We start from the raw sequence: 144,179 nt of genomic DNA, 5'->3' as shown, positions 1-144,179 counted from the left end.
CCAGAAAAACACAGTTCTTTGCAGAACCATAGCAAGCACCACATCGAGCAGAGACTCAGCAGCAGTCTCCTCTGGTTAGCGGAGGACAAGACACAATATTTCAGGTGTAAAGCCCAGTAAGGTGAGATTAGGTGAATACACAGGTAGGAGGGAAGAACAAGGCAATTCATGTGAGGTGAGAATGGAGACACTCCTGTGGGTCTGAGAGAAATGGAGACGCCAAGCCAGACCCTCAGCTTTCCTGAACTGATGAGACTGTGCGAAGTGAAATCCTGACCCCACTGAAGTCAGTGGGAACTTTGCCAGGGCTACACTGGGGTTGGGATTACATCTCCTGATGGACCGAACTGAGATCATACCTCTCTATCTGCTTGATGAGACCTGTGGGCCCCACACAAAATTGCTTCGCTTTATTTCCCTTAAAAACAAACCAACACAACGACAAAAACTGTAACTTTTATTTTTACTGTGACAAATCCAGTCAATTTATTCTATTTATTATATTGTAAGTATTCCCCACAAATCTTGTACCTTATGCATACAAGGTTTTAAAATAAGATAAATAACATGAAGAGGACAATTAGGACCTAAACAAAGTTAGCTTCTTACATATCACATTGTAAAGACAACCTGGAATGGGGCTGAGTCTCTAAATTTAGGACAAGTAAAGTTCAAAACTGGGTCTGGCTGGTTCTAGTGCAGTAAGATAATGTGGAGTACTCAGCCGGCCTCTGGTGGGTTTAGAAACCTTGGCATTTTGGGGCTGATCCTGAAGGTCAGTCAGCATTGCAGCAGGTTCAGCATGTAACCTCACGCCTGAGCTATCTCTTCAGTCCAACTCGACCAGAGTTTAAGTACTTCACTTGACTGGGGCCTTGCAGGCCATGCTTTGAGCAATCAAGCTTCAAAAGGAAGGGGGGGGAAAGCCCAAATCAAAGGAAACCATGCTTCATGTGTCATGCTTAAGTAGAGATTTCAGATGGCAGAAAAGACTGAGGACTGTTTCTAGGTCATTTGTTTATCTCAGAAGGCAGCAAAGGATGCAATATGTTCTTTTGTCAGTTCTTCCAAAGGATGACTAAGTGGCCTTCATAGGCAGGACATTGCGAACATTTAGCCCTATTTTCTATCATTTCTGTTTGAGCAGTTCAGTAAGGACAATGGTCTGTAGCAGATAAGGTATAAATCCATGAGGGAGAAATATTTACAGATTAAAAGGTCTGACATTTATGTTTCTAGAGAAAAGAGAAACAGACAACAGCAAAAATCTCTACAATTTATTTTTGTAAAATCAAAGAGCGTGTTGCAGAACCTTCACATTTAGAAGTTGAGTTCTGGCCTTAAATACCTACCAGTGTATATTTTCTTCCTCCATCCATGGTCTCTAATTCCCTTCTGGATAACTTCTACTGAATTTCAGAATTAGTTTTTTCAAGATTCTTGAGCGTACCAACACAAGGGGTAAAACAGACATGGATTCAGTTGTGAAACCATGAACTGAAGGAGAAATGATAGCACCCTCTGCTGTCATTTTAGATGATTACCTTAAAGATTTCTGTATTAATCTCAGTAGTTTTATCTTGCCTGGTAAAAAGCTGGCAGAATATTGGGTTCATAATTTTTAATTCATGGTAGAAGGACTGTGGCTGCCTTGTGATTTATTTCTATTTTATTGTTTTGTAAATTACTGTAATATTCCACAATTCAGATTAGTTTATCTTCTGGGATCTAAATAAAACTGAAATCTTAAATCTATGCCATCTGCTTATGTGACATCATAGAATCATAGAATTGTTAGGGTTGGAAGGGACCTTAAAGATCATCTAGTTCCAACCCCCCTGCCATGGGCAGGGACATCTCCCACTAGATCAGGTTGCTCAGAGCCCCATCCAGCCTGGCCTTAAAAACTTCCAGGGATGGGGCTTCCACCACCTCTCTGGGCAACCTGTTCCAGTGTCTCACCACCCTCATGGTGAAGAACTTCTTCCTAACGTCCAGTCTGAATTGTCCCAGCTCTAGTTTTAATCCATTCCCTCTAGTCCTACCATTACCCAACATCCTAAAAAGTCCCTCACCAGCTTTCTTGTAAGCCCCCTTAAGATACTGGAAGGCCGCTATAAGGTCTCCTCGGAGCCTTCTTTTCTCCAGACTGAACAACCCCAACTCTCTCAGTCTGTCCTCATAGGAGAGGTGCTCCAGCCCTCTGATCATCCTCGTGGCCCTTCTCTGGACACGTTCCAGCACGTCCATATCTTTCTTGCAGTAGGGGCTCCAGAATTGGATGCAGTACTCCAGGTGGGGTCTCATGAGAGTGGAGTAGAGGGGGAGAGAATCACCTCCCTCGACCTGTTGGCCACGCTTCTCCTGATGCAGCCCAGGATACGATTGGCTTTCTGGGCTGCTAGTGCACACTGACGGCTCATGTTGAGCCCCTCGTCTACCAGCACCCCCAAGTCCTTTTCTTCAGGGCTGCTCTCAAGCCAGTCACTGCCCAGCCTATATCGGTGCTTGGGATTGCCCTGACCCAGATGGAGGACCTTGCACTTGGTCTTGTTGAACTTCATGAGGTTGGCATGGGCCCACCTCTCCAGCCTGTCAAGGTCCCTCTGGATGGCATCCCTTCCCTCCAGCGTGTCAGCAGCCCCACACAGCTTGGTGTCATTGGCAAACTTGCTGAGGGTGCAATCTATGCCACTGTCCATGTTGCTGATGAAGATGTTAAACAAGACCAGTCCCAGCACTGATCCTGGAGGGACTCTACTTGTCACTGGCCTCCACTTGGACATGGACCCATTGACAGACACTCTTTGGGTGTGGCCGTCAAGGCAGTTCTTTATCCACTGAATTGTCAGTCCATCAAAGCCATATTTTATCAGCTTGGAGACCAGGATGTCATGCAGGACAGTGTCAAAGGCTTTGCTCAGGTCCAGGTAAATGACATCAGTTGCTCTCCCCTTGTCTGTTGATGTTGTGACCTTCTCACAGAAGGCCACCAGGTTTGTCAGGCATGATTTGCCCTTGGTGAAGCCGTGTTGTACCCAATCACCTCTTTGTTATTCTTCTGCCTCAGCAGTGCCTCCAGGAGGATCTGCTCCATAATCTTACCAGGCACGGAGGTGAGACTGACTGGCCTATAGTTCCCTGGTTCCTCCTTCTTTCCCTTTTTGGAAATGGGGATTATGTTTCCCCTTTTTCAGTCAGTGGGGACTTCACCAGACTGCCATGACTTTTGGAATATAATAGAGAGCGGTTTAGCAACCTCATCTGCCAGTTCCTTCAGTACCCGTGGGTGTATCCCATCAGGTCCCATGGACTTGTTCACTTTCAGGTTCATCAGATAGTCACAAACCTGATCTTCACGTACGATGGGCAGTTCTGTCCAACCTTTCAAAACATACCTTTGCTTTCAATAAGTGTGGTTTTTATCACATGCACACTGAATTTCAACATATGGTTTTTATACCACTTTCTGACTGTCAAGCCCAAAAGATAGACAGCTTTATTCTTCACTTCTGTAATTCTTCATACAGCTAACATTGGAAAACTGCACAATACAAGCTGAGAATGCATCTCCCTTTTCCCTGCTGCAGGCACAGCCAATTCTGACACTGATCTCCCAAAGACATATTTGTGAATCAACCACAGAGGCCTGAAAGGATTTAATTCCAGGATGAGGGACCAAAGTACAATTTACATTACATTAGATGAATATACACTCCCTCTCTTTCTAATTCCATTTTCCCTTCTGTGATGGACATATGTTTGTGTTTCTGGGGTAAATAAGTTATAAAATAAAAGTAAAATCACATATACAAAGACTCTTTCATTATGTATTTATGGAGGTGGACCTATTCACTGTAGAACTGGTCTCATAGAACTCAAGTTGTTTTTAGTTCACTCAGATGCACAAAATATGTTTGATTTATATAATTATGATCTACACAAAAGCATCCGTGTCTCCAGACCGTGGGATACTGAAAAGGGAGCTCTGGACCAATACCAAAAAAATCCTTTTCTTTAGAAACTTTATGAGGTGTATTGAGCCAAAAATGGATCAAGTCTTCCTGTATATATAATGTCTGTTTCATTAAATGGATTTCAGAGTTCAATTTCAGGTTTTCCAACTATTGCTTTTTCTTTCCAGAGGAAATTTGGTATTCTGTCCTCTTTCTTTTTTTTTTTTTTTTAAATGTTCTCTATTTTAAATTGAAGTGCTAGGAAATATTTTCCTGTATTCATTAAAAGAAGCTGTTCCGCTGATAGTGGTTTTAAAACATTGGGTATCAGCACACATTCACATTCTTGAACAAAAGTGTTTTTGAGAAGTTCAAAGTAAATACTGATCATCTACATGAAATAATAGACTTTTTACTAAGAGAGCACAAATACATAATTATTCCAGCATTGCTTTGCTTCATATCATTGCCCATATTTGTTAGCAAGCGGTAAAACAACAAAACCAGTGGGCAATCAACAGAACAGTACTGACTAGGTTCTCAGCAGGCATCAGCTATATAAAAAGAAATGAATAAAAATCACTAGCGCTACATGCACATACATTAGCAAGTATCTGGCCCAGTGTTCCTCATGGAAGGTACAGGCCTAATGCTAAGACTCATACGGTTGGCTAAATTTAGTGTCTATGTTTATTTCTGGAAAAAAATCCTAGGAGATTGAACAAAATGGCACCTGCTCTACAGTTGTATTTACTACGCATCTTTACCTGCAGGTTATGCGGCCAAAAGAATTTATGCCATATCTCCAGACCTATCACAATTTGAGTCTGTCTTTAGTTGTTATATTACCACCTCAGTCTCACTTCACAAGAAAGTTGACTCTTTCTCTCCTGTTTTTCTATTTTTTTCATGTTCTTCAGTCTTGGCTGATTGCAGAAAAATGAAATCCACAGCCTCGGTTCTCCTATCCTCTCCTCAACAGTTAGCAGGGCCATAAGGCTTCCAAGGACACTTCCATCTAACAATACTTAGATGCTTCATTATAACTGTTTCTGTTAATGCTTTATTGCACTTACAGTTTTGGTGTATACATCCAGTCTACAACAAAAATACTCTCTCCATTTGATAGGTGGTAATCTCTTTAGGCCAAGGCCTTCTTTCACAGCATATAAATCAAGGTTCTTGACTTGACATACACTTCTATGGCCTTCAGACAAGTTGCTCTGGTGTTTTGCTGTTGCTGGCTGACATCTCCTGTGATGCACCATTCATATCAAGGTCCAGGACATTCAGCAAATTTCATCTGATCTCTTGATGAAATCCAGGGCAGTGTCAGAGAACAGCTGTGGTCTTTCCTTCAATATAAACAGCGTTGGGGTCCTTCTCAGTTGGTTTTACAGCATGCATCACCCCAAAGTAACCAAGCACAAGCAAGCACCAGGCACCCAGGCGCACCACATGAAGGAGCTGTAGCATCATGACAGGCAGATCTCAGATGAGAGCATGCCACAGCTCTGCCTTGGCCTGACTGCACTGCACCCTGAAACAGCAGCAGGGTCAGGGCCGGGGAACAGCGAAGCAAAATCAGGGGAAATTTCTGTACCCAGTTCTCCACATTCTTTCTTGTCACAGACATCCACCTCTCTACAAAAGTCTGTTTTATCACACCTGCTTGTGTCCACTAGGTGGTAGCAGAAAGGCGTTATTGGGAGAGGAAGGGTTTCCAGGGCTCCTCTCCAGCCGGGTGAATGCATCCATCTCCACCAGGGCACCCGGGTATCTGCAGGGCAGACCTGGAGTCAAGCTGCTGGTGGGAGTGGGGAGGTGGGGGGAACCCTGAGGGGCTTCAATTGTATAGGTCCTGGACTAGGAATTTGCTAAAGGTTAAATGCTTCTCGAACTTCAGGGCGATGTGAGGAAGGCAAGTTGCAGCAAATGCTTTGCTTTTTCATAACTACAAAACAGGGAGAAGGGAACAGCTGGGGACTTTCTCATTGAAAGGATCCCCAAAACCTGCAGAGGAATGCTCTGGTGTGATGTTCCTCCAGCGATGCTGTCCCACACACAAATTGTCAAATGCGTGGAGGTTTCCATATTCAGCTCATTTATTCAGGGTATGCTGCATGTGGTAAGGCCATCCCTAGGAAAAGAGCTAGAGGCCAAAGAAGGGAGCAGGGTAAAGGCAGTTCATGGTGTTCTGTTGGCATTATTACTTAATTTAAAAATACCTGCAATTAATAAACTAATTGAACTATCTGTTGGGTTGAAGATTCAGGCACAAGCTCAAAGACCCAAACTTTGATCACCTCCCACTCCACATCTGTAACACCGCTAGCACTAGAGCTTAGTAAAAAAATATGAAACTTCTGATCTTGTAGAAGTTTTGCTTTTCCATATGGGGACAAACTCAATATTTTTTAAATGGAATATGTGATTATTTTTCATGAAGAGAGAGCAAAAGAATTGCCTCAAAATAACTGAGGCCTTTACATGGGAAAAGAAAGAAAATAAACCGAGAAAGATCTCTCATTCAGATCCCATCCCTGCTTGATTCAGGGCAAGCACTTGACTTCAATGGGTAGCTTTACCAGAAACTGTGACCTCTACATTCGTGCTACCAAGTCACCTCATGGGACACAGTGATGCAGTCTGTCTCTACCCAGCCTCTGCTTATTTGCAGGCCTCTCTCAGCATGTTAATCTGAATTACCCCACTACAGGAAACGTCTTCTGCTGAAACATTCTTGCAACGTATTTGGATTACAAAAAACCCATCTTTTATTTGGAAAATTGCTCCGGGAACTCCTGACCATCTCTGTTCAATGGAGCAGGAAGGCCATGATTTCAGAGTAAAAAAAAAAAAAAAAAAAAAAAAAAGCAAAGTTCAGCAAACTGCCTCACCTCCTCCTGTGCACATACAACATCCCAGCTGCTGCTGGAGCCTAGCAGAAAGGGTAGCAGAACGACTGTGCAGTTCTTTGGTACCAATTGAGTAGCTCTGTGAAGGATGTAATTTGTTTCACTTCTCCAGCTCCTCAGCATTTAAGCTGCTGCAGCTCAGCCTTCTTAAGAGAAGTCCTCACCAGACCGCAATTTACTTGAGTTCTTATTGTTCTACAAGAGAAATGCAGAACAAGGATAAAAAAAACCCCAAAAAAAACCCCCAAAAAACCACCAAAAAATCCCCCAGAACAAAACCAGTAACTCTTTATTAAAAGTGAATTGTTTCAAGAGAAAAATTCAGAAAATGCTGCAAATCAAACAGGATCAACTATATTAGATATTAATTCCTGCATTCCTGCAGGTTTAATTCACAGGCAAGGTAATCAATCATCCACGTTTTTCCTGATCTTAGCAACATCCTAGGGGTAGTACTTTCACAGGGAGAAACTGTTTAGCAGTTTCTTCAGTACGTTAATCACAAGCGAGCCTTTCCTGAATGTCAGGCAGTCCTGTACTCCTGCTATTTTATTTATTGTTTTAAAGGCAACACAACAAAAAATCCTTGGCTTATTTGACCATTGCTTAACGTATCCTTTTCACAAGACAAGTTTGCCTTGGAACCCAAGCCCTGTGGCATCTCCATTTCCTCATGTAAATTGTTATTTGTCACAGTTCCTGCATTTAAGTTATAACCCAGTCTTGCTCCATTTTTAGATTTCACTGTAAGAAGAATGCTTTAAATCAAGGTGAACACATTTCTGTTACTGTGGTGGACTTCTTTAGAAAGGCTTTTCCTGATGTCAAATCTTCTCTAGCCTCTTGACAAATACCATTGCGTTTGTAGATGAAAGTTTTCCCACTAACAGGATATGTAGCCTTTCACCTCTATGATGCTGTTTTGAATCCTGCCCTTCTCAGTTGCCAAACAAGCGTCAAAGAGCAGCAATTTAGATTACAAGAGCTGAAGGATCTTCATCTAATTTCCAGGGAAAAGATGTTCGCAAAGCGTAGGAGGAGTCCATTTGGACCCTTTCTTTTGAGACTGGCCTTGCTAACCAAAGAGTTAATAATCAGAAACCAAAGTTAGACCAGCTCAGTTAAGAAATAAAGTGGAAATTTTTGGTCAGTCATGCAATGAAGAAGCTTACAGATTTAGCAGACTTTAGATTTGGTCAGGAAGAGGGTATCTAGTGACCAGAAGCACGTACTGCATGGGTCATGCTAATAGAAGCTTTCATACCTTTGCTTTACCTCCTGCCAGCAAGAAGGGGCTAGCGACTGCCGCATCCCCTTCTCACTTAATAATTGTTTGCCTCTGTGCTAGTGCCTAGCAGTGCTTTCTCCAAATCAGGGTTAGCATACAAGCAGAAGAAAAGGTACCCTTTTTGCATTGCCTGAACCATATCTATCTCATGATTAAACAGAGTATTCTGTTATCATGTTCTTCATGGATGATGGTCCAGGAACATCAATGGTAATAAACCCTCTTGCCCTGTGCAATTTCATTAACCTTGTTCGATTTGTGACTATGAGTTTTGCAACCTCAAGTGTCGCCTTATTTTCTCCCATCAGAGGCACAATTTAGTCATGCACAGCTTTATAAATGTAACATAACCTTGTTTATCTGAGCCCCAGAGCTTTTGGGTAAGCACAGAGCCTAGACGAATGGGGATGAGTGTGAAATCCAACATTTTGTGAGCACACAGTGCTCCCTGAGTAAGAGCAAGCAAACATCCTAAACAAAGGGGACACCATAAGGAAAGCAAGCAGGAGGACTTCAATTAAAGTTAAACACAAAGCCTTTGCACATACACAAACACATATACACATACACAGACAAAAAGGCCCCAAACCAAAAACAAACTCACCAAAACCCATGCACACCGTGCATGGAGATAGGGAAGAAAAGACCTTCTCTTTGAGTATGACCCATACTGTGCTGGGGCAATGCAGATATCGCAGTTGGCTCTTGCCAGTCCTCCTGTCACCACTTGCCATCTTTACCTTTTTGGAGGAGTAAGGGAGGATGCCAGTTGCCCTGGGACCACTCTGCTGAGCCATTATACTTTCCTGTCAGCTGCAGTGGGCAGACTTAGTTTTCAGTCATTTTCCATTTTCTGCTCTACAAAACATCTTTTTGGTTCTGGCAGGTTTTTCTCTTTTCTTCCTGGTGAATGCTGAGGTGAAGAGATTGCTCTGTTTCCCAGCACTATCTAGCGCATCCATGAATAACTTCCCCTTGGCTTAAGCTGTCTCTCACAGACCTTTTGTTCCTCACGTAATTATAAAAGTCCTACTTTGTCTTCACAGACAGTTTTCAACACTTCTTTGTCACATCTTTTGTTGCCTCCCTGACATTTCTGGTTTTGCTGACCTTTTTCCATAATTTTCCTATTTCTTTGGCTTTGTGGTTATGCGTTGATCCTGATGATTTCTATTTTTTACTGTGTCTTTATCTATTCCACACCCCAGCATTGAGATAACTGGACATTTTTTGCTCATCAAGTACTTCTGACTTGTTAATAAATATCTTGAAGTCCCTATTAGTTACTTAACTTTTCTACTCCAAGTCTATGCTGTTCTGTGCTGTACTCAGTGAAGTCCATAACCCTCCCTCAAAAGGTCAATGAAAGTCATGTTTGTACATATCAGGACAGAATTTGGCAACAATGCTTAAGTTTTTCCATGTTTTACTTTGCGGAAACTTAAAAATAGAAATATAAAAAGAAGCAAATATTTTTTTCGAATCCATATTTCTCAATAAAGCAGAGAAGTTTACTACCTTAATGCTGCTTGTTTTCACTTGTATCCGCTATCCCAAAAGCTCCAGATCGGTGTTTCCAAGGAGATTAGGACACGTGAAGTCAGTGAGTGTTTTCCTGGAATGCTCAGGGCCCCGACTTTGAGTACTCACCTAGCTGCAAACCTGAGTGGTTGCATTTCAAATATTTGGAAGGTAAATGGAACAATATGCATTTGGGTAGATACCTGCCTGTAAATATTCAGTAGTTTTGCCATATAACAGAGTTGGACCAAGAGCTCCAGTCCCTTGTTCTGGATTCCAGCAACAGCTTACTGTGGGGTACTGGAAACACACAAGATTGCTGCACTATCACAAAGACCTTGAATTGGAAGATTGTATAAAAAGGCAACAGAAGATTAATTAGTACCATGTTTTCCTACGTGATACTGTTTAATGCAGGGAATGGATTTAGTACAAAACATGAGCCTGAGTGTTTTTAATGGCAACAGTTTTAAACTAGAGCAGGGTAGGTTTAGATTAGACATTAGGAAGAAGTTCTTTACAACGAGGATGGTGAGGTTGCCCAGAGAGGTGGTGGAGGCCCCATCCCTGGAGACACTCAAGGACAGGCTTGATGAGGCTCTGAGCAACCTGATCTAGTTGAAGATGTCCCTGCTTACTGCATGGGGGTTGGACTACATGACCTTTAAAGGTCCCTTCCAACCCAACACATTCTATGATTCTATATCCTCAGTAGACAAGAGGCCATTCACTGAAGAAGGACAAATGAGTCCTGAAATTCATCTGCAGGTGAAATCGGTTTTCATTATTTTTATTTACCACTGCATTGATTAGATAAATTTTCCATCCATAGTTTTGCTCTTTAAAACAAACAAACAAAAAAACAGGTGTCTTGCCTGAGTCGTTTAGGAAGTTAAGTTGTATGTCATAGGTATAAGTACAATACCACCTTCAATTTTTTTTAGTCCTGGGTGCCATTTTATTTAACAGAGCACCAGTTAGGGCAAGTAATCAAGGCCAAGAGGATACATTAACCTTAACAGTTTGTTAGAAAAATGTTGTAAGATCAACAAAATGGACCTCAGGCTGCTGTATTCATTGAGTCTCATTAGAGTTTCTTACTCTGTATCTGGTAATCACATACCACCTGAAGGCAAACCTTTATTTTTATGCTCTGGGCCCTGGAAAAAAAAAATTGCAATATTTTTTACATTACTTTACCTGCAGATGTACTTTGCTGGGGTCATGTAAACACATCTCCATAATTTTTCATCAACATTTTGCCTGGGAATTTGTATTCCTCTTTATATGACACCAACAACTCCACAGCTGCTTGCTTACAGGCCACGTTCACAAGCTAAGCTTCTTGACTGAAATATTTCATGTTTTGTTCACTTTCTTGCTCTATTTTTACAAATTATCTATTTAAAATTGCCAGTATTGAAACATGAAACATAATTGAAACAAACAGAAATATTAAAACTGGCCTAAGGATATAGTCATAGCAACGTCTGTAGGTACAGCCTACATGGGGATGGTCTAGTCCGCTGGCAAGAGAAACACATTGTTTTTCAAGAAGAGTTTATGCTTGCTGGGGCATTCATATACACTGACATTTCTTCCTATCCAGTTTTTAATAGACGTTTCTAACAGATCACCCCACTGAAGAAGAACACAGATTCATTTAAAACAACGCACAGTGCTTGTTTCTGGTTGTAAGATGCGTATAGTAATTTAAGAGAATTATCATATATTAATAGATTTCGCAAGGCCATGATGATATTCTCTCACATTATCTGATAGCAAATTAGTAGGCCATGCTTGCAATTGTTGGATTCCATATGGCATTTAATAACTTATGTAGAATTCATTTTACAGACTCATTAAAACACACTCAGACTTTGTTATTAAAAACCAGTTAATCTGAAAATAGAAATGTAGTGGGTTTTGATGTAGTGTTGCACGTGCTGTAGTGGCAAACAATATGGGAATATACAGAAAGCTGGATGAAGTTGCTCTTATCTCCCACTACCACAATTTATATGTAGAAAAAAGAAATTATGATCGAGGCCATTGTTATAATTCTGAACCGTGCTCTGCACGTTTGAACACGTGTTCAAAGCCCAAGTTTACCTAAAAGAAGTGGTCAGCCCAATATCAAACATTCCCCTTGCAAGGAACAGGAAGCACAGAGAACTTTGGACTCTATGAGTTTGAGTTTCTGCTGCATTGCTTGGTGTGCCACCTCTATGACATCGGAGTAGGAGAGAAGGTGAGGATGGTGGAAGGGTTTCACAGGTGGCTCCTGCTGCTCTAAGCAAGTGGAAGGGGCAGAGCAGAGAGGCAAGGAAGTGGGCCTGGGTGTCTCTCGTTCCTGAGTCCTGCTTCAAGATGTCTGAGTGAGAAGTGTGGATGAGTAGGGACAAGAATTGCCCATTGGTAATCACAGTCCCTCCTGAGCCAGAGATCCCTGCAGTCTGGAGCATCCTTCTGACCTATCCTGCCTCCGACCCACACTCCAAGTCCCCAGTATTTTCCCTCTTCTGACCCAGATGTCATATCACTCACACCCCCTGCACTGCAGTGACCCATTAAGAGCTCAAATGACCTAACTGCATTCACTCTACAACTACCTCCTTTGTCCTCATCACCCCCTTTCATTCCAACTTTCCTTTGATCCCCAATCCCTCTCACCATTCCTCTTTTGAATACCCCACTTCTCCTTTTCTCAAATGTCCTGTAAGTTAACCACAGTGCCCTAAGCCTCTCCCATTCAAAAGCATCTCCTCATTAAACCCTCTCCTGCTTCAAATTCTTAGTCCTGACCCTGCTACCCCCCCTGGAGCCCCTCACCACCCTCTTCTCACTCCTCCCTTTACCCTCAGTCCTCTGTCCTGCTCCCAGATTCTCTTCCAGCTCACCCTTACATCCCCCTCACACTCCTCCTTATCTGCAACTCCTTTCCCACCTATGTCCCTGCCTCAGATCACCAAACCTGCTGCAGCTTTTTAGTTTTTCCTGCTCAGCTTTGGTGATGTGCCCATCTGCCATACTTTTCCCCTGTAGCTGGGTGGTCAGATAAAGCCTACCCCTTTCCTGACTGTCCTTGCAGGATAAAAAGAAGGAATCAGAGCTCCTCCTTTATACAGGATTTCAAAAGCTCAGCCTGCACTTACCAGATGTCAACAAGAACAAAATAGTTTCCTAAAGAAAATAATGAAGTGAGGAAGAGGATGTAGGGTAGTCATATTTATCAAGAAAAGTCTCTGCAGTCCAGGTATCTGGCCCTAATTCATCATAGGAGAGGAAAGCAGAGAGGGGAATTTGCCTAGAGGAAGAAGTAGGGCAGAAAACTTTGGCCCGGTCAGCATTCCCCTAAGCAAATTCCTGGAGAGGTAGAAGGGGTCAGAACAAGGCATCTCCCATCTCCCTCAGGACTGCATTACACCTGTGTTCTCCAAAGAATCTGGAGAAGCCCAAGCTGTTCTACATATATCACACCTGAGCTCCACCTCTGGACAGAATAAAATAGGGCACTGGACCCCCAAGTCCTTGGGAACAGAATGAAGCAAGCCATCAGGGGCCGAACTGAACCAACAGGGGAATTTTCTGGTTTGGATTTTGAGAAGCTTGCAACACACACCATAAAAATTTCCCCAGAGCTATGTATGAACAACTGCACTGCAGCAGCCCGGTGTTAGTTGTAGGACGTTATGATGGCAACAGGAGAATTCCTTCATGTATATTGTTGCAAAATGGTACTGAGCAATAGCTGTGAGTATAGCCTTGAACATTTTTCCACCACTGAAAGTGACTAATCTTATGCAGGTTTAGTCAAACTTTCTCAGAATACCAGGCAATGTCGAGGACCAAAGCAGTAGGACTATTGCATGAACCACAGTGTAGCTGTTAGCAAGGACAGTTGGCATGGCAGGGAAGGGATGGCGGGGGGAGAAAAAATACAGTCTCCCTTCTATTTGAGCAGAATTCCTTTACAATATAAAGTTATTTCCTTACAGAACGAAGGGGCTCTTTACAATGACTGAAGAAGAATCATTTCTGCTGACAACAGGCATCCAAATTCTGGAGAAGAAATAAAACAGCCGAACGATCAATATATTGTAAGGAGCACTACTTTAACAAACGTAGGTATTTACAGCAGAAGGCTAGGACATATTCAAACACTCCAGATTCTTTCTCATAGATGTCACGTGCATGGACACTACCCTTCTCCTTATCGTACATGTGATTTGTAAATTCTTCTGCTGGCACTACTGAAATATTGGTTTTAAAACAACAAACAATATTTCTTTCACATGCCAAAGAAAACAGGAATTTTAACATCTTAAGCCTTCCCTGGAGATGGCAGGATTCCCTTGGTTTGTGTGTTACTCCACAGAGTTGCCTGTTATGCCCATGTGAGGGAGGGACGACAACTCTGTTTTTTTCCACTTACTTCCCAGTGAGGAGCTCTTTGTCCACAGACTCCTATGAAAAGTCTCCTTGTTCCCTGGCTGTGCTCATCATCCATTTCTGAATCTGCTAGGTAGGACAGTTTTGTACAAGGCAGAGGAGGGGAAAGCTGTTGCATTTGCCCAGATTCCTGTGGCAAACAGCGGACTTGAAAGGAGGAAGCGTGACAGGTTAAGGCTAGTTGGATCTCCCTCAGCTTTGGTCCTTCTTCAAGAATCCCTTTTCTTCCTACCAGGCAAATGTTTCTGCTCCTTATCTGCTCACCTCTCTGTGTACTCTCTGGTTTCCCTCTGCCACTGAGATCTGTGTGTGGGCTGCTGCTCGTGAAGGACAAATTTTAGCTCCAGCAGCAGCCAACTGACCCTCTGCAATCAGGGCATTGCTCCTCTGCCTGACTCTGACTCAGAAGTGGCTGGGGGCCCTTCTACCCTTGGTGCTTGGCTCCTCTTGCCCCAGGTTTGTCTCCCATCACACAGTGCCATGCTGGGCTGCCAAGTATTCCACTTCGGTAACACTTGGCATTTCCAGCCCCAGGGCCTCAGCACTGACGCAATTTCCAAAATTATTTTTTAAAAAGCCACAAATATTTTGAATTCCTAGCAACTGAGAAACCCCAAAAGCAAGAAACCAGCATTCTTCTGCCAGGAAGGGAAGAGGAAAGGCTGCAATGGGGAGAAGGATGGTGGATTGAGAACTGCTTCATCTTTCTGCTCCTTCCTCCTTCTCTTTAAACTTGCTGGTAATGCAAGGGTAGGGGAGAGGGGAGAAAAAAATGGGGTGTGGGGGGAAATAAATTCTGGAATCCTCACTCCAGGACTGGAGGTGGCAAAGATCACAGAAAGCAATGGCTGCATCTTTCTCTCTCTCTCCTCTAGCTTCCCACCTCCATAAACCCCATATATCAATACAGGTGAGAGACAAGTTATTAATTTTTCCCCTTCTTCCCTCAGTAAAAATAAGTAAACAGAGGCATAGTTAATGGTTAATGCTGCTGAGTTCATGGAGCAAACAGTTCTCTTTTCCCATCTTGCCCATAGTTTAATAATGAACTTAGGCTGCCTTCAGGCTACAAAGGGCAAGAAAGCAGGGAATACATATATCCAGAAATGCAGTCAGTGTTTGATGTTTCTGAGCTAAAATTAAAAAAAAAAAAAAATTGAAGTGGAGAATAAAAGCAATATGCAAACCGTGGAGCTTGGAGTCAAGGGAAGAAAAAGAAAAAAAAAACAGGTCTAAAGATAGCTGAGCAACTAGCAACACAGAGAACTTCCAAATTGAGCAGTAGTGCTAAAAAGCTGTTTCTGTGAAGGTTGTTAGTAAATGATCTTCAAAGGAGTCACAGGTTAAAAAATAAATGAATGAGCTGTGGCTGCTGTAAGTATGGCCTCTGGGTTTGCCAGCACTGAACAAGCAAGGTAGGAGGAGAAAAATCAAGACCTCAGAGTCTGGAGTCAGAAGAATGACAGAGAAACCCAGGAACCCTGTGGCGGTGCAGATGAGCCAGAGAATGTGGTGTATCCCCAAATTCCTCCAAAACACATGGGAAACTTCAGGATTGCCTTGGAGTATATGGTGTCTGGAACACTGAACGCCAAAGCTTGGTATTTCTCTGCCAGGGAGGTGAAAGCAGAGCTGAAAGACCGCATTGGATAAGGATGCTTATACAATGCCAACACTCAGCGGTGCCATCAGCAGTAACTGTACAACTTCACAGCCACAGAGAGCAGGCTGAGAGATTTCTGTCCAAGTTATTCCATGGTGGAAAACGACAGCATTTACAAAAGCCTGCCAAAAGGGGAAGAAGGATTTGGAGCTTTAGTGCAAATCAAAACTAGCCCCCAAAATATTTCCTTTAAGTGTGGTCCACATTTTTCTGTGGCCCAAAGCGAATCAGAGCTCCTAATCTCAGCATCACAAGCTAAACACAGGAGAGGAAGAAGTTGATCTAAAATTCACTAAGCATCAGGGAATTGGGCTAGCCTTTGGATACAATAAAATACAGGTAACTGTTGCATTTATCAGAAATAAGAGCACATGCAAACTAGCTGACTTCACAGAACATATAAGGTCACTGTTATTTGCAGAAGCCATAAAACATGATGAATAGCATAGATATGCTCAAAATTGTTAGGAATGCAAAATTAATAGTTATAAATACGTGATAACACATGGAAAGCCTGCTTTTCAAAAGTCAGGCAGGTAGGTAGTCGGGCCAATTTCTAAGAGAAACTCCAGGGAATGTCTGGAGTTTAACACTAAAAGAATAGAGTACCCCGACATCAGACAGCCGCTAGAAATCCTGTGCATCAAGAGAACCGTAGATACTGAAGACACAGCGCCTACAGACTGCAGACTCTGAAAACATCAAGCTGATGCAGAGTAAAAAGATACCCTAATTTTAACCAGTTTGCAGAACTTGGAGAGCTGTCTTCCTGACCTGTGCCTCTTCCTATGTCATCTAGTGAAACTGCCTTGAATGCTATAGGAAGGATACAGTTTTGGTAGCAAAAACAACCCAAAACCTAAAATTCACCCCCAAATAGCTGTTTTAGAGTCTTACCTCTTCAACACATAAAGATGATATTTATATTTAGATACTGATATCCAGATTATAGGTAATAATAGTTACATATGCATCCCCAAACCTAAATACCTTGATAAAAGAAGGGTCTTTAAGCAACACGAGGAAAAAAAGCTACTTGTGGCACAGCACCTCATGAACTCTGATACGGTGATATACATTTAAACGAAGACTGAATGAGGCAGGGGAAAGAAAAAAGATTTCAGTGATGTTGGAAGAATATCCCTTGTTGTTAAAATAACCACACACTTTCAAAGTAGAGCCAGAGCAGGTTATTCAAGCCTCACTGCACATCTGTAGTTTAGGAAAGAACTATACTATTGTGAAACAAGATGGAGATAATATATACTTCTTTCTTTTATTTTGGAACCATTAACACAGGTGATCAGATTATGAGTGGGATGAATTAATTTTGAAAAAAAGGGAAAGCATAATAGTGTATTAATGGGTGGTCAAAGGACAACACGTCATTAATCTAATGATATACTTGTTATATTACTAATTGAAATGCCTTTTTAAACAAAATCAATAAATACAATCTTCTCCCTATCAGAAAGCTGACTAGTGAGATTGGCATAAAAGCTGCTACGGTTTACATATATTTTTATTAAAATGAGAGGGGTTTTTTGCTAGAATACCAGATCTCTTCTCTATGAAGGATCTGACCACTAGTTGGCATTGTTACTTCACTCAAATAAGTAGCCTTTAAACAAGATGTTCAGCTACAAAACCCTACCTCTAGATTTGTGAGCTCTGAGTTTCTTTTAGCAACATCTGGGAAAGATGGCGAGGGAAAAATGTAGGAAGAGGTAATATGTGATTGGAAAATTATTTCCCCCTCCCCAGCCCATATATCTCTTCCAGCAAGTTTTTAGTTCTACCTAGAATTCTGAAGGAGATACTGGAGCAATCTCAAGTGTATTTCTTAAAAAAAACCAAACAAGCAAGCAAACAAACAAAAACCATAGCCATAGTCACATGTACTTAAGCGGTAAAGTCCAGGCTGTGAATTTAGACCCAGGGGTATTCCCAGGCCAGCAAGTTTAAACAACAGAAAAACAACTGTTGAATGCAAACATGCAATAAAAGCACCTTACATCCCAGTGAGCTGCTACGACTCTAATAACGTGGCGCTACAATGGAGCCTTATGTTCTCTTCTACCAGCTCTGAGCTGCTGGCAATACAGCAAGTGACACCTTTTCTGCATGAAGTTTCTGTCATTTTTAGAATAAAAGGAAGGGGGTTTTGCCTTGTCTTGAGAGCTGGAGTGCAAAGAGGCCTTCTGGGCAAAGAGTCTGCCTGTTCTGATGCCAAGAGGCTGCTCAGTCCTGAGCCGGTTTGGTCTGAGGCTGCATTATGACATGCAGGGTGGGATGCGGGATTCCTCCTGGCTGTGCTACCCTTGGCTCTGCCGTGCAAGGCTGGGGAGCATCTCTGGGGTTCAGCAACACAAGTTGGTTACGAGGGGCCCTGCAGACAGGCAAGTGGAAAAGAGAAGAGGTTGTCTCTCTACACCCAGCCAGCGGGAGAAGGAAGAGGGGACTTTCACCTTTTGGAGTCTAACTTCTAGGGCCAATATTGAAACAGTTACTGTTTTGCTTTAGCAGTAAATAGTGCTTCCTTTCAAGTGAAGCTAACATTTCAGTTTTGAAGGAGCAAGCTTTCAAAAATATCCACTTCTCAAAGGAAAATGAACGCAACCTGGAAGAGCTGCTTTAGAACAATAAGAAAGATGTAATCTCTATAATACTGCAAATCCTGGCGCATGCACAAAACCCACAGACTGACACTACTAGCACATTAACTACAGTGAGTCACAGAAAGGTTCTCAAATTAAATCCTCATCTACACTACTGACACACTTTATGGCCTTAGGTATGTCTCATCGACACTCCTGAGCTCTAAAATACACATAACACTTACCCAGCATTAGAGACATTAATTCATTAGCGACAGCAAAGTGCTAAGTAAATGTTTACAACAATTAACAACCAAGCAGGATGTTTTCATCACCAAAACAAAAAGAAATGTAAAATGCAAGCGGCACCAATGTGAATGGTGGAGAATAAAATTAAAGCAAAAACTTCCTTCCATTCTAATGAATGTTTGAAAGCCAAAACAACAACAAAAAGCAGTCAATCAGCCAGACTGTGGTTTTTGAGTAACTTGAGTAGCTTCACATCAGCTCTTTAAGAAAGCACTGTAGGCTGATATATAAGAAAATTTAAACAGACTTTGCAACTGGTTTGCATATACAACTTTATAAAGTCTCGTGATAGAAAACAGCTGATCCCACAATATCCAAGATATCCCCTGTTGCTCTAGATTTAATTTAATTAAACCACTCATAAGATTATGGTGTGCCACAAGGCAAGCCATGGAGGATCACAGAAGCTATAGCAAACCATCCCCAAATTTTCCACTGTCAAATCTCTTAGCAATTGTTTTCTTTTGAAGAAGCTGTAACATTAGAAACACTCGATGGGTTGGAGTTAGCAGATGTAATGCTGCTTGAGACACCCGTGGATGCAGTCTAATCTCACTCCTCAGTGAGAATCAGCTGAAGTATGCGTGATGGCTCCTAGTTTATTACACAGACTGGAGTCTGATATCCAATTGTACTCATTATCAAAATCTATATAAAAGCCGTCCGAATAATTTAGCATTAAAAGCTTCCATCCTTTGAAGATAAACAGGTTAACAAGCTTTAAAATCATTAATGAAGTAAGGCTTGAGGAATATCCTTCTGAGCAGCATAAACATTGGCTCAGCTAACATCTCATGCCATCAACGAAGAAAGATCACTAGCAGACCCAGGCCAAGATGCTGTGGGAAATAAGTGGAAGGCAATAACAGCTGGAAATATTTGGCACATACAATAAAGTTTTGAAACCCTTTGGATACTGGCTTTCCAAGCTCTTTTTTTTTTTTTTTTTTTCTTTTAACCACAAAATATTTCATTAGCACTTGCATGAGAAACAAGGTCAGCAGCACCCAGGTGTGCTATTACATTGTTACCTGCCATGAGATGATACAAACATCCCTCTCCCGCTCCAATTATCCATTTGCAGAATGCATGTACCAGCACATCTTCAGAGCTAATGTTATACATCTGGGTAAAAATACATATCTGTCTGTATATATTACAATTGGAAATACAGTCTTCTCAGGGTGCTTTGCTGATGAAATGGGCTTTATATTGCATTTCCTAATGGCTTCTGAACATGACAGGCAGTTTTAACCACATTTGACGGATGGATTGGGGAGGTCCCAAATTCCTGCAGTGCTGTAGGGGGTCTGCATGAGGACAGAAGATACCAGCAAATGCCCCTGTTGACGGAAAGGCTGCTACAGTGGATCAGCAGGTCCCTGCTGAGTTGGGTCAGGGAGGACACGTACAGCTCAGAACAAGGCATCACACACACTGCCTTTTGCCTGTACGGTAGTTCGGAGGAAGACAAGAGTATGTATGCAGGGAGCAGAGAGGCAGGGAACACTGAAAGGGGAAGAAACCTGTTGGTGGAGGGCTCAGAAGAGACGCAACGGTTAAATCTGGAGGGTTTTTTAAAATTTCTTTCATTTATTTATTTTTCTGGCAGAAAGTTGGGATGTAGGTAACTGGCAGAAAGTTGGGATGTAGGCAACTGTAAGGCAACTAAATTTCTGCTGCTCAGAAGAAAAATAGTTTCTTTCTACCACAATGTTTCCTAACTATTTAGACATCTCAATCAGATGAAACCTGCTTATCCACTGATCAGTGTGATGAGGGCTGAGAAAAGTTAGAACACAAACACTCGTGTACTGCGGTACAGGAGTCCCAGTCACCACATGGACCTGGCTGTGCTCGCTCATCTCTTGTAAACAGAAAAGATTATTCCTGTCCTAAAAAAAAAAATTACGTAAATATTTTTCTCGTCTGCCCTAAAATAGTGAAACCCAAACTGAACATAAACCAACCACGCTCTTTAAGGGTGATTATAGCCTTGCCGGATTCAATGCACAATAACAATGGTTTGAATTTGTTAAAGGCTGCAAGGAAAAGTACAGCAGCGAGACCTTGAGGCTGCCAGTGTGTCTCTGTTCCTCAGTTTCAAGCACACGCAGTAGCTGGCTACACAGCAAGTGCTTTTAAACAGCTCTACAGAAAATAGGAATTAACTATGCACCATTGAGCGAAGTAAACTGGTAGATAAAGGTATGACCGGTACTCTCTGAAATCTCATAGCTATTTCACCTGTTCAGAAGCCATCAGAGGAGAAAAAGTAAATAACTGCCCCTTGCCTGTGCATCCTAAGGAGGAGGATCACTCCTGCTGTCGTCACAGTTACGTACAGAGCTCTGCCATAACACTGGGTCACAAAGAATATTTAAGGAATCCAGAGAGTGCTTCTCTCCCATGATATATATATTTTTTTTTATGCACCGGAAAGGAGGAATAACAGACGCAAAATAAATTTGGATTCAATCAGTACAGAGAAGCACTTAGTTGTACTCCAGGCCCCTGCTTGAGTAAACAGCGATGTGTCTCGTGAAATGTTCATAACGAAAAAATAAATAGCCTTTAAAGACACAAACTGTCTGTATAAACATAGGGTGGGGGAACACTACTGGATTGCCAGCACCTTTTGAGGGAAAAAGAAATCAGCAGCTCTCCCTCTAGCAGGAGCGGAGAACTGGGATGCAGGTCCTGCAGCGAGGCTTCCTGCAATCCCAGGAAAGCACATGACAGATATCCAGGTACCCACTTCCGCACAATTCCTGCCCAATATTCATAACCAAACAAGGACCTAAGTAACAGCTCAGACAAAACAGCCGTAGACAGCAGACAGCAGAAGAGAGACTGAAGGCACCGCTGATGTGCTGGATCCCTGCAACAAGCAAGAAAACTGTTAAACAAAATTTGTTAAATAGTTTAGGGGGACAAATCTCTGCTGATCCCTACAAGAAAGGGGCAGAAGTCTTAGCACAGGATTACCAAAAAATAAATACAGTGCAAGCAGTGATCTGGTTTCCTTTTGAACCTAGCAGATATACATGGATTCTTATCTTCAGGAATTCTCCAAATTAGTTACACAATCCCTTCCATTGGGTTTATCGTGCTCAATCTCCCAACAATTTAAACTCCTTGCTCCCTCTAGTCCTGTTTGGAGCTTCATTCTGTGAGTGTCCAGGAACCTTCCAGTCTCCAGCCTAAATTGACCAGATAATAAACACTTGATCTGGGGCTAATATTATCTTCTTATATAGGATTTTCCCCTCCTTGATACATAACCCTCCAATCCATTTACAAATAGCTGCCCTATCCCCTTATAAGCGTCTGCCCACCAGGTTAAACAAATCGAGGCATTTTTATCTCTTTGTAAGGAATAACAGGGAAATGTTTAAAATCCATTCCATTCTTCTAACCAACTGACTAATCCTCATCTGCACCTGTTTGAATTCACATTAAGCTTTGTTAAAGCCAGGTGATCTCAGCTGTACGTGAAACCTTATCACTGCCGCATACAATGGCTTGGATTTCTCTACCAAAAAGGTCTTGCTTAGAGTGCCCTAAAAGCACGTTAGGCTTTGCACTGCCACTTCACGCTAGTTGCTCATAGACATCCAAAACTGTGATTAACCATCACATTCTTAACTTTTTTTTTTTTTTCCTCCTACATTCTTATTTGCTTCAAAGACCCAGCAGCAAGTACGAGTGAGGTGGTTCACTGTGGAGGGTGGCTGTTGTGCTGCTCCTGCCCCACCACAGGGCTTGCGAGATGCACCTTGTGTTCTGCGGCACTGTCTTAAATCAAGTGGCGGGACTAGCACACTAGGTGAATGGATTATTTCGCAAGACTTTTAGGTATTGCAGAAGTACGATACTGCCCTGCAATAAGGAATTAACTTTCTCAATATTCCTACATCAACAGATACTTGTGGTTACATGTAAATAAAGAGGCGAACATTCACATAGTTTTGCATGCAAAACAACCAACAGGGAACAACTTTTGCATACAGATAAGTAATATATTCAACTACAGAAGAAGGAAATGTTCACTTGTGGCAAGATTAAAAATAATAATAATAAAAAAACCCAAACTCTGCTATCAGGATATTGCTAAATGCTTTGATAGTCAGCAGACACAACAACTTGACACTGGTAGAGAGCACACCCAAAGCTCTAAATCAGGTAGCAGAGGTAGGACTTTCGTAAGTCAGAGAAATAGATCCATGTGTTTTCTGGGTCAGCCCCAGAAGAGTTCTTTATGTTTAATACAACATGTTCAAAAGGTGACAAGCTCCGAGAAACAAGCGGATGTTTTTATTTCTATGAAGGGAACACATTTACTCCAGCTCCAAAAAGACACTCGCATTCAGAAACAAAACTCCAAAGCCAGCAACAAACCAGCCAGCTTTCTGCAGTGGGTGCTGGGCTGCCATTGATGCCTCCTCCTGAGGTTTGGCAGGCGGGCTGTGGTGTGCCAGGTCGAAGGAGGAAACAGCATCACTAGAACCATGCAACTGGAAAACACCAGCAGCAACTCCCTCCCAGAAGCCCAAGAACCCCGAGAGAAAGCTCTGCAAGATATGAGAAGCGATCTGCTGTAACTTTTGCCACAGGTAGGTTTGGTTATGGCACTGACTATAACGCTATCCATCTAGGAAGCGAGGAAAGCAGAATATCTCCTTGGACACCTGGCTCACGAGAGGAACATACTACAAATGCACCCTACTACCTGTCCTGTTAATTAGCCAGAGAGAGGGATTTTATACTACCCTGCACCTACACAAACTTTATACCGCTACTAATTTCCTCTCTTTCTGACATTTGCATTTATTTACAAAATACATAAGCAAAGCACTACTGAGCACTCAAGGAAGCACTTTCTTTTCTGATGATGCCAAGCCTCCTTCCAGCTAGTAGCTGAACCCCGAGAGCTCCTTCTCGTGGCTTCATGCTTCAAATAAATCTGTGTGATGTTTCTGTAGGCTTTCCGTGGCTGCTGCTCTCCCAGACCCACACTTCCATATGAAGATCAGCACCAGTTTTGTTTTTAATTTGAGTGCTCATAAACTCTGCCTGTGGAGCTCACAATACCATTGAGCTTTCTATGAGACGTATACTTTGGACAGGGATGCTTGTTATTTCATCTATGCCAAAAGAGAGCCAAATAACTTTCTTAGATTATCGCGAAAGTTTCACCTAACTCTCCTACCCCTGTTATTTCCAGTCTCTATTCATGCCCTCCCCCAAGTCACAGATCATTTCTGATGACTGGCTGAAAGACAAGGCAGAGGACTGTCCCTTTTTCACTTTTCCTCACTGCTATGGTTATTTTCTGCACAGGAGTCAAAAGGAGAATCCTGGTCTTGGGCTTGAAGCTAGAGTCAAGGCAAGCTCTGCATTCCCTTTCCTTTGAAAAGGGAACATCTGGAGGCGGACCAGGCACTGGAACTACTGAGAGAGATGGAGTTAGGCAGAGCTGAACAAACCCCCTTCCAGGCCCCCCACCCCCTCACTAAAAACCTTGGGAAAGCTCAAATCCAAGCTTGATCTCTAGGTACAATATGCGTCAAGGCCACAAAGTGCAAGCTTGCAACTAAAGGTGCTTTGAATACACAACAGATTTCCCAGATGGGAATTTCCTCCATTATTATTTTTAATTTTCCATTTCCTAACATTCAAATACCAAAGAATACATCCAAGCATACTCAGCTTTGAAGAAAGCAGTTAAGCAAGGACTAAACTAGGAAAGAACACTTGGCCTTCTGCAACATGGCCATTACATTAACTCCTCTGAGAGCTGGTCTTTTGAATCCAAACACAGTTTGTTTTTTTAAAGTCACTAGCGATTACAAGAGGAAAAAAATAATTGTTGGGAAAAGCTTGGTTTATTCACTGACCAACATAACATTTAACTCCATCCCAAGCTTTCTGCAGCATGATACATTGCAAGTATGCTGTACTCTGAGGGTCAGCTTCAAGGGCCAGGAAAAAAGAGTCACCCAGAACCTGGGTTCAAAGGAAAAGCAGGGTTAGGTTTTGGAATGGAATGACTGGTGGGCACACAGCATTAGAATTGAACGCTGGCAATATAAAAAGACTTAGTTTTACATATAAGCTAATTCTACGTACAAGTTTAAATACGAAATATCTCTTTGCACTGTTCTGTGCATTCCTGGACCAACAAAACCAGTTTTTTAGAACGGCATTTAAAAAAAAAAAATCTATTCAAGAAACCCTAAAGATATGCAGATAGAACCCTACACTATCTCAGCCTCTCATTTTCTTGCCTTCATTACCACTAAATACCAGGGAGGAAAAAAGGCCAAAAAAAATACATTTTTTTAAGATCTTTCCAGATCAAGTTGTATGCATCAACTGCAGACTCCCAGATCTTCTGCTTTTAAGCCAAGGTTGCTCCAGCTGAAACTCTTTTACAGTCTGCGGTTAGATCAGAAAGGTGCAGCAAAGGGACAATGGCCAATATAGTGCAGGCCTAAATGTAACATGAGGTTTTGCCAGTGCAAGCTGGTATTTTCTGAAAGGACAAGCACATCAGTTTCACTCAAGCCTAAGCTTTCAAATTAACTTCAGCTGTAACCCTTCTTCACCCCAAGTGAGGTAGAAGTAATGAGACTAAGTGTAAGTGTTGACAGTACCGCCAGTGCCCGGGAGAAGAGGCCACAAATACAGAAAGAAGCACTACAACCTTTAACAAATGCAAAAATGCTACATGGAAATATAAACTCAGCTCTTTGTCTGAACTTATCACCACAGCAAAATGTGCTTATAAGCAGAAAACTTCATCTTTAGTCAGGAGAAGTTATAATCATTTCAGCAACTGGGTGCTTCTGCAATTCTAGGGCTACACTTAATTGGACTTACTGACTGTGTTTTACAAAATGGACACGGAGGACCAAAGCAGGTTCTCCTCCACCCTTTGTGGTTCTGCCAGCGTAACAGCGATTACTGCCTCGTTAGGTACTCCAAAATACAATGATGGGAAGAAGCCCTGTCACTCCACATGAAAGAAATAAAGGAAAGCACAGGTGAATTTGTCCTGAAATAGTACTAGAGAGGAAAAAGTATTTCCTCCTCTTTTCAGAGTGTTTCTAGTTTTTGTCTTTCTATTACAGTGCAGTTTGTTTTAAAACTCAGAAGATGTCATTCCCAGGGTGAGGTGAAACTGAAATCCTGAAAAGTTCCTCTGATCTTGGCCCATCAGTGAAAGCAGTTTGAAATGTCTGCTTCTACTAAATGTTTTGTTTGGGTAACTTCCACCAGGGATTAAGTCTTAATGCTTTATTTCCATTAGAATGTCCTTTGAGCAGGATTTTATAAAAGCTTAAATGAAATGAGAAAACACTTAGGTCAGAACTTGTTCATAGCAATGTTTCTTCAGGACTTTATTAGCCTGGGATTGAATGAACTGTATTGTATCAACTGACAATCAGTAAATAAAAGTCTGGGTAATTCTGGTTTTTTCAGTTCAGTGACCCTTTCACAGCAACGGCAGCAAGGGAGCTTGGTAAGCAAGAACACAAAGTCGTTCACTGAGAGGCAGTCGGAAAAGGGCACATTTGCTGGCTGGTACATACACGGCCGCGCATACACGGTACCTCAGAATACAGTCAGCTGAAAATAAATCCATCAGGTTTTGCCATCTGTGGGCCGAGTTTTGTTCACATTTAGACAGGCCGGTATCCAGGTCACGTCTATAATTTCACTGAATTTAAAAACACAACTAAACTTTAAGCTGGATTCACAAAAGCACTGTCTGGGCCTTTGAATCCAGCAAAGAGAATCAAAAGGCATTTTAAAGTGTTTGAAAAGAAAATCCTCCTCCTTTAGCACTTCATTGTATGGATTGACAAACAAGGAACATTTAATGAAGCTGCCAGTAGGCAAGCGTGAGAGAACTTCACCCTCCCTGTCCCACATACTTCAAGTCTTGGTCCAGTCTCTTGCTACTAGAGGCTGGGATGAACCCTGGAGTATGAAGTGTACCACCCTCTCCAAACTTCTGTTAGTATTATTTGTTATGCCTCCTCTGGTATCCGTTTTCCTTTCCGTGGCAGGCAGTAGAGAAGTGAAATACACAAATATTCCCATGGCCACAGCAGGCCTTAAAAAGCCCCTCATACAGAGCACTTTCCTGCAGGATGCTCTAGCTGGTTTTCAGCAAATGAATGAGACAGAGAACCAAAGCAGTAATCCCCAGAAGTAAGAAAATTATCAGGAGAAATATGTTGCTGGAGTACATGTGCTTTCTGACAGCAGTGAAGAGGTTAATCGTGACTCCATGGTTACAGCCCTGAAAATTTATCCTACTATAAAAGCGCATCTATATTTCTTCTTACATTGTAATCTTCAGAGGAAAAAAAGTTACTCCCCTGATTTGCAGTAAATTACAGCTCCAGGCGAATCTTCACCAGAAGAGAAACGTTTCTGACCATCCGCTTTTATCTATACACAAGATACAATCGGTTTCTGTTGCAGAAAGTGTCCAGCACATTCAGTTATAATTTCATCCAAGGTTAACCAACATCCCCCAACCCCCCCGCCCAAAACCTCTGGAGCTGCAGCGTTGCTCTGGAACGTGCTGGTGATTTTCCACTATCTGCACAACACGCAGTCTCTGATTTTTCTCAGGTGTCTTGGCTACACGGCTCAGGATTTTCTAACCAGACAATCCATTTCTTCATGATGCACCCCGCTTAAAACTGCCCTCTTCAGAGAAAGTTGCAGGTTCTCACCTCTGAAATTAAGCCCTACCTGTTTGTTGAATTTGTTGCAATAACATAAGTTATCAATAAGTATTAAAATAGCTCCCCCTTCCTCACTAGTATTGCTTTTTGTAAGCATTCTTCGATATTCATCTGAAGCCTTCTCAAAAATCACTGCTCTTTGCTTTTGGTTACACGCAGAGGGCAAAAGGAAAGTATTATGTAGGACATATTTAAACAAGTGAGGGCTATGGAGGTGACTCAGTCCTACAGTGCCACGACAAAGGCAAGGTTAAATACTGCATAAGAAATTTGAGACTGTCCTCTCTGATGGCAGGAGGAAATGTCATTAAGCAGAGGCCTTCACCATACAGCCTCCTCCTCCCCGTGCTTGTCTTTCTCTTCCCCCACCAGCCTTTAGCAGCTTCCAGAAATGCAACCTGCTCTTAAGAAAGCAAACCAAAACCGCCTCATTTCAGCTCTTCATTTTCCTATCCCATCCTGACAGCACTGTCTCTTTCCAGCCCCGTTACCCTCTCTCATTCAGCACAGCTTCTCTGCTCCACCATGAAACGTTACAACCAGCCGCACCCTTTCTTGCTGTCTTTCTGACGGTAGGCAAAGGTGGAAGAAATTAACTCAAACCAAGCCGTCAGCCTAAATACCGTCCTGCCAGCATGACTTTCAGGTACGCAGATGACCTTGGTTATCGTTGCCTTCTAGCTGTACTGTTTACATTCATCCCAAGTGGCTGCAAAAGAGCTGCCAGCAGCTCCTGAGGGAGGCTGGCTGTGCACTGCACTTACGCCACCAACTAAACACTGTTCAGAGACATACCAGCTTGGGTTTCCTAGGAATCCCTCTACCCTCCAAAAATCAACATGCGGTATCTCCTCTGGACAAGGGCAAGAGGTGTACCTAAAGCTCATTTACAATCTCAGATCAACGCCGTTTCCTGCTTTAATTTATTTGTCTTCATCAGGCACAATCCGGTTCGGAGGAAGACTTAGCTGCAGCTCCCATGCAGGGGAAGTGTTTGCCAAAAGCAGAACTCAGAAGTCCTGTTGGAGTTAGTCTGGTGAGGTTTTTTCCTCGCCCTTGCCCCCAACATCCCCAAATCTGCCTTAAACTTCAGTAGCGTGTTTGAACAACCAGATGTGGCTTCTCTAACCCTTTAGTAAGGCCCCCAGGAGCTAGTGGGGAAGACACCTGAGCAGCATCCTCATGTTTTTCCAGATTTGACTGAGGGGCTCGCAGAACCTGAGCTTACCAGGAGACGTACACGGTCAAAAACATTTTAACTGTTCTGAGTTCAGAGCCACAATCTTAAGACATAGTTTATTTGTTTACTAAACAGCATTATGATGTCCTGGGAAACTTTTAAAGTTGCTTATATCCTATGAAGTGACATCACTGAAATGAAACAGCAGGTCACAGTGTCACAGCTGGAAACCTTGAATCCATCATAACAAGATCTCCGAATTTCCAATTCAAAAGCTCTGGAGTGCTGAAGTATATTTTGTCCTAAGGGTATTTAGCTCAGGATACTGCTTTCCATGGTTCATGGTGAATAGGATTTGGTACTAAGCTATTGATTGCGTATCTTCTGGAAGCCCTAGCTGTGAGAGACCTCTGTATGGAAAAGCGCAGTGTCAGAAACTATGGTACAGTCCTGTCCAGCCCCAAAGGCAGGGTTACATTGTCGTGTTGCCATGCCATGGGTCTTTAGAAGCTTCAGAAGTGTATGAAATACATGTAAACTGTCCAAGTTTGATGACAGACAAGCAGAGGTTTAGGTGAGGAAGTAGATGTACGAAGCAGACATTAATTGTGCACGGCAGAGCCAGAGTTACAGACTTAGAATCAAACAAGAGATAACAAGGGATAACTGAGAAGAGGATCTATGCTAGAAAGACGTTCAGCCATGCAGACACTGGAAGAGGCTGCCCAGGGAAGTGGTTGAGGCACCATCCCTGGAGGTGTTTCCAGGGTAGACATAGTGCTTAGAGATATGGTTTAGTGATGGTTTTGTCAGTTAGGTTGATGGTTGGACTTGATGATCTGAAAGGTCCCTTCCAACCTAGGCAATTCCATGATTCTATCTTATGTTCAGCTTTTCCCTGTTTGACCAATGGAATTCAACATTCTTGCATCTCTATTAGGTTACAGATGACAAGAGTGGTAGAAAAATGATGCTGAAGTAATTTGGATAGACCTAAGGACTCAAGCCTTCAGATTTATCAGGAAGTGGGTAAACTTGAACAACAATGCACACAGTTTCTGCAAATGCTTCTGGATGAAGTCATCGGCAGGGAAGGAAGTTTAGCCTGAATAGCATCAGTTGCCTAAATATTCTCCTCTCTACTGAGACTGCTAACGGGGGCAATATTTCTGTTAATAGACTTACTACAAAACTAGCATCTAGTTAACGTGGAAACCAAAATCCAGCAGGAATTTTATGCCCAGTCCTTGAAGGTGCAAATTCCATGTTTTCTCACCAACCACAGAATGGTTCAGTTTTTCCCCCCAAGCCCTTTTACTGACTACAGTTCACTTCTGAGATGAACATTTTCTTGAAACTCACATAAGATACAGCTGAAGAGGGGAAAAAAAATAAGTCAAGAGCTTTAGCAAAAAAACCAAAAAGCATTTAGAAAAACCTTCCAAAGATAAACAGTATTCTCTGCATGGCTTAATGGCCCAGCTAGGATTAATCAGGCCAACCAGAAAGACTATTAAACACTTTTAAACCACAAAAACTACCTGAGAAATTCCAGCATGATCTGGAGGAAGAAAATTTAAGTAATGAGTATTCTTGCCCTCACATATAAAATGCAAAGGGTTATTTCTTAAAGATAAAAGCCACAAGAATAATTATTTTAGCACCAACTCTAGCTGTTTGGAGAACAAGGAGTAACCTGATACAATCTCAAGGAAATCTGATAGAGTCAGCTATCCATTCGCTGAAGACACTTGTTATTTTTTTAGCCCCACGGGTTATGTCCCAGTGAAACAAAAAGAAGGGGGAGATGGTGGGAATTGAAAGTGTCCTGCAAAGAAAGAAAAGAAGCATCAAGCAGCTAGGTGACTCACATGAAGTCACCCAAAAAATTTTGGACTGAAGGAAGGAATGAAATCTGCTCTGATTTCAACATTAGTGACTGAAAGAGAAAATAGCGATCTCTCCTCTCAGCTCTCATATTTAAAATACTGGCACCAAGACTCACTATGGACCAGCAGAGTACTTTTCCTATAGAAAACTCCAGAAGGAAAACCAGTTAAACATGCAATTTCTCAATGCAGCAGGATAAAATTAATACAAAAATATAACTTTACTTCATAAAAAATGGGGAAGATCTTTCTACCCTTCAATATAGTACAGCACTGGGGAGGGAAAGAAAAAAAAAGTTTAAAAAAAAAGGAGAAAAAAAAAAAGACAAATCCTCCCCTGCATACTGCTGAAGGAAAATTTCTTCAAGAATTGCACAGCTTTCTGCCCCTCTAAAAGCTAGCAAGAGAGTATGAAATGAAATCTCTTCCCACCGTTTCATGCTCCTTCACGTAACACATTTCAAGAGAAACAAACAAGTTGTATAGGACAGTGATTATCCTCTGAACAATCCCTCTTTTCATCAGGATCCAAACTGGGTTTCAAAAGCTGCTTGGGACATGCCTGGTTATTTCTGTTCCACAGCAATACAGTCATGGAAAGTTTTCCATGTACCACAGCAAGGCCACAGGGCAAACAGTTTATCACTGGAGTGTCTGAGCTTGCATGATAAAAAACAAACAGGGAGTAATATATGACAAAACCTTGAAAGCAGAATTTTGGATTCCAGTTACCTGGTCAGAGGCCCTTTTGAATGTGTTGTGTGGGCTAATAAATTTCTTGTTTAGAGAACAAGAATAAGCCTACTTTGTCTGGACTCTAATCTTGGGTTTATAGTGGATTGCTATCAGTGCTTTTTCCCTGGAATTTAGTTTCTCTGCACAGGTTTAAAAGAATAAGTCTTTTTCTATTCCTTGGAGGCAATGGCGTGTTATGTAGCTGCTCCTGTATGTTTTTTGCCCTTATTTGGGGGGAACAGTAACTGGCTTGATTCTTACTTACCCTTTGGTTTCCTTTGGCTTTCTGGCAAGAAGAGCCCACAAAATACCTAGAGAATGCCTCCCTCAATAGCACTGCATTGGCATTGAGGTTCTACTGTGTTTTTTCCCTTTCCTGTTCTCCTGCGCAAAGATTTTAGTGGGGAGCCAGGAGACATATGCCCCGTATCTTCAGGAGCTGGCAGGGGGGAGCTGAGAGTGGTTCACAGACAGAAGGTGATGGGGCTTCTTGTGGTTCAGAGATGTTTGTGGGACTGGCAGGCAGCTGTGTTCAAGAGCAAATGAGCAAGTTCAAGCTCAGTGGTTCTTCCTGTGTGGCATCTCACAGCTGAGGACCTACAAAGCTCACAATTGCCTGCTGGTAAACCTTTGCTGGTAAGACGCCACAGCACCAATGTGGGAACGACAACATCACCTAAGAGCTATGGCTGCTCTTAAGACATAATGACTTAAAAGCATGAAGAATGGTGAGAATCAGGACACGGGATTTCTCAAATTTTTATACAAATCCAGGGGAAATCAGAGCAAGCAAGGATGACTTGTCCCACTTTCTTATCCGCCTTAAGAACACATGGAGGGAAGAGAACTGACGGCCTCAAGTTTTCATGTATTTCATTAAAGTCTTTCCATGTCTTCCCTTTGTTTTTTTTTCTACACCAGTCTCACTGAAGTACTTCGGGAAGGTCCATTTGACCATTCTGTGATCATGTTTTCACAAATGTAAGGGTTCTCCGAAAGAACAGATGTGCCAAACCATCCCGAGGATGCTGAGCTGAATGGAAAGTACGCACTGATCAAATATTTACTATTGCTGCTGGGGAGGGAGCTGAGAGGTGCCGTTTCCATGACATTTTGTTCCTGTAAAGCCAAGAACTGTTCTATAACCTTTGAATGTCCCTTGAAATTGTTAATCTCACACCAGAAGCAAATTGAGAGATTTAGAAAGGATGAGATTACTTATTCTCAGTCCATGGTATCACAGATAAATAATGCTTATTAGAGAATGCCATTAACAAATGAATCCTCATGATAACTATGAGAAAGAACGGATCATAATGAAAGAATTTACAGCTTAAGAGCAGGGTGACATAGAGACTCTGTGCAAGGTTATCTTGCTCTGTCCTGTTGTAATAGGCACATGGGCTTAGCTGAAAGTTTATTTTAAAAAGTGTACTCATATTCCAAAAATCAGTTAAGAATAGTAGTCTACAAACACTAGGTGTTTCCATATCATCCATTAGCCAGAGCTCCCAGAACTCTATGTAACAACCAGTGAATTAAGAAGTTTTTACCACCTCTATGCTGCTCGGGTCATTTCTCATCACCTGTTTTGAAAGTTGCTATTTGAGACGTGGCCTGAGGTACAAGCTGGTTGGACTTGCATAGCTAGCAAGCAAGCAGGAACAAGAAATGTAAAATATATGCCATGTTCAAGGAGGTAACAGTGGAAAGACTCAAAATACGGATGAAATGTTCAGCACAAGAGATTAAAACAGTTCCAGCAGCTGATTTTTCTGGCAGAACAGAAGTCCAATTCGTCTCTTTTAAAAATGCACCGATAGCCTTCGGATGCAGCTGCCTTCACTCTCTTTTTTGCTCCTTTGCACCCCTGTTGGGAGGCAGTAGACATACACATACACCTTCTTTACCATGCATCACTTCAGTTCTCTCTAGTTCTTCTCCCTGGGAAAAGTGAAAGACTACTACCTATACTACACTTATTTATATTTTGTCTTATATAGTTTGAGAATGTGCCAATTGGTTTAAAACAATAACAAGAGCTGTCATGGAGAACCACAAACCAAAACAGCAAGAAAACCCAACCCCTCCAAAACCTCTCCCAAAAGAAGAAAAACCCCATGAGACCAGAAAAATAAAAATAAAATAATCTGTTCACCACTGAGCCTAAGATGTTGCACCTGCAGCCTGTGGGAACTACAGGTTTGTTTAAAGTATGCTTAGTTTTGCGACAGATGCAGGTTTCACTTACGACAGAATGATAGAATTGCCTCGGTTGGAAGGGACCTTTCAGATCATCTAGTCCAACCTCAATAGTCATTGAGGGAATAATATTAACTGTTACTTCTAAAAGAATAAAAACCTCACAAGCCTCATGCTTGGTGCTGACAGATGTAGCTTTGTTACCTAACCAAAAGCATACATGAATATTACCCGAAAAGCTAGAGAGATCAATATGGGTATACAGGATTCCTTTCCCCTTATCTATGAGCTGAACTAGAACAAAAATAAAAAGCAAACCTATAGCTTATTTTATTCTCAAAGTGCATTTAATTATCACAAGCATCACATAATCGTTACAACGCAGAAAAGAAAGTCAGGATGGGGTGACTTTATACAACTGTTCCTACTCTACACCCCTGTGGCTCTGTGCCTCTGGAGAGATGCGTAATATATCACAGTGGGCAAATTACTTCTAAAATTGCTGGTAATGAAAAGCGAGTCCTACGCTGTGACTTCCCTGAATCTAAGTCCCCCGATAAATGGGGAATTATATAAAATTGCTTTTATTCTGCAGAACGGGAGAAAGCAACACGACAAATACAAGAGTAAAATTTTAGACCACAACTTAATTGCAGAGGCTGCCTACTTCTCTCAGCAGCCTGGCCCGCCTCCAGCTAGCAAACATCACAGGTTTTTAGAAGAGTTTGGAGGAGTCAATGCACCCCTCACTAGAGCATCATCAAATTCCAGTTAAAGTTAAAAAAAAAGAAAAAAAATACATTGAAGTATTTTTCTTGAACATTTTCCAAACAAGTTTATATATTCATCCAAGCTCATGCATATAATAGTTAGTTGTTTTCACTAACATCTGATATAAATGTTACCATAAACTTCTGGAGACTACTTTAAAACGCAGGCTAGAAAATCCCTTCTTTCTGTCATTTTGTTGTTGTTATGTTTAAAGACTCTCCCCTCTGGGAATTCACTGTGGTCAGAAGTCTTCATCACAAACTCACTGTACTACATTTGCTGTGAAAACAAGAAGTCAGAGCCTACTCCATTTCCTTTTCAAGAACCATGGTTTATGGTGTTTTAATTAATTTCCTCTTAGCTTAACAATGTAAGAAGTAATTTGAACCCACTTTCAGTGCTTTATTACTACAACTTCAGAGCCGCTGGTCATTGGTAGAGGAGCCTGCTTGCTCAGTACATATCCCTAGGTGGGTTCATTTCTGGATGTACCATGCAGCAGCCTCTTTTTCTTCCGTTAAGATGGTCCCGTAACATATAGATATGTAAAATTTAACAAAAAGACCAGAGACTGCACTAGCCTCATCATAAGATCCTGGGAGTTCCAAGTAAAACAAAGGCAACTCAAGCTGTACCGTGAAATAAAAGCCAATTGTTTCAAAACCAATGCTGAGACAGCTTTGATGTTTTCCAGGGATGATTTATAGCCAAACTTACAGTGGTAACAAGGATGTAAGAATGCCCAGCATAGGCAAATCTCATGAACAGAGGAGAGAGAGAATCCAGTGTTTCAGATAAGAGTGAGAAACACAAAAAACCCCAATTAATCCAACTGTACAATCTGGTAGCAGAATTACCAAAGGGCTAGAGGAAGCCTGTCACTTTCTTAGTCTCCTAAGAATCAGAAGTATTTGGCAGACACTTGGGACAGGAAACAAATAAGTTTTATTTGAGGCCTCAAACATTATTTATAAAAATGTCAACTCATAGTAATCTTCCTTGGAAACCTTATACTATCACAGCTGTAAAATGTATATTTTAGGACAGGACTTTAGAGTATCAGAGTTACCTGAGCTATCTACATCTCTGTCACTCGTGTGTGTGTGTGTGTGTGTGTGTGTGTGTGTGTGTGTGTGTGTGTGTGTGTGTGTGTGTGTATGCAGTTATACATGTATCTATAAAGCAATTTGTTTGCTTTTAAAATATATTTCTTGTAAGTCCTCCTGATTGCACTAAATTGTTTGGTTTAAACATTGATCTCTAGGGCACTGATAAACAGTCTTTTTGTGGGTTTGGGAAAGCTGCAAGTATTTGCACTTTAAAAATCCCATGTTGCAAAAAAGCAGTGTTTCAGCAATCAAGAACATGGCCCGTTCTCTGAGCGTGATTCACTGTAGCTAAGCCCCCGAAGAAGCAGAGCTAGTGGATGATCGCCAGTAGTAGCGGATTCTAGAAAGGTTAAAAAACAAGCCCTGAAAACATAAATAGGTGCTGTTTAAAACAAGTTGTGCACAAGTACCATCCACAGACCAGCAGCCAGCGCTACGCCGTAGTCAAGACATAGAAAATAAGTTCCCTGCTGGCAAACAGGAGCGGTCCTGTTAGATGTTCTCAGCCAGAGCAACAAAAACCAAAGCGGGGCCTGATATAAAAAGCGGTCTGTCCTTGGTTAAGTTTAATCTCTTCGGGGGACCACATCCTGAGAGCGCTCTGCCCTGTTTGCTCCCACTAGCTTCGGAGGGGACGGCAGACCCCCCCTGCCTGCGAGGGGGCGTGCAACCAGCTGCAGGACGAGGCCTCCCCGTTAACATTTGCCACCGTTGTCAGTCACTGATGAGGGAGGGATTTTTGTCAGCAGTTTTGCAGACCATATGAGGGCTGGCTAGTCAAACGCCTCAGCATCTGAATGACTCCCATTACCCCCTTCTGGCCCAGACTCAGCGCAGCTCGGTGCAACCCCAGCAATAGCATTTGATATACAGCAGTGCAAGAACACAGCACCTGAAGCTGCTTACCGTAAGCCATAGACCAAGAAACACACTACAGAAGACATTTAGTAGCCTTATAAGGAACATCCCTGGCACTGATCTGCTGTTCTCATTTAAGTCTCCCTCACCTCACGCTGCTGCAGCACAGCTTCTGCCCGTACAGACTCCCACAGACTTTTGGGTTGCACAACCCAGTGTGCAGGAGTAGGTGAACCCAGTAACTCAATGACCAATTCCACAATCTGCAACAAAACAAAACAACAAAATAGAACAAGCCCCCACATCTGTGCTCGGTTCTCAGCCCTGGTGCTTTTTCGCCAGACACCGCTAAAGCCAGAGGGCTCATGACAAGGGCTACCTTCTCTGCAGCCCTCAAGTGGAGTAACTCCATTGCTCCCCAATCTTCACCAGGGCATCCCCCAGAAGTACCTGTGGTATGAGCACTCCTGCACATCCAGAGCCCCCCGTTGAAGCAGAACAGCTCCAAATTGAGATCAGCTTGGGCCGAAGCTGCCTTTGTGCAACTCCTCCTGTTCCAACCTGCCCAGACAAACAGGTCCTGAAGAGCTCGTTCCTCTGCTCGGTTTTTATACAAGAGACGAGCTAGTTCTGCAAAACAAACTCAACCAGGATGAATTCTAGCAGCACAACATCTGTAGGAAAGCGTGGGTTATAGATGTGATTGGTACATCCAAGGAAATACTGCTATTTTTCATTCCTAAAGGTCTGGACAAGGAGAGAAGGACTACCATGGCAAAGGGCAGCAGAAGTTCCTGACATGTTTGTAGGGATTCTTACACCTGGCTTTTCTAAAAGGGGAAAAGTCCCTGTGTGCTGTGGTGTCTCGTGTTCAGTTCCTTCTGGAAATTGCCAACCTGGCAATGACAGCACGTCTATAAGGGGGAACCCAGGAGTGTTGCTCAGTAGAGGAGAATAACAATAATTATATCTGCTGGAAATAGCGGCTATTCAGGCTATTTCTGTTGGCACTGACATTGTGTAACACCCAGGGAAAATGAAGTTGTCCTCCTCAGGAGCACTTCACAATTAAATGAACCCCTGTGCTATTCTCAGGGGGAATATTGCTGAGAACGACACAAGTGAATGAATCTGGTCCGCAAACTAAAGAATATAAAAGAATGTTTCTGTCTGTATCAGAGGAAAGGCATACTTGCAACTCTACTGACATTTTTAAACAAGCAGCCAAGGGGTCTTTATCTCCCATATGAGAGGCAGACAAGGAAGAACTTGTTTATTTAAACTACAAAATTTTATAGACGGTCTGAAGTTGGGGGAAGCATTTTAACCAGCTGAGGCTTGAGCTGCTTTAGAGCTGGGAAAATACTTTATCTTCCATGTTTGATCTGGGTGGCTGTATAAAAGGACAGGAAGGTCTGATTTTGCAATGCGTCCAGGCATTCTTGTTTGTGAGTGTCCCAGCACCACAAAACCATTTTAATCCCCCAAGTTATCCTTCCCATTGACCAGTTTCCATAGTCATCTATTTATAAACCTAGTTGTCCATTTTCTCTCCAAAGTCAGATTTTGTCAGACTATAGTAAAACTATTCTGCATGTTTGTGTGCCCCTCTCTGCTTCCAGACTATCTCACCTGGCCGTATGCACGGCTTGTCCTGTTCTAGCTCTGGCAAAGTCACAGGGTGCATGTGAGCTAACCTATGTCTTATCTTAAGAAGCGTCTGTTCTGATGACCTGAGGTCCTTCGTATGTTTGCATTGTCTTAATGAACTATTGCCACCAATATCTCTGAGATAATTTTTATTATTTATCCCCTCCGTTGTATTTGCATGCTTTTCTTTCCAGCCTCCTTGTCTTCTCAAACTTGACAGCCTTGCACACAGTTCCAGAGCGTAACATCATTAATAAAGCATATCATCAAATAAAAGGAAACCTCACTTATATTATCCATTTCCAGCAGAAAACAAAGTAGCACGTGGCTTTCTTTTACACTAACTAGAGTCAATGCCTAGTAATGCTAGATATTTTCAGCAGCTCTAGAGAAATGTACCATGTCTTTCTTTGCATTTATCAGTAAACATTAAAAAACAAATGCAGCTCACCTGTACAAAGGTGAAGTGATTTTTTTTAATCTCCATTCATGTTTTCATCTTTGGCTCCTCGTATTCTCTGTGTCCTGCAATCCAAAACAAACATGGAGGGCTTCTCTGCCTCTGCTGAGATTTGACATACAAATGATTAAGGCATGTATTTAAAATAATTCAGATGTCTCTATCAAGTCCTTAAATTTTATCTACTGGAAACAAATGTGACTATCAGCTAGCAGTCTTCTCTCCTGTGTGTTAGCTGTGGCAGAGATTTGATAAACCACATGCTACTTGGGACGATACAGCTTTAGCGGGTGAAAAGAAAAGCCGAAAGGGGAAAGCTCCTCACGGCCTTTTATTGCAGATTCCTTTGTGCATTCAGATTCCCTTCAAAAAGGGCAAAGTCACGGCAGTGCAGCAGGGAGAGGAGGCTCTTGGCAAAGCCTTCACTGTCCCACCTTCAGGGCCCGTCCCTTTCAAAATAGATAATCCTGAGGTTACATAGAGAGCTTTCACCTGCACCACATTTGGAGATAGGGAGGTGTTAAACTACTGGGAAGGGCCTCCTTCTGAAGGAAACAGATGATAGCTGAGCATGGATTTGGTGAAACTTAAAGACGACTTCCATTTCCTGGAGCTACCGGGAAAGTTTGGGCCATAAGATGATGCTCTGAATTCATATAAAGGAATACAAAACCACCAAAAATATTTAGGAAGCTGGTATACCTACTGATATCCTTTTCTGGGTCCATTATTCTTTTCGTTACCTTTACTTCTGAGAGCACCTCCAGTCCCTGCCCTCTGATACGAAACCTGTGTGTGGCGGGGGTGTTTAAACTCTCCCCATGAGTGACGCTTACGGCCCTTAGACTAGCCACTTCCTCTACCCAGCCCACACAACTGACAAAACAGATTGCGACTTACCCTAAAACCTTCCCCAAAATCCCACGCCCACTCATCCAGGAAAAACCTGACACCCACAGGTTTTTAAATTAGTGCTCTTCCTCTGTCCACACCATGAAGCTGGAACTTATGATTCAATCTGTATTTGAGTGGGAGTTTATTCATTAAGCATCTTCACAACAACTTTTAAGAAAATGTAGTATTTAGCAGAGACACCAGATTGATTTACCTTGGACACAGAATCAGAGGCACCACAGGCCTCTCTGCTATTGTAGAGTATCCTCAGGAGGTAAAAGTATGGAGCACTGAAACATGTTACTGGAAGTTTTGTAGGCTTGCTAGTACAGAAAGTAACACACAAACTTTTTCCCATCTTATCACCATGTCTTTAAGGTTTTGTAAGAATGGTCTGCTTCCTATGGTGTGTTAAATGCCGTTAAAAAATTGGTAATATTTTTCCCAGCTTGTTTTTTTTGTGTGTCTGGTTTTGTTTTGAAAATTCAGCTAGGTTCTTTTTCTAACTCAATATAGCAAAATGCACAAAATCCTTTGGTAACAATTACCTGTGCCCCAGTATACAAAAGAAATGGTCCACAGGCTTTGTCCTTGCTTCTCCCTCCTCTTACTTCCACCATACCCACACATTTACAAAAAGCATAGTTTTGACATTTTTAATTATTGTTTACTGTCCTGTGGTTGGATGGTGCCATTTCCAAAGCTGTGAGCTGACCTGGTGTATTACCAACATTCCTAATACTACTGCTGCATTGGGAAAAAATATTCCCCATAAACCACCTACATGCACAAAAATTCCCTTTGGAGAAGAGGCAAAGCACCGGTTGTGAAAGGATAAAGGTCAAATCCATAGCACATAATTGCATGGCAAAATTATTTCGAGGTTTTGTGGTGTAAAAGTGACACGACTTTTTTATCGTACAATGGTGCACTGATGCTGTCATGGTTTTAGATATTATTCCACTTCTTGACTCAGCACTGACAAATGACTCAAAAAGCAACGTCTAAAGAAATAAACAAGTTCAGTGACAACTTAGTCAGTAGTGGATGAAAACTGTTTGAGCAATCTGAGACACACAGTGTCCCAACCACAAGACTGCCACCAAATGTCATTTCTTGTCAACCTGTGACTCACTTAAGAGGCAGCTATGAAAATCATGAAGGTCTCTTATTCCTCTTCTTCCCCATGAAGCTTGGATCCATTTACTGGGTACTTGGCATGACAGAGGAGCTAATGTTGAGTGGTTTATAGCATCAGCCTACTTAGGAAATATAAACCAATGCTAACTTCCTCTGTTCAAAGTGTTTATGATAAAAGTTTTAACTTGAGCCTCATTAAAGCCAGAGTTGCTCCATGAGTAAAAAGACTGAAGACATCAGCCATTTCAAGCTTGCTGTACGCGGGACTTGCAATGTTAATGTCCAGTTTCCAAAATGTGCTGTGTTTCACGCCTTGTTCTTCTGCAAAGCAAAGAGGAAGAGGTTTGTTTTTCTTTTTTTCTGAAATGAAGCTGTCGGTATTTCAACAGAGAAGACCCCCCACCCCCTTGCAGAAATGTGGGGACATACACAATACCAGGAAAAAAAACTCAGGCAATTGAATCCTCAGGGATGGACCTACTGCTAGATGCTAACCCATCTCATCCTGAGGGACACTGCTCTTACCAAAAGCTTGTACATGAAGAAGTAACTTGCGTCACTGTAAGAGAACTTGTTCTGGGAGGCAATGAAATCAGATAAAACTTTCTGCAAACAAGAACAGCTGCAAACGCTGTCTATGATGAGGCAAAAAGGAAACTCACTGGACTGGGGGCTTTACATGCTCTTTTTCAAGTCCTGCAAATTGCACTAAAACATGCATAAGAAGGGCAGGTAAACACCAAGTGGAAGAAACGTTCTTTGTCTCTGGTCCAGTCAAGACTTGAGGCCAAAGTCAACACAAGGAGCTAAGTTTAGTCATAAAACCCCTCAGTCTGTCTCAATGGCTTGGGTTCTTTTTTCCTCCTTCCTTAGTACTGTCGTTATTTTGTGCAACAAAGAAAGATTTCATGCAGCTTGCTTAAATATTAACTACTTAGCATTTGAGGAGAAAACACCAACCACAAGCTTCGCATAAATATTCTACTGTTACATGCCAATGAATGACACATACCGCTCTTCTGAAAAGACATCATGGTTACCCCTTCTCAGTAGTATGCAGAAAGTCGCAGCTGCTTGGCTGGTAGGAAGAATTGATTTACACTCTTATTAAAGGGGTGGAATCAGAAGATTACGGTAACATGATATGCTAAAATATAATATAATGGACAAAATGAATGAAAAAGAAAACACAATACCTGGACCAAGCCCATTAAAGTCTCTGTGGGAAAAAAATGGTTGCAGACCGTGTGCAGTGTACATTGAAAACTATGAAGCCTTCACAGAAAGGAGATGGATCTCATCTAAACCTCCTTGGGGAAGAAAAACTAATACATTTTAAGTCTTTACTGAAAGTCAGGAGGAGACTTTTGAAACAACGAGAAACATTTGTGCTACACTATTACCTTTACCATTTTCAAACTGCAGTAAGGACATCTGCTTTGGGGAGCTTGTCCATTGCAGTGCTTGCCAAACATGCACATGCATAATTGAAATGGCCTCTTTTTTTTATTTATATTACCTCGTTTGGAATTGTTTGAGTGGTCATTTAAGGCAACAATTTTTCTCTCCTTCCAAATCCAGCTCCAGTGATGCTGACTGCGAAGGCTGCAATGGACATGGAGAATTCGCTCTGCCCAGGACCAGGGCAGCTGCCGCCCACCCCCCTCAGCGTTTGCTCTCTGACTCCAGGTATGGAGGCAGGACTAGAGCACGTGCAGCATTTGTGTTACCAACATCTAATGCGGACAACCCGTATGGAAATTAAAACAACCCACCCAGAGTTCCCATAATTTACACAAGAATGAGCGGGCGAGTGGGACCACAGGGAGCCAAGGGTATAGGTAGCACAAGACAATTTTGTCACGCTTTCTTTGGGCTGCATCTTTTGTGGAGCACAAAGCTGCCTGAACCTGAAGCAAAACAGCTTAAAGTCTACCACATTATGGTGGCTAATCATAGCTATAAAAATGCAATTAATGAATGTTATTTAACTGCTGCATTCATGATGAATGTATTATATAACCACATTATTGCATGCTTGGGTTTTCACTTACGTCCTTGTTGTTTCAATACAGTGACTCAGTGGAGAATAATTCTTAGCTTATTTTCCAACTTCTTTGTGGTCTCTCTCATTGATGCATTCAGTGTAAGGCAGAGAAAAGGCATCAGTGAAACAACTCAGGCCCTGCCACTGTACGTAGACATGAAAGCCAAATCTTTGGTCTTTTTTGCATCCAGCATCACTCACTGATGGGAACCATTGTGCTGACTGGCCCTGGTCTCATACATTGGAGCTGTGCTACCAGCTCCGTGAGCTATCAGGACTGAAGTGACCTAAATTTTTCTCTCCTAGCCTTTGTACAGATGCTGGCAGTAGCATTTCCAAAAGCAAGAACAATATGAGTGCAGGATATGATGCACCCTTCCTCGCACAGGATTTGACTCAGACTCCCTTACCCCACTAATCCCCTCAACAAGTATTACTCCTCCTGAGTCAAGTCCCTAAAATTTAATCCCCTTCCTGGACAGTGATGCTCATCAGCTAGTGTTGCTCCTCCCTCCATTCCCACCAGCTTTATGGCGAATGTTCGTAGGGCTGGGTGGGGAGGATGAGGGGCAGGGTGGATGCAGCTCAGCACGGACACGGGCTTTACCACCTACCGAAGACAGTTGCTTGGATGCCCCAGATGTTGAGAATAGCAGATGTCAAGCAATCACGGGTCTCTGATTTTTATTTAAAGATTTAATCATGCCCTTTGAGATTTTTTTATTACAAGATTTCCCCAGCGGTGAGCTTCTTGAATCAGGTCATTGCACCATATAATCCCATGTCTTCAGAGATATCAGCTGGATCACTGAGGTTCCTCCACAAACATGTATTTTTTAGAAGAAGATGTGTGTGTGTTCGTGAGTCGACTATGAAGCTGTACAGTCTTGGGATTCACTGTTGGCCAGGGGAAACAGACCTCAGCGTCCCAGGTGTGTTGAGAAGAGCTGCCTGTTCTTTTTGATGTGATTTTAACTAATTTAACAAACACAGAGATTAAAGACAGAATGGCCACCACTCCCCTCCATCAGATTTCTTTAGCCTTTTCACAGTGCTAGACAGGTTCCTCAGTAAATTTAACACTCTTATCACACGCACTCCCAATCCTTCAGGTTTTAAAGTCACTTAGAGACTCCGCCTCAGTTTTGGGGACTGAAAAAGAATTTCTCGCAACAATGTTGTTTGTGGCTTTTAAAACCTGCTTGGTTTTAGGTCATTTATTTGGAGCATATTTCCAATACGTTGTTTCTCCCGACTGTGATGACTAGACTAAATATTAGATGCATACTAAGTAACAGGAGCTACAAGCGGAGTCCAGGAAAAAGCAGCGGCAGTAGCGGCTGGTGTTGAGCAGACATCCAGCTGCACTCCTTGGCGACCTCTGTGGCCTTCAGCCTTGGGGCAGCAACCACGAGCGACCTAAACTGACTCCCTGATTGTGGACAAACCCCACAGCAATATTGTCTGTGCTTCTCTCAGGCCAAGACAACACGAAGACAGTGAGAGATCATTTTAAATAGCCTTCATTAATTATTTGGATTGGGATTGTTTGGGAAAAAAAAGTTAGAAAATGCCAAATGTTGAAACCTGAAACTTCAGGAGAGTATCTTGGAATCACAGAAGTTAAAATCTATAAGTACCTCAAGTTATCACCTACAGCTTGTTTGATCCAGATAAGAATAACTGGACCTAGATGTTCCCTGGTATATATCTTATCTGTTTTTAAAAAACCTTAGATATCAGAGTCTCCAAAATGTGCTATATAGCTTATCCCTGATCTTAGAAAGTTCTTTCCGTTTCTGCAGATGAGGGCTGACCTCTTCACTTTTATGGCCTGCCTGTACAGAACATGGAGAGCAATTGATCGCTATCACCTTTGCAACATCTTTTTTATATGTTTGAAATATGTTATCAGACAACCTGATGTCTTTCATACAGACTAAATACATTTCTTCAAACTTCTTTCACCTTCCACATTGCTCTTGTCATCCTTCTCGATCACTGCAATTTGTGATCTCTGTCATGAAGTGCAGTGCCTTTGTCAAAAGACTTTTGAAGGCCTATGCCACTGGGGATGTACTTTTATGTTGTCTTCTTTTTGTATAAATTTGAGACTTTGACATTTTGGGAGGCCCTGTTTATAGACCAGGAAAACTCTTTCCCCTCTAACTGCAGATTTGTGCTTCTTAATAACAATATAGTTACTTGGATTACTTCAGGTTTAAATTACTTTTCTTCCTAACAAGATAGATAGCTATTTGCGCTGATAGCCTCATATAATATTTCTATCCAGCAACACGTTAATTCATTGAACTTCCATTCCGTTTACTCAAAGTGGAATGTGCTCCATTTGACAGCAAAAGTCACTGGAGATATATCACAGATTAAAGTTTCCATCATATAAGGTATCTAAGTTGTACATCAGTGGACTGGGTGGTTAAGTGATGTTTATTTGTGGTTGTGTTATTGAACTGCTGTGCACAGCAGGGACGATTCCTTGCTTATGCATTACCTCTATGTGACAAGCAGTAAAATGGGATTAATAATACAGGCATGTTTGCAAAGATTAACTAATGATTTGAGCATTTTTTCATTCCTGTCCTTAGACAGCATTTGGGCATCTATCAGTTGAAAATGTTGTGCAAGTGTTTGGCAACACTGTGTTAAGCGTCCTCTCATGCAGTAAGAGCTATTGGCATTCTCCATTGTAGACTTTGTTTGTTTGACGTAGTGATCAAAAGGCACATTGCATTGCCACCAAAACCTGAGTCACCCTCCCCAAGGAACAATCATGCTTTCTTTCCATTTGGGTGGAGATAGTATATTTCTTACTGAGGGAGTGGTGATCTCAGTCCGAAATTTCTTTATAATATTTAGTAAGCTGAAGTGGGCTATTTTATATTGAGGAGACGGAGAACAGGAGGCTTAATGCATACATGCCGGTAAGCTTTTGTCATTGCACTACTAGGATCACAGCAGCAGTTTAGTGTCTTTTTTCTTCCTAGTGCAGAGCTACAGGGGGAGAGGAAAGGAGCCTCTGTATAGGCGGTGCCGTGAACTTTGCAAAAACATCTGGCAGATTCTGGCCGTAGCAAAGGAATAGAAACATCCCTCCGTCTTTTCCAGACATGCTGCCTGTGCACTGCCTCACTTTCTAACGGGGAACATTCTTCTGTGGAACCACCGGGTTTGACTTCTTCACAGTCAGGAAGATGCAGCAACATCAGCATACAGCAAGAGTCACCCTGACAGTGGCCATTTGCCTACTGTGGGCAGCAGCACATCGTAGCAGAGGGAAACGGTGGGAAGTAGAGGGTGATGAAGCTGCCTGTCATGTGCTCGGGGACGGGATTTGAGCACGAGGAGGACTGGTTTATCCTGCCCTAGAGAGGGTCAAGCAGAAGACTTTTGAGCTGGATGCCACTTCCTTATGCCCCAAGACGAGAAGCAGGAGGGAAGAAGGAAGGGGAAGAAGGGCAAGGTTCAGAGGCAGGGTTGTGGCAAAACCCACCCCTAGCGACGTCCCTGTTTCTCTCCTGTTAGCTACTATAAAACCCTCCCAAGAGTCTGGTCAGGGGGAGGAGGGAAGAGAAGACCAACCAAAGGGAGGTGCAAGGGACATAGGGTGGCATATTAGAAATTTGCTGGAATTGGTTAGTTGGGCTGGAACGTGACAGGGCTCTGGAGAGTTACTCATAATACAAAGTTTCGAAATATGTACAACTCACGCTCAAAAAATGGCTTGTGTCTGAGGGTGGGGAATGTTTTCCCCAGCCCCTGCTTGCAAGACAAATAGGAAAATGGGGGGAAAAAATTACTGCCACTACAGTAAACTGTTTGTTTAACTAAAGATAATTGCACTGAAGTTTGCTTAGGTAACTTTTATTCTTGCTGCCTGATTCCTAGAGACAATCTAGGGCTGGTACCTGATAGCACAGCTGGGTCCCAGCGGGGCACAGAAGTGGAAAAGGAGTGTACCTGGAAGCCTGAGTCTGGGCTCAGTAAGGCCTTTGGGGATTTTAAGTAGGTTTTCTTATGAATCAGGAAAAGTGATACTGAGTGCCTAGGTTTTTTTAAAAGACTGTCTGCAATCAGAAAGATTATTAATTTATTTTAGCTGCACAGAGGCACTAGCTGGTAGGTGACTGTTGCCTTCAGCATATTATTTTTCTCATGTGAATTTTTGCTCTTGTTTCCCAAATGTATAAGAGTATGAATCTCCTTATAATGCAGCCACACTTCTGTACTCTCTACATCAAAAAACCCATTACTTAGATCAACATCAGCAAATTCTTCTGACGTGCAGTATCAAATTTCTTTTAAAAATTATTGTATGAATGGTCCAAATTTGTGCCTATGCTCAACTAAAACCGGGTACCGGTGCCAGTGCTTTACCATCACCGACCTGGAGCAATCTTCTCAAAGGCCTTTCTGAGTAGACACCTCTTGAGTGCTGCAAACAATCCAACTGTGACAATGCTTGCATGATCGTGGTGTGACTGACAATGACCAGGTACCTGGGTTTCCCATAGTTGCAGGAGACAAGTGACAGAACCACGATTGAGCCTGATGGGAGGAAAGCTTCTTCCCAGCCTGTCTGACTTTAAAAAGATCTTTGCTTGCCTCAGCCATGTATCAAGTCACTCTGACCTGCTACAGTTAGATTTCCATAAATACAATCTACAAAAGGAAATACTTGCTCTAGCTAATGCTGTGGGGAAATTACAGGTCAATTCATTTATCATACTCATCAGTATAATATAATGCTGGGTGCACAAACTAGTCCTTTGATTATGCAGAGCATTGTTCTAAATCACTTAGCACTCAGGATGTGTTCTTGCAGATGGCAAGAGCCAGCAAGTTTAGGCTAAATCAGGGAGTCATAATTTACTGTCTCTGACAGTTACACTGACAACGAGGTGGGGGCCTCAGCCGCGGTACAACAGGCTGCGGTGCTCTCATCAGTGTAAAATTAACCTCCGGATAATGGCCAGGTTAGATGTATGCCAGGGGCCAGTGAAGACTCATCTCATCTGAAGTGGGGATGCAAACTGATGGGTGGCTTTGCCCCCTTTGCCTCTGGCTCTCCCCCTTCCATTTCCTTCTGTCTTCAGCTGAAACCGCTGATGAGATGTGTGGTACCTGCCTTGCGTTTTCTGTAGCTGCCACTCTGGGGAGGTGGGGACAAGAAGCAATCAGAAATTAGCAATACCTACAAGGAGTTTGCTTACATAGTAGAATGATAATACCGCTCTTTGCTTTGAAGCTCTTTGGATCTTGCATGTTTCAAAGCACTTCAGGACAGGGTGAAATTGAAGTGCTTTACTCCTTTTTCAGCTGGGTCAGTTGGGGCACAGAGGTGTACCAGAACGTGTTCTAAGTTACCCAGCGAGACACACGGGACTTCTGAGCCAGGACTCGGTGCACCCAACACTCCAAAGAGCACTTGTTTTTTCTATTAATTAAAATGACTTAGGGTGGGTAACTCAGGCCTGGAGATACATTCAAGGAAGCAAAAGTAGTCTTTGCAAGTGTCAGTATGCAGTAGGAAGGAGTAGGAAGGAGTAGGAAGGAGTATGAGCTGGCATCTCCTTTCAAGCTCCATTAGAGTCTCTCCCAATGTTTCTGACTGTTGCATTCTCATCCTGTAGATGTTTTGAAACATATATTCAAAAATGCCTGATAAGTATCTTCATGATGGATGCTCGGGAGTTCTTTAATGAGACTCAAAGCCAAATCCTTGCTTCTGAAAGTCTGTTTCAGACTTGAAATTCTATGTAGGAATAAGGACCTGTTGCAATCAAAGACATCCGTCCCCAGGAGAGAAGAAAGATATGAGAGGTCGAGGCAGTGTGGGATAACATCAACACTCAGATTACCTTCATGCTAGGTATTTCTATGAATCTGCTCTTCCAGAGCAGAGGAAGCCTCTAGGTTTCACTTGAATGTATTGGGATTTATTGGAAAAACAGCAGGTTCCCTTAAGTGTCTCATTCCGTGATGCTGGTGCTCCCTTCTCCCCAAAACACTTCCAAGTATTTTCATTTGCTTTGTGGTTTAGGGGCAAAGAAACTGTTGAATAATAGCATAGCCAGACACATCTTTAAATACTTTTTTGTGTTTACAGAGTGAACGTTTTGGTGGCGAAAAGAAGTTTCTGGCGTTTTTAAATTTTTTCACTGTAGAGCCTTACAGGTTTCCTTACAGTACGTGCACTGGGTAAGGGGTGGGGGGGAACCAACAACAAAACAGTAGGTTTTACCTATTTGCCAGTGAAATTCAGTTTTTGTTTCTCACGCTGAGGCCTCAGAGACTTGTAGTCCTTGTCACGTGCAGCTCTTTACGACAGGAAAATGATGTTCCATAACCAAAAGCCATCATCACAAAGATCCTGGAAGCACAATCAATCACACTGGATGCTTACATAGATCAACTATTCTTTAGCAAATTAGACCCACTTTTGACAGCATGGTGTTTAAATTTGAGGGCAGAGAAAATTTAGCCTCTGGTTGATTAAAAGTGTGTTTATTTACTGAACTAAGCATATATTGGAGAAAGCTGGTAAAACAACTTTTCTATGCATAAATGCAATTTGGTTTATAGGTTCTCCACAATGTTTTGAAAGTGTACTGCAAAACTAGGTTGAAAACATGTGAAAGTGTTGCAGAATTATCAAAAGGAGATAGAGCTGGAATGAGGACAGCTGCTTACTTAATCAGCTGTGAAGGAATGAGAGGCAGCGTGGGATGGGGATTATAAACAAGTTAGTTCGTTCTTCCTAAAAATCCACCAATATTCCATTTTCATCACAAGGCACTAACACTCACAGCCTGCTAAGGTGAGCAGAATAGCTTGCAGTGCCGTTTTTTCATGTAGTAAATACTGATGCATCAGCTTGTGTTCGTTTCCTTGCAATCACAGTGGCTGGAAACTAACTTTTTAATAAATGAAGGCTGATTTCCGAACAGACTTCACACCAAGGGCAATACCATATTTCAGGGTCACAGAAGTCATGCAGCACGCACAGGTCTGACATGAGAAACATGGATGATTCCTCTCCGGGCTTTTTTGGGATTACAGCCTTACCCTCTGGGAAAGGTGAGCTCAGCGCCTGGGAGGAGAGACAGGTCACCAGAGCAGCAGGCCGCGGCAGAGCGTCCGGCCATCGATGGTGCTTCAGCCTTGATGCATTTTCAGGGTACCTTGAAAGGGAAGAAGGAAAAATTAAATGCATGAGCTGATTATAGTATGAACAGGAGATACAGTATCATTTATTGCTATTGATAAAATAGCAATAGTATCAATCGCAATAGTACTAGGAGTTTATTGCTACAGTACAGTTTTCCTTGTTGAGTTTCTTGGAGTGAAAAAAGAGTCTTTATTTGATGAGCTTTAATCTGTAAAAATACCTGACTAGTCCTGTGCACACTGGAGTGGAACAGAGAAAAGAAAATACGCTGGTTAAGGAGAAGATAAAGGACTTCAGCTTGTTTAGTCTAGCAAAATAAGGACAAAACAGTGGAATGGGGATACAATTACTGTAAGTAAATACACCGGAACATAACACTAGGAAAGGAAGAGAATACTTAAGCTAAAGGACAATGTCAGCTTACTAAAAATAGGTAAGACCTGGTCAAGAATAAATCTGCGCTGGAAATCAGGTTTCCAAACCCCAAAGGAATGAGAATCTGCAACAGCTTTCCTCTAGGGCCAGAATCCCTCACTAGTTTTAAAAGGAAGTATTTGCAAAAACGATACCTGTGATACCCATGGAATATGCCTGATTGCACAGGGGATACTCTCTGCTCTGACATTTTTGTTTTCAGCCCTTCCTTTTGGATGCAGCATGAAAGAAAAAAAAAAAAAAAATCTCAGAAAGTACGCAGGTCAGATATACACCTTGGGATGTCTTTGCCATACAATGACAGGGCAGCACGTGTGCACCTCTTGCACGTCTCTCAGTAGGAGCTGAAACATGGCCTTACTCAAGCTCAGAGTTGTTATCAGTCAAATCTTCAACAAGCGAAAAAAAGTTACTTGTTTCTCCCCACACTGTATTTTGTCCCTAGAGGAAAGAAGCCAGGAATGTACTCCCTTGGTAGGAAGGATAAAAGGGAGAAACTTTATCGCTTTGGAAATGACCTTGCTGAGTTCCTCCAAGACAGTCTTGTTTTACATCTATCAATTGCAAAGATTAAGTTATTATTACTTGTTTAGAGGAGCATAAGCAATCCTCCCCGGTATGCCTAGGCAGCAACAAGAGAGAGGAAACAAAATACCTAATTTAGTTGGAGTTGGTGAACCTGAGGGGCAGAAGAGTCAATGGGGAATCAGGCCTGCCAAAACTTTGCTACATCAGACTGTTGAGGTAAACTGCCTCTTGTGTCTTCCTGCTGCCAACACGATTCCTCAGGCATCAGCTCTGGTGACATCATTAGCCTGCACAAGGTATCCCTCTCAGCAGAATTAAGTCACAGTCTCCAAACATTCAGACATCATGACTCAGGCCTCTTAGAGGCACAAGATTTATCTTTAAAGGGCCTTAGATTTGTCAAGTGTGTGTGTGTCTAATCTGATAAAACTTTAAATGCTTTTACCAGTCTTTTGCATAAAAGATCAGGACAGATTAGGATATGCCTAATCCTTAGTGTGAAATTCTGACAATGCTGCAGGCAGTGGGAGTTCTGCTGGTGACTTCAAGAGACTAGATGCTTCTTTTGCTTTCATCTCAGGAACCCTTGCTACTGGAGAATGGAAGTCTCATTTGTGAATTACAGAGGAAAAATAGTTTTCATCCTTTGTAATTGAAGAAATTGGTGACCAATGGGTCAATTTGTTACCCTATACAAAAAACGGGGGGGGGGGGGGGGGCGTGGCGGAATTGAAGTTTCTCAACCGTTATTAAAATTAAATTAAATTACCTAAGATGCCACTTCTTAGATCCTATGAAAGCAGGGTACATTTGGAGTTTATTACAGACAAGCAAACAAGCAATCCAGGAGATTTTTCTTTGATAAATAAGATGATGTTGTGACTCATTTTTCATATGTCTATTGGACTACGTCGCTATGTAATTTGTTGGCCAGTGGGCTGCCTCTCCCATGAAAGCTCTGGTAATTAATGCAAGCTCACCAAAAGCCTTAGATCTCTTCTGTGGTGAAGTTTGATGCTAATATGAACTTTGACTTCCAAAAAGAAAGCTTCTCCACTGCTTCTTCAATGCTGTAGAGAAGACAGTAGCAAAGAAATATCTCATCGCAGCAGGGTCTTGCGAGAAAGATCTCTAGGTTGAAAAGAGGGGGAAACCAGAAGCTGGAGATAAGGATCAAGGTGACGTAAATAGCTGAGCGTCTACATCCATCAACTAGTGGTAGTATGGGAAATTTCTGAAGGTCTGCGTAATTAAGAGGAAGACATGGCCTTTGGTGTAACTGGATGGAATATCTCAGATACTTGCCTTTTTAGTTCAGAGGAGCAATCGCTTCTACAGGGCCCAAGGGCTGTAATGGTTTGATTTTAGTAGTAAATCAGTTCCACAAATTCCTTATGATCTGGAGATGGAAAACCAGAGAAGAAACAGCTTTTGAAACTTATGCCAAAGTCTCAAAAGCTTTTTGAAGTATATGGTCTTCCTGTGAGCCACCAGAGCATTAGAGCATCCAAGGGCAAAGCCACATGGGAGTGATGTCTGGGATGCAAAGTTAAACATGCTGGCTCTGCCAAAACCTGTTCCAAAGACCAGTATGCTTCAAGGCTATACTATATTCAAGCACTGTGTGGTCCTTTGGGATTAAAAGTGCCATCTAAGATTAGCAGCCTGCTCACACATCCATGGTAGCCATTCAGTAGGTTTCTTCGACCACTCTTGCTCCCATTCCCTGAGCTGGGGTACATTATAGCAAAAAATGATGGAAAGAAACACCATAAACAGCAATTGGCAGAGCCACTTCTCATTTTCTAGGCTGTCTTGTTCATAAATAACCTGAAATCAGACACCAATTTAAAAAGATTTTCCCTTGCAAACATCTGGACAGAGTGAGAGGAAAGTGAAGCCATGCTCTGTCTCACCAGGACGTTACTGCGAGAGGAGCTGAAGGAAACTGCTCACTGAGCTTTCACATAGGTTGCTCCCCACCCCAAGAGCATGGTCCCACCACTGACCGCACGTAGTCTCTGTGTACCATCTCCTTCTGTCCGATGATTTTGAATAGCTGAAGTGATAGAACTATTGCTCGATGTGCTTCTGTGTTTCTACAGGATGCCAGTAGAGGGCAAAGATGACTTTAGGCCTGATGTGAGAAATCACACGGGATGCCCTGCAGAGCAGAAAAATTGCATGACTTAGGGGGAAATGCAAAAATGAATGGGAGTTTGGGAGAAAGAGGTGTCCCCAGACCTCTTCCTTAGCTCTTTTTCCTGTCTTGTGAGTACAAGTTCCCACGCACACAGCAAAGCACCATGAATCATGGTGGTGAGCTCAATGCTGCCATGAGACCATTGCAGGATCCGAGAGGCTGTCGGACTCAGATCCAGAGAAGCCCGTCTGTCCTCAGCGGGACAGATGTGTCCCTGCCTGTTTGAGGTGCTGTTGGTCCCCACCATGTCTAGGAAAGGGACAGGCCTGGCTACTGCATCTGTTGTGAACAGACTGCTCTGTTACACTGGGCCAACCCTCCCTTCTTCATCACCTTTCCCTCTGTCTTTCCTGAACGACCTGCTTAAAATGGGCTACAAGGAAGGGTCTTCCATTGGTATCACATGGGACCTCGTGGTAGCTGACTATTTCCCACATCTTTACCAGGAAAGCTTAAATACAAGAGTAAATAAGGGTTTTTTTGGCTCTAGTCTAGGGGAATGTAATTAGCTGTAATAAAAACAATCTTTAAAGGCCTTGTAATCCAAATAACCCAAGAAATTAAGACTCAGAAACACAGATCTTATTTAGATCCTTTCCCTGAGCTGAATAAAACATGATTTACATCAGGAAGTATTTCAGATGATCTCTAACACACCTTAGTAAAGCGATATTTCGTCTCTTCACTGCAATTTCAAATCATATGTCCAGCTGATTTATCAGTTCATTATAACATGCTTTTCTTCTACACAAGCAAATCCTAGGTATCTGAGAAGATTGTTTATTCCTCTGCTCCAGAAACAGAAATAGCTCAACATTTTGTAAAATTGTAGGAGTCTGTCTCAGGAGCTGATGTAAAACCTTTCTCATAGATATACACACACACACACACACACAAAATCAGGGATAAAATTGGAAATGAACTGTAAATAAGCTTCTTGTTATTTTTCCTGAGGCAGCTGTTTTTATAAACTTCCCAAGAGTCAGAGGTTTTGCCAGTTCTCTCACCCATGGAGGGAATGATGTTCCTCAGAGATACCAGTTGCTACTTTTTAGCTGTGGCTGTGCAAAGCATCTGTGCTACTCCGGAAGGCAAAGCCTATCACAGAATTTCTTACCTCTTTTTTCCATCCCTCCTATTAAACGGTGGGGAACATGAGCAGGGACCTGCTACACAGCAGTGAAAGACCACCAAATTCAGAATCCAGAGGGCTATAATCAAGAGACAACTGTCGTAACTTTACATGCATGACAACTGATGTACAGTACAACCACTTCATCCAAGTCGCAAAAATCCATACGTGTGATTGAAAAGCAATGGAAGGCAAATAAGGAGTGGGAGGAAAAGCTAGGCAAGGAGGACACACTGCTTGAAAAGAAAAAATCCTTGCTCCTCTTCAAGAAGAAAATCAGATGGAATACATTGGCCTAGGCATAGCAAACGTTGCCTTAACACTATTGCATCCAAACACTCAGCATTGAAAAGAGGAGCCAGACAATGAACTAGAAGATCCCATACAACATCATTTTCCAACGGCCTTGACAGCTAAGGAAGCTCAGGAAACAGAAATGATATGAAGTCTCCTTGTCTTTTTGTTCTTTACACAGTTTCATTCTTTTCTTATGTTAGTAGAATCATAAAATCATGGAATGTGTTGGATCGGAAGGGACCCTCAAAGGTCATGTAGTCCAACCCCCCTGCAGTAAGCAGGGACATCTTCAACTAGATCAGGTTGCTCAGAGCCTCATCCAGCCTGGCCTTGAGTGTCTCCAGGGATGGGGCCTCCACCTCTGGGCAACCTGTTCCAGTGCCTCACCACCCTCATTGTAAAGAACTTCTTCCCAATGTCTAATCTAAACCTACCCTGCTCTAGTTTAAAACCATTGCCCCTCGTCCTATCGCTACGTGCCCTTGCAAACAGCCCCTCCCCAGCTTTCCTCTAGGCATTTCCTGTAGCACATTTGAAGCACGTTAGGGCAGCCAGTTAATCTTGGTAAGTGGAAGAGAATATTTTATTTCTCAGATGCGTATGAAACATTGCATCTGATTTCTAGCAGACAATCAGTACGCTGATTACACAATATAAGAATACCCTAATTATACAATATAAGAATAATGTTAGGGAGCTATTAAAATATATCAGGCCTCTCAGAAATGGACACAAACCACAGAAATGTAAAGCTGAAGAGGACCTCAAGATATTACTGAATTTGCCCTTTTGTACTGGGGGCCAGTAAATGTAGCAAGACCATCCCTGACAGCTGTTTGCTTTAATTGTTCTCAAATCCTCCAATAGTTTGAAGTCTATGCCCACGTAGGAGAGTTTATTGCTCTTACAGTTGGAAAGCGATTTGTAACATAAGGGTCTGCCTTGTTTATTGCAACGTGGACAGATTTCTTTTCTACTTTCTCCAAGGTCTACAAGAAACTGCTAAACCCCTGCTTAGCACTCTTCAGCAGTATTTTACCCATCAGAAAACTTACGCATCCTAGCTCGTTTGTTTTCTTTTCTAGTCTGCATAAACCCATTTTTTCCAACCTTTTCCAATCGTTTTCTCAAGTGTCACACACTTTCTTAAAACATTTTCTTGTTGCTGTGGTGCACGCTACTCTCAGCTTATCTACAGCCTCCTTAAAATCTGAGGATCTGAGCCCATACTAGCCTCATCGTCCTAAAAAGCGGAATAATACCTCCCATCTCTCACACATGCTACTTTTGCTCATACATCCCAGGATAACACTTATCCTTTTGGAAGTCATTGGGCTTGTTTGGTAGCAGAACTTTTACACTTTCCAGATCCTTTTATGCAGTAATAATTCTGACACTATTCCAGATGTTTTATTTGATTTTAATTATCTTTAAATTGTTTGGGATGACTTTCTTGAGTTGAGAGGATGGGATTTTAAGACTTCCTGACATGGGCTCTATACTGACGCATGCTGCTTTTTTTCTCATGAATTCTGTTTTTAGTTTCTTCCTATTTTGCTGCCCAGAGGCCTCTGCACCCAGGGCAGCCAAAAATTAAAATTAAGATGAGAACAGGAACTAATTATTTCTACTTGCTAATAAGACCAGAAAATTATCATTAAATTAAACTTCAGAAAGTTGCATGTTACACATAAGAAAAATTAGGCTATGTGAAAAAAGAAATCTGCTAAGAGGTGGTGGAAACACCACCAGTAGATCTCACCAAAGCTACGACTAGCTGGCTACTCGTTGTCAGCACACAGTTGTACAGATTTGCTTACTGCAAGGAGTCATAAGTCAGAGAGGAAAGAGGTCTGCTCACACTCTTTGACCTTCCAAGGCTATACATAGCATAAAACAGCTAAGGGAAAACTAAGCTTGCATTAGGAATCCTGTGAAGGAGGCTTACCTAGGTTCTGGTCGCATCCTGACGGAAACGGTACCACTACCTCCCCCTGCGAGAAGATGGGTGAATGAAGAAGCAGCAACAAGACATGAGAAACCTGACAGTTTGGAACAAGAGGGAACAAGGTTAACCTCCTCAGTAATTGTCAGCCACCCTCCTGAAGAATCTCTGCCACAAGAGAAGGTTGTACACTTCTCACGAAGCATGTGCACATCAGTTTTTGTTTAAATTTCGTATAATGGACACCTTCAGTGTGAAGATGTAGGCTTAGCTCCTTTTAACCCTTGAAGATCCCTGTGCTGATTCAGAGGAAGAGAGGAAACACCTCTCTCTACTGTTTTCTCCTTGTGAGTAGATGCTAATTTTTGCTTCCCCAAACTCCTTTTCTAGCAGGTGGCATATGGCAGAATATGCTCTGCCTTCCTCTCCTGTGGACTGCTGTTAAGGGAACATGCCACATCCCAGCGTCCCAATGCACAGGGATACTTGAAGAAAGGGCCTTTAGCTCCAACAAGAGAAACAACAGAAAGTGTCCTAAAGCTGTTGCATTCACCCAAACTCATGTTCTTACCCTTCACACTTCAAACATCAGCCAGGCCTAAACATAAGCCAAAGCAAACGTCTGTTTAGCAGGACGTGGGCGTACAGAAGACTCTTCTTCATCCGTAGTTAACAGAGCTTCTTATTCCCCCTCATGTGGAGTACCTACTGTGTGCAGATGCTCTGGAGTGAGGGTCACTCCTTTGTCGTCCTCCTTCCTAAAGCTCTAGAGGATTACTGTCCTCATCTAGCCCTGTTTCTTGTTCCCAGGGTTACATTTTAGTGTCCAAATACAATTCCTTTGATGGTGCCAGCTATCCCTGGTACTTGAAGAAGACTCCTCTACCTCAGTTCCTGACTAGGCAGCCAAGAGGTATGCAAACTATGTGAATGCCACTGATAACTCTACCTGGGGCCAGTGGTACCTGCTATCCATGGTCTGTTCTTCTGTGTCTGTAATCAGCCGATTGACCCCACCTAAAATGTTCCCCTTACACCTCCTAGCACCATAATACACTAGAATTCAACTGTGGCACATGGTACCAGCTACATCCACGTTATGAGCTTGTGCTCTCATGCATTACTAGCTTTCTATAGACTCCTTGGTGACACAGATGGCAAATCTCTCACTGGGGCTTCTGCATGGACGCAGTGTGAGAGCCCACTCCTGCCCTCTCACTGGTGTTCTGGGGTCACTTACTTTCAAGTGTTACAAAATACCCAATTGGTTCCTGACGTTGATCTGTGATATTTTTAAAGTCACAGTTTTGTCATTTATTGGGAATACCTGTAACTGGAAAAGTAACACATACGGATTTCTCTAGTGCTTAAAAAAATTCCATCGTGGGAGTTTTCTGTACCCTAAAGACTCGACATGTAGGCTGTCTAGCTTATATTGGTTGCCATCTGGCTCTCAGTCCAACTCTTTGTTTTCAGTCTCTAGGCCATTATGTCTTTGGTAAATAATCAAACATATTTTGTTCTATTCAATTTCTTTTCTTCTGTTGAATTGTTGATTAGGAGCCAAGGGTTTATTTAAACAGGTGATAACTTTGCTGCTTACTTGGTGCAACTGGAACATAGTTTTAGGTCACATCTACATGACAAATGTAGTCATGTCAAGCAATCTGAACACACAGCAACAAGCTAATGCGTTTCTAAGGCTTTAGAAGCCTTCTGGAGAGTTCCAGACAAAAAGAGCTAAGCTTTATCCTCCAAGTTCAGGGGCTGGGAGGGAGGGAGCCAGCCCCCAACTTCAGGAGCAGTAGGGACAACCGTGGTCATAAAGTGGGATTGGGGAATGCAAGAATAGTGGTAAAAGGGAACTGGAGCAGGAAGAAGGGGAGGAGGAATATGGAGCTGGAAAGAGCGCAACTACAACTCACAATAGTCACGGTCTCTTTCAAAAAATATTTTGGACCCCAGCCTCACTAACAAGGCTCTGTGAGTATTTAGATAGATAGGCATGCCTAGTCCACTTCATGGCCCTGTAGCGAAGCTCTACCCTTGCTCTCACCAAACTACATCCCTGCAAATCTAAATCCATGGCAGATATAAAGAGCATGGCTGAAAACGTGCAAAAGGTTGAACTTTTTCACTGAAGGAAGCCATGACCACTCAGCTGGGTGCTTTGGTTGTTCAACCTCTGTCCCCTTTAGCTGAAGCAGTTCAGGCTGGCACTCACCAAGCAGGAGAAGCCAAATCTATCTTCTGGCTGTCAGCCTGAAACGCCAAAGCGGCCGCTGTGTCCTGCCTGCAGGCAGCCGTGACGTTCCATGGGGGCCACAGAAATTGTAACAGAACAGATGCAATGCAGCAGAGGAAAGGGAAAATTAAGGCATAAAAGCAAGGAGAAAAGTGGTGGGAGCCAGCAGAGACAGACAAAAGAGATGGAAGCGGTATCCTTCCGTGAAAAATCAGCTGGGTCATTACTGTGTAGGTCTGAATAGAACAGTGTTTGCAACCAGTTACTGCTCTTCCCCATCCTGAATCTTCTTGTTGTTGTTTTAAAGAATGGCCATTTAACAGTAAACAAACTGTGATAACCCCAAAGCCTTTTCCTCCCTCTCTGAGCCAGAGGAAGCTAAGTTTATCCCAAGCATTTCCAAAACCACATAGCATTTGAAGGCACAATAATATATGGGGCCAGAAACTTTTAAATAAAAGCCAGTTAGAGCTTCAATCCATTTCCACCTTATTTTTAATTTTTATTATGTTCTCTGAAAGAAAAATTCTGTCTCAAGCCTACACATTTTAACAAGCTGCCAGTTCTTTCCTGCAGATTTTGCAGCTTTCAGTGTTTTGCCCCCGTAAGATTACACTTTTCGGCTACTGAAAAACATCATAGAATTAAACTCCATCAGAGAAATCAATATCACTTGGCCAGGCAACATCTTCAGAAAACTGCTTGAAATTATTTGCCAGAAAACTTATTTCCTAGTATTTTGGAGCAAATCTCCTCCCAGATAACATTCCTCAGTTACTATAGTTTCAGGTCTCAGATTTCTTGTCTACTTGATACAAATCGTGTCTCTTGCCCTAAAAAAAAAAAAAAAAAAAAAAAAAAAAAAATTGTTCTCGGTTCAACACATCCCTTTAACTCTGCTTGAGTTGTGAGTTGTCCCTGGTTGTGCTGGGGTTATCAGCATGGGGGCTAAATGTCAGGCTCTCCCCTCAATTTAAGCAGCTGTAAAGGATGGAGAACTGCACCAAAGAGCTACCGAGGTTGAAGTTTAAAAATAGGTATTCACTTTACATTCTTGCCTTCACCTAATCCTTATCGTCCATCTCGGAGTCTAGTCTGATATTTTAGATTAAAAAGCTTCACTTCCTGAAGAAACGCAGCACAGAAGAAAATCTTAAAACCTGGGCCTCCTTCCTTATATGAAAGAAGGCCCCCCCTTGCAAGCCTTTCTCACTTTGAGCTAAGCCACCAATTTTCTATTATTTATTAAAAACTGACAACCACAAAAACAGCCAAAGAGGGCAGCGTCCCCCTCAGATGTCCAAGGCACATTGCTTACTCTTGTTCTTGTATTCATTTCCCATTCTAATCAGCAATTAAAAAGCAGACCAATTAGCTTACTATTTTTCCTTCCTTTCCAGCCGTGCCAGAGATGGAGTTGGCATAAGTCCCAGGCCGAGAGGAACAGAAAACATCAAAAAAGAGGTTGTCTGTGTCTCAAGTCTTGATTTGTTCCTTTACTTTTCGCCAACTGCCAACGTACAACCAATAAGCCGCAAATAGGAAGATTGCCAGAGACGGACAACACAGCCTTATGAATAGACACTTATCCTCTACCTTCAGAAGCTTGTGACTTCTATTTCAACAAGAACATGGATTTATTTTGCATTCGCACGCACATATTTGGCAGTTCTGCCCAGCAGCCACGAGTATGTAGGAACGAGCGCTCCTCTGCATCCAGTTTATTTTGATCAGTACGGGTAGGGCCCAACCCACAAATAAGCACACAAGAGGATTTTTGTCTCTGATCTTAGCAGCATTAGGAATTACAATACTTCCTTATACACCCAGAAACTTAACTAGATAAACAAAATTGCGATCAACAAGTGCCCAAAGCCATAAGAGTCCAGAGAACAGTGCAGAGGTGTTGACAGGCCTTGAACGGGATTTTTGCTCTTGGTGTGGGACTATGGTCATTCATAGGATCACAGAATGGTAGGGGTTGGAAGGGACCTCTGGAGATCATCTAGTCCAACCCCCCTGCCAGAGCAGGGTCACCTAGAGCAGGTTGCACAGGAACGCGTCCAGGCGGGTTTTGAATGTCTCCAGAGATGGAGACTCCACCACCTCTCTGGGCAGCCTCTTCCAGTGCTCTGCCACCGTCAAAGAAAAGAAGTTCCTCCTCATGTTTAGGTGAAACTTCCTGTGCTCACAATTAAAAGGCATATCATGGTGCCACACGCTACTTTTATATTCAAATAAGATTAAAAGCACGTCAAAGTACTTGCGTTTTTCCTGAATAAATAATGCATAGATCTGATCTGAAAACACAAGTACTTTTGTTTGGCATAGTTAGGAAAGTACCCAAAAGAATTTTATTAAAGGTTAGCATAGGAAATTTCAAAGTATCTATGGGGAAAACGTTAACTTTTACTTCAGCTATTTTGTGTTTTAACCTCCTCATCCCAATTTCAGAATTCCTATTTTCAGGTTTTTTTTCGTTTTGATTTCTCTGTCACTCACAGCACCACCCTAGTAAGGAGAAAGAGATGGGGGCAGGGGGGGGAGCAGAGTATTTTCCACAACTTCCTCCATAGAGAAAACAACATAACCATCAAAATATGGAGAGGGAGTTGTCACCATCTCTTTTCTACGCTTTCCCGTGAGCAGCAAGGAGCAATGATAGGGAAGCAACTTCTGGCATCCCATAAAAAATATTCTAAAAATATAAAAATAAGCCTCTTTTGTTACAGTTGTTTCAGTTCAACTTGTAAAACCCCAAAGTTATTATTATTAAAATATTTCCATCAGAATATTTCTCATATGTCAATTTATTTCTCTCATGTATATTTTCTAACCAGAAGAAGTTCTGGCTACAGGCTGTATTTGGAAACTTGGCCGTCAGATGAAGCCCTCCTAATTAGAGCATGTTACCTCTTTCAGGGAGCCTCTGTGCGGGATAATGCCTCCGGCAGCCCAGTCCACCTCAACTCTCCCTTTCCAGATAAGCCCTTTTGATGTGAAATAGCAAATCTCCTTGGGCAAATCTCCTTGGTCAGCAAGCTGACTCATTGTGGGCATTGCGTTTTGGACCTCTGTCCTCCTATCAGTTGGGGTACCACTCCCTGTACTAGGGTGGCTGTGTAGTCCAAGATAACCACTGCTTGCTTTTGTTTTCATCCCAAGACACAGAACACCTGCTTGGACACCATCTGAGTTTCCACAAAACATCCCCAACAAGGGCTGGGTTACACTTTTATGGGTCTGGTTTTCTTGGGAGCTGGGATGGAACCCAAGGCAGTAAAGGTGAGAAATCCACCCCTTTTCCCTGAGACTTTGCCCACATGCAAAAGGAGGGGGGGGAGGCTACACCAACACAGTGGGTCAGCAGGAGTTGCATTATCTGCACGTCAGAAGAAGGCATCTGCCAATAAGAAAGTGAAAAGCGATCCTTTAGCAAACCCTTTAAGCATCCCAGGCTGTGAAAGACCTGTAGGTGATGAACAGGTTTGAGAGGAGAGCTAAGGGCCTGCCAGGGAAAGGTAATGCCATGGGATCACTCTCAGGGAGAAGTGTGGCCCCTGGCAGGGCTAGGTTTGCTCCAACCCAGCCATCTATCCCCCTTGTTCCTCAGGCATGGAGTCAAAATAAAGCCACAGCCTGCTACTGCACTGTGAAGCCAGGCAGGGTACATGGAGGAGACCCAGCCTCCAAGGGCTTTCTGGAACAAAAAGTCGTCAAAATCTGATGGGCACTGTGCTCAGCCCAACCTTTACTCCTAGATATTACAGTATTAGCTATCTTACCATGGGGAGGTTGGGGCTAAAAACAGGTTTAAAAAAACCCTCACAAACCCCACCCAATCCTTGCTGAAAGGCACAAGGTACAAGTCATGAATTTAAAAAGAAAACTCTTCCTGCTCAAACTATAGGGCAACAGAACCTCCCCCACCTCACCACAGGTTCTTACATAAGAGTTGAAAGCAGTACGTTTTGGGTTCCTCAGGACTTAAGTCCAGCTACAGGAAATTGCCCTGAACGGAGTGAAGTAGTATTTTCCTGTGTAAAAAGGTCCTGACCAGCAGCTCTTGACCTGCTATGTCACTGTCTCAACCTGCTACGTCACTGTCTTCAGACAGACAGAATTAAAGGTTTGAGTTCTCCGTTTCCATGAAGTGCAGGTTGCTGGTATCATATTGCACCGTGCATTGTAAAGACCTGTGATAAAGCGTTTGGTGAAAAGATTTCAGTTTTTCCAAGTGTCAGCTGGTCTGCGATTTTTATCTGTTAAGCTATTGTGTTCGGAGGAACTCGAAGCCAGGCACGGACCATAAGAACAAGCGCTTAACAGATACAGGTTTATCCTGTTTTCCTACTTCTTGCTACCCTACCCCCCATAAATTACTAACACTCTACTAAAATAGCGAGGGCAGAAGGTGAACAATAGTCTGTGGCTCCAACCTGCTGGGAGTGATAGAAATGTTATCAGGTGCTTACCAGACTTGAAGTTATGTCCTGCCCTCAGCAGGCACCTCCACCTCCTCCTCCTCCACCACTCCTCTGTTGTGGGGCTGGAGGAAAACGTAGACCCGCTACCCTTACTCAAGTCATGACAGCATCCCCCCTTCCCTCCCGTGCTTTTGCATCTCCCCACTTTCCTAGCTCACACCTCAGCAATTCCACTCTCTTCACCCTCAGGCTGAGGTTGTCCCAGTTTCTGCAGGTGGCTCCATCTCTGTCATGGGTATCACCAAGTTGCATTTTGCTACCCGTTAAGGTAGGTAGATATCTGTTTTCCAAGTTGCTTTAAGGAAACTGTTGGAGTTGAAGGACTGCAAATACTTCTAGGCTGCAAAATGGCGAACACTGCTGCTAGAAATCTTGTGAAAATTCATAAACAGTTACTCAGATATTTTAATAGCTCTGGCATAAGATTCAGATAGCAGTCTAAGACCCATTTTATTTTATTGATCAATTCTAACGATTCCTGTCTCAGTGCATCTTCTTTAAAAGCAGCCCCATGAAAAAACAAACAAACAAACAAACAAAGGCCCCTAGAATAAACTTTTGTTTATCTTGCCACAGCTGTCCAAAATCCTCGTTGAATAATACTTTGCTGTGCTGTACCTAACTGAAGACTAGATGCCCTTGAACTGAAGCCATCAACACCCCATACAAGTACAGGCACCTGCTTACATAAAACAACTTGCTTTATCAGCTCCTTACCTTCCAGCTCTTTGGGCCAGGACCAGTCTCATCTGTGAGGTGCATTACAAGTGTAGGGAGCTGTAAAAAGAAATCTCAATTTCTTGATTGCCATTGTCATCATGACAGAGAGGATAAATTGTAAAATTTTTATTGCAAAATATTAAAATAAATTACATTTTACAAAGACTTAGCAAATATTTACATACAGTGTGATTCCAGTGACAATCAGCAACAGAGAACAGACAGACAGGCATATTATGGAGTGATAAGAGTCAGAACTGTACAAACTTCAAAAGCCATATGAAAGACCAGATAATTTTTAAAAAGGTAAATCCATCACAAACGAAATGAATCCCACGAGGCACAAAACTTACAAGTCTACAACAGAGTTCTTGAGTTTTTTTGTTTAGGTCAGCAGACTTGTATATTGCTTTTTGCTCTCCTCATCAGTGATGCTTGTCTGTCTCTACACGTACTCTCCCAGATCAACTGGAGGAAAAAAAAGAATAATCTCAACATATACAACTGTGTTACCATGGATCTGTTATCAGTCTGCATGTTTTGTGACATCCATTGCCAGCAACAGATTCACAAATCATTCATTCAGAAAAATTTAAACACACCGCTTTTTGTATTTCCTTAGTGATTTCGTACCAGTGTATCAGATGTGTTAGACTGCCCACTATGAGATACGTATCTGAAATGATGCCCTTCTGGTAAAAATAGGCTTCAATAGCACAAGACAAAACAAGCAGTGCCACAATGCTGTCATGAAGGATGGGGTCACATAGTCTATAGCACTTAAAAGGGCTTTTGTAGGAACAGACTTTCGTTGTCACATTTCAGGATTTCTTTAATTTTTTTTTATTTTTCTTTTTTTTTTTAAAAAGTACTGGCTCATCTTCGCAAAATGAGTAAGTTTATATTGTGAAAGTGGACCCATACTTCACATGATGTGACTGGAAATACAATCTACTTGTAGGCAATAGCTAGAAAGAAGTTTCCACTCCTATTCCATCCCTTCCTTAGATGTGCTTAAAAGCCACTCCCCCGCACTTAAAAAAAAAAAAAAATCTCCTTTCCTCTCTTTCCAGGAAGAGATCTGTCTCACCTATAAAACCAATTCTTTAGCATTAAGAGAGCTGTTAACATAATTGATTAGCCAAATGAAATCTTATGTGGCATCCAAAGAAAATGTTTCCAGATTGACCAGATAACTGAAATAACTACAAGACCTTACCAAGTAGCACTGGGGAATTCACTCAGAGGCACTTCTAGGGCTGAACAGCTCCAGCCTGGACACCCCTCTTATTCACTACATGTAAATTTGAAGGCAGAAAGACTGTAGGTCCCCCAGGCAGCTGCTTTACTCAAGATGTGGAAGACAGGCAGGCAAAAAGCTGTCTTGCTCAGCACTTCGGCAGTTCTGAGATGGCACCATATTTTTAAAAACCCTGGGAAATGGTTCAACTTTTTGGAGAGAGACAGTATGAAACCTCTCCAAAACACTGAAAACAAGTAGGGCTTAACGAGACCAATTGTGTTGGCCCCTGCGTAAAGAGGAATTTTTTCCCAGTGTTAGGATTACATTAAGGCACATGGTGGGATGTCTTGAGAACAGTTTTGTGAGGTGCGATCATGTTTCCCCAAAAAGCAGGAATATTGTACTTTGTTTTAATAAATTTAAACTATTACTTGAAATCCCATGATACTTATTAGGCAGACTTATAGTCTATGCTGACTACACTGGGAAAGGCCAGAAAGCCACATCTAACTTGATAATATGAAACAGATCCCATCCATTCTCAGCTCTGGCGTACAAGTGCACTTTGCTACGGAGAACGGAGAGTCTGGGTTCCAGTGTGCAACATCCTCTTCCCAATCAAAGCAGCCCAGCCAAGCGTCTGGGTTGTATTATTTCTGTATTAGAGAGATATTTTTTCTTGTTTTTAAATGATGATTGGACTACACTTTTCCATTTCATGCACTTTCAGCAAGCCTTTTCTCTCCTCACTGTCCTGTAGCTTTCTAACTGTCACTAAAACCTTGATCTTTGCATCTATAATGGAAGACAAGTTGGAGGACAACAAAAGCTATATGGAGTGCTTTCTCATTTTTCTTTAAGTTAATGTGCACTTTTTTAATTTAAAAAAAAAAAAGGAGAAGGCTACACTTGCTACACAAGCATCCTGTGTATCGTGCATGTAGTCTTACCTACCATTTCTTACAGTTACAAGATATAGTTGTCAACCACAATGCTTCAGATATATAGAAATGCTTGAAGGGCTTGGAGTCATTTTTAAACAATGGGGGTATCTGTTAGAAGTAAATCAGAATCTTCGTGATAGGACCTCTCCCTCGTTTCCTGTCAGATATAAGCCAAACTCACCCAGCCACCCCTGCTCCAAATAGCAGTAATAGAATAAAATTTTATTTCAAATTAGAATCTCTCTTCCGCGATATAATCATAAAACATGGATTAACTACCAAGTCCAATTGAAAAAGTGTCATATATGTCGAAAATTCTGAAAAAAAGACTAGTAAAGACAGTCCCTTGTTTTACAGTAGGTGACTTCAAAACTTCCCATCAACAGGCTCTCCAACCAGAGTGCCAGTTTCCCATATGTCCTCGTCCTTCTGCGGAAGAGGCCAGCAACTGAAGCTACAGCCAATATTTGCAGTTATTAGAAATAGCTAGTAATTCAAGATTAGCGTTGCAAGATTCCATAAGCTCTTCTTACAGAGCTAGTGAGTCTGCCAGCATTACATCGAAAACAAGCATGAGACAATTTTTAACTGTTCACTGAACTTTGGAAACTTTCAGACATACTAGAATGACTTAAATACTGTAAAACTAACCAGAACAACAGAACTTGATATGTTAAGGTTCAAAGGTCTTGGCTATTTTCTGTTCCAAGTATGTTGGATACAACTGTAGTCAGTACCTTTTGCCAACACATAATCAAGAGCCTCATTTGAAAGAGTTGTCAGGGTTAACCCATAGATATCGAAAAAGAAAGAAAAATAAAACCACGGTATAGTTTTCTTTGTAGCCAAAACAATTCGGGCATAAATGTTATGAAGAGACATACTTCCTTCTCAACGAGAAGCTCATCTCCAAGCCAAAAGTTAATACTTTCATGAGCTTAGAGACAAAGTTCCTTTTTGAAAGTGCCTTATGGCCTTAAGTCACCTGATCTCATCTCAGTTTGCCCAAGATTTGACATTGCCCAGCCCAGCCTTCTTGAAAATGGGGTAGAATAACCATTGTATATATACATAGGTCAAACTTTAAAACAAAACAAATAAGCAAAGTGTAATCAACTGTTTGAAAAAAAGTCATCTCTCATTCAAGTCTATTCTGAAGTACCAAGGCAGGGAGGAACATCAAACAATACTGACTAACACACTGCGCAGATCAGCAGCAGTGCTACGGGTCCCTTCTGACAGGCATTAGGGCATTTGGAGAATATCTGTGCCTCCCAGGGTGATTTCCCCCCCCCCCTCAGAAGAACAGTGTCAATAAAACTTCACCTGTACATTAGATACTGTATAAGGTTCATTCAAGTATTTCCGCTAGGAACTGGACAGTGGAAGGACACTTTCAACATTAAAAAAGTTCATTGCATCCTGCTTGTGCTCAAACATGCTTTGATCAACAGGTCTTCCAGTCACTTAACTCTTTTAACAGTTCTGGGGCTGATGTGCTGTTTAGCAGCCCAATCGGTGAGCGTCATCCCAGATGATTCTTCCTTGTTAGAGGGCTCCTTCTCAATCCATTCCTTCGGAATTTTTAATTTTAATATTTTATTTATGAAATTACAATTCGCTACAATTTGACAAGCACTGACATATTCTAGACAGATGTTTCAGAAGCCTCCTCCTTGGTCTGCCAGCACACCTCAGCTCTGACCTGTGTGTCCTGGTATTCCATCTAAAGTTTCTAATTAAGTACAACTAGCGGTTGCACCATATTTTTTTTTTGTGGTAACAACTTAGCAATGGGCAATAAAAAAAAAAGCAAACCCCTTGCTTTCATTTGTGATCAAAGCAGGATTCAAATCCAGGTTTTCAGAGGTGAAAGGTTAATGGAGTAACCAAACACATTTGATGCCCAAAACAGTCTCTTTGCAACAGTATAGTTACACTCCCAAACTAATTCCTCAATGAAATGCATAAACGTAGAGCAGGTCCAGTGTATTAACTAGTCTTTTCTTTTCTACTTTGTTCAAGAACCATAAAATCCCAAGGAGGAGCAGGACTCCAAATTCAACTGTTATTTCACAAGTTTTTCGGAGAAGCAAAGCTGATGGGCTCAGAAACCAACTTAGGATGGGAAAAAGACACTGGAGTTTATTAGTTTGGGACTTGCTTTTGTTTTCAAAGAGACAGGAGAAACTGCAAAAACATGCTTTTCTCCTTGCTCTGTTAGTTTGTTCAATATGCACTGACCACTTTCAGAAAACCATTGTCAAACACGTTTCACGTTGCAGCCTTCACATTGCTTACTGTATTATATTCATTCATCAGTTGTTCATAAGGCACAGAAAGTTCTAGCTCGTTGTTGGTAAAGGTAGATTCATCAGAGGATGGGAATTTTACCAGTTTTTTTGCAGTTTCAGATTCCTCTGCAAGATTATCATCCATGGAGGATTTTGACGTTTCCTCATCATCTGAGATATCTTCTTCTTCATCTTCTTCTTCATTTACAAATGTTATATTGGCATTCTCAAATATTAAGGGTCGATAGTCTCTGGAATCCCACACTTCGCCTTCTTCTTCACTAATCCTGTCTAGCTGGTTTACGAACATGGTTCCTTCTAGAGGGCTGTCTCCAATACGTTTATCATGCAGGGGTCTCAGTACATGACCATTTTGAACGTCCAGAGAAGCCTCTTCATACTCAAATGACTCTGTCTTTGTGTAAGTCACCTGGGCATCCATACTGGCATTCTGCATATTTTGTTTGGCGTTTTCTACTTTAATCATTTTGTCGTTGTTTGTCTTCAGGGCCTTCTTCCCAATTTGCTTAATAAGATCATTGTAGGTCTCTTCCTTCTTTGAAAGGAAGCTGAAAATGTTGACATCCTTTGAGGTACCCATTTGAAGGGGTTTTTTAGACCGAGGATGGTTGTCAAACGACTCTTTTCTTTTTTTCCTCCGTTTCTTGATTGCTTTGTGGACTTCGACAAACATACTGACCTTCCAGTTAACAAAGAGTGAAAGCCAAGCTAGTCCCAGATAGATCCATAGCTCCACAAAATATCTGTAAAGGGCATGATAGTTTGCATCTGGATTTACACCTACAAAGAATTGAAAACAAGCACATTACTGAAAGAGGACTCACAGTTGATAAACCTTTGAAGTTAACAAGCCTGAGAAGTACTCCCTTTCACACTAACAGAGCCTAGTTGGTTGAACGCTGCTCAGAGGTGCTAAGTGGGAATCTGAAACCCTTCTGGAAGAAAAAGCTGATTCCCAGGCTTTCCACTTCTTGGCTGCATGTATTCTGACCACTAGACTACAACACAAAATGGCAGCATATTTGTCCTCTCCTTGTAAGCTACAAAAGTGAACGTTTATCCTGTTTGAAAATTATAAGCCTTCTCCCTGACATTGAGGTATGAATATACCATATGGATATATTTCTTATATGATATACACCATAGGGATATATTTTACATATATGGATATATTTCTTCTTTGAGAAAATGATTCAGAATTCCACTTACAAGGACCATTTCCAAAGCCCTGAACAAGGCAGTGGATTTTAGAGAAAGACAAGATTTAGGAAGCTGACACCAGTATGTTCAGCATCTCCTGTTGACTAGTTCTAGAGAGCTGCACAGAGAGTATTGTGCAGTACTTGGGCGCCCTGCTTAGTACACTGTATCCCATCAAGAGGTGTGTTTAACTATCAGTGTGGACAGTATAGCTCATTGCCTGAAATAGGGACCTGGGGGACCTGAAAGAGTTACGAACTCCAGGCTCTAGACTTAACTCAATAAAGGCCTTAGCTATCTAAACCAAGATTGAAGAGCCAGATCTAGTCTATTGGATCAGTACCCAGCTTTAACTGAATCTTCTATTCAGCAAAATGTTTTGTAAAAGCTTAGAAAGCACCTTTTCGAATTAGAGTTTGGAAACAGAATTGCCATACTATGGATGTAGTGAAATAATACATAAAATACAATTACTGACCAGCAACAAAATCTCCAAATCCTATGGTGGTGATAGTGATGAATGAGAAATAGAGGCCTTCAATGTAATCCCATCCTTCAGTCACCATAAAGACAAAGGGAGGAATAACCAAGTGGACCAAGACACCCCAAACAATGAAAATAGCTGTGCATGTAATTTGTGCTTTCCTCTGTAAAGAAAGAAGAAAACAAGTCAGGGAAAGACCTCCAAATTTTCTTTTACCATTCGTGCATCACTTGACAGTATCAGACATTTCAGAGTTTTGTGCTAACAGTTTATCAGCCATTACTAGAAGTCACTGACTGAAGTAAACACACAACTATTTTTTTTTCCCTTTATGCCGAACTCACTATTCTTTCAACTACTTGCTCAAACAGGACTATTTCCTCATAGTTTTCTTTCACACTCTTGAAAAGTTTAAGGACTTCCTGATATTTTATAAATAAGCATGGGATACAGACATAGCATTCTAGTCTAAAAAGCAGTCAGTACCTGTGATTTTCATTTTATTCATTTGAGTATAGAGGATCACAAGTGTTTCAGATGCTTCTCTCGTATCTATGCCTCCTACCCCTGGCCACTCATGCAACCTCTGCACAAAGCTGCACACACACATCCACCATCATTTTCTGTACTTCCTTCTCAGGTGCTGAACCAAGAAAGTAAGAACAGAGCAAGAGCTCCGTTTCTGAAACCAGGACCCTAAACCAGTCCCTGCTGTCCTCCCGGCACTATGGCCCTGCATGGCCTCCCATCTCTGTGCAGAGTTAGAACTGAGATAGAACTCACTTTGTGGGGGGGGGGTAGGGGGTGGGCGGGCGGAACAGCAACCAACAAACCAAACCAAAACCTACCAAAATAAACCCCACACCAAACCACTACGAAAAAAAAAACCAACAAAAAGAAACAAACAAAAAACCCACAAGGCAGTAACTCAGAACAAAACATTATTTTCCAGTTGATCCACTGCACATCAGGAAGTACTCACGCTAGCAGAGAAGCAAATGAGCACCAAGCAGGACAGCTTATTTCCGTGCCAGAGGAGCTCACACAGAATGTCTGTGAAATGGAGCCTCACCTACATTTGTCCTACAGGTTTCTAATGTAAGGAGATACACATCTCCATAGAAGCTGCAAAATCTATATTTAGTATCAAAGGTTTCTAGAAGATCTCATTTTGCTAAAACTTCTTGCAGAACTCACATATCAGACCCCAATTTCCCTTTCAGTTATTTCTATGCAACACCATTTGGGAAAATTCATATTTGTACAAGTGTTCATTTACTACCAAGATTAGCAGGTAAGTTAAGAAGTGCAAGTTTAATTCATGCATCAAAAATACAGAGCACAAGGGTAAACAAGCGAGGGCCTTACCAGGCTTACTCCTCTTTTCGTCAGAAACTGGCCCAGCCTCTTGGCACGTCCTCCAAAGAACTTCCCCAGAGCGCTGATCCACGTCAAGCAGAGAGGAACTCCAAAGAGCCCATAAAATATGCAGAAGAGACGCCCAGAGGGTGTCTTTGGAGAAACATTTCCGTAACCTAGAAGAGATAAGTATGTGCATGGTCTGTTCTTGTCCCGGAGAATTCAAGGCAATTCTGCCTATGCACAAAACAACATTGCGTGGGCTTCTGCTGTATCAGGTGCTCCTTACTTCACCATCTGTAACAACTTTACTCTACTCCAGCTGCTGCTCTTCTGAATCTGGATGCCTTCCAATTCTACTCTAACAAACGTGTATTCAATTAATGCACGCTGAGAGGATTACTGCATTTGAAGTGTTTCCTAGATTTTGTGCATCTTTTTCTTGACAAGGTGAGATAAATATGAAATAAAGCGCATCTCAAAACTTCTAATACGATTCCCCAACCTTAAGCAACCCTGTTAAAAACTTTATTGAATCAATTTTACAGAATAAAAGCTCAAAATTCATCCTGAAGCTAGATTCCACGTGAAAGATTCCCTATACACATTTAACATCTGGCCTGGTGCCTTTCCAGTGTAAGAGTTTGTGAGTTAAGTGCCAAGTAAGCTGTGACATAGCAAGGTATTTCAACTGCATTTAGGTTTTTCGCTGGTCACAGAAACTAACATGGCATTGCAAACTCGGGCTCTAAAATAAGCAACCTATATTCTGAACTTCTGCCAGGGTGTTCTTACTTAGGTGTGTTCCTGACTTCAACTTTTTGTCACAAGTTGTATTATAAGTTGGGCATTGTGAGTTTCAAGTGATAAAGAACACCACAGTACTGCATATGGTTTAACAGTAAGACTTCCATTTCAGTCTCCCTCCAGCCTTCTCTGGTTGTTTTGCATTCTTATTTTTGCAGTGTAGGTGTAGCAATGCCATGTAGCAAAGATTTTTCTGTAAAAGCAGAAGGCAGATATGTAGAGCTCTGAAAATCTGTATATCAAAGTAGGAAGAAGCCTTTCAATCCAGAGGGTTTTACAAGTACAAATCAGTAGTGAGGTTTAGAAGACAACACTTGTTCTACTTTGCCTTCTTTAAGAGACAAATAAAAAAAAAATCTAGATTGTTCTGCACGCCAAGAACATTGATAATTCAGTAGTTTAAGGGAATGCACATGAGTTACAGGACAGCTATACAACAACCTCATATACACATGCTTTAAGTATTAATTTAATGGAATGCTTTGTAACACTTTTGGGATTTTATGATTTGAAGATTCAAATACGTAAATTAATGGAACCGGAATGACACTAGTCAGCCCCAGCAGCACCTCGAATCTGTTATTTATTGGAAAAGCACTAATTTCTCTTCTGTATACCCATGAAGAGAGTGCCAAAACACTTTTTTTTCCCCTCTATGAACCTGCAGGTGAACACATACTCTAGACAACTCCAGCCATGGGGACTTCATTCAGTGGCTTAGCTTGACACATAAGTGGAAGAGTATAAGCACACTAGAGCATACAGAAAACTGCAGTTACAAAACTTGACATAATAAATACTTACCGATTGTGGTGATCACAGTAGCAGCAAAGATCACAGCATTAGGCCAGTTCCAGTTGTTGAAAGTATTGTTCCCAGTGATGGCAACACCCTGTCCAGCAGCATTCGACACAACCTGTAAGAAAACAGTTTACACTCATTCTTGGAAAATCCTGGCAGCCTGAAAAAGAAGTGTGTCTGTCCCTCTCAGGTTTTCCCCCTTTGTTCATACTTTCAGAATAGTCACTCCACAGTTTTTTTGTGAAGACTAGCCTAGTATATTTGCTAAAAATAATTTTATGAAATATTAAAAACTTGATTCACGTAAGTAGTAGTAGTGCAGGTGCTCTGACATTTAAATAGCGGGGTTTAATTAGATAAACTTTTACTTGATTTACCAGTTTAATAAAAATGGATCTCTTCCAGAGACCAAACACACTCCTCCAGACTGAACTAGCGTTTAACCTCCAATGGCAGTTCTCGAATTTGGTTTAATATTAGGGACATCTTCAGAACTATTATCCATTTCAAAACACTGTTACGTGCCTCAGCTTGACTTGGGTATGAGCAGGATGTCATAGAATCCTTGGCAAAGCTAGTGTGATTAATATTAATCCACCTGCTGTCCCTGGCAAAGTCAAACCATCTACAAGCCAACGTAAAACTGTACTTTTCAAAGACAGACAAATTAACACTTTTCCAAAGTATTTCATGCAACAGGACTCGGATCATTGTCCTTGAATCAGGCCACTTTCTTATCCCGTCTTTGAATCTGGTATGCCTTGATGAATGCAAAACATACAATGTTTTAGGGAAGCAAGTGTACTTATTGGCATTTCCAGATTCAGCAAGTCAGGTCTTCAGGTGCTCAAAAATTATTAGCCATCTTCGCCTCTTGCAGAAAGGGACTTGGAAAACCCAGCCTCCCCTGCCTTTCCAAAACTAGACTGTAGAAAATACATTGATAAAAACCCTAATGACTATTTAGTGGAGAAAGTCAAAGTTTCAGATCAAAACCACACATCTTGCCAATTCTGACATGTATTTCTACCTCCCTGAAGTAAAAGAGAAAAATGATTTATCATATTCTCTCCTAGAAATCCTTTGTTATTTAAATCTTTGCTCTGTCACTTCATGCTGCAGCTAAAACCTTCTCAGGTTACTCTGCTTTTTTCCCCTTCCGTGTAAACCAAGGTTGTCTGAACAAAACTCTTGAGGCTACATCCCTATACAGGAAAGGTGAAAGTATCTCCAAAAGTTGATTCATAACATTATCCCACTTCCTGTGTTTCTCCCTCAATAAGCATTGAGCATAAAAGCTACCTTGAGCTAAATATGTAAAATTGGAAGCAATATACTTTTTTTCTTTAATAAACATGACAGGTGAGATTTATCTTAAACCAGTAAGAACTTAGAGGTACATACAATCAACTCTTCCTTCCCTCGTCACCCCTTCCTTCCTACTTGATTAAGATCTGATCTTGGACCCAGAAGAGACTCAACACAAAGTTCAATTGCTACTGAAAACATACACAAGTTAACACAGGTTTTAATTATTCTTGACTTATTACATATCACCACCCTCCTACTGTAATAAAAATGCCCTCAAAGTGAATGTATTGTGCATATACAAGATGCAAACAATTTAATTAAAAATGCACTTTCAACACACAAGCTATTAGAGAAGATAAAAGGAGAAGCATTGAAAGTGAATGAAGGTACCAAACTAGATTTTTCTCTTGGTAAACTCTGTGTGGGTGCAAAACTGCATGCAGTGTCTTTCCATAGCCTACAGGCTCTGGATAGAAAAGGAGAGTTCTCACCAAGGCAGTATTTGTCATAAGAAAGTAGCGTTCAAATGAGAAGTAGCCCTAAAACGGGCAGGTTGAGAGCAGGCAAGTACACACACAATGCCACCCCCTTCCAAAAAAAAAAAAAAAAATATTTGGGGCAACGGATCACAAGAGTTCATCTGAATAGAGATCAATAAAGGACCTTCATTCATTTCTGCTATTGGTCTACAGATGAACGTCCCAAAAGTCCCAGAGGACATCCAAAGTATCTGATAGACACAATCTGTGATCTATTATCTCTGAAAAGATGCATTGACTTCTTCCACTGCCCAGCAACACTGCACTAAATGTTCTATCAAACACCAGTTCTCCAGTCATTTTCCATGCTATAACCACACTTGGATTTGTTATTTTTTTTGTTGTTATTTCCTCACAGAACAACTGATCTCATAAGAGACACACTGAAGTATCTGTTTCCATTGTCACTAGGACATTATCTCATTGCATTACCCCACCTTCAGCCTGAGCTAATGAGCTCAGTTTCCCAGTATGTACAGCTACATTAAGATCCAACACGACAGTGTTTGAGGTTTGGAGGTGTGAAGGGGGCCCAGATCCAAGGGGAAGAAGCTGCTGGACCAAGTAGCACACAGCTGCCCTTCACACCCAGGCAGTTAACATTTTGGGGGAGAGATGGCCAGCTCTGAGTTATATGAACAGTTTAAATAGAGAATCACAGATACTCTCCAGCCAAAGCTGCCACCCTCTTCGTGTCCCTATTTTCACACAACTATCTGCTATTAGCACACAGTTACCTATAATCTACAGTCTACTCTTTTAAGCTACTTTTATACCTGCAATAAGCCTGAAGGCAGTATATGGAGCCCAGCTGCAGGAACAAGATGGTGACAAAACATACTTAAGATAGCTTTGGTGCAGTGGGAAACACGTAACCGCTTTCCAAGCAGCATAACTTTTGCCCATACTGAAATAATTAAATATTCTGGCTTCAACAAAAAATGTGAGTGGACACTGTACAACTGAACAGCAAATACGGGGTTTTTTTTGCTTGGTAAATCTATTCCTTTATTTTCATATGCTAGGATACAGAATGCACCAGGCTGCCTGTGCTGAATTTCTTAAACTACAGAAAGTTTGCTCTTAAAAGCCTTTGGATGGGGAAAAGACAGAGGGCAAGGAGGAAGAGGCAGAAGAGGTTACATGGTGCAAGTGTTCTTAATATCTGGAAAGATGTCATTTAGAAAAATACCTTTTCAAGTATGCCCAAATTCAAAAGCTGAAAATAGTTAACTAACTCGGAATTTACACATCACCTTAGACCCCACCTCATGACAATTTGTACTGATAAAGGCGGGACTTTTATTTACTCTCACAGGAAAAGACCTACACTCTTCTCCCTCGCTCTCCACCGTTCCAATTCTGCACTTTGGCAAAGGAAAAAGTAAAAGAAGATCTAGAGTCCCTGCGGCTATTGCTGGAAATAGACTTGCAGAGGGACATTTAAGGCACACATAAAACTAATACATCTTCTGATGACATTAACACAAGTAGAAACCGGGATGCCATTTGAACATAATCAAGTGGACAATTTGCTCCATTTGCAGGTACTTCCCCACAGCCAGCCCCCAGCACTGTTCCAATACAGTCTTGTGTTTGCTGGGCTTTGTGGCATTTTTATTAACCATCTGATGACCAGGGTCACTCAAGATTTACCAGATATCACAAGCAGTGGTTGTTAAATCTCTACCTTGGGCAAAGACAAGGAGTTTCTCTCAGATGCTCTGGACACATTCCACTTGCATCCCTCCTATTTGAGTAACAGTAGGGCTGAAAAGTTCTCAAAACAGATTTGAAAATAGCGAGGAGAAGCCTTGACCCACATAGGTATTACTGATGTGTTCCTACTTCTATTTATTCTACTTTCCAATTTTCTGCTAGGGGCAAGCCCATAACAGCAGCAAGGTTTTCCCAACCTACATACTACCGCATTTATTCAAATTGGGTTTTTCTACTGGCCTCTACAGGTTTGCTAGGGCAATCTGGCTTAAAAGCTTGTGATAGTTAGCAGACCCATCTTAGCTGTCCTGGTCTTTGTATTAGCAGGAGGGATGGTTAAGTTTGAAATTTGATCAATACCACTGCAAGGTGAAAGACATTTAGTCCCTGTAGAAGTAACACGAGGGTATAAAGCTAAGAGAATAAGCACATTGGAGAGTGCCTCCAAAGGAGATTTATCATAACTAGGTATGTGAAATATGCCATTTTACTTTGGCTGCTTGGCCTTCAGCAGACGGAAAAATGGGACAAAACTCTCACCATCTGTCTCCGTAAGCATGAACAAGTGCATGAGGCTTTGCTTCCTCTCTAGGAAAAGAAGAAAGTACTCTTTTACATCCTGCCTTCAGGTATTTATATACTTTGATGAGGTCCCCCGAGCCTTTTCTTCAGCCTGGACAGTCCCAGTTCTCTCAGCCTTTCCTCATAGGACGACCACAGCACCCTCCCCTCCGGTCCCTTGATCACCTTAGTAACTCTTTGCCGGACTCTCTCCAGCATGTCCCATGTCTCTCTTGTATTGGGGACCCCAGAACTGGACACAGTACTCCAGGCGTGGTCTGACCAGTACAGAGTAGAGGAGAAGGATCACCTCCCTCAACCTGCTGGCCATGCCTTGCCTAACGCAGCCCAGGATACCTTTTAGCCACCTTTGCTGCAAGGGCAGGTTGTTGGCTCATGTCCCATTTGATGTCCACCAGGACACCCGGTCATTTTCTGCAAAGCTGCTTTCCAGCTGGGTGCGCCCCAGCACGTACTGGTGCATGGATCCACGCAGCGGTTAGTGATTCTATTCTAAGAGCTAAAGGACTGCAAGAAAGCTGTGATACAGGTTTTGCATATCAAGTAGGAATAATTTCATATTTGGCATGAAATCCTAGTCACTTTAACAAGGACTAGCTAGGTCTGATAACAACGAGCAGTAGGAAAGAAAAAGGACTTCTGGGGTCCTTTTGGACCCTTATGGCCCTCTCCTTATGGCCAGAGAGACAGATAGGCCAGACTAAAGACACAGGACAATAAACAGGCTATATAAGTTAGAACAACAGATCGTGCCCTACAGGCACCCTATTACATACAACAGCAGCCAGATATTGCTCAGTGCCAGGTTTCTTTTGAAGGAGCTGAAGCCTCCTAAAGTTATTCAAAGCATTCCCTGGAGATCTGACACACAAGTCTAACGGTAGTTTTAAGCTTCTCCCAGTGGCATGAACAATTCTCTTTTCCTAAGTGTTTCTCCATAAGAAAGGAGATGTAATTGAACTATTAAGCCTGAAACCAGTGGCTTTCATTCTATTCTCAAGAGTATTACCATGTACATAAAGGACAATCACAGCTGGCTGCTGCATCCAAAAGTAGAGTCCATTAAAGCAATAACTGATGCACCTTTTCAAGACTCCTAGGCTTTGTCCCCTTTTCTGACTCTGAAGGAATATGGAGTAATTTTGCTTCTTTTGCAAGTCTTTTTATCAAAGATTTAAAGGTTTAGTGCACAGAAAAACACTGAGAATTACAAGGAATAAAGCTTCAACAGCAATCTCTTTTCACATTGACATCCAAAATTTTTATACAATTTGAAGAAATCATGAAACTGCGCAGTAGTTATCTAATCATAGGTACATACGTTACTGACAATTTAGCCAATCATAATAAAATTTTCCAGAGTAATAAGGTTTACATTTATAGTATCAGGTGAAACTCTAGACTGCTGCAGATTTCAACTATAACCAAATCCAGCAGCAGCAGAGCAAAGCAAATAGGTGAAGCAAATAAGAAGCTGTATGGACATTTTGCATCGTTTTTCAAAACAAGAAAAGGCTTAAAGTAACTCCTAAATTGCTTTAAAAATAAGAAAAAAAGAAAATCCATGCCATGAAAATTGCACATCCTTCTACTTGTCCCCCATAGTTTTTGCAGTTACCTAGGCTTTCTGGCTCCAGCTATAACGTTACAGTAGCAGTCAGCTGTAAATAATAATCAGATTTTTAAATGCAATCAAAACATATTTAATTGTTAATGTTTATCTTTCCAATAATAACAAATTGAGTCACATGTTAAAGACTCCCAGGTCAGGTATACATTACAAAGTTCTGCTGACCTAGATAATATTGTCTCAGGACTACATGTAAATAAAAAGAAATGAAACCCTCTCAGTCACTATGCCTTTTGAAGGAAAAAAAAATCTGTGGGTGGTCACACCTAGATTGACAGAACAACTTCCTCAAGACTCATCATGCAGACAGGCAACACAGTGGCCATGGCCATAAGTTTCCTGCCATGTTGGCATATTGCACTTTGACAACTGCTTGCGTATTAAAAGCAGAAGCAGCTATCTCACAGGCACAGTATGAATTTGTAAGTCCTTTATAGCTAGATCAAAAATAGTAGATTCACAGTCAGACTAGGAATATATTAATCCTGGCTGATAGCTGTCATAGAGTAAGTTTGCGTATCTAGTTGTTAAGCAAAATATATATATATTTTTAATATAATAAATGCCATAATCTATTGTTTTGATTTATAGTAGTTGAAGAAAGAGGGGAAAAAAAAAAAGAAAAACCAAGAGCTTTAAAGCCAACTGCCTTCCCCCCACCCTCCTCAATGTGTCCTGACTGAATGGAGGATACTGCCCATCAGAGAAAATATTTTCCTCACTAGAGTATCTTGGCAGCTTGGGGTTTGGGTAAGGAAAGGGAAAGAAAAGCCAACTATGCAACTAATGGTTTTACCAACGAGTAAGAAACCTTTTTTCCCCAATTACTTTTCATGTCTAGATATATGAGGTATATACATGTAATGATTTATTGAAGTTTTCTATTTGAGTTCTCCAAAACCTTCATATTAACCTATATATTCTTGAGACTAAAATATTTCGCCTCTCTTCCCAGCCTTCACTTCTGAAGACAGCTGCACTACTGCTAAGAAAACCTTGCTGTGCCACGATGCTCACTTTGGTAGCCAAAGACACAACGTGGCAGAGCTGCAGGAAGATGAATGAATACATATAAGGTTAAATGATTTCATCAAGGCAGCAGAAAGAGCAGCTACTCCCAATGTCATCTTTAGGAGGGCTGCTATACACATATTTGCGCACAGAGAAATCAAAGCTCATCGCTTCTTGGAGAGAAAAAAAAAATCCTTTCAGGATTAGAATACCAAAAAAACACAGCCTAGAATATAAAATAGCGGCATCTTATTTGGACACGCATATTTCTGCCAGCCACTTGGCACCTGGCACATTTAGCATGTAATCTGCTCAAGGCAGAGTTCTCAGGGGAAGATGGTAGTAACTACCCACCCTTCCAGAGTAGCCCAAAGTCACTAGAAAAGCATAAACTCACGGTTCCTGCTATCCCTTTTTTTTTTTTTAACCCCTATTCCTAATGTAATGACAGACTTATCCTGATTGCTCACTTGGACTCCGAGTTCCCAGCTGACTGAAACGTGCTGGCATATGACCAGGGCCAGTGCACAGGGCCAAGCGAACAAGCCTTTCAGGCTGCCTTAGCCACTTGACAGTCTCCGCAGGACTACGCTAACCAGCAGGACTTAGGATAGCTGACCTCTCATTTCCCTCTCAGCATTATCTGTGCTTGCAATATGAATTTCATGTTTGTCCGGACAAGAACCACGCCAGATGTAAAAAGAAGTCTTTTAGCTGAGTCCTGGATTTCCTACTTCACTTCGGCGGGGAATAGTTTGCGACCTTTTTTGTAGAAAGAAAAATAAGACGAGTGAACCACATTGTCTGAGTCTAACAGGCAACACCCTTGTGCCTTGCTAACCTGTGAACGTTTTACTGGCCTTTACTGACCTACGCTGAGAGTGGAGCTGGAAGGTGGTTGGGGCACAAGGTGCAGGATATGAGTCAGCAGCACCTGCATTAGAGAAGGATGGTGGGATTTAATAAATTCCACATTTGTTAAAGAGGACATCAGTTGACTACACAAGTCTGATTCCGGATCAACTGAGCATATAGGAGTTAATCCAACCGCTGCGCACAGCACCTCTTCCCAGCTGGCCTATACCAAGAGTTGCTAGGTTCTCCAAGACTCTCACTAACCCTAGAACTTGTACAGTCTATTTTAACAACTGTAAAATCTGAGGCAGAAACAGCTTGTTTCTAATAGCACAAGGGGGTTATGGCCAGTAGCCACCTACCACAAGGCCAAGGTTGAAACTCAGGCAAAAAATAGGAAGTAGTCGTAGAATCATAGAATTGCCTCAGTTGGAAGGGACTTTTCAGATCATCTAGTCCAACATCAATAGTCATTGAGGGAATAATTTTAACTTCGACTTCTAAAAGAATAAAAATCTTGCAAGCCTCATGCTTGGTGCTGACAGATGTAGCTTTGTTACCTAACCAAAAGCATATATGAACATTACCCGAAAAGCTAGAAAGATCAATACGGGTATACAGGATTCCTTTCCCCTTATCTATGAACTGAACTAGAACAAAAATAAAAATCAAACCCTGGAAAGCAAGTGTTAGTCCCAGTGTTTACATTCCTACATAGATCAACTACAAGTAACAGGGGACAATTTTTCCCCTTGCTGTCATACGCTGCATTTATAAAATTGTTGAATTAAGTGTTATTGCAAGTAAAAACATATTTTGCGTTTTTCAATCAACAGTTTAGTCTTAAAATACAGTTCCTATCAAAGGGCAAACTTTTGAAAATTACCACTTGGGAAAAAAAAAACCCTGGCAAAATATGGGTTTACATACTTCAGGGGATGGTTTTCTTTCCAGCAACAGCAAGATTTAATCCAGAATGAAATGGTATTTTCACACTCCTACTGATACAGCAGATAGAATGTTATCTTGTCAGTTTTCCAGTCTTCAGAGAAAGGAGAGCTTTAAGTAATCCTCAACTCTTCTTTTTAACTGCTTCGACATATCAGTGTTTCTTTTTAAGAAGCCAATTATAAAACTTATTTAAATTTGCTAAAAGTGACTTTAAATGATCCACCAATATCTTAGCATACAAAATAGAAAGGTACATATATAGGTCAAATGTACCGTAAATACCACATTTTATCCTAAAGATTATAAAATAAGATTGAACTTGCTCTGCAGAAAAAGTTTACCTACTTTGTTGATTCTTCATTTACCCAGGCAACTTCTCAGTGTTTCATTCTATTCGTGCAACAGTGCTTCTCAATGCAGAAATGAATTACAGAACCAAGACACTCTATTGCTTTCCCTTCATTACACTTAACTTTAGTCTGTCAGCAACTTGGACTTCCATCTAAGCATACCTTTTCTTACCTAATAGAGCCTCCAGCACATGCCACTTCATACAGAGCTGTCCCTGCATCTAAGCCTGATATATAAAGAATACACGTAAATACATGCCTGGTTTTCACTTTGCATAGTTTTGTTATGCAACAGGACAGTAAACCAGACATCGTTTCTGTCTGTTAATTTAGAATACAGCACACCCAGATAGCTTTTTATATGTGTCTTAGTCTTAATTTCTTAATTAGGCCATTCTATCACAATGCTTTATTAATTTTTTTTTTGTAAAGTATTGTGGAAACTCCTGTTCCTAGACTTCAATATGCCTAGCACTTAAAAAAAACAAAACAAAACAAAAACCACAGCCGTGCTAGTTTTATTAGGTGGAAAAAGCACAGAGTGGGATACATTGCCTTGTACTGGACTTTGAAACCAGATTTCAATGAAAGTAATTAAGTACATGCTCTGAAGAAAGCCATGGATTAGAGCTGCTTTTTTACTGATAATTTTACTGATTAGCCAGGAGAGCAGAACAGACTATCTAGTAAGAACACCTGAAGATGAGAGCACTAAACACAGTTCAGCGTACAAGATTCTACAGAACACAGAAGTGGTCTTCAAGAGAGGGAAAATACTCTTGACTAAATAACTGCATCACTCTGCTGCAAAGAAAGCATCCACACCTTAGCCCTACACACATACTTTTAAACTGGAAAATATTTGCTATTTAGTGTAGTTCTGAGGAAACTTCATCTGAGGTTTATTTAGGTGCTCAGAACTGAGGAAGAACACAGAAATATCCCAAAGCAAACTGGAACTGCTCAACAGTGAGCTCTAGGATATCTCTGCAAAAGAGACAGTTTGTTGAATAAGCCAATGAATTCTTATGTGTGCCTCAAATTATATCAGGTTAGCTGTTCTTTTTAAAATTCACACTACCCAATCCCAGAATAACCTGTATGTACAGAGAGGATTTAACAAGAGCATCCTCACTATGGGTTATCATACTACTGCAGACAGACTCCAGGACTTTCCAAAAATGTTGTGGGTGAAGTTTTTCAAAAGCACCTGCGTGTGGATGCAATGCCATCATAAATGAAACTGAAAAGATAGTAGTGTCGCAGGTCTCTACCTTTATTTGGCTAGTGGCCTAAAACTCCATCCTGACCTTGCAGAAGAGACCTTCTTTCTGTTGTTCTGCTAAGTGGAAGAGAGTTTTCTCCCACCTTCTCCCAAGCATTGATGACAGCACTTTTTTCTCCCCCTCTGGCATCATTATTTTAACACACCACCAATTATGCATGTTAAACAACCAGGAAGTTCTTCAATGGACTGAGTCTCAAAAGGAACAGAGTGGAGACTTAAATAAATCTGGGCACTTCAGTTGGTTTGTTTTTTGCTCCTGGCTTTCGTTTTACCTTTTTGCAAGTGCAATGTGTGTGTGGGAACAGTATTGAAAAGATAAATTTGTAACAGGGACCGAGCATCGAGATTTCTTAATCCATAACTGCTGACACTGACAACCCAGTGAAGAGAGAAAATAATTTGTTTAACCTGCTGATAACGACAGTACTACAGGCATCTCATCTCTTCTTGCCGCTGTGTTCTCTTACTCTCTTTGCTTCCTAGCTGGCTAAAAGAGACAGGGTAGAGAAGGTACATTTGTCAGAGATCAAATTGTCCCAGATCAAACTTGCTATTTCATTCTTTGAAATGCTCATTTGTTTTCTTGTTTTTCAATTACAATTTAACCAGATTAAGTGATCCTTTGGAAAGGCAAACTATTAATTAACCCATAATGGTCAGAAGAAATCATGCTTTTCAAGCCCAATCTCAATTTATTAACCAGAAATAGCTCTAGTCAGCCAGAGACAAGAAGGGGGGGAAAGGTTTTTACATGCAAAATTAGAAGATACATCCTCCACCCTGGGTTTTAGCTTGTTATCTGAAGGCCATGCAATAAATCATGAATTTAGAGATGTAAAGAGCCATCTTCATACATGCTTGAACCTGAAAGTCTCATAAAAAATTTAATTGTGGCTAATATTTATGAGTCTGGAGGCCTCAGGACACAGTCCAGTGGAAACAATTTGTGAGTCTACAGCCAAATTAATTCCATATTATTGCTTGGGAACAGAGAAGGTAAATAATTGTGCCAGCTACTCCCTGCTCTGAAAGATGATCAAAATTAGACAAAGCATGAACAGGATACAGAAGAAGTGAGGATAAATATCTTGGGCACTTCTATAGTGCCAGCATTAGATATATTGAATATTATTCTCTCCTCCCTCCCCCTGCCTCCACCCACTCCCCCCTCAAATAAAACCAGATATACATGTGCTGACCATTTTAGTAGTTCATATAGATGTAAATACTGATGACAGCAATGAATTCTACTCTAGGTACAATAAGTCCTTAAGGTTGCTTCTACTTGGAGAAACAATGTCTTAGAATTGCTGTAATGTACTGCAAGATTACCTGCTCAATCAGCACTGGTAACTAGCACCATCTTCTCTTCATTCCCACCAAGATGAGCACAAGCTTCACAAAATGTATTGGTATTTTTGAGTTTTGCATGGAAAGTTACAGCTGAGTAATAAACCTAACTGAGAGAGCTTGCCTGAGGACATGACACTTCCCAAGATGCAAGTGCACTCTTTTTCAGTTTGTTTTGTTTTTGTTGGGTTTGGTTGTTTTGGGTTTTTTTTTTTGTCCCTTGGCATGGAGAACAAGGGCTGAGAGTTTTGAAGTTAATGGAAAATATCCTGGGAAATAATCACCATTGACATGACAAGAGAATTATCTCCTGTGGGACAAACAAGTGGGCGAGGAACAAATGTACCACTTAACCCTCTTAGCTTCCCAACTTCTGCAGTATCTGAAAATTAATAGAAAAACAGTAGTTCCAGGAAAGGGTGTTGTTTAAAAAAAAAAAAACACCCAGAAAATGCCTGCCTGTACAAGGGAACCACTGGAAAACCATCTGACTTAGTTGAATTATATCCTCCCAAAAGAGAGAACAGAGTAGCAAAATACAGAGTAAAATGTATCTAGTTTCTGCAATTGCCTGCTTCAGTCTATGCTATGAACTGAATCTCTCCCTTTGATTAGCCTGAAGTAAAAGCAGAGGTCCAGGAATTCTGTATCCTGAAATTGGACCTTACTGCCCTTGAAAGCAATATAGGTTTTGTCATCAATTTTATTTTGAGAAGATAAGGTTTTATACAGGTAGCACATGGGTTGTGATAAGCCCCAGCAGTGCTGTAAGCTTAAAATAAAACGTAACGACAGAGCCATCAGCTGGCACACTGGCTGTATCTTTTAGATCCCTTTACCGGTATCATTTCAGTCATTAGCAAGGATGGCACCAGACCTTTCATTCATATTACCCATGTACTTGGGTAATGTACTTGGTACTGGTGACATTATAGACTTTGACGTGCCTTCAACATATAAACACTTTTTCAAACATTTATTGCTCAGCTGATTTGAGAGGCCTACAAACAGTCGTGGCCAATTGTACACTAAATCATTACTACTTCAGTTTCATGAATAACATATCTTAATGAACCATGTTTCAAAAATTGGTTATTTTGAAAGACAGCTTTTAAAATGCCCTAGTCACCCACTGCAATTCATTCTGCCTCTCCTTTCCCATTCTCTGCCATAAAAGTGCTATTATAACCTACAGCAGAAAGTGCAAGGGGGAATATTATATCTCATCAGTCCAGTCATACAATTTAGGCATCTCAACCACAGAAGCACATCAATAAAAACAAAAGGGGAAGAACTTCAAGGAACTGCAAGATGCTTGAAATTCCTTCCCTGATGTCTTGCCGTCATTCTGCAAAGCACTGTCGCGATTTCTACAATTCTGGTCATACTCCATCAAGAAATGGGAAGTGGCAGACAAAGGCTAGAAGAATGAGGAGACTATTAGGGTCAGCCAAAGCAATTTATACTGCAAAAATAAAGGCTAAGAGGGGATAGCACTGATTTCTTTTGTACTAAATCAGAAACTATAATGTAAGATCACAAAATCCATTTAAACCAAACCCCAGTCTTGGTGTAAGAACAAAACAAAAAACCTCAGTGTGAATGAAATTAAGCTGTAAATTAAAACAGGTTCTCAACCTATGCAAATCAAAGTCAAATCAAATCAAAACATTCAGCATGGTAGTGTAGATGAACACACCCCCCACCTCCCCCATCTAAAGCAAGATCCAGCCTAACAGTGGTTTAGTTTAACAACTATTTCTACAGTGTGGTGTTACAGGTAAGATTTTGGATCTGAAATCCTTACTACAATTATAATGCATTGGGGAGCATATTATTGTCCTACAGTAAAATCCTCTTACTAAGAGAGTTCTTCAGACAGAAGTTGTGAGAAAGAGTAAACAAATTCACCGTTTTCTGTGGCACCATTCAAAAGCACACAGGAGTTCTTCCTCAAGGACTGATGCAGAGTAGGGGAGAGATAAATGCTAGAGCAAAACAAATTACTTGGAAAGAAACAACTGTACTGATAAATAGAACAACAAAACTTTTGCAGCACCAGCTTGATTTATATTTTTTCCTGGCAGACTTCTAGCAAGACTTTAAAAAGGTCTTTCAATAACGTTTGAGCATCATAAAATATGTCATTTCCTCTACTGAGTACACTAGTGGTTCTACAAAATGGACACATTGCCCTACTGATTTTGTGAAGCCTCATCTTAAGGCCCCATTTAAGAGAAGTACAACTCAAGATTAGTGATTTTGTAATGATCATTTGCACTTGTACAAAGCCCTACTGAAGGTTTACAGATGGCTATTACGTCTACAGCTACAGACATAACACATGAGCTATCTTGTTCAGATTAAGCAAATTTTGCATGAAAATATCCCAGCTGATAATGGAAACACAACAGTAATCAAGGATTGCAGCACAAACGCTACACAACTTGGGAGAGGTGGACATGTGGGGAGGAGGGGAGTGAAGAAGGGTAGCTCTTTGATCTTTTGTTTTGTAAAAAGCAAAGCAAGAGTTACATTTATCCTTGCAGCTTGCCGTCATCAACCTCCGTTTTACAAAACAGTATTTTAAAAATAGGCAGTTTGAGAAATTTTCAGTCAAAAGACACATAAGCGTTTTCTAAAGAGTCCTCACACTCTGTACATGTGTTTGTGGAAACCTGTTGTGCTCTGCCCAGCTGGGATTTGGATAATGCTTATTGATTTCACGGTCTGCAACAAGTTCTGTGTTTTGCCTTTTTCACCCATCCTCATGGAAACTCCCCATTGCTTTCCCAAACTACCTCTACCGAAAGGAATGCCCCAAGTCTGAGGCTTCAGTTTTCACGCAGTAAATTCAAGAATAAGGTCACAAAAGCATGTTCAGCCCAAACAAGGTTGGACCTAAGCACATACTCCTTCCTCCTTACCAAGGCAAGTTGAGGCCAAGCCAGCATTACTCACATTGCATTGACAGAAAAACTGTGAGTAGCCAAGTCTTCACAAATATTTGTTGCTGTTGCTGTACCTTAAGTGTGTAATAATGATCTCTCTCGTGGCTATATTGGCAGTTTTCATTCTTAGAAATGAAATCAAGCCCCTAAGAGAAAGCACAGAAGAACTTAAAGCCACTGTTTGATTTGAAATCAAGCGGTCATAAGCTGCTACATGGTGAATTTTGAGGGGTTGTGGGAAATTGAACCATTACAGTTGAATGATTAAGCTTCCCTTCACTACCAGCCCTTGCTGTCCTGCTGCTAACCTTCTCTTTGCCATAACAACTAGCTAGCAACACGCTTTATTAGTGACCTCTCAGCCCAGATATGTGAAAAAGATGACTATTGTAATAAGAGAATGAATTAATTCTGCAATAAACCCCCAAGTTTTGGAATATGTTCTATTTTAGAATGAAACGTGAAGTCAAGTCATAATTGATACTTAGGTGGTAAGAGCCCGTAAGAAAAAAAAAACTCATTTGAACAAATGGAGCTCTACTTCCATTCTGCAGTACAAATAGGTGTTATTGTTTCCTCTGGAAAAAAGTTCTAATTTGTAGGGATATTAACCTCTTGGAGGCACGTCAATATTTTTACAGCATGCACTGTTTAAGATTTACTTGTGTATGATGTATAGCATGGACAGTTAATTTTCCTATAAGTCATAATTCATAGGACAAACAATGTGAGGGATATTAATGGAAAGAGATCAACAAGGTTACTTCCTTTTTGTGGATTTCTGCAGAGTTAAATAATAAGTGAAACTCATAAATCAGCAAATTAGTTAACTGGAACTATTTTGTCATTGCAGAATTGAATGCTGAAGTTTACCTATATGTGATACTTGCAGATCCTATGCTTGAATGAACTAATGCTGCTTAACTGTATTTCTCCTTTCCACTTATGTGCAATGGATGTAAACACCAACAGTTCTGAAGAGGCATCTGGCTTCTTTGGCAGATCATGACTACAGAATTTAACAGTTGATATGGATTTTTTCCCCTATTAATTTCAGGACTGGATTCCAGTTAAATGAACTAGTTAATAAACTATTTTGATGAAAAGCATATTCAGTGCTTTACCAGCATTCCCTTGCTCTTGTGATTAATGCAATTATAGAACTGTTTCCTTTTCACTTTCCCAAGTTCCACATAGACATGTTTTGAAGACAAATTAACTAAAGGTTACTGCTGCATGAGAACTGCAGCTGTTCTGCAGATGCTGAGTGCCCCAACTTTTCTTTGGCCTCAAATTACTCTCATTCAGAAATAAAACCTATCAGACAATTTCATAGCTTTCACTAATACAGCTTAATTTTGAGGGCTTCTGTGCCAACATGCTTATAACACACTTTCCCTTGGTTGGAAAAAAAAAGTATTTCAACAACTTTTATGTTGCATCAGCTGAAATTAAGAAGTTGGAATAATCTATAATAGCAGATTAGGCTTTCTTCCTATCTGAATACATACACGGTGACTAATGTAGCCAACTCCTCTTCAAAAAGGCTTTGGAAAATGCTGTTGTCCCCATTTTAGAGATAAGAAAGTGGAAGCAGAAGAGTCAAGAGTTTAATCAAGCCTGCACACCAGTTGGTGACCTACGTTAGGCAGGGTTAGAACCAGACAGTGTTTACAGGAGACTATTGCAACAGAGTTGGTACCTATTGCATAAGCAGATGCTAACCCATGCAGCAGTCTCAGTTTCCCAAATAATATATTTCAGTTTAGCTGCAATTGATTTAAGTAGATTTAAATTAAACCAAAACAATCCTAGTGTCAATAAAAACAGTTTACCAAGATTAATTTACTAGATGGGGAGGGGTTTGACCATATCTTTGAGGTGTTGCAATTCCCCCCCGCTCCCCCCTCGTATTCAAACAAGATCTCAAGACCTGGAGCAGCAACCCAGCAATCTAGTTAATCTTTGCAGATTTTCACCCACCCATAAAATGGTATAAATTGGAGTATTTGGACAGAGAAGCCTTGATACTACACAGGAGAAGTAAAAGGGGAAGCTGAGTTTAAGATGAAGCTTCCCCCCTGCCCCCCATGCTTTCAGTATATAAGAATAGTTCATTAGGACAAGTCAAACCACAGGTGATCCAAGCTTGACAACTTTGGTTACAGAGGCCTAAATAAGCTTTTCAACTCAGTTGACATTGCGTTGAGAAGCATATTATGCTCTCTCCCATTTATAGCCATGCATAAAAACATGCTTCAGATTAAGAAACTTACAGAAAGTCACTTTGTTAGAACACCCTAAAAATTGTTTGGAGTTTGTTTCTCAGTAGCTAGGACCGAAATGTTGAAGGCTTTTTGTTTCACAAGCATTTTTGTATTTCATCCCCAAATTTCAATACAACATTAAAGGTCTTAATTCTCTGAAGACAAACTAGAAGCTGCTGCCAAAGCGTACTAGTAGCATCATGCATCTTTAACAACCTATCTTAAGGAGAAACAATTAAAAAAAAAAAAAAAAAGAGGCAGGTCCCAGTAAAACAACTGTTACTTGTCTGACAGTTCTGTAAACTTACACATGCTAGAATGAAAAAAATCTTTTTTTCACAACAGCATCAAATCAATGAAACAAAACTAAAAATGACTAGGCTTGGGTGGAGCAGAGTACTAAGTATAATGACATTTTTAATCAAGTAGACTTTTGAACTGCAGAGCAGGAGCAAGAGTCACACTGTTGGCTTAGTAACTCTTTGAGGGTAGAACCTTTGCTAACTCATCTTGTTAGGGCAAACAAACAACAAGGTTTCCAGGGCCAAACGAAAACTTCACATCACCTCAACCATGCTGGTCTCCCTCCATTAGTCCATCAGACAGCAAGAGGAGGAGGCAAGGCAGGCTTCCAACACCAACACGGACAGGATGCTTTGTATGAATAGCAAGGTGATGGGTTTATGTTAAGGGGAGTAAGGAGGGGGGAAAACCTGACACAGAAACACCGTTTGCTTTGAGATTTCTGTTACCATGTATTCAGCTTTATCCAGGGCTCAAGCTAAAACAGAATTTTGTTATGGTACTTACTACAAATCCCTTCAGCACTAGATTAGCTCAAGACTGATCTTTGAGGAGGACTGGGGAGGGAGCGGAAGCTGCTCTGGACAAATGTTTTCAAACATAGATAGAGATCTGCCAGCACAGTTACAGCATGACATGAAGAAGCGTGATCAGTAACTAGGATAAGCGTGCTGGGAAACAGTCAGATCTAGACACTCTCAGACCTGTAATGGCACAACTTGCCCAGTCTATCTTGTTTCTTCTGCTGGGTAAGTGAATTACTGGTAAAAGCATTAGTTTGCTAGTAAGAGCAACCTATGCATTAGAATATTTCTTAAACACAGTTATGTCAGCATACACACAAACCCCATTTAACATTAAAAAACCACACACACAAAACATGCACACTGGAACACAATCTTCTGCTATTTTATTATGTTCACCACTATATTACTAAGTAAACAGAAAGGGCTTTCTTCCCATGAGAGCTTCCAAGCAGTAACTTTAACAAAAAGCAGAGCAGATACTGCTTCAATAATTCTTCAATAATCTTTTCAATCCCATATGACATTCAGTTCCTGGGCAAAAACTGATGATAGTAAACAAGTCGTTGCATATATCCTGTAGAAAGTGTTTTGAGTAAGCAAAAAAGCAAGTTATGCTTGCCTTTCTCTATAGTTATAAAGCAATAACTATATCTTAAAGTTATTCCAACTTTAAGACAACCAAACTGTGCACACTTCCAGATCCATAAAGTTTCCCATATATTTGCAGGTCACTACTAAACATCTAACATGAGGCAAGCTGAAGGCAAAGAATAATGTACAGCATTGACATGTGGCAGGTAGTTAACAGACTCTGTGCCCTGCCACTTCTCAACTGTCCCATCCCTGAGGATGTCTGAAAGCCAAACCACTCTCCTATCTTGCTGCTGTATTAAAGGGAAGAAGGATCAGTGGCAGAAGCGCTATAGTTGCTGTCTTCTCTTTGCCATGCTCTTCCTTCCTAGCCTGGATTTCCTGCAGCTGACATCTCTAACCCTTCAGCAGGCATCTATTATCTTCTTAGAAGCTGAGGCAGGGGAAGCATTTGCACATTGCTAAGTAGAGAACCCTCAAGCTGAAAAGCTGCTCAGTGTACAAGATGCTCAAAAAGTCATCAAAATCACAGAAAAGCTGCAGTTACCTCAAGCAGGTGAGATTATTTTCTTAAGAAAGATGCACAGAATTCAGCTGAAAGCACCTAGCCAATGCCTAGTGTGAAACTACTTCATTGCAGTGTTTCTCTGCTAGGAAACACTAGCAGCCACAGCTGTGGGAACATCTGTCCAAATAACCAACTGTCTAATTGTAGCAGAACTGAGCAAGCACTCTTAATACATAAAGCCAAGGCACTCTCAGAGTGTGAACTATATTTTACTTCTCTTAAATGTAAGATAAAGACATCTATGCTCATTTCATTAATCAAGTCGACAGCTTTAGGACCTCACAGAGACTGTAGCAGCTTCATGAAAACGTGCAATTATCCTACAGTCACAATCCAGCTAAGATACTACCTTGAAAATCTAGTATTACTGTAACAAATCACATAGAGACACAAAAAAGTTAGCGACTGCTTTTGTTGCTACAATAGAACCAACTTCAAAGTTTTTCATTCTTTCTCTCTTCTACTACAAAAGACATAAAAAAAAAATTAAGTCAGAAACATGGAAGTATTATTTTAAAGGGGCAAATTGGTAGCAACACAGCTGAAAAGCTTTCAGAGTGCACCGATGCCAGTAAGATATAAAATGATTTTCTAAACATAAACCCCAATGCCCTTCAAAATCCCTTGTGCCAACAAGGCAAGCGTTGATTACAGAACTGCCCTCTGCAGTCACGTACACACCACTTAACACAGGCCTGAAGGTTGAAATTCTAACTTAACTGGCAAGTTATCATAGTTCAACTATTGAACCTGATTTTAACATATTTGCATTACAGTCCGTGAAGCTGGTTAGCAGCAACTGTAACAGCCAAGCACGTGGTAGGGTGAGGGTTCCAGCCAGACGGATGCAAGAGAAGCTGTGGGAGAAGTCAGTATCACCAGTGAGTTTGATTAGACCCCTTCTCTTCATACAGCTGCTTGGCTCCAAACACCTCCCCTGTTTCTTTGGTGCCTGGAGGAGACTCATCAGCCTCACATCCTTCATAGGCCAAAACAAGCGTACTTACAGCACAGGACCACACCTGATTCTTGAGTAACTTTTCTCCAAAGTTTTTTTACTCCCTTGGAGTCAGTTGAAAGTAGGAAAGAGGAGCAGCAATATGAGCACTTGGAGGTCACAGACAGAAGTCATCACTGATGGATTTGGTATTTTAACTAAGCCACCAAAAAAACCTGTATCATATCTGACTATGCTTTCCACCTCAGGACCTTCAAAACCCTTTGCAGAATTATTTTCAAGTTCCATTAGCTATCACTCATTAGCTTGCCATTATCTGACAATCTTATGACTTACTTTAGAATTCAAATTTATGTTACATAACTGATATCTTTGCTGTTAAGAAGGATCAGAGTTCAGAGACCTGGGATAGGTCCAACCGGCACTTTTTTTTTTTTGCACCTGTTGCAACCTCAAAAGAGACACACAGGTCTGGGTTTTGTTTCTCAGCAGTTGGAACCTGCTTACACAATATTTGTAAGATGTCGGCACAAAACAAAGTCAATTTAGTATTTGCCAGTTTGCTCAATCACAATCCGCATCTGCCTTTTCATTAAGGCAGAAATATATTCCTACAGATAGGCTGATCTGTAGCAATCGATCCCAGATCAGGGGTTAGAAAAACAGGTCCATCACAAGAAACACTGCAAATACACATATTGTTAGAAAAGGAACTTGATTTCAAATTCAACAGAGGCTATGACATACAGCCTATTATTAGTTTCCTCCTCCCTTTTCATCACTCATGTTTCTTTCTCTTAAGAAAACAGGGTACAAGCTTTGAGTTTAAAACATTTCAGAAGCTACTTTGCACCTAACAGTGCCTTTGATCCTCTAGAGTTCACACAACACTGTTGTGCTGTGGTGAGGAGAGGGATCTCTCCTGCCAACAACTGAAGTGTTGGTAAGTACGTAATTAACACAGTAATATCTAAGATCGCGAATAAAAAGACACGATAAAATAAGATGGGTGGACCCAGAAAACAGACTGCCAGCATGAAGTTACCAGCTAAAGAACTTGATGTCTTAAAGAAAAGAGCTAGTAACACTAGAATTGGCAGTGCTGTTGAAGAACCTGAATCAGAACAAAGCGAGGAAATAAATGAAGATGAATTTATGCCTTCAAGCCTAAGCCATCCCTTCAATAAACAGAGCTAGTAAAAATGTAGAGTGTGTATTGCATGCCATATTTTAGGCTTTCAATCTGCCTCTAAGTGTGGGTCTCCTGAGGATGTCTGTAGCACCATGAAGAGCTTCAGGTGTGACCACAGTGGTGTTTTAAGTGCAACTCTTCCAGTTGTACCCTGCTACCATGGTTTGGGTATTTTTTTTTTGTTTTGGGGTTTTTGTTTGGGTTTTTTTCTTCATACTAAAAAGCAGACTCAGAGCTTATGAGTTGAACTCATTTTGAACTAAACAAAACCTAAAGACGTACTCCATGAAGAAATTTAACTACTTGCTCATAGGCATTCAATTCATAGGATCATACAAGCATCAGCACAAAACAAAATCCTTGCAACTACAGGCACTGTGATCAGCAGGTCTATAGCACCAATATGCAAAAGCATTCTCACTTGCTCCCCTGCTAATCAGACTATTGACTGCCACTTGCAATCCAGCTGGTTTCTGGTTGTATGTTATGATGTTGACATCTACTTGCAATACCAGCATGAAATGCGATTGCTCTGAAGGTCAACAGCATTCAAAGAAAAGCAAAACAATACTTTCTTTTTTTTTTTAATTAGTATTCGTAGCAAAATCAACAATTCAATTTAAATAAGGAAATCTGTACAAAGTCATCATTCACTGTCTCTTCACTGGCTACAGAAGGTATCTTGCAATAATCATACATACAGCATGAACCAAAGCAGGGGTTCCTAGATCTTATAGGACAACGAGCTGTTGATAACCTGCAAATCTTCTTGCGTGACATGGTTTCCAGAGGAGAGCTTGCCAGAAAACACACCTAATAGCAGAAGGTTACACGTCAGGTAATACGAACATTCTGTCCTAAAGTAACAGAAAGACAACATACCACAAGCACTCAAGGATTAAGTCCATAGCAGGAAAAAAGAAACCAGGAAAATTCTAACTTCTCATCGATTGCTGTTGCTCCATCAGCAGAAAGTTGCAGCGTATGCACTATCGGTTTTGTTTAACCATGTTCCAAGAAAGTTTAAATAATTTAATGGTTAAACAGGGAAAAAGAAAAAAAAAAACAACCAAACAAAAAACCCAAACCACAACAGAAAAGCATGCCTGCTTACAGACGATTTTGCATGTAGAAACAGACATAGAAAAGCTGCGGGGCAACGTAGTACTGCCTATACTCAGTTTTCCCCTCCTGACGCAGCGGTGGCAATATCCATAACTTATAGTCTGAGATGCCAGAGTACTGTGGACAGTGGTCATCTCAGTTCATCCCTTCTGAATGCAGAGGGTGCATAACTAAAGATATACATTTGAAAAAACTAGCAATACCTATTTCTCAGGCATAAGCCTTAATTTACACTGTCAAGTTTTTATAGGACAGGTATTAGATGTAGTTGTTAATTTTGCAGTTAACATTTTCCATTGGCAAAGATTTTCCATTGGCAGTCACTTGTTCTTGTCTGATAGCTCATCAGCTTTACTTTGTTCAGCCCATGCAGAAGTGTTACTCTTGAAAGGGACAGCTCATCTGGTATTCCAACTAAGGAATCCAGTCTTCTATTTGTTTCCCCCACCACCTTCAATACCTTAGATGGAAGAGATCAGGATGTTAGAGATCAACCAAACAAGCCTTAGTAGTCTAGAACCTCATTTACGCATCTCCTAAAGAACACAGAGGAAGGGAAAGATTATGAAAAATACGGCCCTACTAACTTTACATTGGAAAACACATCACCCCACGAAGCAGCCATAATCTCTTTCTTGAATGTTGAAGTAATGAAAAGGATTTAAATCCTAGCTTGAGTTTTTAAGAAAACTATAGTTTGCAAACCCTCTCAATAGTATTGCACAGATTTGAACCTTGAGGTACCAGCTTGGATGTAAAGCATTGTGGGACACGGTGCTCAGAATAAGCAAATATTTTTAAAGTTTCATAGTAAGATTGACAAACTCCAAGAATAAACAAAACTAGAAGCAAACTTCAGCATCCTCAAACACAAACCAAACTCCTGTAAATGCACCTGTCGGTATTTGTGAGTGGAGAAGACATCCTGGCTTTAAAAAACACAGGGGAGAAACAACTATTAAGCCACTTAACTGTTATTTCCTTTAGCACAACCCCCCTGTGTGCCATGTATATCTTAGCAGAAGCTCTCCTTAAACGTCTTCTAAATGTTTGTTCACAGCACTGGGCTTTAAGTCTAAACATTTAGGTTTCTAAAGTTATCTCTCCAGCCTGTTTAGAGTCTTGTATGCTTTTCAAATAAAGACCTCCTTTATTTGTTCTCATACTCAGTATGTTTGTCTGCTTCTCCTAAATGGAGCCAGCAGTTTCTTTCTTCATTTTATTGCTGTTTTGAAAGTAACCATTTTCACTCATCTTCAAATTCTTCCCTTTCTTTTCACCAGCCTTGACGTTTATCAATGGGAAGCATTTAATTTTTTTGATGACTGTGGTGGGCCAATAAAAGAGACATCCCAGTAAATAAGATGTGGCCCAGCATTGAAAACTTTTGCTCATGTGGGTAGTGACATGATGGTCAAGAGGGCTTGTCCTTGCATGAATAGCTCCTTTATCATTAAACTGATATTTCACAATCAGGATGGAGCAATAAAGAGTAAAAGTAAGGAACTGGAGAAGAGGGAAATGACTGAATTGCTTACATTTGCTTCTGTCTCCAAAACTCATTCCTACTGCAGGGGAGACAAAGGATCACTGTGGATCTCAGCCTCCTCCTTCTTCCTAAAAAGTCGCAGGACTTCAGGCCACAGCAGCAAGTTGCAAGGACAAGCCACAGACTTTTATCAACAGGCAGAGGCATTACACTACTTTTAAGATTCTACAGTGCTGATAAATATGGCAGTTACGTCACTATTAAAAATGTTTATTTTTGCAGATATTCCACAGTGTTATGAGACATTTCTATTCCAAGGTAACTGTACATAGCAAAGAGAAATTACACGGTTCCTTGTGTCAATACATGGTTGTGGCTGAGTGTTTTCAGAGGCCTACAGAAATTGTCATGTGAAGCATCTCAGCCACATTTTCATTTGAGCAATCAGCTTTACCCAGAAGAGCATGGGCAGGCAGCAACCAGCCTATACACTGTCCAGAGTGAGTCACCTTTAACATCAGGGTCTAAGTAGCATTACTCCAAGAAGAGTTTAAGTAGTTCTTTACACGTTATAGTTATGATGAGTAATATGGTACTTAGAATAATCAAAAGCAAATGGATTCTTCATATAAGAGACTTCTAAAAGCTGTTTCTAAACAACTTTATTTTTAGGCATTTCTCTATTAGGATTGGGGAAAAAGGCTTTCCTTTTAGCATATTCTACAGTAACTCGGCTTGTGAGTTTTCTGGAAGCATGTTAAATACATTTCAAAAAACATTTATTGCGGTTTGTTTATACTGTAATGTGTGGTGAAATCTCTATTACAGACTATAAGTTTTAGACAGTATTTGACCTAATACAGCCCACTTAATAATCACTTAAACCGGTACTACAGAGATACCAGTCTGTATGTGAATTGAGAATCGGTGCTGATAACGTACTTGTCTTTTTAAGTGGTTAAGACTGCACAACAGATCTAACGTTGTAGCCATTGCATTTACAGCTAACATTAGACTCAGAGGAACACATGAGCTAACCTGGGTGGGGAACAAGGGCAGCAGAGAGATCGGTCTCTGAATAAGTCAGTCCTTGTCACCTTTCAGGCTGCTTCTGGAAATAAAATTGGTATTGTTAGTTCAACTTGAACGTTTCTTGGCATCCTTACCTTTTACTAACTATTTAAAATTCTATAGTTGGTGATATTTGTTGAAGATCTTTATCCAGTGTGTTTTAAATGGGTATATTAAGGGGATATTAAAAAGAGTATCAGTGAAGTTAGAGCAAAGCTGAATGTGGCTCTGTAGAGTCAGACGAGCGTCAGAGGGGATTGCGAACAGAGTGAGAGAAAAGGCTCTAAGATGAAGACTGAAGGCCATTTAAAAGAAAAAAAAAAAAAGACACAAGAACAGAGAAATGCAGAGAAATTAGTCAAATCATGCAAAATCCCAAGAAAAAGTTCAGGAAGTCTATGGAAGAGACTCAGAGGAACAAAACAGAGGTGGGGAAACGCACATTTTCAAACCAACAACATTCTGGATGTATTATAAGAGAATAAATTTGGAGGCTTAACGTGAAAGCAGGACAATCAGAATTTGACAAAAGAGAACAGATGTTAGTAATGTTTTAAAGATTCAGTAGAACCCAACAGAAGCGGCATGGATAGTGTTTGAGAAAGGACAACTATGAAGACTATTTCTGATATACTTTACAGCTTACTTGGGATGAAACCCTGATGTCCTTACATGATTCCCCCCACCTCAGTTAACTTCAGCTAGGCTAAATTTCACCCTGCCATGCTCCTCTGCAGGAAATGCCACTCCTTCCCATCACTACTCACATAGAAGTTGAATAAGAACAGGAACAAAACTACAAGTCTGGAAGAAAGCAGGCAGTGAAATTTCCAGTTACCAGTAAGAGTGAAATAAGAGCTAGGCAAGACTTACATTTTAGCTAACTTAATAAGACAACAGAATATCTATGAGGGATCACCAGACCAGCAAGACTGGACATGGAAGGTAAGGTATGATTAGAAGTAGTACAGAGGCAAAACTGAAATCACATGAATATGAAAATATCACCAGGAGCTAACAGGCACTGAAGAGGGAAGGCCCTCCACATTGTGCTGTGGAGGGATACTCAAACGAAGTATTTTGATCTGGTCATAGTTTGCCTTATACTACTCTTTTTCTCCTCACTGCTTCTGCACCCATCGCCGTTCTACAGTGTGCTCTATCTATCGTACAGTCTATTCTAATGAACCGTTCAAATAAAATACAAAATGACAACAAAAAAGTTAAGATCAATCTTTCTGCTGCTTCAGGATTAATTGTGATAAGGGCCATGGTAAAAAAACCTAAAACAAACAAAACCTAGTAATTCCCTCACACCAACATGAATTTCACCCTGAATTGAGACAGAATCTAAACTCTGCATTATGGCTGCAGTAAGTAAAGCATGTCAGGCTTAATATGCATCCCAATCCAAATAAGGGTTTTCTCTTGAGGATGTTAAAACAGGTTTGGGATGTAGCCTTGAGTAAGATTTCAGTAAGATTCCAGAACAGCAAAAGCATACTCAAAAAACATAACATATCTTCCACTTTCTAACGTCCCTTTATCCATCCAGCCTCCACCCACCCGTTCCACTGTATACCACAAAAACACATTTAACAGGGTACTAAGATGGTAACAATATGGACACTACCACCAGAAAGCTCTGCTATCTGAAGCAGACAGAAAGCAGCCACCAACTGAAGAAAGAGAATTTAAACCACAAACTTCTAGGATCAAGAACCATATCTCCTCTTCTAAGCTTGCACAGTATTGATTACACCAATTGAACTAATGAGTCATTTTCCCAGTGTTCTGTATTTTAGCATTTTAGTAGACTTTTAGTGAACTTAAAAATAAAATATAAAAAAACACCCAAAACACAATGGCCAGAAGATCTAGTCAACATAAACATTTCTGAAATAAAGTCCCAAATGACTTATTCTCACCACTGGAGCCCCACATATCTGGGCAGCCTATTTTTCATGGCTCATCACCGCTTGCCACCACGTTTCATTGGATACTACATCTATAAAAAGGCACTAAACCAAGCTGATACTGCTTCATGATTTAATACACGCTATTGATTAATAATCACTTTTGAAGAGGCGTTCTGCCAAGATGAGCGAAGACAGGACGATTATGAACTCCTTATGGCTTGGAAAGGAGTCATTCTCCTCAAGTAAAAGTAACAGGGCAAGAGTTACCAGCATCCCTCTCTGCCAGGCATTCAGCCTTTCCCTTGGGTACCCCGACTGACCTCCGGGACCCGCACCCGGACCCTCAGACGCGGGGTTTTTTGTTTTTACACAACGAGTATTCAGCACGAAAAAAAAGAGTAAAAGAGATGGGGAAGGAAATCAGCCCAAACAGAGGAGGATCAAGACTCTTGGCTTCACCTTCCCTACCTCGTCACACAACATCCACTGAGGCAGAAGAAGCCTGCCTGGGTGGCTGAACAGGAGCCGCATTCAGGGCTGCTGGCTCCAGGGGCCGGCGGGACCGCACTCCCCGCCCGAGCTCCTCCGGGCCCCGGGGCCGGCCAGCTGGAGCCCAAATCAACCCCCAGCTCCTTTGCCACTTCGGGGGAGGGGGAAAGAAGGAAACGCGGACCCATTTAATCGCTCTGTCATTAAGTAGTTAGGAATGATTAAGAGCTTTCCCCCGCAATCCCGCTGGAGGGACGGTTTTAGGCACCGGGCTTTGTGAGGAGGCGGCTACGGTCGGGTTTTCCCGGGGAGCGGCTGCATCTCTAGCCCGACAGCTCCTACCGCCCTCCCACCCGGGATTCTCCGCTCCGGGCCGCCCGGCAGCACCTGCCGCCGCCCGGCACCCCCCGGCCCCGCTCTCGGCGCAGCCCCCGCTGTCGTACCTGCAGGATCTTGTCCAGCCCCTCTTGGCCCAGGCAAGGGAACTGCTTGAGTAGCTCCGTCTTCTGCCGCTTGTAGTCGTCGGTAGCCGAGCGCCAGTGAGGCTCCTCCAGCACCTCGAAGATCGCCGCCCCGATGGACAGGTAGAAGATGATGGCCGAGGTCAGCAAGGGGCCCCTGTCCACCATGGTGCCGGAGGGAGGGAAGGAGGGAGGGCGGAGCGCGGCGGGCGGGCCGGGGCGGCTGCCCCGCGCTGCGGCTGTGGGTGCCCGAAGCCGCCCTTGTCCTTCCCCGACACCTCTGCCTTCACCGCCGTCCGCCGTGACTCCTCGCCTGGCCTCCGCCGCCTTCCCTTAGAGTCTTCCACACTCCCCTCCCACTCCCTTCTCCTCCTCCTTTCCTCCCTCCTCCGCTCCGCTCCCCTCGGCTGCCTCCTTCCCCCAGTTTTCTCCCCTCCCTCCTCAGCAGCGATTTGAATTTGGTGCCCTCCCGCTTCCTCCCCCCTTCCCACACACACCCGCCCGCCCGCGCATGCGGGGCCGCCGCCGGGGGAGAGGGCCGGCAGGGTGTCCCGGGGTGCTGCCGGCCCCCCTGAGGGGCGGGAGAGCGGTGGCCGGATCTGGAGCTGGCCATCGCCCGCCCGTGAGGGGCCGCCTGGGGGAAGGGGAGCGGGGTCGCGGCCTCCCCGCTTCCCGCCCTGCCGTTGGGAGCGGGCGTGGGGGCCGCTGAGGTGAGCCCGGCACCCGGGCGCCATCCCCCCAAGCAGGGGCTGGTTCCTGCGCCCGAGGGCGTGTTTGTTTTCCCCACCGTGTTTTTCCTCGAGTCGAGGGAAGAGGGGGTCGCGTCCCTCGATTTTGTTTTACTTTTCCCCTACAGCCGCCGGGTTTAGTGGAGTCTCTCGTCGTCGAGGCGAGAAGGCGAGAGCTGCCGCCCCCGGCTCAGGCGAAGCACGGGGGATGGCGGGCAGCGGCCCTGAGGAGAAGGGAAGGAGGGCTGCCGGCGGGGTTCGCCCCTTCCCTGAGGTGGTGTCCACGCGTGTGGAGTAGAGATCCTCCACAGTGAGAACTGCCTCTCCCTCCCTTCGTGCATTTTGTACCTATGTGTGCCTGCGAGTTTGGGAGCAAGATGGAGACCCCAGCTAGTGATTTTTCCACAAGATGCTCAAAATCTCATCTGGGCTGAATCACAGAATGATAGGGGTTGGAAAGGACCTGTGGAGATCATCTAGTTCAAGAAGCTCTTTTGAAGCTTGCTGTGTTCATGAAGCTCTTCCCAGGAGCAGCTTACAGCCGCGCACAAGTCCATGCTCCTCCGCGTTCACACTCCCCTGTGTCCACACTGCAAGGCAGAAGGCAGGCAGCCCAACTGACTTGAATGAATGGGGCTGAAAATGGAGTTAAATGGGTCAGGGAAAGAAAATGTTAGTGACAGGTTAGGGCGACGTGTTATGCACCATGGCAAAGGACTCATGGCACGGCCGTGATTCATCTTAGAAATACCATTTTTTGGGAGGGTAGCTTACTTTCTGCCTGCTCCAGCCCCTCTCCCCCCAGGAGATCACTCAAAAATACAGTTGTCCATATCAACTGCATCAACACTATGGATTTGGGGATGTATAGGTTTGTCAGCTGGAGCCCACACACCAAGGGGCTGAGATGAGCCAGCTGAAATTTCTCATGCAGACATAGTTGAAATGGGAGGAGGGAGAATGGGAAAGAGGAAGGAAACAAGTAGAAAATAGGCAACAAAGTATGAGAAAATAAAAAGGAGAACATGTGGACAGCAAAGGCACTGCCTTGGTTAGGAGGTGTCCAGACACCTATCTGTAAAACTTTGAATCATGTTCAGTGGATGGTCTTGGGAGATTGCTCTCAGAAAGTTACATGGCCCTCAAGCAGTCCTTCCTACTAACGTGTATAGTGCTCAGTGAAAATACATCTGCAAGAGGTTCCTGGCAGCCCAAAAGCAGGACTGGAGAAACCACAAAATCCACAAGCATGTTACGTGATCAGCATCGCTGTCTTCGCATGGGATTCCCCAGTTATGTAAAGGAAACATTAAGAAAAGGATTGCCAAACTGTAGTAGTAAATAAAAAAAAATATGTGCTAGAGGAGAGATCAAGTAGAAGGCATCATAATAAACATTTTAAAAATTATGAGTGTCAGAGAGAAACTACAGTCACTTTTTTTTGTTAAGGCAAAAATTAGGATCTTTTATGAAGTTGTAAGGCAGAACTTTTAATTAAAATGAAAAGAATTTCACGCAACGTAATTACCACATGAAAATTGTTCCCAGGTGTTATCACTTGGCCCAAGACCTTTGCAAAACTTGAAAAGCCATTGGCCACATAAATGAGTAACATGAGCATCCATCATTGCCTCACCTACTGATTTAAAATTAAAGTTTAAAACTGTGAGGTATGTAAATACTTATGGCAAGAGACTGAAAGTATTGAGGAAGAACTCTTGCCATAGGCAAACTATGATACAATTTTCCTTTTGGTGCCCTCGTACCTTCTGAGGCACCTGCAAATGGTTAGGTTATTCTGACAGCAGCATCAGTAGCCTGACACGTTATAGCAATATTACACTTGTGTGTTCCTGACCCTGAACATCTGTGCTTCGTAACTAGAAGGTATTTGATTAAATTTTGAAACTGTACTCTTCTCCATCTGTCTCTAAAGGCCCATTTATACCACTGAAACGCTATCTTAAAGGCACAAGGAAAGACACGAATGACCCTGAACCTACTGCAATTATAAAGCGCAGATGAGAGCAAAACCACTTTCAGGCATTTTATAGAAAGTTTGTTTGCAATTTTGATTCAACATCTCGACTTTCCACTCTAAACTCCCAATCACTGGTTGTATAATGAGTGCTCTCAGTAACTGAGTCAGTCAGTGTTTAAAAAACAAACAAACCTGTAAATCACATACCGTTTTTCCCCGTGTTGAAATGCTATTGCTCATTAGACTGTCTCCTTGTGTTTCTCCAAGTTTAAGAGGTGAGCCTGGCAAGGCACACCATCCAGAAGAATGGTTTAGTCCCCAAGGAACCATCACCAGCTATTCCTACAAGTAGAGGTGATCCTCTGAGTACCAACAAACTTCTTGCATTTAGACATTTCTCTGATTCCTTTCTCTTTTGCAGAACAAATTACAAGGCATAATTTCATCCTGCTGTCCAAGTGAGTGTGGCAAGAAGGAATGTTTTCTGCAGTTGGCCTCTCTTTGCACCTCCTGATCTAAAATGCCTCTCCCAACCTCATAAAAGACATATCCTTTTATTCATGGCCCTTTTCTCCTCTCTGTTTCCCTTGGATTAAACAGTACCCCTATTGTTAACCCACAGCACCTGCCACATAGGCCCCACAGCTTTTCATGCTAGCTCAGTTAATGAAAAGGCTGGGGTTATACACTCAAAGGCTTTAAAATCTCATTAAAAAATCAGGGGAGAAACAGCAGATAGCACTGTGGTGAGCAATACCACAAGTATCAATCATTTGTATTATTTGCATAGGTCATTATTTCAGGCTGTCCAGTCCGAAAGGAAATCTCTTTCATCCAAGCTGTATGTCTAAGACACATTTGCTGTACAGATGTTTCCTAGAACAGCCTGAAATGAATGAATAAACGTCACAAAATGTTTTAGATGGAGCAAATAAAAGACATTATTCGGGCAAAGGAAACCTGTCATGTAGTGGCAAAGACTGCATGTTGTACCGAGTATGAACTATAAGCTTCTCTTCAAGCCTGTGCCATTTTTCACTTGGAAGTCTATTTTTGGCTGGTTGATGGCTCTGTTCTCAATGATGCCTGCCATCTTTCACTTTTCTTTATCCATTGAAATGTGGGCACTCCCAACATTGCTTTCAAGTGTAATACATCTAGCCATGTGTGGTTCTAAGTAAGTTGAGGGCTGTACTATTGTGACAAGCAGTTTTGCTTCTTTGGTACAGTCTGGTGCATACAGAAAGGGTAAGGCTGGTCTGCAGATGATGTAGAATTTTGTATGAGACATTTGTAGGAAGTTCAAAAATTCTCTGTGGGATTATTCTCACCTCTTGGCCTAAGTATTCACACATAGCATGTTTTGTGCCCTGAATGTACAGCGACACATGCTGAATAGTAATAAAAAGAGAATAAAAACCTTTACCAAAACAACCTGCATACCACTGCAACAGACTTCTTCACCCATGGACAGATAATGAGTGAACAAACACCACATGACAGATGTTAGTCATGCTGCTTAATGAATAACTGGTGATGAGTATGATACCTGTATGGAATGGCTGTAATGTGTTCAAGGAAAAATATGCATTACGATCATCTGTTTTTCACTGAGATACCTGCAGTGTTCTAGAGAAATGTCTTCATCAGGAAGTCCAGGTATTTCAACATTTTTTCTGCATGTATTTCCTTGACTGCAGTGTTCCTCAGCCATCCACAGCAGTCACTGGATCTTCAGAACTGGATGATGAAAGCCGTTTTCCTTCAAAATATTTTACAAAGAAAGACTCTGGCCTTCTCTTTCTGCTTCACCATGGCCTCAGTCTTGCAGACAAACATGGCTAGTACCAAACACTTATGACAGTCCTTCGCACTGACGTTTCTTCACACTGACGTTCATGTCCGTGATCTAGACAGTTCAGCGTACAGCTGTACAAAAAACCCCAACTCCGACAGTGTTGGTCGGTCCTGGACTGGGTTTTACCATCATGATACCTGGAGCACATGACTATTCTAGCTAGTACGCTCAAGGCTAGCTGAACACCATGGTAACAGACTCAGTGAATAATGCAACAATCTGTTATTTTGTTATGTAAAACATCACTGTCGAGTCTTATTTTTGTGTCATTAAGAAGGAGTTAAATTTATTTGCGCATAGTAATGTGGATGAAAGTCTGCACATTGCTCTGAGACTCGTTTTCCAAACCAGTTTAAATTAACTTTTATCAATCCCATGTCATGCAGTGCAAAAGCCTTCTCCAGTGTTACGGCATCTGCCTGAATGTGATGGGGGCAGATTACAGGGGAGAATTCAAGGAGCTGTTGGCCTCCCCCGTCTCTCAGTTAGGTTGTGCAGCTGCATGTCTGCGTGCCAGGTTGTGCAACGGAGGAGGGCCTTGTTTCTGACCCAGCGGTTCCCACATCCACATCGGGCTCCCTTCCATGCCCGGCATGTTGTGCTCACGTTTTGTTAGTCAACATGCCTGAAGAGCTGTTCCCACCTCCCTCTTCCCTTTATAGAAACAAAGTCACCACATTCATTTTGGCAGAGGAAAAGCAGAAGGAAGTTTTTTGTTTTTTTGTTTTTTTTCCTTCTTGGGTGAATAGAGTCGTGTATAACAGATGAGGACAGCCGTACACCCTAAAAGCACTGAAAAGGATCATATTCTTATCATCTATTCTCCTGTTTCAAATCCTGCAGCAATAGCTTGTGAGGTTAGATTGGGGAAAAAAGATCAGGTAAGCAAATGATAGAGTTGGCTACATACAGTTAGAGTATGAATTTTTAAGAATTTTTTTCTATGGACACTAGTTGCTTTTGTGCTTGGTGTCCTGGAATGAAAGAAGGGTCATGGCCCACACTGTCTCCAAGCATGTGCCTCTTCCTTCTATTCTTAAAGGAGTTTTGTAAGAAGACAAGAGTTCCTGGCATAGTCTACCTCCACAGCCCCTTCGCCTCTCACATGGTCCATTGTGGTCCCTCCTCCATCATGTGTGGTATTGGGAAAGAAGACAGCAAAGACTGAGCCATAACACCCACAGCTGTCCTGCAAGTGAAGTGCTTGCAAGCTGTTTGTAGCTTTTAACTTATGGTTTGAACCCTCATAGACCATTATCAGGATACTGGAGATACTAAGAGGGTTTGGAGGGAGGGTTGCCTTCCAATGGTGCCTCCCACATGCCAAAACTCAGTGTAGACGTAGCGAGCAAATCCAGGTCACTACCAGATAGGACTCTAAGGAGGCAACTTGGCACAAAAATGACTGAATTAGAACATCAGGAAAAAATCCACCTGGTCTAGTGCTTCGGTCAACAGCTAGGCTGTTGACACTGCTGTAAGCATAAAAGCTGCCTGCAAGTTATGACTTATGCCGGTCCTGGTCTCATGGTGAGCACCATGCTCTTGACTCTCAATGGCTTTTTGGGGTTGTGTCTGGAGAGTCACAGTCAATTGCAAGATAACCCATGACTGTGGTGGTAAAGCAAGTCAGATGCTAGAGATTTTCCTCGTATTGAGTAGCACCTCAGCAGTGCTCTGCTCTTCACTCTGTCTACTGGCCTGTTGGTCTCAGAAATGGAACAAAATCCAGGGAAACTGAGGAAGCAGGGAGTGAATGAGAGCAGATTCAAATTGTCCACACTGCTGCTCTCCTTCAGGAGCTCATGGAGAAGTCCTGGTAACTCAGATCGGACTCACAACGGTGCCAGCAATGAGGTGTGGGAAAGGCCTGTCAGGAATCAGAGTTCAGGGAAGGCAGAGAGCATAAGAACAGACAACACCTAACTATACCCAGGGATATGGTACACCTGCAAAAATCTCTGGAGCATTTGGTGGGGAGAGGGAGAGAAGAGGGATGGGGAAGGGAACACCATCAAGACCCCATCAAGAGGAAGTGATGTGGTGCTCTCTAAGGGCGTGCAAACAGAGATGAACGTCTCTAGCTGCTTCTTTCACTCAAGAGACCATCTGAGCCAGCCAGAGATCCCTAGTGAATATTGCATTGCCAACATGAATTATAGAAACTAATGGTTAGCAGGCTGTTAGAGGTTTCACAACTCATTTCCTTTGAATATTAGTTATTTCTTTTGCCAAAGAGAGAAGGAGAAAAAGGGAGGAGGAGGAAATAAAAACTACATGGGGCAGCTGATTTATTTTAGAAGATTGAGTCAGTAAGGAGATGGGTGAACTCCGCAGATTGCATTGCTTCAGTCAGGACAGAAAATTCAGCACTTTCCTTGCATGTGCTTCAGATCTCTTTGGAACAAGGAAGCGTATGCAAATAATGGGACCAATCTGCAAACACTCAGGTCAGCAGCCTTTGCTCAAGAACTCTCACTGACTGGGGATACTTATAACAATAAAGATTAACCAGGCTGGGCAGCCTGGCTCTTAAGTCTGCCTCCTCTCCTACCCTTGCCTCACTTCCTACTCTCACCCCCCCGATCTTTTGCAATTCAGTGACAATCAGAGTTAATAAAAGGTGTGTCTGTGATCCTATAAAGTAATTTGCATCATCATCTTTTGTGATGAAATTTCACAGGGGAAGGAGGAGCAGCAACATTTTGCCCAAGTTAAGGTTGCCCTGGCAATATACCAAGAAGCCTGAAGCCCTTAATTTTCATACGGGAGTTCTGATTGCTGCAGCCCATATTTGAGTGCAGAAGTGTGTCCTGCAGAAACTACACCTCCCCACCACACCCCCCTCCCCCACTTCCAAAATAAGTCTAAAAGTGGTCTGGAGTGTACAGTCTTGCATTACTCCCACTGTGTCACAAGCATGTGGACAGGCTTGGACTGCCTTGCTGAAATTACTGTTCTATGTGTACAACAGACCACGCGACAGCTGCCTCTGCCCTACTGAAAACATAATTTTCCTTAGCTGGGTTGAAGAAACCGTGCTGCTTTCACTAAACAGAAGTGGCCAGAACCTGCCAGTTGACGTTAACTGTGTCATATGTTATTTCAATGTGTGTCTATTCTAAACAGATGACAGTGCAACTTCCATTTCGACTAAAGGAACTGATAATTGACACAGAGCTATTAAAACGTGACAAATAAGCAATGTTTAAGCCAGCTGAATAAAAGAACTGTCAGAAATGTCTTTCTTCTGCTGTGCTGTCTAGTGCAAATACAGCAGCCTTGCTTAATAAACAAGGCCTCATTTAGTTCTGGGCTTGTCTCAACACTAGTCTTTTACAACCACTTGGGACAAGACCATTAAACCTGCATGTATCAGCTGAAGACCTGCCTCTCAAATTTCCTCCTAATGCCGGGAAAGGCCCTAGTTACACAACTATACGTTAACTAACAAATAATTATTCTCATCAGCGGGAAGCAAGTTATTTTGCAGCTCTCTATTGGAATGTTCAGATGCCTTGTATGAAATCTTGAGAGATTAAATTCCTTTGCCCTTCTTTATAGTTGGCCTGCTTGTAGGACATGCTGCAATGCTGGCGTCTAAATCTGCTTGGAGAGCAATGTGGAAAGATTACAGTTGGAATATCCATTATCATGATAACGTGTGGAAATCTGGCGCCCGTTAACAGAGCAGTGTGGGAAGGACATTACTGGGGCTCACAGGTAAAGCAGAGAGGAGATTTTGATACCTAACATCACTAGTAGAGAAGAGCAGGAGAAGCTGGTGTGGTCCTTCACTGGCAAGACACAGTGGGGAGGCTGCTACTGCAGGAAGTTGGGTAGTGTAGGAAAAGTTGTCAGTAAGAAACGTAGCTTACTGCAGTAAGTTGGCACTGGAGCCTTCAGGAAGGGTTGTTGGGGAGTTGGACTGTATGATCTCTGAAGTTCCCTTCCAACCCCTACAATTCTGTGATTCTGTGCAGGCTGGCTGCCATTGCAGGCCTTCGCTGAAGGCGTTGTAGGCAACAGGGCCACACAATGAAGAGATACTACAGCTATCATTTTTATTTTCCAGAAAAAAAAGTTGGCTTTCATATATGGAGTCACTAAACTAAAAATGTTTTTTCTCCATTTAATCTTGATGCAAACTCATATCTGTTTCTGAACACAGATGCCACATTTTAGGATCCTATTAAAATCTGAACCATTTCTTTCCTTCTGGTCTCCACTTGGTGGAGAATGCCTCTGAGACCAGCAGTCTTCCGTATCAGAAATCTACTATTGTTACATTGATCATGGTTTAGACAGAAAGCCTGAATTCAGTCCTGTGGGGGTAGCAGGTTTTAATACCTTCAAACAGTGGCAGAGAGAAGGAAAAAAAAGAATAAAAATGCCCTGAGTAATATACAAGGTGCAACCTGGCACTGCTAAGGAGACAGATCAAATAACCTCTCGGTCTTTTCCATGTATGACTCTTGCAGTTCCACACAGGCATTTCACAACAGTGGAGTACCCCGCATGAGGGCCAGGGTGCAGGGGCAAGGAAGAGCTCACACAAGCAGCTTGACAGTTTGCCAATGCATACAGAAGCAACATGCACCTTTCAGTTAGTCACTGCAGTGAATTATGTTTTCGGTTGTACCTTGCAGAGTGAATAGCAAATAACTTCAGACTATAACACTGTCCAATCTGTTCCCCCATATGCACTCCTCTTCTTTTCCAAAGAATACACCGTACCATGCAGTAATGAGAGCGTTCAAATAACAATGGAAAGAATGACTCTGATATTCTCCTGAACTAACTTCAAAGCTGCATATCCAGTTCGCTGCCTTTTTTGGTCAGTCTCTTTACGCCATTTATGCCTGTTTTTAAACTGACTGGGTAAGAGAAGAGACTCCAGCACACCTGATCCAACTTTTAAACTCAGCTCCACAGAAAGGCAGACATTATGTAGTCATAGAGGAAAAAGTCAGTAGAGCTTTCCCTGCTCCCAGCACATTTATATTTCCTAAAACTATCCAAATGATATGTTGGTAAAGTAGGTAAAACGAGAGTGGGAGGTTACACATGAACTGGAATGCAGGGCACAAAAAGTCCTATCTTTCCGTAACACTAAGTATTATCTCACATATGGGAGGCCACTTCCAGGCAATATATCAGAACTCACAAATCGTCTTTTAGGCACCTGTGAAAAACCACTGAAACTGACAGACGCCACCTGCGACAGGCAAAGCCCTCAGCTGAACCAGTCACATTCACAAAGCTGAGCTATAAAGTCTTCTATACTAAAAAAGTTCTCCAAACTAGACAGCTTTATTGTTCTTCTGGGGGGAGTTTTAGGCACGCAACTTATTCCCATTGAGCTCTGACAGTTCCTCATATTCTGTTTCTTCTCCCAGTATCTTCTCTATGGCCAGTCCTGCAGCCAGCTTGTCTTCTAGCTGGGTGAGCTGCCTCTGCTGTAATATTAACACTTGTTGGGCCAACAGGGAAGACAGTGGAACGAGATACATGCATAGGGTAAGAATGGTAATACTGGTATATTTTTTATTCTTTGTGTTGACTGCCTCACTGAAGGACTGTGCACAGCACAATACGGAGTGAATTTCAGCCCTCCCTGTGTGCAGGGCCAGGGTACGGTTTATACAGCACCTCAGTTCTCCTTAATACTCAGGTTGGCTGTAAGCGGGATATAACTCTTGTGTTACACTTCTGCACCTGGAAGAATTTTGATTATTTGGGAGCAGTGGGGATCTTTATTTTTCTTCTTCTCAGTCTGCAAAGGAACACCGAAGCCCTTGTGCCTACTGAACTATGAAGACAATAAATGAAGGTTGCAACTACTGCAGCAGGGGAAAGCTTTTACAATGCTGCTCTCTCCTGTTTGAGTGGTCCACCTCCATACGTTGTTCATGCTTGGACAGTGCAGTTTCTGTTCAGAAACGTTCCCACTTGAGTGTCTGCTATTTGCAGCGCTAGTTAGCAGAACATTGTGTCATACTCGGTGCCTGGCACGGAGCATTGGTCTGCCTTTCCAACCTGCTGCAAAAGGGCTCAGCTGAGTATGGTGGCTGTGGTGACATGGGTCAAGGCTCCCAAGTGCACTTGCCGAAGCAAATAAACCAACAAGCACCTCCTTAAAAAACAAACAGCTTGTTAATTCTTTCAGATTTTTCCTCTCCTGTTGGTCCAGACAGAAATCTGTTATATCTATCGAAAGAAATTCTGTTTATGCAGGGGATGGATACAAGTCTCCCATACCTCTAAAATCCTCCAGGTCTTATAGACAGACAGGTCCTATTCTAACCGTCTTCCCAGACGCATTTCATCCTTAATACAAAACGAGTCTGGCTCAACCCTTTGCAGACCTCCGAACTGTCAAAAGCCTGGAACGGCGAGGCTCCCGGGGAATTGCATCACGTGAGAGAGGAGGAGGTTGGAGGGAATCATCGCTTGAGAATGCATGCCCACATCTCGGCTCCTAGATGGGAGCTGACACCGGGCCTGTCAGATCATGCATGGAGGAGATGCGCAGGGCATGCCGCTGCCGGCAAGACGCGTGGCTGCTTCACAAGGTTGCTTTGAATGCGGGGCCCTGCGGGGTCTCCTCCACCTGCTCCAGCTCCGGGCTCGAGAGCTTCCTCTCTGCGGCCGCAGGGCTGGCAACAGCCCTTACCTTGTGGGGTGAGAGCTGCCGGGAGGGATGGAGCAGCAGCAGAATGAATCTCACTCCAAATGCCACAGGCTGAGCAGGGCTCCTCTTGGCACCTACCAGTGGATCGTGTCACCGCCATCACAACCACAGAAATAATGACCGGGGTTGACTTTTCTTCTTAAATATGGAGAAATTTCACACAGTGAACCATGTATTTCTTGGATGCTATTTGGCTTGCCGAATGGCGGTAACCTGTCAGCCTTTAGTCTCTTTTTACCAGATCAGCCCAAGGCCTTCTCTACTTTCCTAAGAATGCTGCGCCTTGTACCTTGTTGCTGAAAGATTACTTTGTTCATGCTAGGCTAGAGAGACTCTTTTCATAAGAATCTGCTACCATACGGGTTACTAAGCTCCTTGTAGCTTCCTCACAAAGCAAATATTGTTCCCTTTTCCCTAGAAAAACATTAAATTGTCAAGGGATTAGTGTACGTTAAAGAATTTAAAAAAAAAAATTATAGCAAGGATGTCAGAGAATACACGAGTTCTTTGGGTTCCTGTGTTTCAGAGCCAAAGTACTGAAAAGCCTTCTATTCAAACACAGAAACTGTGGCTGTCTGTGCTCTCAGAAGGGTGTCAGCAGTGGCAGAAGTGTGAAAGAGGAGAGGAAATCTCATGGCACCAGCTGAAGGAAGGAGAGGCAGTGAGATAAACAGTGCCTCTTCAACCAGCAAGAAAAAAGAGGAACCAGCAGCTCTGTTTCTGAACCACCAGCTCTCTTTTCTGTGCTAGCAGGATGCTCCTCCCAGCACCAGCTTCAATTTAAACTTGTGTTTCAGAGGAATAAATGCAAATGCCCCAGGTGAGGACTAATTTGTATCACAGAAAATGAAAGGAGCCCATGAAGTCAGGAAAAGAAGGACTTGAGAAAGGGCTGAGTTTCATTGCCCTGCACTTTGCTTTGAGCTTGCTGAAGTTCACCTACGTTTAGGACTGGAGTTTTGGAGCAGACCCATCTCTGTTGTCACCTCACTTTAACCTCTGTTGTCACGGATTGTTTATTATAGAATAGTGTGCGCGAGATATCACTCAAGGTAAAAATGTAGAAAAATGAGTTGTGAGTGCAGTGGCCATACTAATTTCATTGTTTAAAATGCTTTAAATAATATGCTTAAGAAAGCTGGGGACAAGTACATGTGAAGATATACTGTGTAAAACAGTGAACTTTAACGACGTAGGCCTGCACATTTGCACAGATAACTGTGTCATAAACTGAAGCACTCTTAAGTTAAAACAGGCTGGATTCATCAGGAACTCGTCAACGGTGGACAGAACATATTTCAGCAAGTTGGAAGTAGTACAAAATGATCATTGGCTGAAAAAGCTTTTACCCTGCTCTGAGTTGCAAACAGGTCAGGATTTGGCCCAAAAATATACCATTAGAAGCTCTTTGAATTGCTGTAATAATAGAAATACAGTGGTTTTATACCTTTTATCTAATTATTAATTTATAAGCATTATTTAGCACTAACTACAGCTTTGAGTTGTGGGAATGTGTTTTCGCAGGCAGCTCTGATAGGGTTGTTTGAATTACCCTAGGTCACAAAACCAAAAAAAAAAACCAACAGTACAACAAAAGCAGGGAGGGAAAGGGAAGCAAGAAAAGGACTGCAAGAACAAGGCCAGGGAATCAGCTGGGACTGGAACATGAGAGTTTTGCCTCCTATTCCTGCTGGACAATATTCTCTGTCACCATCATTCTCACTAATTCACCTGACCAACATGTCATGGCTCTACATAATGTTATTTTTGAAATTTTTTATTTGCCTTCTTTTTGGATGCTTCCCAGGTTCACTCAGGGAGGGATACTAAGAGACGCCCAAACTGTATTATCATACTCCAGAAATAGTTTCTGAACGCAGTTGCTGCTTAGCTATTAGAATAGGCTGTATTTGTCAAGCCATCCCTTTTAACTTTCCCAAGCATTGGATGTTTGTGCAGTGCTTTACATGCATGTAATTACAATGACACAATTGAAATACGGTTTAAAAGGTATTTTATAATAAGCCTCTGGGTTGTTACTCAAGAGAAGTTACTTCAGTTTCTGGCTTGTCACTAAGAGCCAGCCTCACATGAAATGTATGGGTCTTTTCATACGGGAGAAAAATTAATACCGGCAACTTGGTAACTAAGAAGATGTTGAGAGATGTGCAACCATGAAAGACACTAACAAATCAGGGAAATGATAGCAGACCACTGGTTACTGTGAGAAAGATGCTCTTATGGTTTCCCCATCCAGTAAAGGCTGGGTCCAAATGTTTGTTGTCAGTTGCTAGACAGCCTGTCACTTGACATAATCGGGTGCTGATGTCAGGGCTTCAGGGCTAATACTGAGCTAAAATCTTGCCAACGTTTATAGTTTACCTGCTTGTACTACAGGTTGATAGTATGAAGCAAACTTAAGTCAATGCTTACCTCTCAATGCTTATCTCTCTTAAAAGCAAGGAGAAGGAGAGAGGACAGTGGTGGCTTCAAGAGGGCTTGATAGCCAAAGACTAGTGTCCTTGTAAATCTGATAAATAACAGACAGTCCAAATTTTTGTAAGAGCTCCAAGGTTTCCTGTGGGATTCCTTTAGATAAGAATTTGAAGGGCGCTGGTCACTTCTGAAGGTACATTCCCCTCTCAAGGTCCAGCATATGAGGAGAAACAACACTTTTTTAAAAGAAAAACAAAAGTATTTGTCCCTTCTTTGCATAGAGATGGACTGTCTACACTGTCGTAGAAGCAGCATGCAGTCAGTGGATGTGTAAAGTAAGAGGAAGGTTTAAACATAGTGATGAGCAGAAACGTAAAAAGCAACAGAACTGAAAAACAAACAAACCCTGCTATATGTAGCCTCCTGAGTCAGGGTCATGCCCTAAATACACAATACTGTCTGAAAATAGTGCCTGTAGTATTTAAGTATCTAAACACACACATACTACATGCTTGTAAAATATTTTCCAGATCCAGCATAATATCCTTTAACTTGTACAATATGTTCCTTTAATAAGGAAGAGACGCCAATCCTGAACCTGCAGTCAGAGGCGCTTGTCTTAGAGAAGGTTCCTGGAACCACCTCGGCTCAGGTTCAAAAGCTGCTCAAATGTTTAGGCTCAAACTAATCAAGTTAAGTATGTTCTTGACAGATTATTTTCTCCCTTTCATAGCTCTCCCCTGAGGGATATTAGTCATAAACTCAGCAGAACGCCTACACTGCATCCACACAATTTGAAGTAGATGTTAAAATAATCCCCCACCTGAGCACACAAGTCTGGTAACTGTTCAATCAGTTATGCAATTTGCATGTGTAAATGAATATTGCATTCACAGATGGATTCATATGTGTATTATGGGTAGTTAAGAGGGGAATCTAAAAATTGTTCTATTGCATTCATTTCCTATAATGGGATTTTATCACATTACATTATAACCCTATATGTTTTTAAACAGATAGATAGATAAAGATGCACAGAACATATCTGGCTGTGTCCACTTTACTTCTGGAGCCTTAACAGTGCATAGCCAATTGAGAATGGGACAGTGGAGCTCTGCCCAAGATAGTCTTTGGTTGTCACGTTTTGGGAATGTGAGTGGGACAGCAGGACTGGCAATTTTTTCAAACCGTAGTGGCCTATGAGAATAGCTGATTTCATACTCTGGGTGTTTGGATTTCGGTTTGCTCATCATTGCAACTCTTGCTCTATTTTTTTGGAATGCAAATCTTGAGGTTATGCAATGCACTATTCAAATTCTGTATTGTCAGTGCTCAGAAAGGAAGTGTGTCACCAGTCCCGCTGGCCACTCGTTGGCACCAAGTTGGTAGCAAAGGGTTCCGTGAGCACTGGGTTTCTGGCACCAATCTTTCTAAATATTTTTTTTCTTTAGAGAACAGACAAACACATAGTTATGAGCTTCGCAAATGAATGTAGGAAAATAAAATGGCTTAAGGTTTGTGTCTGCCAACTCTCTGTCTGTATTATCAGTTTCTGTAGTATAAAAAAAAATGAAAGTATTTTTGCATGATCAGTCCAGGATAAAATTGGGTGGTTACAATGACTGATAATTCACCTAACCTTGGAGAATTCAACTCTCATCAATTTCTCATGGAAACAGAAATATCTTCCAGATATTCATATTTTATAATGTAACACCTCGCACTTGCATGTTTACAAAACAGTTTCCCAATATGATTTTCAGTTTCTACACGGCTGAGAATTCCAAGAAAGGTCTTATTAGAAGTCATCCTACATTTCACGTTTAGTGATCAAATTAAAGTTTGGGTCGTGGTAATGGCACACCTAGGCTTTTCAAATTCATTTTAGGAACCATAGAGCAAGTACTAGGAGTCATGAATGTGGCTTTGCCTATATGCCTACAGGCATAGGTTTATATTATAGGCTTATAGGTTTGTATACTTGCATATTCCCTGTCAGAGAAAAGAGCATTAATCAATTTAAGATGTTAGGAATTGATCAAACCACTTGACGACTTCTCCAGGGGCATCTCATACTGATCTGGTTTTGGATTAAATCAAAAGCGTTTACCTCAAATTCTATTACCACATGGCCTTTAAAATCTTAATATCTAAGATTCACAGCAAATTTTGGGAAACCAAAATATTACCTGCAAATTACTCTTCTTCAGTCATAACACAAAAAAGATTTCAGTACTTTCTCCTTTTAGAATAAAGAGCAAAAGAATACCTCTGAATTAATAGATTCTCTACCTTGGTTTATTTTTTAGGAAAAAAATATCAGTAGAAATTTAAGAATGATAAAATTTTAGAAGAAGTATTATACCAGGAACAGACACTGGTATAGGACATCAGCCAACTAGAAAAATGAACGCTGATTAACTGAGGTGATGGGGACTTTTCTGCCTACTTAAAATTCAGTTTCTAGTTTGCAAATTTCCAATTCTAATGCCCTATGAAGTGTTAGGTGACAAAGAAGTCTTTGCTAAGGACTTTATGTTTCCTTCCTTCCTGTTCTCAGACATTATTTAATCAGAAGCTGATGCCAGTAATTCAAATAAACAAAAATAAAAAGCTCACTATAAAACATCCAAGATCCCTAGAGAGTCCTGTAGGTAAACCAGTCTTTAAAAAATAGCATTGACAATTCCTTTCAGTTCCAGAACCTCAAGAGAACTAGAAAAGCTATTATTTTTCCCTTTGTAATTCACTTTAAGGTCAGGATGTGTTACTTTACTTGAAAATTTCAACCGTAAAAATGAAAGCATCAAAAAGAATATTAATCCTGTCCACTGATTATTGCAGAAGACGTGCTGTTATGGGTATTCTTTGTCCTTTGCTGGTTTTTGGCTGCTGCTAGCTGCCCTTATTTTTACCTACTACTGAAATATAGCTTCATTATACGAGGTTGCTCTGTTATAGTGCTGCTTCCTACTGGTGTGCTCCAGTTTCATTTCTTCAGTTACTGTCTAACGTTTATGCCACTTGCAATATGTGAATGGAAACAGAAACCAGGGCATGAAAGACATTGACAATATAGATAAAGCTATACTTCTTTTAGTCTCCCACTCAGTCTTTACTATCCTCATATTTATTTTATTTTGTTACAGTGATATACTGCATTTGTGTTTACCCAAAAAGCCTAATCATTTGGGAACCCTTTGGTTAACTAAGAAGTAGGAACATTTTTACAGGCACAGCAAGTATTTTTCCATCCAGCTCTATCTTCATAACCTCATGATGTCTTTGACAGATGAGGTTATTCGTTTCTCTGTCATTTCCAGTGTGGACTATTTCATATTACTATAATATTTTGACCAGCACAACTACGTAGCTGAAACCTATAGGAAAAAAGCAGTGGAAAACCACAGATATTCATATGGTAGTGAGTTACTTTGATATAAACACTTCACTGTCAATATATCTTCATCTGCACTTTAGAAGATAGTTGGAGCAGTACAATTTCTGAGTGGAAACATGGCCCAAATGACTTTTTCGTGATTCCTTTTAAACCCATCTGGCTATCCTAGTCAATGTGGAATTGTAATGCAGTTTGATTACGGATATATTTAGCTTAAGTATTTTCTTGAAAAGAAATGTATTTAAAACCTTGAGTTAATCCAAGCTTAAGTGCTTTGCTGCACAGGAATTTAGGTAAGCGCTTAAGAGTTCTGCTGAATCAGAATCCAGTGAATAAATGAATACCTACATGCTTTTATAAGTTTTCCTTTTAGACTACACATTCTTAAGCTCAAGAACTACTGATGATTCAGCACAGTGATTATTATACTTATTTTTTACCAGGAAAGACATTAAATGATACCATACATATAAAATAGTAACTGCTTTAAAACATTTATTATATTAATGATATATTATGCTATTATTATAGTATCCCCCACTATATACTAGGTGGACAGAATTCAGAAAAGGAGTATGCTTGTTCAGGGAAGGCAATGGTCTAAAGACATGTAGAAAACTTAATAAGAATTGGGGGTGTGTGAAATAATATATATGGATTAACCATAAAATCACTGGCAGGTGACATGATGCTGAAGTAGAGTGTCATTAACATATACACGATAATTTTATGTACTCAGACCTCAAAGGCAGAGAAAGACAAGAATCTTTGTGAAGGTCACCTTTGTCCTTCTTCCTTGAAAATTAATTGTAGGTGATCTCCAAGCACTAGCAGAGCCAAATGAATCGAATATGTTGGGACAGACTGTGTGAATATGCCAAAAGGCAACTGGGAAAATTTAACTGTTGAGAGTAGTGAGAAATTTGCAATGTAAAAGTATTTTACTAGAAAATACATACTCACAAACCCCAAAAAGTTTCACCAAAATGGGTAAGGAATTGGCTGCATGGCCGCACTCAAAAGAGTTGCGGTCAACGGCTCAATGTCCAAGTGGCGTCCTGTGCCAAGTGGTGTACCTCAGGGGTCAGTACTGGGACTGGTGCTGTTTAACATCTCTGTTGGAAACATGAGAAGTGGGACTGAGCGTTCAGCTCTGGGGCCCCCAACATAAGGACATGGACCTGTTGCAGCGATTGCAGAGGAGGGCCACAAAGATGATCAGATGGCTGGAGTACCTCTCCTATGAAAACAGGCTGAGAGAGTTGGGGTTGTTCAATCTGGAGAAGAGAAGGCTTCGGGGAGACCTTATAGCAGCCTTCCAGTAGCTAAAGGGGGCCTACAGCAAGGGTGGGGAGGGACTCTTTATCAGGCAGTGGAGTGATACGACGAGGGGAAATAGTTTTAAACTGAAAGACGGTAGATTTAGATGAGGTATTAGGAAGAAATTCTTTACTGTGAGGGTAGTGAGGCACTGGAACAGTTTGCCCAGAGAAGCTGTCAATGCCCCATCCCTGGAGGTGTCCAAGGCCAGGCTGGATGGGGCTTTGAGCAGCCTGGTCTAGTGGGAGGCGTTCCTACCCATGGCAGGGGGGTTGGAACTAGGTGATCTTTAAGGTCCCTTCCAACTCTAACCATTCTATGATTCTATGAAAGTATTTTCAATGCACTTCTGATGAAATGCAGGTTGGATCCACTGGCAACATGCAGCTTGCTCAGAGTCTAGCCAATAGGTCTGGAAAGTAACCAGGAACTTGAGCTTCCAGGTCCATAGCTCAGTGTCAGTGCCCCAGTGCTGACTTGGTGGCTCAGATTTAGCCTTCAAGGCTCCCAGGTCCCCTGCTATCAGCCCTGCCTTGCCATATGGGTTGTTTCAAAACCGGTGGTCTAAAAGTTTCCTTGCTTCCTATCTTCCAGGTCAAGCACTGTAAGCTCTGACAGCCAGCTCTGGTCAAGGACAGTCTCTGAGTGCCACTGCTGGGAATGTGGGAGTCTGCGTAAAATGAGACCTCTCTGCCGGGAAGACCTTCAGGACTCCCAGAAGTGGTGGGCGATCATATTGTACCATATCAGTATTCTCATTCTAAATGTATGTGATAACAAATAGTTATACTCATTTAATTTAGGGTGCAGTGTGACATTATAGCAATGATGACCTAGGGGCTGGTGTCACTGAAAGAGGTGTTCACATTTCTCAGAGCAGTTCCTTGTGTAAAGTTACACTCATGCAGCTATAAAGGTGTTAGGCAAGTAAGTCTTACATTTGTATAGAAACTGATGTTAAACCAATGTAATCTGAGTGGACATAACATTCTCTGTGTTGATTTAGCTTCAGTTAATTGCCTACTGACTTAAGCTAAATCCTTACAGCCACTCATAACTTACTGTGTATCCGGGTGTTTTCTGTCTAATCCTTATAGTTTTCTTTTCTGTAAAGGGGTTAACCTTCAAACACACTTCAGTGATTTAGACGCCTAAGACTCCTTTTAGAAATTATGTGCATGTATTATGTGCACGTCTAGGAGCCTCAGTCTTTTTGCAAGACACTAAAACTTAAGCTTTCTTGAAAATAATATCAGTGGTCTTGAAATGGTAAGAGTCTGCACCTGTGTTGTGCGACATAAAGCCCTAGATTAGAAAACAAGTCCAAAGTAAATATTTAATTGAGGATAAACAATTAACAGTTCAGAGAGATCAAAGAGAGAACTCACATTTCTGACTAGGATTGTTTAAATTCGACCAGCTGCAGGTTAGGAGCAGTGACCGCTTCGAGTTTGCCTTCACAGTCAGAAGCAACAGGAACCTTAACATCTAAGCAATCTCAGATCTCCAGGCATAAGATCTGTGGAGAGCCCTGAACTCCAAGCTAGCTACACATTTTCCATGCCTGGGGATTTCTAATGTCTCATTTAATAACAATCTCCAACCAATGAAAGCCAGTGGTGATCACAAGTTCTTAAACTGTCAGTTATCTGGTATTTGCATCTCTTGTTGAGGGGAAAGAGTAGGGTGTGGAAGAGGGAAAGATGGCATGCAAAGTGAAACTGAAGTCAAAGAGAGATCTGCAAACACGCAGGCTAAAAAGCCAGCTGCTAAGCTGTCCTATAATGCGGAGACTCAGGAATAGCTAGGAATGGGGAGATCTTCTGGTGGTGTCAATACACTGAGAAAGCAAAATGTTAGCATGGCTTAAAACAGCTTAATGAACTTAATTTTCCTTCCTGGCCTTATACTTTAATTTGATTAATTTAATATAACCAAAGAGTTTTAATACTTTCGTCTTCTACCTCTGTTGGACACGATGGTATCAATTCAAAATCTGAGACCCATCATCGTCATATATTCTTGGTTAAATTTAAAGACCCGCCTTGTAATGTGAGTAACAAAAAACGTATCACTAATCCTAGTTTTCTGAGAGGCAAGTATTTCCTATGAAGAGGACAGGTGATTTGAACAGAAAAATATCTAAATATCTATATAAAAGACTCATAGGATATCCTCTTTCTGTGTCTTGCTAGCAGAACACGGCCAAATGTGTCAGGGCTTGCTGATGGACCTTGTGGCCTGACCACACCAGCCCTTTATATTTGCACTGTGAAGTTTTGGGATTCTGTCTGTGGCCCTGGGACAGCTGGGCAATGCAGTTCCAGTCAATGTTCCTCCCAGTGCACTGCCTTGAAAAAATTAATAGCAACAAGCTACTTCTCTGTCAATAGAAAGGGCTATCATACAATAAAATGACGAAGATGAAGGTACAGAAAGGCCGTAATGTAGTTGAAAACAAAGACTACCCTGTGTGTGACACAGTATGAAGAGTACAGAACTGACGTCTTTTTACAGTTCAAAATGAAAAAGTCAGGACGACAAAATCATGATTTAAAAAATTTGTGTGTTTCTTGTGCACATTGTACAGCCTCTACCCCAAGTCTCATTCACCCAGCACATGCGCCAGCATGAACGAGATGACATGGTAGGCAGCTCCCAAGTGTCCCAAAGTTTACAAAGTCCTACTGTACTAAGGCTCTACCCCACAGCCAGCATCTCTCCCCCGTCCCACTGCAACTGTTCTTGTGGCTGCAGGTACTCTTTACCTTTCCTTTTATCTTTGGATAGTTGATACACATCAGCTACCCCGAGGTTAAAAAAAAAGAAAAAAAAAAAAAGGGTAGAAAAAGCAGCGTTTAGCACTGAAGACAAGCCCTAAGGAGATACTGACAAGCAATCTGTCTTGGGGGGGTAATTTCCAGATGGATCCAGTGCAGCAACCACATTCCTGAAACTAGCAGATGAAAGCATGGCAGCTGATACAGCTTTAATTTGTGACTTGGGCAAATCTGTGTTTACCCAGGTAGGATTAGTGCAGATACCAGCCAGAACTGCGGTCACTTAGTGCCAGCAGTAAGGGTTCTGGGGCTGTCCATCTAAAATGACTACTTGCTCTACTGGCTGCTCTGAATACACCATTGATTTCTTCATTTATTTAAAAAATGACAAAACAAACACTCCCAATACAATCTGGGCTTTCATTTGCAGGAGGGCTGAGCTGGTTCAGGCAGGTTACGGTAATTTGTCTGTTGACATTCTTTTGATGGACAAAATGCCTATTATAAATAGGTCTGTTGCTTCTCCCGCTCTAGTGGCCTCTCGCCAAAAGTAAGGTCTGATTCTGGCTTTAAGAGTTTGCTCTGAAGATACAGTGCTCCTGTATGCAGTGCAGCTCTGAACACTAAGAGAAAATTAATTAGACACTACCACCAAGCAGAAAAGGGAATTTTAGAAGGTTAGAAATTCCCACAGCTGAGTGGAAGAGATGGGAGACACGTGTCCTTCTGTGGCTGGTGAATTCAAAGCCTATGAAGCTTTTACATCCCATTTACCATGGAAAAAAAAGATGTAAATTGTCCATAGGCCTGCAAGTGACCTTGGCGGCTGCCAAAAAAACTGACTTAATTCTTTTTAAACTGGATCATCTCACAAATGAGATTATATTGTAGACACACAAATATTAGTTCTAGCACAAGGAAGAAGGAAGAAATATGAAGCTGGGAAGGAGAGATGAGAAGTTAAGACTAAAGCTGCCCAAACTTACATCAGCTCAAGGTGCCTGGAATCTTACTGAGAGTTTCAGCATATACCTTTCAAGGTCTCACATGCATTTGCTTTGAGACCTATGCAAAATGAACTGAAATTGTCCATGCTCGTTGAGCTGATCTATCTGCAATTTTATTAATTGTATCAGAGAAGCCAAACCTCCTACATTTCCCAGGGTCCCAGCACCCTTCAAATTACGTCTATCTCTAATGCACACTTACTCAAAAACCCTTTACATGTTTAACTGCAAATGGTTTTCAGGATCAAAGCTTACAGCAATAAGATGACACATGGAGACAAAAAGGGGCTGGGAAATTCCATCCCTCTCTCTGACCCCTCTGCTTACCAGCGGGAATCAGAAGTGGAGAGGCACCCTGCTGTGCCAGGCACCAAACAGGATGCCCCGGGACCGCCACAGGGCCATGGCAAGCCACTTTGCAAAGGCTGCTGCAAATCCAGAATGGAGAACAGAAAAGCATGATAAAGGACCAAAGCCTCTCACAGGAAGAGTGATTGGAAAGACTGATATTTTCATAGATCGGAGGCAAGTACGAACTACAGGAGAAAAGTATGTGATATGGCAAGTGGTCTGGAAAAGGGAGACTAGGAAATAAACTAAAAGAACAGGAGAGTATCATCTTTGATCTTAGAGCCCAGTACTTAAACAACTCAGGAGCAGATGGATTTCCATCTGCCTGCCGCAGGCTTCTTCTGCCTGCCCTGTAAACCTGTGGTCTGACCACAGTCTCAGGTGGGCTTGGACTAGCTGGATGTTCAATCTGATTTCTCATGGAAATTCCTGTGTTCTTCTAATTGAACAAGGCTCTTCATTCAAGGTTCAAGTCTGATTGCTGCAGTGATATTTAAACACATGTTTAAATGCCTTGCTAAACCAGAGTTTATGTTGGTACCTGTTTTGGGCACTGCAGAAGTTGCACCACTCAGAGGAACAGAACTCTGGCCACTCTGGATGGGAGAAGATGCAGGAACATGACTGTTGGCTCTGCTGGATTAATTAGCACATGCTAACCACTTGGGTGGATGTTTATTTAAAACCATCTGTTCAGTTAATCTGTGTAACTATCTGAAACAACTCCTGAGGTCAGTCTTTTAAACAAAGGGGTTGGACGGATGGTCAGCTTTGCAATGCAGGTAGAGCACTACAGGTTTGAGGAAGCAGATCTAATTCCAACGTAGCCCTGAATTACCCGCTTTTCTTGCAGTTGTTGGATTGTTAGAGCTGTTGCATCAGTTCCCAGGCAGTGCTTCTGGTAACATAACCTTATTAATTCATGCTGCTAGTAGGGTCTAACATCTGAGACCAAACGTTAGGGTGTATGCATTTGTACGATAGTTTCACTGCTCAGCTTCCAACTACCACTCCGCAACTAGCAGCTGCTGCCCATTCATCTGAAAAAGCAGAACTATTTGAGTGTGGACAGCTTTAGACTCCTTCCGGAAGACATTTAGACTTGTCTGCTTAGTTTGCACTGCTATGACTTTTACTATGGCTGTGATCAGTTACTGTATCTCAGCTGAAGTGGGATGAAACTAGCCTCTAAGGGCTGCTAACTCCCTAAATTTACTGAAGATAAAAGAACATCTGACTCTACACACTTATTACTTCTTCAGGCTTTGCCTGGGTAGAGTCAAGCCAACAATCTACCTACCTATGTCTCCCTTGCTGTATTTACAAAGGAAAGTGACAGCACATATCTGGCTCCTCAGTGACATGTGCAACATAATGAGAAAATACACACATTTTCTAAAAACATCCATAGAAACACAGATTATTCTCCAGGTCTTGGAGGGTACCACATGTTGAACATGGAAATCCTACCAGAAAAGGACAAGCTATGTTTGCATATTTTGGTTGTTCTTGAAACCTTACAGAAATGTGGGAGCCAAAGGGTAGGTAAATAGTTAAAAATATTTGTTTGGCAATGAGGTTATCAGAAACACAGAAAAACAGTGCGATTTTTCGGTAAAATTTCTGTGCAATTTCATCAGATACATCTACTAGATGGCTGTCCAAATAACTGATTTTGTGGCTTGGCAGCCAAATAAAAATCTGAAGGAAAATTCAGCTGGGATCAAACAGAATTTGAATTTTCTTGCCAAACAAAAATTAGAAATTGATTTAATTTGACATGTCATGTTCTTGCTAACACGAAATATTTCATTTGAAGAATTTTCACAGAAGCAGAAATATAAATATGTAGAGAGGGAGTAGTTCTCAGAGCTGCTGCTGGGGAGACAGTTGCCCCTTTATTCAGTATCTCAAGGGCTGTAGCGCTTCCATAGGACACAAGCTATCTAGATGCAACTCTGTCCTCTGTCTCCATTGCGCATCTCCTGGAAAAGTGACACAATCACCACATGTGGTTAAAGAGCCGTTATCTGCTGATGCACTTTCACTTTGGATAAACATTTGCAGGCGCAAAGATTGGAGCTCCAGCCTTACAGGGAGTTGGTCACACATCAGGCGGAGGCTCATTCCTGGACACTTTTCTGTGGTCTTTCTTTTGTAACATTTAAATGTTTTATGCAAAGCGGGGTTGTGGTGCTAACCCAGGGTTACTCACAGCCCAGATAAACACTCTACTCCCAGGCTGTCAGATAAATCCAGTATCTGTCACATCCTCCTTTATCTTTGTGGTAAAAGCAGGACCAGGTTCTAGACAAAGGTACCTAATTAATTGAAACTGAATTTGTAAATAACAATTGGATAAAGAATCCAAATACACTTTGCTGAAAATTTGTCTAGTTCCAGTAATTTCTTTGCAAACTCTTGAGGAAGGAATGCATGTTCTATGTATTGTCTGACATTGGAAAGCTTAGAGGATGCAAGGAGATGGACTGTGGTCAAGAAGTTTTAATTTTTACTGCATTGAATGTTTAAATATATAATAGTCTGCATGAATATATGAGAGTTCCACCAATTAGATATTAAATACATTCCTGGGCTGGCCAAGACAAGTTGAATGTAAAATCTCTATGAAAGGGACTGACATTAAGCATTTTTACATTTCAGGTGTAGAGAGTCATATCTCCTGAAAAAAACTCATGCAAATTCCTTGGGAATATAGTGATCCTAGCCTCTAAAATATGACATCTATGTACACCTTATCAAAACAGTCGTCAGTTAGTTACATTTAAATTCAAGAAACTGTGTAGAGAAGACAAATAGAGGCAATTTTTAAGGGGTCATTTGAAAAAGATCTAAGAAGGCATGCTGTCTCATGTATTGCTGCTGATGCACAAAAAAAACTGCCTGGAAGAAGCCAAGACAGCGTCAAGAATGCTGGCCTAAGTAGATGAATGGCCAGTGCCTTTGGGGCACTGATGTTTCATTACATAGACAATAATAGACAAGACCATCACATGCATTCACATGTAGTGGGGATGAGGAAAAATTCTAATACTTTCTCAATGTCAAGAATCTCAGCCAGGAGACTTTTTGAAATATATTGATAGATCACAAGTTGAGGAGGAAAAAGGAGGGCACACAGTGGCTTTCATCTTGTTTTTTACTCTTGCAAAAATAAATCAATTAATAAAAATAAGTCGTATTTTAGACCACATCACAAATGACTGCAGTCTACTGCCACCATCCTTAGACATAGGTTGAAATGCAAACTCTGGTCAAAAGTGATATCGAGACCTTTCCACGTGGATGCAACAGCTTTATAACTGGGGAACAACTTAGTGTTGTACATTCCTGGTGACCAGTGGTGGCAGGAAAAAAAAAAACCAACCAAACCAGCTTCTGCTTTTTGTAAAATTCCAGGCTGCTAACATTGTACTTAGGACAAAACACCAGCAGCCAAGTTTCCAGCAAATGGAAACAACCCAGTCCACTGGCCAGCCAAAATACCCGCTCAGCTACAAGCAGGGATGCCAAGGAAGTTGGCCGGTTCCCTAAGATGCTAGCCAGATTGTGAGCCCATCAGGCAGTCACACCTTTAGCCAAGCAGACAACTTGCCTGATTCTGCCAAAAACTTTCAAAGTGCCATTGTGTCTCCAGGGGAAAAAAAAAAGAAGAAAAAAAAAGTTAAAAAGTTACCAGTGAAAAAGAGTTATTTTCTGGAAAATATGTTTTGGTGGAAAAATTGTGACCAGGTCAAGAGGCAATTCTGTCTGTGGTGCTCAAACAGTCTCTCTTGCCTGAGGCCTGGAATCATTACAAAATATTGCTGATGCCAAAAGGGAGGTACACACTGGAAATATGGTACGTGATGTTGAAGGACTAACTGGTGAGGTAGACGGTAGTAGGACTCGAAAGGCTGGCCACAGACAATGCACAGAAGCCTTCCATGCTAACGGCACTACACTGAATAAGGAATTACTGTTCTTCATATTCTTATTACTAGCTGGTTTTACCCATGGGACTAGAGCACTTGAGAAACTTTGCCTCTAAATTTGCATTCTTGCAAATAGTGGGAAAGAAAAGCATTTGCTAATATTTACAAACTTTATCCAGGGTATGTTTAATATGTAACAGGAGTACACCAAGAATCACATATGTCTGAGGTATAGCTGACTCCAGCCACAGTCCAAAAGTCAGACATTTTATTTTTGTAAAACAACCCCTTTATTATAACTTACATTTGGCTTGCGCACTTAGGTGTCCTAGGTTGACCCTCACTTGGGGTGAGTATTGAATAGAAATCTTCTCTTCTCATTTGCTCCACTCAGTCTCTTCCTAAATGTTCCTTTTATGATGCTTCCATAACGTGTCATAAAGACCTAATGGCTGTCACTAGAACTTTATGGGGACTCCATAGTCAGAAATAAAAGGGGCCATTGAACTGTGATGGACCACTTACAGGCCCTTGAGTACCCTCCATTTTCCACTTGTACTTTCCACTGACAGAAGCGAGCAGGAATATGTAGCAGAGATGCGGCACATTCTTTGCAGCGCAAATCACACAACCGTGACAAGTTAGACAGTGAAGTGCTTTATGTTACCGAGAAACAGCAACTTTACCTCTAAAGAAAATTTTCACTAGTGCTAAATATTATTCCTGCCCTGATCAGAATTAACAAATCCTGCCACATGTCCAAAGACCAGCCAGTTTTCAGCTCTCAGAGGGACTGCAGTTGGTATTGGAACTTTTGATGTAGCCAAGGCAGACCTTGACAGTATCCGCATTTTCGTATTTATATAATAGAAATAGTTTGCATTCCTCTAGCACCTTTTATCAGAGGATTGATCTCCTTTACAGACAGTAATGAATTAATGCTCTCGCAATGCCAATGTAAATTGAGATTTGTTTTCCTTGCTCTGCAGATGGGAAAGAATGAAGCACAGAGACGATGCAACTCATCTGAAGAAGGCCTGGCAGAGCCAGGCACAGAATGCAGATCTCCTGATACCTGAGCCAGTGCCTTCACCTCGCTATCGTTGCTCTTTCGTCCACACTCTGTGCAACAGGCATTCAAGCTGGACACAAATACAAAGAAAAGCTTCACCTGCTTTTAAAAATGGATGCCTAAACTCATGGGCTCATAGCTAGACACCAAGTGCACTAAATGGCCAGGACACTTTCAGGCAGGAGATTTTACTAGTTCAAAAAAGCAGAAATTAGTGACTAAATAAGGATTAAGAACCCTAGTTGTATGCATGCATTTAAAAAAAAAATAATCTTTCCCTTTTTCTAATAAGCACTTCTAAGGGGCTCTACTGAGAATGTAAAAGTATCACAGAAAAGAAACAGATATTGTGAAAAGAAAAAGAAACTGCTTTTACTTCACTGGTGTCTATATGTCTATCTGAAATGCCATTATAACCACGGCTGATTTTATTTGCAAACAGTTGGCAAAGTTTCCAGGAAATACATGCATGGACTATACCTGACACTATGTGGTTTTGAACTTAGGAGCCCACATTTTTTCATGGGTTGACTATCAATAGACTATCCTGCACCATGTGGTCCTTTTTTTCCCTGCCCAATGACACTATCTCATTTCCCGCTTACACCAACTCATATTCACACGTCACGTCTATGCCAGCCAGGCAAATTACAAATATTTGAAAAGAGACAGGAAACCATAGTTGATATCGTGTGACACTCAAAGTGACATCTATGTGCACCAAAGACTTTGTTGGTTACCGTGACTTGGGTATATTCCTTGATCCATGGAAGGCGTGCAATGCACTATGCCAGTGGAAATCAGCAAAAGCAGGTATAACCTCGAATACATCCCAATGCCTGCCCCTCCAGTAATTCTGTGGTCCTGAGCACTTTTTCTTTCATGTTTGAGGGTGTTTCTGTTGACATCTGCCTCTTCTTGTTCCTTCTTACACACAGGGACACATTGTCCACATGAATCCACTGATTTGAGGGATATAGCTTCAGTTACAACCTGTAATCCAGCACTTTCGGGCTGAAAGTTGCTTTTCAGCTCCTGTTGTTTCCTAAAATCATGTTTAGAGAAGAGTTCTCGAAACTCCTACAGCTTCATGCAGAGCCACAAATGTCTACAGTTTAAAAAAAAAAAAAAAAAGAAAGAAAAAAATGCAAGGATTTAAAACTTTCTAGCTTAAAAACAAGATATGTGGGAATAATAGACCATCTTACAACACAGGGAGCTTTCTTTTTCTTTTGCAGACATCATTTGAGAAGTCAGCATGGGTTCCCCCGTGACAACACTAAAGAAAAAGTCTGAATGCCACTATTTAGCAAGGTTTTTTTGTTTTTGGTTTTTTTTAAACTGTTTGCTTCATCTTTGCCATAGCTACTGCTCTGTTCTGACGTAATTTCAAGCCATGTGGAGACTACCTACAAAATGAGTCCACTCCTGTCAGCTATGGCTGTTTACTGAGATCTGAGGGAGAAAAAAAAAACACAACCTACTGGTATTAAAATACACTAAGAATGCAATTCGCTCTAGTTTGAAGGTCTTGTCCTTATGCTTTTTACATTAACAATTCCTTTACTTTCCTGTCTGAATGGGCTTTTTGACATTAATATTACATTGTATTTCTAGTAAAAATCCAGTCTCTCCAAAAGTCAGTTTTTCTGATGTTATCTCTGACAAAAATTGTTGTCAGTAAACATACCGATAGATTACCTTCCCTAACGAAACTTTTCTGTCAGGTTGAGGTGCTGGGGGCGGTGGGTGCACTGCTGTGCTATGCACACACATGCCCAAAGTCCAGTCTGAGAGCTGGTCAGGCATCCAGGCCAAACTCACAAATTCAGGGCTTCCAGGACCAAGAAAGCAAGTTGTCTGCAGTTAGGTGTTTGACTTTGATGCACGAATACTTGATTTGTATCTGTGCTAGTGTTTATTAGTTGCCATAGTATATGGCCACTCATTCCTTGTCTTTTTTTGGAAATCACTCTAATCCCAACATGTGCTCTGATCCTGTCTCTTCCTGCCTTGTTCTTTATGTTTTCATTAATAAGAATGGTATTGCACCATATATTTGTACAGCAAGTGACCACCACAGTCACTGTGTTTTTTACAGTCTATTTCCAAGTCAGATTTCTGCTTTAGCCCACCCTGGACTCCTCAGTTCATTCTGCACAAAGGATCTGAGATTTTTCAAGCTATAACCATTGCTCAGGCCGCAGACATCCACTACTACCCTCAGTTTTGTACTTGGTCCTTTTCCACAGATATTCTCGCCGCCACTTGTTTCCCCGTTCCTCTCCTCTTGCTCATAAAAGCAGTCAATTAACCTTTGGAACAACCAGCCCCCAAACCACCCCTGGGGACCGGCCAGAAGCGAAATCCTCCCAGCACGCCTCTCTGGAGGGAGGCAATAACCAGCAATCACGATAGAATTTTTCCACGGAGCCAGACTCAGACTGGCTACCACGTTACACTGCATGAAGAACCTCTCTCATAACAGGCATTTAGACGGGTGGCTCAAAGCCCTTCCTTCAAGCAGAGATGTTTTTTCCAGTCTTTTGATTTTCCTAACCTGCCACTGATCCCTCTTTTCCTCCCAGTCACGCTGTCACCAGCTCTCAAGCAAACTTAAAATGAGACAAAACCTGGACTAAAACCAAGTCAAATCCAGTGGCTTTACACAAAGCCAAGGATGCCTCAGCTACTCTTTGCCCTGGGGAGCTTTCTGAAAGGCACGCCTCCTGCAGAAATATCTCTGTATAGAGAGCACCTGTGTAGCTAGCAGAGCTCAGGCAGCAAAAATAGCCCATCTTTGGGACAGTGAGGTCAGGAAGGCAGGTGAGCTTTAACGTTTTTAACCTACGGCAGTGACAGAGGTGTCTCCTTTTGGCTTGCAGAGCACCACGCACACTAACAATGCTGTTCCTGGGCAGAAGAAAGCAACAGGGAAAATAAGCACGTATTTTTCTTCGGGTGCTTGACTTTATGGAGTACTTTAGGTCAGAATTTGGTTTTTCGTCTTTCATCATCTCTGTTCTTTCTTACAGGTCTCACTGTTTAGCTTTGAGGAAAGTATTTCCTAAATAGTTGCTATTCAGCTCATTCTTATCACTCAGTACGTTCAGGTGCTTTTGATTTTAAATCCTGAAATATCTCCTGCAATAGTATGTTTAAGGTTCATAGTCATAACACAGAAATATTTCCAGACACTGATGAAGACAATATATATGCCTGATTTGAACCCTGTTACAGTGCAGCAGTTTTCCTTCCGTACTAACAGTCTGAAATGCAGTTGCCTTTAAAATCCAGAAAAATACATGCACACTTTGGAAGATGAACTCCAGGACAGGCCACTCAGTGCAGCTGGGCAATGAGGGTGCATGATTAGTTAATGCAATTCCAGCCTCGCCGTTCCTAATGTCCAAAGGGGCAAGTAGCAATTTATCATCCCGTTAGTTAACTGTGCCAGTTAATCATACTCCTGGGTTATGTATATAGCAAAGGTATTTTCTTACCTCATACAGAGGGTTTGTGGCTCGTTGTTTGAGTTCTTTTTGTGGAAGATCACTCACGCATTAATTCAATGTGCTGGCTAAAGATCCCTAGCTGTTGAAAATCGAGTGGAGGGTGGTAGTGACAAAATATATTGTTTCTATCTTGCAAGGCGAGGTTGTGGGGCTTCTCAGGGACTTAAGCAGTATAGATAGTGCTGATCGGGAATATGCCATTTCTGACATGCAATTAGGAGCTACAACTGTAATCAGTTTTGATACAGATTTGGAACTGTGCAGAATACCTCCAGATTTTCCACTCCCCATTTTTGCATTTCTCAGTGAAATGCACTTCATAAAGATTGGATTTCTTCTAGCCAAAGTGTACGGTAACACTGAGCAAAGACATTCTCAGATAGATACCTGTAATTATGCTTGTCTCATCAGAATGACTACGTCTGGGCTTTTGGTTCTGCAAGACGTATTTTAATTTCACTTATCCTAGAACACCTGTACACTAAATGATGGAAAGGAGTGCAGAGATTCCTAATTTAGCATCTCCAGATGGCTCTGTGTGGAGGATAAATGCTCAAGACACTTGCTCAGGACCAGAGGCAATATAGGTGCATGACATACAGGCTGATAAGCCCTGCCACTCCACATGGCTTATCATGACACCTTGGGGCAGTCTGTATTTTAATAGCCCTGTCTAGAGTGCATCAGAGATTCCTTGTGAACAATGATACGTTTGTAAATAACATCCCGGGGAGCTGGGCCCTGATGTGGGATGAAGCAAGATGCCACAAGATCAGCTGCAGGGCCAGGCTGTGAGGCTGGGGGGGACTGGGCTGGGGGCTGAAGGTGGGAAGGTGGAGGAGCTGGAGCCTGGCTGTGGAAGCTGAGGAACCTTGGGCATATCAGAGACGTGCAGTGACATGGTGGAAGGGGTGGCTGAGGACTCAGACCGAGGTCTGAGGAAAGCGGAGCGTAAGGAGGGATAATTCCCCGTGTGTCTGTGTGTGTCCAGACTTTCAGCAGCTGCGAGTGCCTGTCTTGGCTCAATGCCCTCCAGCAACAGCCTGGAGCAACAGCAGCTCCGGTTCCTTTCACAGCTCTCTGCCGTGTGCCACAGACACCATGCCAGGATAACTGCACTGAAACCAGCGGTCTTACCCGCAGACACCTGAGGCAAAACTTAATCCCGTGTGTTTAATTCACAGCATATGTTTTTCATTTGTCCGCAGCCCTTCTGCACTCAGATGGGTATGTCTCGGGTACACGCTGTTTACCTACAAGGAATCCGAAGCATTTAGTGGCATGCCAGCATCAGGGAAATTACTGCTCTGCTGGAGCTGCCCTTGGCTCTGATGTGATATCCTCTCTGAATTATTGCCAGTGCTCTGGTCTTCCCATCCTCTTGATCCATCTGAATTCATAATATTCATTTGAGGGTGAGCTGAGGCCACATTATTTTGTGTGTGTTTGAAAAGATCTGTGTGCATCCTATGCACTATGAGATTCTCCTAGCTTCGTTCACCAAATAGTAATGGGGTTTATGTGACAGCATAAGGATGGCCTGAAAAAGTCATTCCGATTTAACCTGAGAAGCAAATTGATATCAGTATGGGGAAACTGATATGGTCACTGCCATCACAGCTTTGACAGATGAGCACCAACAAAACTCACTGCTCTAGTTCAAGACTGCTACTCCAGCTACTCCCTTGGCTCTTGATTGCCTTGTTCAGTTTATTTTATCCCCCCCTCCTCCCCTGCAGAGGGACATAATCCCCATTCAAACAGTTACTTTGATGTATAATTTTTTCTCTCCAGTTTAGCTTTGGGTGCTTTGAATAATTCAACCCTGTAAACTGAAGAGTCACTTTTCTTCTATAAAATAAGGTGCATGGGCAGTATATATGCTAGTTTTGGGAGGGCTCCCTTTTTTTTTTAATGGAAGTTGTTTTTTTCCATTGTTTTCTTCTGTGTCTTCTTCTTGTCAGACAGTCCAGGCAGAGCTGAACTACTGTGGCAACTGGGCTACTGGGCATCTGGACACAATCTCTGGGCAGAAAGGGAGGACACACCTGGGAAGACATGGAAGCATGGAACTCCTAAAATGTAAGATATCTATCTAAGTTAGGTGTATACACCGTGTTGTTAGGAAGCCTCCAGAGCATAACTGAGTGTGCTGATTTTACTTGCCTGCATCAATTGCATAATTGCCTACCTGTGTACTCTCTCTGGGCGCCTACGTGAGAAAACCGTACCAAGTTTTTCATTAGCTAATTATATGAAGATAATGAGAAAAATATATACCATGTAGGCAAGCACTTAGGCAAATCTCTATCTACACTTAAATTAGCCACTAATATTCTGAAATAGAAGTATCTACATAACCTTTTACATTGTTTAAAATCTCTTCAAGTTACATCAGAGGAGTCTTCCCTTGCAGAGAAACTATGAGTTTCATGTTGCAGTGTAGATGAATTGCTTTGCACAATCTTTTATTGTCACTGATTTGACATTTTTTCCTTTTCCAGGCCCTGAAAACTTTTATTTCCTGATCTAGATTTTAAGCTCTTTGGGGCAGCAATCCTGTTTGTGTGCGTTTGTACAGCAGAAGCAGGTCTTGCTGTATGACTGTGGTTTGTGAACATTACCACAATATAAATAGTACATTAATCATTAATTATATTGTTGATACATTGCTATGTCTTAAGCGGTGGCACTGTCTATGAGTGTTTGGCTCCTCACAGAGATGAGGTCAAGACATTTCCCTAATCAAAACATTTGTCTGGAGTCATGGTTGCCCCAGATCTTCCCGGAACAGATTCAGAAAGAGAGATTGACATTGTACTGTCAACTTCTGTTGCCTAAGGTAGCAGCCATATCACAGATTGGCATATTTTGTGAAACTTCAGAAGATTAAAAATTATTAACTGAGGTATGTGCATTAAGTCATGTGCATCTATACAAAATTTGATGCATATGAGAATCTCAGATTGCTTTGCAAACATTGTTTGGCTTCCTATAATGGCACAAAATGTTATAATCTCAATTTAACTGCAGGATAAACTAGCATCTTTGGTCAGCACATTCACAAAATGTAACAAAGTGGGTAAACTTGTCCACTTGATGCATATAAGAAATGGGTAAATGGTGGACTCCACAAATCAGGTGCAGATAAATTCCAATTTCTTGTGATAGCCAATGCCTAAAACATTGCGTTCACTGTTATTTGACCTGAATTGATTTGATTGCCAAGGTCATGCAGGAAATCTGTGGCAAAGCAAAAAACCGAAACCAGATCTCTTAACTCTCACTAAATCACTAGTTTCTGAATTACAGCAACCGATGGTGCGATCCATAACAGCATTCAACCACATAAAGAGCGATTTAAGACAATTTCCCAACTCCTTGAGGCAAATAACTCAAATCTCATTTGAACTGCCTAGTGACACATAGCTTGGACCGAGAATCCGAGTTAGACTCTTCTATTTGCAGAATAGATCAGCAACACAAAATACCTAACCAACCGTGGCCTAGGAGACACAGGTCCTCTCCTCCTTCCTGAGTCCCCAGACACTGTGGTGGCATACTGTGAGTCCCTCTTGCCCTGTTGCTCCTTGCCACGTGAGTTTTGTAGTCCTCTCCCCTCATCCTCAAAAAGAGAGTAGGAGGTGTCCACCAGGAATGGCCAATGCCTGGCGAGTGGCTGTCCTGCAGAAAGGGAGCCTTGGGTTCAATACCCCTGAGGCTGGGGAGGTACAGAAAGTGACTGTGCAAGAAGGAGACACTGGAATGGGCTGTTCTTCCACCTCATGTGCCTGCGTTCAAGTGCATGACTGAGACGTCAAAGCTCAAGAGCTGGTTTCAGGTTCTGCCTCACAAAAGCACTCAAGTCCATAACTGAGTTTAACCACTAAATGGTGGCAAGAGAGAAAACTTCAGACACATGCCTTTCTTCAGCATTTCCTGCTGACTGGCTCAGTGCTCTGAATACTGGGATGACTGTTGTCAACCTCAGCTTTAAACATCTGCCCCTGCTTGCTTGTTGTGTGGGACATGTCACGCAGCACCAGGGGCTCCCTTCCCAGAGGGCACACACAATTTAGGTACTGAGTATCACAGCTCTCTAAACCTTTTTAGAGAGGGTCTTCTGAGATTCCTCAGTAACTAGGTACTGTATTTCAGGTGCCCACGATCCTGCTTTGATATGGGCCCTCTAGGAAGGACTTCAATACATAGAGAAGGTGCAGCACTTAATCAGGGGAAGCAGGAATCGACGAAATGGCTGGACTAGCGATCAGGGACTTAGAAAACCTTGATTCATGTTATTACTTCTTGCACAGTAAAGCTATGTGCAAATGATGTCTCAATGCCTCAGTTCCACCTCTGCAAAAGGAAGAAGGGTACTGGTGTGTCCTACATGAGTGCTGTGAGGATAAACTGAAGTGTGGGGACAAGATGGGAGCAAAGGTCAGAGGCAGAAGTGATAGTCTGAGCGATTATAAGTCAAGTTACAAGAACTACTCACGTGCATAGGGAAAAATTCTTGTGAACAAGCCCCACCTTGGATGAGGCTTTTTAATTTGTCCAGGCGTTGTCACGTTGCAGCAATTTATCTGCTTCTGGGGACACACTTAGCAAAATCACAAATAAATTCTTTGAGCTTTACAGGAAATAAGAATCCCGACTCTTGAGCTGTGCCTGCCTTAGCCTTTCCCTTCTGACTGTCATGATCATCTGCTACTATTTGAGTCCCAGTAATCCTACATGTCTTCATATGTAAACTACAGCTCTGACCCACATCACCCTCAAGTCACCTCCATGTCAGGTGTCTCTAGAGCAGAGAGGTCCAGGCTTTGTCAGGTATAGCCATTTCACAGGCGATGTCAAAATGTTGACCAGCAGAACATTAGGATCTGTATGAGCGCTTATTTTCTTTTCCACCCTTATCAGGCACATGTTTCCAAGTCTCTTGAAATCAAGGCGTAAGAGCAATTTCATTGTTTGTTAATTATTAGAAATAACATTCATCATTCAGTAGATGTGTTGATGTTTCTCAGCAGACATCAAGTGCAGCCGTGTGGCTGCAAGGGCTACGCTTAAAGGTTAGATGTCAGACAACCTGTGAAAGCAACAAAGTAAATGGAGGGAGGGGAAAGGTAGGACAAAGGCGACATTTTTCATCTGGACAGCAGGAGAAAGTGAATACCCAAGTACTTCTCTACCACTTTAAAAGCTTGTATTTGGTAGATAATGTTACAGAAACAAGGTCCTGGGAGAGGTCTGGAAGGAGAGACAACAGTTTTAGTAAGCAGAGAGAAGGGGAGGTGTTTCATGGAGGAAAAAAACCCAGACAGGTGAGATCAGCAGGGACTTTTCACCCGAGAGAGACTTCACTAACAGCATGCAGACTATCAGCCTTTTAGAGGAAACCATTTAGAGGAAACCACCAAACTTTTCTTCAACAGCAGTCATCCATTTTATAGGGGTTTCTTAAATTCACATGCTTATCATATTCTACAAACGTACTAGAAGATAATTAACCAACTCTAATGAAACTTGGCACAGTCAAGTATTCTCTGTCAAGATTCAGCTGGGTAAAGGTCACCAATTCTGAAAAATTAGCTGCTCGATTTAATAAGGCCTGCATCACCTCTTGTTTTGAAGTTGAATTTAAGTAATCCTCAGATGTTATTTACCTATCATTTACATAAGGGCAATTCTATCCTGTTGTTCCTAGTGCCCTACTTCAGTTAAGCTCTTTTGCAGCATCATTTTGTACATGGTATACACCTTATGCCTCCGGATAAGTCTTAAAAATATCCTCTTTGTGCCACCATAAAATTGGAACATTTAGCATCGAAGTCCTGGAAGACTAAGGTGCTCATTGTTGTTATTATTGGAAATTACAGTGACGTTACAGTAGTAGTGGAACAGCATCAGCATGCTGGCTGCCCTAGGGAAAATTCCTACTGTTGTGGAGGCTGGAAAACACACAAAAGCAGTGTGCTACGCCGTGCAATCCCATTTCACATGCAGTCTAACTCTCCAGCCACTACAGAGATAGGATCAAATGGAAAAAGTCTCTGGGTTTAGGGCATTGAAAAAAAAGAGAGGATTTAAGTATAGCTGTAATGAAGGGGATGAAGCATGTGATTAGTACATTAATGGGAAGAAATTGGAAGACCAGAAGAGCACAGGCACAAAAGAAGTGCACGAAGAGAGAGAAGACTAGGATTAGGCGTATGGGAATATCATGGTTTAGCCTGTTTTAAAGATGTACAGACTTGAATTCTTCATCTGAGCTACCAGTGGTTTGATACGTAATCCAGATGGAAACCCTGATGAGTTCTGCCTGTCCCTGACAGGAGCCCTGAAACCTAGACAGACATACACAGCAGATCTGGGAGGCCCATGGTCACTGGTGTCATCTTGTTTGAACTGTTGCAGGGTGTAGCTCAAACTTTTCAAGTCATACGATAGTTATCCCAGCTAGTGCGTATTACTGTCTCTTTAACGCAATTGATATCAGCAGCCCCAAATATTTGGAGTACTGTGTCCAGCTTTGGAGTCCCCAACATAAGATGGACATTGACCTGTTGGAACGGGTCCAGAGGAGGGCCAACAAAGATGATCAGAGGGCTGGAGCATCTCTCCTCTGAAGACAGGCTGAGAGGCGAGACCTTATAGCAGCCTTCCAGTACCTAAAGGGGGCCTACAGGAAGGATGGGGAAGGACTCTTTATCAGGGAGTGTAATGATAGGACAAGGGCGAATGGTAGATTTAGATTGGATATTAGGAAGAAATTCTTTACTGCGAGGCTGGTGAGGCACTGGAACAGGTTGCCCAGGGAAGCTGTGGGTGCCCCATCCCTGGAAGTGTCCAAGGCCAGGCTGGATGGGGCTTTGAGCAGCCTGGTCTAGTGGGAGGTGTCCCTGCCCATGGCAGGGGGTTGGAACTAGATGATCTTTAAGGTCCCTTCCAACCCAAACCGTTCTATGATTCTATGATTCAGCCCCCACTCCTATAAATAACAGAAGAATCACTTGGAGATCACATAGCTTCTTTTATATTTAACTAGTTGCCATAGTGTCTCTACTGTAGAACTGTGATAGCTGTGGCTACCTAAACGATGTCAATCACTTTTCTCTCTCTGCTTGGAGAAAAGAAATAAGGATAGGAAATTAAGCTTCAAATAATTTTCTTGAAGCGTAGCTAAGACTATCTGATGAGGTCCCGTGCCTCTTTAGAAAGTATCAAGTCAGGAAAAAAATCAAGTTTATGAACACTAGGAATGAAGAATTAAAGTACGTGTTCAGGCAGCCTTCACCCTGCCTGGCTTGTGCAGCCTCTGCCCCGGGAAGAGCTCCAGTACCAGAGGGTGTCTTTGAACTGTGCAGGGGGGGAGGTGGCTACACTTGCCCTGCAGCCAAATTCCTGGCGCACCTCACCCCCGGAACACCAGATCTCTCACATTTGATAAGCCCGTTGCATCTTTTGTATAGTCTCTTTGCCTTTATGCACTTGACGCAATCTAACCCTACACTCACCTGCCATTAAACGTGTCCGGCACAGACAGCTACAGTTGTCTGTTGACATCCTTATTTATGGGACCGATTCAATGCAGTGCTTAAGCGAGGTGTGTAGGAGCTCTTGAAGATACAGGAAACCCTCCTTTGATCAAAGGAGGGTCCTGTCAAGGAATTTTCTCCCCCATTCACAGATGGGAACGGTCCGTCCAGATCACCTTTTAACACGAATTGCAGCTCTGTTGAACTGCTGTGACTAATCTTTCTGTCTAATCACACCTCCACAGGCAAAGCAGATGGATGATTTGCACATGATTCCAGTCTATTGACAGAGAGGGGCGAGTGTCAAGGTTTCGCAGATATGTCCTTTAATCCTTTATTTCCCATTTTTTCGGATGTAGGAGTTAGACCCGAAGCATGCCTGAAAGGCATGAAATACCAGTGGACAGCTTTAACTCTGCATTAATGATGCTTTCTCCCAGTGAATATAAGATCTGTCACTGAATTCATGAACCTACCCAATGCGGGAGCTTGCCAAGGATCATGTCACCCACTCTGGAAGTACTAAAATGAAGCAGAAAGCTGAGCAGGGAGACGCCAAATAATCAAAGCTGCATCCTTGTGATGCAAGGATTAGAAGACCAAGGGAACTCAGAACACCCTTTGAACTAGATGTACACAGGAATTCGAATTAACATGGTCTGAGGTCAGACAGACTCTTTTCCTGCCTTTTTTTTTTTTTAATTAAAATACCTAATCTCTGATAAGTCTATGGCAAACCATTTCTCAGCACTATTGTCTGGAAAGGAGTGTTTAACCATTTTTCTCTTAAAAGTGTGCACCAGTTTTTATATAAAAATGCATCTTTGGATGGGTTTCATGATTTAAGTGAGGATGAAATACAAAAGAGGATGAAATGTACGTCTACTTATGACAGTCCTTCACTATTTTAGAGTTCACCCTGCTTTAGAAGAAATTGCTTTTAAACCATTTGAGTGGTAGTTTGGGTTTCCTCTGCAGTACGTCAGTGAGCACTTTGGAAGCTCTGTGGGCTAAAGAAATAAGCGAAACCAACTGTTCGGAACAATAAAAATAGCCTCTTGCTCTGCTGTGTTTCCATCACCTGGCTGCTTGCTGTAGGTCTCTTTCTTCTGAGTCACTGTGAGCAGGACAGTTTGCTCAGCTGAATTATCTACCGGAGCTCAGGCTGTGTTGTGAGCAACCTGTGTTATAAATGAAGTTATAGGCAACGTGATGCAACCGAGTATTTGCATACCACTGAGGTATGTACTCTATAAATACATAAAAGCAAACAGACACGATGTTTTCCCTGTGGTCACATTGGTTATTTACTGTAGCAGGTGTCAGCCTCTTGAACAATTAAGATACCAACTAAGTTTAGAAATGGCTTGCATTTATTTATGTCTGTCAGGTATGAGGGTAATATTGAGAAGTATCTGCCATTACAGGCCATTAACCAGCATCTCTCTTCCAAGCCAAGTCTGCTATATGACAGCAATACCCCTCCTGAGCTGTTCTCCTGGAAATTCAGTTTTTTCATTAGCACATAAGAGAACATTCAGGTGCTGTGATTTGTTTTCCAGATTTTGTAGGCATATAACAAAAAGCAGGAGGGAAACTAAGATTATCACGTGGAAATTGCTAATGAAGTACTACAGCCACCTTTTCAGTAAATATACAAGTTCAAGGTCAGAGCAAAAGACCAAGAGCTAGGCCTCCTGGGCTTTGATCTCCAAGCTGCTGGTAACGCTGAGCATCCTTGGACAAACCCCTTGCCAAGCTCCTAGGGCGAGCTCCTGAAAGCACAGTCCTGCATTTACATCCTCCTGCCACCGAGGACGCATCTCAGAGACATAGAATAGGTTAGTCCTGGTATAGTACTACGAGATCATGTGAAGAAAAGGACTGGACAAATGCAGTATATTGTTAGAAAAGAAATATACATATATGCTCATGACTTTGCTTCTTTGCCCACTCCCCCTCCAACACAATAAAGAAGCAAGAAACACAATAGAACACTACATACGCTAAAATCATCTGAGGGAACCCTGAACACACTACAGGGTTATCAGCACTCACTATTTCTTTCCTATTTATCACATTTCAAAGTAGAATCACATTTTAAAAGATTTCATGGAGTTGGTCAGCAGCTGAAGTACTTCAAATGACTAAATTCTAATTGCACACTAGTTATCTAAAACACATTTTAATATCATAAAGGCTGATTATGGACTTCATTTTCAGGACCCTCCGGCCACTATCAGAACAGAAAGCAGAGCTGTTTTCCCAGCTCTCTTCATGACAAGTGGATGACAGTAAGAACCTGTTTGACTGCTGTAAACACTTCATCTGAGATTTTGGGGTGTATCTGGATGACAGGCAATTCAAAACTTTTTTTGAAACCTGGATTGGTTCAATGTTTGGTCAGTCAAACTGAAAAAAAAAAAAAGGGAGAAAGTGAAAAAAAAAAATCAGTCTGTTTGGCTGTTTTGAATTATAATACCTGTTTTCCTCTTTGCTCCCCAGCTAAGCTGCAGAGCTAATGTCCTGCAGAAATAATTCACTACCAGGCTGGATCTACCCTGGGAAAGATTTAAACTTCTCTTTTCTGAAGGATGTGTGCCAGCATCTTCTATTATTACTGTATAGAAAGAGCTATGGAGGCTTAAGCAGGAGATGAATTGGCTGCACTAAAATTAAATACTTCAGCTGGACTTTACAGAAGTTGAACAAGGGAATTGTTACAATCTCTTCTGCCATCATTATCTACTAATTTATAAACATTGATTCCTGAAAACATTTTGTCTGACACTTTCCTGCAGCAAACATTTAAATCCAAGGGAAGATGAGGCTTTTGTGAACAATGTGGACAGAGAGATTCAAGCAGCAAAAGGTTCACAGAAATAACTTTCCAACCCATTAGCTGGAGCACAAAACCTTCATGAATGAGTCAAAAGGGAATAAATGTGGGCTTCCTAACATCTCATGGTGGTATCCCTTCACAAGCTCTGTTGTGGCTGACATCTGTCCCTCTTCCATCAGGTGTCCTCCTGTACTACTTCATTAGGCCGTACACTGATTTCCAAGCTATGATCCACCATTCATGGCACTTTGATCAACACTTGCATTATCAGACGTAACTTCAATGATATATAAATCAATTATATCTATTTTGTGATCAATTATATCTATTTTGTGTGTTCAGTAAAGGGGCATACCTAAAACAAGAAAGACCATTGGTGTCCTTTCCATTAATGGTACATGTTTGATCAAAGATGACAAAGCCTACATGATAGAGTAAATTTGGTCTCTATTCATTCCCCGTGAGTTGAAGTTCAAAGCAGACCATCAAGACCAATAAAGTTTGCAGAGTTGCTTTGCGTTCTGCAGTCAGTGGCTTCATTTCTGCAGCTTCACTTGCAAACAGGTTTTAACTTATCTCACAAAGCACAGTGATTTCCTAACTGCAGTGTAAGTTTCATGTGATGAAATTTCATGGCCCAGAAGGCCAGTCACATCCTGGGCTGCATCAAAAGAACCGTGGCCAGTAGATCCAGAGAAGTGATTCTGCCCCTCTACTCTGCTCTCATGAGGCCCCACCTGGAGTACTGTGTCCAGCTCGGGAGCCCTCAGCACAAGAAGGACACGGACCTGTTGGAGCGGGTCCAGAGGAGGGCCACGAAGATGATCAGAGGGCTGGAGCACCTCTCCTCTGAAGACAGGCTGAGAGAGCCGGGGTTGTTCAGCCTGGAGAAGAGGAGGCTCTGGGAGACCTTATAGTGGCCTTCCAGTACCTAAAGGGGGCCTACAAGAAAGCTGGGGAGGGGCTGTTTGCAAGGGCATGTAGCGATAGGACGAGGGGCAATGGTTTTAAACTGGAGCAGGGTAGGTTTAGGTTAGACATTAGGATGAAGTTCTTTACAATGAGGGTGGGTGGTGAGACACTGGAACAGGTTGCCCAGAGAGGTGATGGAGGCCCCATCCCTGGAGACATTCAAGGCCAGGCTGGATGAGGCTCTGAGCAACCTGATCTAATTGAAGATGTCCCTGCTTACTGCAGGGGGGTTGGACTACATGACCTTTGAGGGTCCCTTCCAACACAACACATTCTGTGATTCTATGTGGCAGTTTTAGAAAGCTCTATAGAGTAGCTTTCACTTTTAGATATCTTTCAGATCCTCCTTCTCTTCCAAAACAGAGAAAATGGGGCAATTATCTTCCTTCACTAGAAGCACGACAGAGCCTGTCATTAAACTAGGCACGCTCTGGTAGACGAAAACTGTTAACAAAGCAGGTCCTCATCTCCTACCAGGGCTAACTTGATACCTGAAGTGATGGTGGTACGTGGGGAAGGGGACTGCTAAGAACTCCGCAGTGACAGAGGCAGCGGTGGTCATGCAGGAGTCTGGGAACACAGGAGAAACTTGATTTTTTACTGCAGATGTGCAGTTTCCAGATGTGAATGCCATCCATCTCTGAATAAGGTATATATTGCCTGCATTTCTGTTTCAAAATACTTTAAAAGCTTTTTTCCTTCTGTTCAAAATACCTATAAAGCCTCCCTCAGCTCCTCTCTGTCTATGCTGGGCTGGAGCAATATCCTCCTCTCCCCACAGCCCAGAGCTGTGTCTCTGACCGAGATAGGGCTGGAGCTGCCAGACCTACTTCAGAGCTCCAGGATCGGGAGCCAGCAGAGAAGTGTCTGGCAGTGACAGCACAGCAGTCAGCTGTGCAACACTCCTACCCTCCTAATGCATTTCACACTCAGCAGATTGAATTGCTTCGGTCTTCTCATTTATTTTTCTTCCAGCAAACAAAACAACTTTTTCCCTCCTTTTCCTTGACAAAGAGTTTTGCCATATGCTCCAAATCAATTGCAACCTTTTTGATGCTTTGTTACCGCCCACATCTTGGGCTGCATTCAAAAAAAAAAAAAAGAAAAAAAAAGGCAGCTTAAGCGTTTCTGTTTCTGCTCCAACCAAACTAAAATTGAAACATTCTGCTCATCAATTCAAGGGTTAATGTCTTATCACTCCTCTCTTACTCTGTATATAAGCAACTTCTTAACTAGAACTGAACCAATTCCTTGCTGTAACTAACATATCTATCTGACACATTTTTGTGTTTCTGCATGGATAGTTATCATGAATAGAAAGGAATTTGCTCATATTCATTCACTGATCAACATTATTTATTGACTTAAGATATACTTCCCCAATTACCTTAATTTGATTTAAGGCTGCACTTCATGCTGTTCCGTCCCTTCCTATGTGCTGCCGCTAGACCTTGTGTACCCACCCAGTCATCTGGGCAAGGGGGCTGATCTAGGAAGAACTAGGAA

The 144,179-nt window shown here is 41.9% G+C and overlaps 1 protein-coding gene and 1 long non-coding RNA gene across 2 annotated transcripts; one reads left to right on the top strand and one right to left on the bottom strand.

The window, feature by feature from the left end:
* Positions 1-67,382: 67,382 nt before the first annotated feature.
* On the bottom strand, positions 67,383-100,615 carry KCNK5 (potassium two pore domain channel subfamily K member 5). Its single transcript, XM_074579712.1, has 5 exons — positions 100,221-100,615; positions 72,745-72,856; positions 71,143-71,309; positions 69,769-69,937; positions 67,383-68,870 (listed from the first exon to the last, which is right to left on the bottom strand). The coding sequence occupies exons 1-5, from the start codon at positions 100,404-100,406 to the stop codon at positions 68,050-68,052; spliced, it is 1,455 nt and encodes a 484-aa protein (XP_074435813.1). The 5' UTR covers positions 100,407-100,615; the 3' UTR covers positions 67,383-68,049.
* LOC141740674 (uncharacterized) lies at positions 99,774-142,226 on the top strand. The gene is made up of 5 exons (XR_012586112.1): positions 99,774-100,380; positions 119,250-119,378; positions 127,718-128,613; positions 133,280-133,397; positions 141,365-142,226. It is a non-coding gene; the product is annotated as an uncharacterized LOC141740674 (long non-coding RNA).
* The last annotated feature ends 1,953 nt before the right edge of the window (positions 142,227-144,179 follow it).

Source organism: Larus michahellis, chromosome 3, assembly GCF_964199755.1.
Source record: "Larus michahellis chromosome 3, bLarMic1.1, whole genome shotgun sequence".
In the NCBI taxonomy this organism is placed as follows: Eukaryota; Metazoa; Chordata; class Aves; order Charadriiformes; family Laridae; genus Larus; species Larus michahellis.
This window is presented reverse-complemented; position numbering and strand designations above follow the sequence as displayed.

Bases quoted from the DNA above. Each gene is read 5' to 3' on its own strand.
- KCNK5 (XM_074579712.1), bottom strand. From the start codon at position 100,406: ATGGTGGACAGGGGCCCCTTGCTGACCTCGGCCATCATCTTCTACCTG. The intron at 72,857-100,220 runs GTACGACAGCGG...GTTTTCTTACAG, and splicing joins GGCTGGACAAGATCCTGCAG to GTTGTGTCGAATGCTGCTGG. The intron at 69,938-71,142 runs GTAAGGCCCTCG...CTTTCTTTACAG, and splicing joins CGAAAAGAGGAGTAAGCCTG to AGGAAAGCACAAATTACATG.